This window comes from Anthonomus grandis, chromosome 13, assembly GCF_022605725.1.
Source record: "Anthonomus grandis grandis chromosome 13, icAntGran1.3, whole genome shotgun sequence".
Lineage (NCBI taxonomy): Eukaryota > Metazoa > Arthropoda > Insecta > Coleoptera > Curculionidae > Anthonomus > Anthonomus grandis.
In genome coordinates, this window is record NC_065558.1 from 999,371 (window position 1) to 1,121,354 (window position 121,984).

Genomic DNA, 121,984 nt, shown 5'->3' on the forward strand with positions numbered 1-121,984 from the left:
ATTCTATTTCGTTAAAGTCTCGTTTCAATTCTATCAATCCTACAATTTTTACGAAAAATGCTGCGGGTTTAATTTTACTTAAGTATCGTAAAATCAACTTTCCACTTGCAAAACAATGCCATCCATACACTATATACTATTTGCTTTATTTGACAGGGAAAAAGCACTTTTTGAAAGAATTTCAAACAATTTAAAAATCTTATAATAATCGATGTGTTATATTTAAAATAAGTTTTTTACTATAGCAAACAAGCGAGAAAAACTAAATATTTATATGTTTTAAATTTTTATATATAATCCGATCATTCCATGATCCTATTCCATTTCAATACGGCAATGTAGCACCCCATACCGTGTCATCAAATGTGTATAGATTTTCTTTACGATTTTTAATTATTTACTCACAATATGTGAAAACTCCCATAATAAAAAGAAACCTTTTTAATTGATAGTTTTCTTTAGATGTTATTATTAAATAAGACTGATGAAATTTCTTAACAAATAAAATTTGATTTTGCCGCCTTAATTTAGCATTTTTCTGGCATGCTGATTGGTCAAATTAACCAGGCATAAATGTCCATAATAATATTGTGTGTCATAATAATTTTATATATAATTATAGGACGTTTAGAATTTATTCTATTCGAATCATTATTTATGAACTATTACGTAGGTAAATTCATGCAAAAAAAATAACTTGAACTTTTTGACAAATAAATAGAAAAAAAATCAATATTTTTGGAAAAAATTGTGTTTCTCAAATTCTTGTACAAAATTGGAAAAACGCTGAAATAGGTGTCCAATTAAATTGTCCATGGATTATGTGTACACATTTTCAAAATCACATCTAGTCAATTTTTTGAGTTATGAATTTTTTGACAAATAAATAGAAAAAAAAATCAATATTTTTGGAAATTTTTTTTTTCTCAAATTCTTGTACGAATTTGGAAAAACGCTGAAATAGGTGTCCAATTAAATTATCCATGGATTATGTATACAAATTTTCAAAATCACATCTAGTCAATTTTTTGAGTTATGAATTTTTTCACAAATAAATAGGAAAAAAAATCAAAATTTTTGGAAAAAATTTTTTTTCTCAAATTCTTGTACGAATTTGGAAAAACTCTGAAATAGGTGTCCAATTAAATTGTCCATGGATTATGTGTGCAAATTTTCAAAATCACATCTAGTCAATTTTTTAAGTTATGAATTTTTTGACAAATAAATAGAAAAAAAAATCAATATTTTTGGAAAAAATTGTGTTTCTCAAATTCTTGTACAAAATTGGAAAAACGCTGAAATAGGTGTCCAATGAAATAATCCATGGATTATGTGTGCAAATTTTCAAAATCACATCTAGTCAATTTTTTGAGTTATGAATTTTTTGACAAATAAATAGAATAAAAAATCAATATTTTTGGAAAAAATTGTTTTTCTCAAATTCTTGTACGAATTTAGAAAAACGCTGAAATAGGTGTCCAATTAAATTGTCCATGGATTATGTGTTCACATTTTCAAAATCACATCTAGTCAATTTTTTGAGTTATGAATTTTTTGACAAATAAATAGAAAAAAAATCAATATTTTTGGAAAAAATTTTTTTTCTTAAATTCTTGTACGAATTTGGAAAAACGCTAAAATAGGTGTCCAATGAAATTGTCCATGGATTATGTATACACATTTTTAAAATCACATCTAGTCAATTTTTTGAGTTATGAATTTTTTAACAAATAAATAGAAAAAAAAATCAATATTTTTGAAAAAAAAAAAATTTTCTCAAATTCTTGTACGAATTTGGAAAAACGCTGAAATAGGTGTCCAATTAAATTGTCCATGGATTATGTATACAAATTTTCAAAATCACATCTAGTCAATTTTTTGAGTTATGAATTTTTTGACAAATAAATAGAAAAAAAAATCAATATTTTTGGAAAAAATTTTTTTTCTTAAATTCTTGTACGAATTTGGAAAAACGCTGAAATAGGTGTCCAATGAAATTGTCCATGGATTATGTATACACATTTTTAAAATCACATCTAGTCAATTTTTTGAGTTATGAATTTTTTGACAAATAAATAGAAAAAAAAATCAATATTTTTGGAAAAAAAAATTTTTCTCAAATTCTTGTACGAATTTGGAAAAACGCTGAAATAGGTGTCCAATTAAATTGTCCATGGATTATGTATACAAATTTTCAAAATCACATCTAGTCAATTTTTTGAGTTATGAATTTTTTGACAAATAAATAGAAAAAAAAATCAATATTTTTGGAAAAAATTTTTTTTCTTAAATTCTTGTACGAATTTGGAAAAACGCTGAAATAGGTGTCCAATGAAATTGTCCATGGATTATGTATACACATTTTTAAAATCACATCTAGTCAATTTTTTGAGTTATGAATTTTTTGACAAATAAATAGAAAAAAAAATCAATATTTTTGGAAAAAAAAATTTTTCTCAAATTCTTGTACGAATTTGGAAAAACGCTGAAATAGGTATCCAATTAAATTGTCCATGGATTATGTATACAAATTTTCAAAATCACATCTAGTCAATTTTTTGAGTTATGAATTTTTTGACAAATAAATTGAAAAAAAAATCAATCTTTTTGGAAAAAATTGTTTTTCTCAAATTCTTGTACGAATTTAGAAAAACGCTGAAATAGGTGTCCAATTAAATTGTCCATGGATTATGTGTTCACATTTTCAAAATCACATCTAGTCAATTTTTTGAGTTATAAATTTTTTCACAAATAAATAGGAAAAAAAATCAATATTTTTGTAAAAAATTTTTTTTCTTAAATTCTTGTACGAATTTGGAAAAACGCTGAAATAGGTGTCCCATGAAATTATCTATGGATTATGTGTACAAATTTTCAAAATCACATCCAGTCAATTTTTTGAGTTATGAATTTTTTGACAAATAAATAGAAAAAAAAAACAATATTTTTGGAAAAAATTGTGTTTCTCAAATTCTTGTACGAACTTGGAAAAACGCTGAAATAGGTGTCCAATGAAATTGTCCATGGACTATGTATACAAATTTTCAAAATCACATCTAGTCAATTTTTTGAGTTATGAATTTTTTGACAAATAAATAGAAAAAAAAATCAATATTTTTGAAAAAAAAATTTTTTCTCAAATTCTTGTACGAATTTGGAAAAACGCTGAAATAGGTGTCCAATGAAATTGTCCATGAATTATGTGAACAAATCTTGAAAATGACGTCTAGTCAATTTTTTGAGTTATGAGTCATCTATAATTATTCAATCTTGTAACGGTATCTCCTACTTTTAATATATCAGATTTCTCGATACATTGTATAAAATTTGTTATCAAATTGCAACGGTTTCAATCACAATTTTAAGGACATTTGCTTTAATAATTTATTACTATTACCGTCCCTATTTGTACTTTTTTTTTAAATTCCGCCATCATCAAAACACATTTTTTTCAGTGTAGCCATTTGAAGATTTTTTCTTCTTTCAACAAAAAAAAAACAGTCTAAAGCTCCAGCAATATTTTAACTCTTACAGACAGTTGAGCTCATCCAGGTATTTTATTTCTAAAAATTTTAAAAACACTTCAAATCTGGATACAAAAATCAACATCCACTAATTATTTCGTACTTCTACTCTCACTGTAAAACAAAAGAAATCCAAATTCTCGATGCCGTTCAGAGCAATGCCATCAAAAAGGGTGAGGTGAGAGGAGGGAGGACAGAGAGAGAGAGCATCGAGGATCGAGCAAAGGGTGGCAAACCCCCGAACGGGGGGCGGGGGAGGATGGTGAAGGGTGCAGGGTAGAGGGCAAGAGAAGGGTATAAAGGCCGCGGTAAAGTATTGATTATCATCGTCGCTCCCTTGCACTGTCTTCTCGGGAACACTTACTTAATTTAATTAATCGAGAGCACGTCTTTGATGAAGCCGATGTCTTCGGTTGGGCCTAAGGAGTTCTCTCCACTTCATAGTGGGGCCCTTTTCAATTTCCGAACTTGGGCTTACACTTCGGGTAATTTAGCGGACGGATCGGGTTGTTCCAGTACGATAAATAATATCGGTTTCGAGGTTTAATATGCATTTTGGTTAATGGAGACGGTTAGTCGATTGGGACCTTTTGAAGTATGCTTATAATTTAACAAAAAAAACTTAACTAGGTGCAAAATTTATAAAATTCCTTGATCCATGCATTTGAATGCATATTTTTTATTGTTTACAGGTAGTTAAAGTAACAGTACTGTTTGGAAGCTACCCAGATCATTGAACTGTTAATATTAATATTTCTTGAGTATTATTGGAGAAAAATATTTATTTAATTTTCAGGCATTAAAGGTTCTATTAAATTTTCCAGATTGTCTCAATCGGTTAGAAATAATTAATTATGCGCCTGTAGAATGGTACAATGCTTAAAATTTGTAGGCCTAAAAATCAGGCACTGCCAGTTCAGCCTACCCTGTCGACAAATTATATTGCAGAAATATTGCAGGTATATTTCATCTGCAATATTGCGTCTTGCTATTACGAGTTCATTATAGTCATATTGCAGCAATGTTTTAATGTCCGCTTTTTTCATTGCATCCGCAATATTACTGAAACATTATAGCAATATTTCATGGGGTATGTTACTGTAATATTGCATTAATGTATGTGCTGTATTGTAGTAATACTCACGTAATATTACTTGTATCTTTCATTTATATTGCTGCTATATTTTATATTAATTTTATATTGAATTTGCAATAATAATCCTATTGTAGATGTAATGAATTTTGCATGTAAAGAAAATAAAAATTTTGTAGTTGGCATAGAATTGGAAGTTTTACTTACTTTATACGAACTTGGCAGTTTTAAATCTTCTGATCTTGGTATCGACGTATGTAAAAAAAGTAAAGAAATAGATTTTTACGTGATACAACTTACCTATTCGTCACTTTTCCTATTCTTCACACAGTGAGGATGAATCAAGTTATATGAGGGCCAATTAAGTTTGTAACCTAATTTTCTAAATTAATTAATTTTCTCTTATAGCAGATTTCTCTCATAAATTCTTGCAACAGTTCGTGTAATGCAGGATATAATTAATATACTCAATGGAAGATATAATTTTCTATATTCCAGGCAATTGAAAGATCAAATCTGATTTACTGTTTGGAGAAGAAAAAAAAAGTGTGATTGCCTGGAACAATATATTTATTTATTAAAAGCAGTTTTAAGGTACGCAACTTTTTTCTAATTTAACCTAAGCTGTAACTTCAATAGATATTGAGATCTCCATGCTTAGGATCTTCATCTTGGACACCCTGTATATTCCAGACTGTTCAGAGACAAAATCAGTTCCATTGTCTGGAATTACATCAATTTGTTTACTTCAGGTTTTAGTGTCTAAAGAATAAAGAAAAAGATCTTCATTGCATCCCCTATTGCAAGCAATTAAGGGATCAAATGTTTTACTGTTTAGTCATAACAGTAAACTCATAGAGAATTTGATGCCTAACTGAGACAGTTAAAAATTCAATAAATTCGAAACAAAATAATCTCTTAAAGATCTTTCATAGGAGAATTACTCGGCATTTTTGTGGTAATCAACCATTACACGGGTCACATACCGGACATTCTTGCCACGGTATCCCATTATGTATATATGTATATATTATGTATATATTAGACTAATTTCACTGTAAATCGACATTGAACAGCAAAAACGTCCTTTTAATTCCTTAAATAATTAAAATCTTATTTCGACCCTTAAGCGAGCACCCACGTGCATTTAAAGGTGTTAAAAGATATATCGTTCCTCGCCCTAAAGACGTAATTAGGTCACATGAGGATCTTATTAGGGCCTTACGAAGCCCTTAATCGAGTCGCTCATTTATCATTTTCCCTCTGGAGGGCACTTCAAAGCGACTTCCTATAGGCCGAATTTTTGATTGATATTGTTACGTGACGCCCTGGTGTTCGAATAATATATAGCAACTTCCGCAAGTGTTTACCATATGGGTGGAAAAAGTGTTAATGGGTGTACAATACCACAAATACTTTTTAAAAGTCTTTAGGAAACGTCAACGTAGACATTTTGCCTGATATCTTAGTTGCTGTTGATTTTATGACAATTTGTCGCATTATCAAAGTTAAAGACAATAAAATTTTCTTTAAAAAAATATTATACAACTTTGATGTGATATTAAGAGATTTCAAGATATTTTGGATTGCATATGAATGAAGTGAGTTCTCATCCAAATCGTCAACATGGACATTTTGCCTGATACCTCAGTTGCTGTTGATTTTATTTTGAATCAAAAAGGGCGTATATACAGTGGTTAAGAAAAGTATAGAACATTTAATATTTCTTATGATTTATTGCTCGTATGGGAATCAGATGAATTGTTTCTCTATTATTTTACTCACTTTCAAATTTAAAGATATTAGACATTTTAACTTGGGATTAAAAATGGTTTTATTTTATAGTATTCAGATCCTTCACTCTGTCCACCAGTAAATGTAGCATTAAATGGATGCGAAAACTTTAAAGAGTATAATATTTTCTTTAGATTAGGATAGTAATCGTTATGAGAAATTTGTTTGAAAAAAAAATTTTGAGAAATTTCAATATTGAATAATAAGACCCAAAGGGTGTTTTTCTAGCTAACAAAACATGTTTTACTTAACGACTTTCTCTATAACTGGTTTAATAATTAGCATTATTGAAAAACAGAAGATCTAAAGCCACATGTGCCCCCCCAGTAAATCATGATGGGTGGAAACGGAAGCCCCGCTTGTCTGAACGTTCAGCTGTCGCAATATTTCTGGTATTCAAGCGTCCCTGTAAAATGTGTCTTTATTATAAGAAAAATTGATGTTTTATTTGATTCTTTATTGAACTTTTCGACATAATAGCGACGTAAAAATGACGTTAAGTTGACGTCATTCACCGTCAGTGTGTTTACTGGGTTTTTATTCGTTACTCAATTGCCTGGAAGAAATTTTAAGTTTCAAAATTGGAACTTTATTAATTAAAAAAGTACTTATTTTACAAAAATTATTGTAAGTACCTTTTTGCTTGAGAATTAAGAAAATTTAATTTTAGTCTAAATTTTGATACAATCGACGAAAAACAAATAAAAACACAAAGTCACGGTCTCACAACATGTAATCAAATGGGCTACACGTGTTTCGCTCTAGTTAGAGCATCATCAGGCCTAAAATAAAAATACTACTTAAACAAAACTAAAAACTTACATAAAACAATCATATACACAACCATCTTTTTCTTCTTCGATTGTGAATGAAATGTTAGGGTGTAAGGAATTTACGAAACTAAGAAAATTTGGTAGGTCTTCATCCCTGCCATTCCAGATTATAAAAATGTCATCCACATACCTCTTATATATCGTGAGGTAATCTCTAAACCTACCCTCAACTATTTCTCTTTCTAGATGACTCATGAAAATCTCGCTTAGCAGAGGGGGAAGGCAAGAACCCATAGCCAAACCTGAGACCTGCCTGAAAATGTTATTGTCAAACTGGAAAAAATTTGGGTTGATCACTATATCGAGTAAGTCCAAAAGACCCTCAATGACTATACGACTAAGAGATGTTTTTAATAGGAGAGTTCTCACTAACTTTAAACAATCTTTGAGAGGGATGCTGGGAAAAAGATTTTTTACATCTAAGGAAATAAGTTTAGAACCATGAGGGATAATAAGATTTTTCAAACTGTTGGTTAGATCAACAGAATTCTTAGTCGAATAAACACTTTTAAAGTTGGTCACCTCCCTGAGAACATTATTCAACCAAGAGGAAAGAAATGGGGAGTTAACAAAGGAAACCACTGGTCTTATGGGAAAATTGGTCTTATGGATTTTGGGGAGTCCATAAAGGATCGGAGTTCTAGGATTCATAGGATACAGTTTTTCTTTTTTAGTGTTAAAGAAATCGAGAGTTAATCTGTCCAATGTTTGCTTAACTTTCGTAAAATACAAATTGGTGGGGTCTCTATTAACTGTAATGAAATCCTCCGAGTCCAGAAAATCCAATATCTTTTGAATATAGTCAGTCTTGTTTAGCATGACTAAGCAATTACCCTTGTCTGCTTTTGACAATATCAAATCGTTACTCTTTATTTTATTTTTTAGCGAATTTAGGTGCTTTTTATTGATGTTATTGTTTAAGCTGTTCGAGCCACATCTAGAATTTAAAAAGTTTATTATTTTAGCGCGTAAGATGTTCTTATTTCTTGTATCAGTCGTCTGCAAAACACTCTCAGCCTCAACAGCTAAAGTCTCTCGTGTTTGAGAGTTTGTGTTTTTATTTGTTTTTCGTCAATTTTGTATGTTGGTCTCTTAGAGAAGAGTGGATGAGATTTTTGGATTTGATACAATCGGTTAATAATTACCTGAGTTATGGCCGCAGTTTATTAACTAGAAAAGTATTGGTTTTTCAAGAATTATTGAAAGTACACATTAAATAAATGATTACGATGAACTGGCTATTTATTTTGTAATCAATTGCCTGGCAGAAATATCTTCAATTATGTCTTATTATAGGCAAGTGAATATTTTTTTTTTAATTTAAATCCAGGTGACAACTACCTGTAAGTGGAACAAAATGAAAGACATTTTTCCAATCAGTTGATAAAAAACAACTTAGTTTCTTATTTTTATCTTCTTTAAATGTCTCTTTAAAGTTGTATTCAACTGCCTGGTAGTAAAACAGCATTTTTCCAGACATTGACTTTTTATTCGATATTCAATTGCCTGGAAGACATGTATTGATTTTCGTCTTTTTCCAGGCAGTGGAATTAATTTTTCAAATTTGTCTTTGATGCAAATAAGACATAAATTAGGGCATATTTACAGGCAGTTAAAGAAATTGATAAATAACTTAATGGAACTTTAAAAAATCATGGGAAAATTTGATTTTTATTTAACCTCCTGAAAGAGGTACAAGGTCTTTCCCCATATATTGACTCCCCCCCTACAGGGGTAATGCGACTTTTGGGGTTTTACTTTAAATTTTTGAATCTGATGTCAAATTTTCGTTTAGAAACGTCAAATTTTGACAGATGATCAGTTTTTTCTTATGGAACACCCTGTATATGACTTCATAGGTAAAAAGAGCCGAATTTTCTGATTTCAAATATATATAGTTTAACTATGTTTTATTAAACCGTTTCGGAAATATCGGGCTCCAAACTTTAAAAAAATAATATATTGAAGATCTCGGTATGCGCTGCATTGTTATTGTTTGGCGTTTTTTTTTTTAAGATAAATGAATTGAGAAGAAACAATAAAAACAGAAGATTTATTATTACTAAGGTGATATTTAGCATCTTTTTGTTGACAAGGATACATTATTTTAACAATTGTTAAACTTTAATTTAGATGTAATTATTCACCACCATTATCAATACAGTTTATATAATCCTGCTCAATTTTGTGTATTGTATTCCTTATAAATCGTCTATGATTTTGATTGATATCATCTATCGCGGTAATAATTTTTCTGCGGAGCTCCTCGACATTTTCAGTTCTCTGTTCGTAAACTTTATTTTGCAGGTAACCCCACAGAAATGAATCAAGAGGTGTCAGGTCTGGACTGTTTGGTGGCCAACGAATTGGCCCAGTTCGTCCAATCCACATGTTATATCTTTCATTTAAAAATCTCAAAACAGGAAACACATTATGCGGTGGGGCTGCATCTTGATGCCAAACTATTTGCTCGTATTGCCTTAAGGGTAGATCTTCAAGTTTAACTTTAATTTGATAAGTAAGCATCTCTAGGTATCTCTCTCCCGTCAAGTTGCCGTTATAAAAAATAGGTCCTATGACCTGGTCATTTAAAATTCCACACCATACATGTAGAGATTGCCGGCCTTGAAACTTAATTTCCCTTGTTATTCGGGGGTTTGTTCTTGACCAAAAGCGAACATTTTTTCGATTGTAAGGCTGGCCGCATATTGAACGTAGGGCAGCACGCAGCAGAGCACAGCACAAGCCTAGGGCAGCAGAGGATTTTGTAACACATGCATAGAGTAATTAAAAATATGTATGTATATAATATTCATTTCTCTATGAACACACGCAATTAAATTAAACGCCGCATATTGGGCGTAGCAGAGGCGAGGCCTGCGCGACATAGTAACAGAGTACTCTGTCTGGCCTCTGTCAGTTGTGGAGTGTGCACAGTTTTCTCTGCAGAGTGGCAATTGTTTTTGTAAAAAATAACTCTTAATTGAACTCGTGCGGGAAAATAAAGTTTTATGTGATACAAGTCACAAAGACTATAGGCGTACAAATATTGTTTAATTTGAACGTCACTTAAATCACTTAAGAGATTTAATTCTCCATGCGTTCTTCTTTTTTTTTAAATGAGTACTTTCACCTAAACACTTTTTTCGCCATTTTCCGGGGTCAGTATATGGGGAAAGACCCTGTACATAATTATTTTTTTTCAAACTGCTGGGATAATCTGGAAAATTACTTTTAATTCCTGAAGTTGGTACTGAAATTTTGCATCCCAAAATACACAAGAAAACTCTCAACTTTTTGAAAGAATTTCTTTTCAAATCTCTCAATATTTCCTAAATTGACACATTTTAGTATTTTTAAACTCAAATTGTACATTGATAATAGACTTACCTGATTAAACAAATTCATTCCCTCGTCTATTCACCTTAGGGCAAAAAAAATAAAACCTCAATTATCAATAAGTAATTCATAACTTTAATACTTACAATCAGACTTTCAGTCATTGTTTTAAATGATCGATAATATCTGACAGAAAGAAAAATATATATATAACATAAGGAACATTTATTCAAAATAAACGTTTCGAGACCAATCAATGTAGTAGTAATAAGTCGGGTTTGTTTCTTCGTTCAGCGAAAATGAGTTTTTTTATAAATTAACGTCACGTTAGAGTTAGAGTACTTTTTATATACAAAAAATCACTTGTTGCACTTAAAAATTAACTATACACAGTTCACGTTGCGAGGGATGACGCTAGCAACCGGGCTCAGAACCAGTAGAGGTCCTTTGAGGAGTCTTGGACCTGCGCTTCCAAACCTGAAACAAATTAGTAGTTATTTAGTTGTATTTTTGTTCAGTTTGCGGATAATGCAACAATGTTGTGGCAAATGCAATAAATCTAAAGGACACAGTTACCACAGATATTGTATATTTATATTAATTACAAAGTTTTAATTTTTGATATTGTTTGTTTATATTAAGAAGTGGTGTGAGTCTAACAAAGTCAATATTGGAAATTGCTTGAAAATTCACAACGAATTGCCTGCGGAAAATTATAGAATTTTAAATTAATTTTTAATTTTAATCGAGGTATTTAATGTTAAATTTATTCCAAGAATTTGGATTTTGTTGGGTCAAATGGTCTTATTATTTCTCATTATATTCCAAGCAATTGACATTGTCATTTTTTTCACATTTATTTATTTATTTATTTTATCTTTCAGTTATTTTAAATAATTATTATTTTATTACAGGCATTTTACGTAATTTTTTACATCTTTCAGCCACTTAATGTAATTTTTTATATTTTCCAAATATATATACAAGGTGTTCCACTTTAAAAGTCATTAATTTCAATACGTGATAGAGAATTTAAAAAGAAATAGACTTTTATTATAAATTTCTTCTCAGAAATGTTTAATAACAAAGATACAGGGTGTTAAAGTTAAGAATAATTATTTGTTTGTTTATCATAACTTTTAAGCTACCAACTGATATTTAATTACAATTCGCATGCAGGTTATTATAGTGAATTGTCAATTACTGATGAAGGCAATTTTTAAAAAAATTACCAGTGGCGTAACATACGGAGGGATCTTTTTTTGTCATTCTAGGATTTTCTCATTTTAATTCAGCCATTTGACGCAATTTTTTTATACCTTCCAGTCAATCAATGTAATTTCCCATTTGTTATCTATGTATTTATTTCCTATCAATAATAATCCACAATTTATTTCAGGCAATTTACGTAATTTTTTAATACCTTCCACTCACTTAATGTAAATCTTTATTTCTTCCAAATATTTAATTCATAATTTTCTCACTATATTACATGCATTTGACGTACGTTTTTGTCTCTCTCAATTTCTTCATTTAATTTTTAGGCATTTGATCCATTATTTTTCCATTCTTATTTCAGATATTTGACGTAATTTTTCAAGCTTCTCATGAATTTTAAATAATTTAATTATTTTATTTCACGCATTTGATTTTTTTTAATTTTTGGCGTCATTTTTTGGTCTTTTTCAAGTAGTTGATGCAAACATCTTAATTTGAATTTCAAACTTTTGTCTTCTTATTCCAGACTTTTGACGTCATCCTTGATCTCTTCTAGGCATTTGATTTATAATTGTTCATTTGTAATTGAGGCAACTGACGTAATTTTTAGAGCCTTCTAGATATTTGAAATAATTTCTGTCTTTTTATTAAAGGCATTTCACGTAATTTTGTATGTCTGCCTGCCATTTGAAATAATTTTTAATTTTATTCGAAGTCAGTTTTTATATATACAAGATATTTATTATTTTATTCCAGGCATTTGACGTAATTTTGTCTCTCTTCCAGGCACTTGAATTTATTTTTGTCTTCCAGGCAGTTGATCAATAATTTTCCAATTTAAATATAGGTAATTGACGTTCTTCCAGACTTAAACAAAGTAGTGCACCCTGAGGTCTTTTAAACCGACTTTTTAACATTTAAACTCGATTTTCTCATAAACTGCATAAAATATGTTAATGAAACAAATTGCTCTGGATTCAGAATTAAATTCTCTAGAAATATTGTTTTCGGTTCAAAAATGTCAAACCAAAAGTTGCCAAGTTATCCAAAGTTAAACCCCAAAGTGCCTCAAACCGACTTTTTGCCATTTAAACTTAATTTTCTCGAAAACTACTCAAAAGATCTTAATGAAACAAATTTCCCTAGATTTAGAATTAAATTATCTGGAAATATTGTTTAGGGTTCAAAAGTATCAACCCAAAAATTTACAGGTTATCCAGAGTTTAACCAAGTAATAGCCCCTGGGGTCTCGTAAATCGACTTTTTACAATCTAAACTCGATTTTCTCAAAAACAAATATTTTAATAAAATAAATTGCCCTGGATTTAAAATTAAGTTGTCTGGAAATGTTGTTTTGGATCTATAAGTCTCCACTCTAAAATTCCCAAGTTATCCAGAGTTAAACCACGTAACGGACGCTGAGGTCTTTTAGACCGATTTTTTGCCCTTTAAAGTCATTTTTCTCAAAAACTAGTCAAAATATCTTAATGAAACAAATTGCTATGGATTCAAAATAAAATTCTTTAAAAAGAATGTTTAGGATCCAAAAGTCTCGACCCCAAAGTTTCTAGGTTATGCAGAGTTCAACCAAGTGCTAGGCCTTGAGGTCTCGTAAATCTACTTTTTACAATTTAAACTCGATTTTCTCAAAAACCACTGAAAATATTTTAATGAAACAAATTGCCCTGCATTTAAAATTAAATTGTCTGGATATTATTGTTTTAGGTCTGTAAGTCTCCACTCAAAATTTTCCAAGTTATCCAGAGTTAAACCGCGTAATGGACCCTGTGGTCTCTCAGACCGATTTTTTGCCTTTTAAAGTCATTTTTCTCAAAAACTATACAAAATATCTTAATGAAACAAATTGCTATAGATTCAGAATTAAATTCTCTGGAAATGTTGTTCGGGGACCAAAAGTCTAGACCCAAAAGTTTTTAGGTTATCCAGAGTTAAACCACGTAATGGTCCCTGGGGTCTCTCAGACCGATTTTTTGCCTTTTAAAATAATTTTTCTCAAAAACTAGTCAAAATATCTTAATGAAACAAATTGCTATGGATTCAGAATAAAATTCTTTAAAGATAATGTTTTGGGTCCAAAAGTCTTGATCCAAAAGTTTCTAGGTTATGCAGAGTTCAACCAAGTGCTAGGCCTTGAGGTCTCGTAAATCGACTTTTTACAATTTAAACTCGATTTTCTCAAAAACCACTTAGAATATTTTAATGAAACAAACTGCCCTGGATTAAAAAGTAAATTGTCTGGAAATGTCGTTTTAGGTCTGTAAGTCTCCACTCAAAATTTTCCAAGTTATCCAGAGTTAAACCACGTAATAGACCCTGAGGTCTCTTTGACCGATTTTTTGCCCTTTAAAGTCGTTTTTCTCAAAAACTAGTCAAAATATCTTAATGAAACAAATTGCTATGGATTCAAAATTAAATTCTTTGGAAATGTTGTATGTGGTTTAAAAGTTTCCAGATCATACACGTCATTTTTCAACTCTTCCAGGCATTTGACTAATAATTTTCTTATTTAATTTTATTTAGGCATTTGACGTGATCGTTTATACCTTCCTCGTATTTGAGGTAATTTTTTGTTTCTTTCAGGCGTCTGATCCATAATTTTCTCATTGTATTCTGAAGAATTGACGTCATTTTTTATGTCTTTCAAGCATTTCAAGCCAATTTTTATGCCTACTTCCAAACATTTTAAATAATTAAAATTTTGTTCGAGTTAATTTTTTATGCTCTTCAGTTATTTGACGTAATTCTATATTATCTAAGAAGAAGAAAACGAAAAAAGAAGAAGGGCAAATAAAAATAGAGATGCTTTATTATAATTTTTTTTTAAATATTAAAACTAAAAAAATTAAATTTAAAAGTCAAAACTGCTTATTTTTCAGTCTTCCTCTACAGACCAGTAGCACTATAAGAAACAATCCATCACGTTATTGTCAAGTAGTTATTATAAAATTATTTGGCATAATCTTAGAAGGAGAGGAAATTATTTGTCTATGGTGTTGGATAGGCTCTGATTAAAAAAATAGGAAAAGGTTTATTGGCCAATATAAAGATATCTAAAAATTACATCAACATAAAAAGGGCAATCACATAAGCTGAACTAATTTGCCACTTGTTTGTAAAGTATATATAACAGTTATATGTAAATATAAAGTCGCATTTAGGTACTAAAGGTAAAAGTCACATTTAGTTAAAAAGTCACATTTGACGTAGTCGGTATTGTAGTCACATTTAAAGATTTTCTGAAATTTTTTTGACTAAGTCTAAAATTTTACTTAAAACCCTAATTAATTTTAACTTTTATTACTCGGATTGATGGAGAAAATACCTTTTAAGAGTTATTCACGAAAATATGGAATATTGTTTTTCTTTCTGTTTTTTTGCATTCAATGTATAAGATCATTTTAAAAAACGTATGTTATTATATTATCTTGTAGGATTTTAGGTTTAGTTTGACTAATAGTATTTTATGTGCTAGAGGACATTTTTTGAATAGTTCTTTACGTTACGTTAAAAAAGCGTTACGTTACGACTTCCAAAGGGTCCAAAGTTAATTTTGGTGTTGATTACTCTACAGGGGTTCCCCAAGGTTCTGTACTGGGGCCGTTATTGTTTCTTCTTTATGTTAATGACCTTGCTTTGACTATGTTTGCAGATGACACCATCATCATTCGGCACGGAAAACACATTAAAAATATTTCTGGATGCTGATTTGCTTATGAAAAGGTTTTTCTTCAAAGTCAAATGCCTGGAAGAATCTTTTAATTTTTCTTTATCTCCCGAAGCTTTTCCTCCTCCATTTCTGTTCTTTTTTTCAAATGTTTTTTTTTTTAAAGAAAGTCAAATGCCTGGACGAATTTTTGAACTTTTTGCTTTTTATTCTTCTCCTCCTAAATGCCAATAAACCACGAAGAATATTAAAAAAAAAAAAAAGAAATAAATGTAGTTCCACGCACCACCGCTTATATTAAAGAAACAAAAAAGACGAAACTCAGGCGTTAGTTAGCATCATCCTCATGAACCTTCTACATCATCAACATTTTGATCGATAACTCGTTTGACCGCGACTCGCTGACCAATGGCGAGAAACGTACCCAACCCACCGGAGCACTGGGGGGCCGGGTCCCCCCCTTTTGCACATCTTCATGCGGCCCACATGCATGAAGCTTCTACGGTGGAAATCAGAATCGTATGTCGGCCATCTTGCTTGGCAAAAATTGACAGAAATGACGTTGTTGACATTGACTGATAGAACATTATTTGAGTATGTTTTTCGTTTCAATGTATGCTGGAAGCCTGGAGCTAATCTTAAAAATACCGAATCACGTTTAGGTTAATTGTACAACTTTAAGTCAACATAATCTAGTGATTTTAAGAAGATAGTATTACATATTGCGGACCTGGTTTTATATACAAAGTGATTCAAAATTGAGTGCAAAGATTTCAAGGGCGTGTTTACCAGCCAAAAATAAGAAGTTTTTTTCATAAAAACGTATGTCCTAACTTGTTTCGTTTTCTAGATACACAATGTAAACATAAAGCTAGGTTTAATCAAAACAACTATAAAAATCAATATTGTTTACCAGATCATAACCTACAAAAATAATTCTAACCATTTTCTCTGAGAAATTAATAGTTTTTAAGATATCTTGGAGTTTGTAGGTTGACATTTTAGTTGCACCTCATCTTAGGCCGACAAGCAGGTTTTTCTTAAGTATCTTTGTAACGGTAGGTTTGATCAAAAAAACTATAGGCAACAAAATTATTGGCCATATCATAGACAATAAAAATGCTTTTAACAATTTTTTTTTCAAAAACTGATAATTTTTTGGAAAAAATTAAGTTTTTTAGGTAAACAACAACAAATGCAATTCAAATGCAACTCCTGCTGCTCTATTAAGCAATTTTACCTAAATATCTCAGTTTCTTGATAAAGAATTTTTTTTTTGTTACAAAAATCTGCTTTTGTATATATCTGTTACTTAGGCTAACTTAAATTTTGAAAAGATTAAATTAAATGAATTTCAATAATCGACGCGAATTTATTATTTGTTTTAATAGGGCCAGGCACAGATTTTGATTTTTTTCCTGAAAACAAAGGTAGATACGAGTAAGGGTACAAAGGTAGATACGAGTCTAGAGGCAAGAAAGTTACATTATTGACCGCTTAATCTAAAAAAAAATTAAATTGTTAAATAAGCGGTGGCGTACCATAATTTTACCTATAAATATCAAGTAAGTAGCCCCCTGAAACGCCACTAGAATTAATACATTTATTTTATTCCCACCAAATGAGGGCCTTTATGATGACAAATAGGCCTACCAAATTTTTTTTAAATCGGGTAAAAGGATTTTGAATAATTGATAAAAAACTGATTTTATTTTACACTGTATCTAAAAAACGAAGCCAGTTAGAACATATTTTTATATGAAAAAAAGTTCTTATTTTTGGCTGGTAAATACGCCCTTGAAATCTTTTTTTCACTCAATTTTGAATCACCCTGTATATCATCTTTGAAGAAAAATGTTCAAAGACTGTCTTATTTTCTGAAGTAAAATAAATCTATAGCACTGATTTTGAACCTTCTGCAAACGATGCAGATTGGTTTTAACTATAAACATGGGATATAGAGAATGTTGCACCAGTTCATAAATACTAAAGACTCGTATAATTTTTTCTTCTTTGTAGTTAAAAATACTTCTAATTAGCGTACAATGGTTTGACCACAAAATTACACCAATGATATGCATTTAAAATCTTAAGTCATCGAAAATTACACCAACATTATTTATGTTATCAATTATTATTAACTGGTTTTTCGCCATAAATACAAAATAATTAATATAAGTCTAAAGTCCAAAGAAGAAGTTTTCCAAATATCAGGAAAATAACCACCATCGGAACTAAATTTATTAATGAGAAAATATTCAACCGTTTCTGAGCAGCTGTTCAAAGGACAATAAACTGATGAAAAACAATAATTAATTCTGTCAATGTTTTAAAGGGTTACAGGCACAGACTGGTTTGAAGAACTTTTTTGAGACTAAGGGTAATTATTGCTTTACGTTGTTAATTACTAATCATCCCCACTACCAAATTACGTAGTTGGTTGTAGAATAGCCAATCGGATACACTCTTAGACTTTTTAAATTTTGATAACGCTTTATTGCTGACTTGTATAAAGAATAAAGTTTTCGATAATCGATGGAGAATAAGGTTTAGAAATCCTTAATGTAGTTAATCATGTGTGTCAAATAATGAACAAATGTTCCTAGACAAAAACTCAATTTTTTAATTAAACTAGAAATATTATCCTAATTTATCATCTCTCACAGATCAGCCAGAAAATCAATCGTTAAAAAACCTAAGATTGCAGTTAGATCTTGTTTTGTTTACTGTCAACCTTAATCCTGATGTCACAAAGTATTACTAGCTGATCGGAAATTAAGTCAGCATTTAGAGTATAAGAACGTATGATATTTTTAGGCCGGTTAAAATAAAGTACATCAAGTAAAGTTTGTTTTACGAGTAGGTTCGTTTAATACCTGGACAAAATTATATGCAGGAAAGCAACCTAATAAAACATTATATGAAAAATGATTTATATTGTAATCTCGCCGAGAATTATAAATTATATATATATCGTCAAAGTAATAAAAACCATGACAAAAATCTCCCCTTGGAGGCCTATAGATCGAAGAAAAAATTCCTTTCCTAAATGTCATTTAATGGTAAAGCAATCACTTCAGGACGAGAGAGAAATCGTCCAAATAATCTTTGAAGGTTAAAGTTAATAATAATAAAAACAAAAATAACAGTTAGGTAGTTTTTTTCACTTGTAAAATAAAAATTCAATAATTTAATACTTAAAAAAAGAAGAAGACAATGAAAGAAAAGGTGCGAAGATATAAGAAAATTAAAAAAAAAATCTTTCCTGGCATTTTATTTATTTTTTTTTTGTAGTAGAAGAATAAGAAATTGTTTAAAATGTTTTTCCTCAATTTTTCGTTCACCTTGTATACAGGGTGTTCGAAAATTAGACGGAGATATTTCAATGGGTGATTACTTGTAAAAAAATATGAGAAAAAGTTTCTATAAACATGGGTCCGGAAATGCACAGTTTTCAAGATACAGGGTGATATTTGATTTAATTTTTTATTAATATTAATTATTTTTCTAAGAGAACTGACACTACTTGTCAATGTCAAACCTCCATGCAGAAATGATTTTTTGTTTTCCAAGACAAAAATTAATAAACCAATTTTGTCCAGTGGCATGCAATAAAACGGTATTTATTTTTTTTTGTCGAAAACGAAGTGAGATACGAAGAAAATGCAAGAGGCAAAAAAGGTGTATTTTTAAATGCTTAATCAAACAACAAATATTAAAGTTGAACAAAAGGCAGTGGCCTACATTTTTTTGCCAATAATATTTGCCAAGATGATGCCACTGGACCTTATAATTTTAATCTAATTAGGGCTAAATTAGCCTCTTACTAAAACAAGTAATACTGCCAAATTTCAAAAAAATCGAGTAAATTTTTTTTTTTAATCTTGAAAACTATGCATTTCCGGACCCATGTTTATAGAATTTTTTTCTTATATTTTTTTACAAGAAATCACCCATTGAAATATTTCCGTCTAATTTTCGAACACCCTGTATATATAATTAAATGCAAATCTGCGTTTTATCTTACGGTACATAAAACCCATAAAGGGCCATGCCGAAACGTTTCTCCTAGGCGGAGGGGGAGGGGGGGCGTGTCAAAGAAATTCCTCCCTTTATTTTCGGGCCGGGAAGGGGGGTGAGGGTTGACAATTCCCTTGATAAGAGTTTTCCGAAAGCGGGCGTCCCTCATTTCTCCCCCCCAGGAAGTAGATAAGTTATAGCGTAAATTATACGGCCGGTAACCACGAAACTCCTTATTTAGTTTTTTTTTTAATATTAATAATTAAAGTAGTTATGAGCCAATAGCATGCAAGTATAATGTGGGAGGGATTTTTGTTTTAGGAAAATTGAACACGTCAGTCGTTTTTGACGTATGTCACTTTCTAGTGACAGCACTTACAGAGATGTGTCTATTAGCAATCATCTTTGTCTTTTTTTAATTAATTAAATTAATTAGAGCCTCTTGGGTCAAAATTAAGCAATATTGATGTTTTGTTTTTCTTTTGGATATAAGTCTGCTTCAAAAAAGTTAAGCAAACGAGCTAATTTAAACGTCGTTATTTAAGTATATAATTTTTTTACACCCTGTTCGCGTTACTATTAAAAACCTTAAATATCCAGTTTAAATTAATTCAATTCATGTCACATTTACAGAGAGTAATTATTAAAATAAATACATGGGGGTGCACGCACGCCCTTTTTTATTCCACGATAAATGATCACGCCACTGTTTTAGACGTGTAATTACACCCCTGCGCGATTTACTTATCGTCCTAAGACATCATACACGGGGAATATTTCATTAATATACCTTCGAGTGGCACCAATAGAGACACTAAACCTGAAAATATTTATTTATTTTGTTATTAATTGAATGATATTTGTAATTATAATTTACAGATATCATTCAAAACTTCAAACACATTATTTAATAATCTCGTAAACATTAAAGATAAAAGAGAACTTTTATCCCAATCGGGAGTCTACTCCCTTAACTGCGGCGACTGTAATGCCACACAGAAAAAAGTGGCCCCCTTCAACCAAGAGTTTTGTTGAACTTGATAGATATTCTTTTCTAACCAGTGTAATTTACTTGAACTAGAATCATTGAGCTTGCAAAAAGAAAATCGTTGATCTTGTCATTAGTCGACCATTCTCTTCATCTATTTAAACTTCGGTGAAAGATGGAGTTTCTTAAGAATAGCCTCCAAATATAAGAGAAGAGCATTAAAACTAAATACAAGATCTGCGTGCTTGCATAAAAAATCAGCTGAAAATTTTGAAGTCCTCGGGTCTTGAAGTAAGACCTTTGTTTCTCAACAAACTTAATTCTCAGCGAACCAATGAGATCCATCATTAGCGCGTGGGGTGCATCCACCTGATCCTCCGCCGGCCGGTGTCGCCATCAGCCATTAGTTTAGTTTAGTATTAGTGGATAGTATGTGAATATTGTGAATTTAAAATTGTTATTTTGAAATTGAATAATGTGTGCTGAATGTAAATTTGCTCAAATTAAAAATATAATATTAACTGAAAATAAGCAAATATTTTTTATACTAGAAAAACTAAATACTGTGGGGTTCTCTAATCATGTACAAGCTTGGGAGGTTAGTAAAATTATAGGGGACCACCTTTTTATCAAATACTTAGACTCCTTTCAAGATAAAAATATTTATAATACTCATAGTTTTGGGAACGGTGGCATTTTCATTTCCACGATTAAGTAAAAGGTATGGCTGGCTTTTTTTTTATTACACAGAAAATATTTTTTTTTTTTTTTAAGTAGGTACTGCAGCGTCCTAAAATGTATATTTAATAGGTAAATTGGAATAAATCCTCTATTAATTAAGAACTCTATAATTTTCAGAAAAGAACAAAAAATTATAATAAAAATTAATGTACCTGAATATGTTTGCTTAAAAATATGATGTACTTAAAATTATGACTGATCTCCCCTAGAATACAAAATAATATTTATTAACATAATAATATTATGTTATTTTTTTTAGTAGGTACTGTAGCGTCTTAAAACGACATCTAAAAGGTATTAGAATAAATACGCTATAATTTTCCAAAAGGAACAAAAAATTATAATAAAAATGAATGTACCTAAATGTATTTACTGAACAATCTGATGTACCTAAAATCATGACTGATCTTTCTTAGAATATATTATGTTATGTTAATTTTAAATAGGAAGTCCCACGGGAGATTCGATTGAGCGATAGTAGCAAAATAATGCGTAGGAAAATTTCTAAATATTTTGATATCCACAGTTTTTCTATAATTTCGGTTAAAATTCATTAATCAATCAATAATTCAATTCCCGATATATAGGAGATCCTGTTATACGAATTTAGAGTTTGTTTTGTAGATAAGAATTTATTACTTGTTTTGTATTTATTTAGAATTATATTCTAATTTACAAAATGTCAAGGTTCGTCACGGTCTCTTTCTTAGTTGCTTTCATACTATCATGATTTTTCGTTAAGGAATTGTTTTTTACTTAGGCTTTACTTAGATAACTAAAAAATATTGATTTAATTTTTAACTTTTCGCCTATAGGAAACACGTCTTTGCTTTTCGTATTTATTAAATTCTTTCAAAGTATTGTCTCTAAAAAATATGTCAGGTTCGTCACTACTATTAAGAAAGCGTAAAATTCTTATATGGACCAATTTACTATTTCCAGTTAACCACCTGCTTGCTAAATGAAACCATAGTGTCGCTACGCAGTGTAAAGAAAGTGTTTTTTTAGTTAAATACTGTGTTTAAAAAAGTGTTTTCTTGTGACTTTAAGGTGAGTATGTTTATTGCTTGTCAGTTACGTCACGCAAATAACTTTAAATTTCTTTATATTTTCTTAAAACTAATTATTGTATTTTGTTAACCAAAGCAAACTAAAAGTTAGGTTATGTTTACAATAAAATACCGGTCGCCGGTCATAGTCAAATAGTCTTATTTTTAATAAAATGTCAGGTTCGTCACGGTCTTACTATTCTTTCGTAACGCAGCTGACAAGTTCGAGACGAACCTGACGTTAAAAGTAGTAAAGTAGACATTATTTTCAGCAATGCCGTTAACACCGGCTGAACGTGCAAGGCGTTATAGAGAAAAACTGAAAGAAAACCCCGAAAAAAGACAAGAATATTTGGAAAAAAGCCGAAAGAGGGCAAAGAAGTCCAAAAAGTCTATAGAAGAACTTTCCGATAGGGAGCAGCGTTACCAAAGAAAAAAATGGAGATTGTACCAACAGAAAAGTCGGCAGATAAAAAAACATGAACGTGAACAGGACCAATTTCTTCAGCAAAATACTCCACCGGGAAGTCCGATACCCCTGCCCGATCATATTCCTATGGAAGATGTTGGAATAGTAAATGAACCTTCGTATGAACGTAGTATTCCGGAAGAAAGAGACTTCGCAAGGACAGAACTGCTGCATACAGGAAAATCAAGCGTTTGGAAAAGGACTTGGAAAAAACAAAGCAGTCTTTACGGAAGTATAAGAAACGTTGCCAGCGATACCAGAAAAAGAATGTTGTGGCAGGGAGTCAGAAAAGTGAAACAGCTAGTCCTTACAGTAAAGCCATCCAAGATACCAAAGGATATAATGTTCCTGAAACTGTAAAAAAAAACTCTAGTTTTTCATAATGCACTAGTTGCACAAATAAAAGACAATTACTCAAAAACAAACAACGAAAAAGAAAAGCAAATTATTTCTAGAGCCACTAGTGGAACCATTGTCAAAAAATATAAATTTTTAACAAGAACTAAAAAGGTACTCCAATGTCATTCTTCAACTACAATGTCAAAAGGGAAAGGAAGATGTCGACTTACTTTACATCCACTTCATAAAAAAATACGAGACTTTTTTAATAGAGATGACATAACTACGTTAACACCGGGAAAAAAACAAACAGTAACACGAGGCAAGATCAAATATCAGAAAAGATTGCTAAAGGAAACCCTTAAAAATCTTTATGAAAAGTTTTGCAAAGAGTTTCCTTGTAGTAAAATTAGTTTTGCGACATTTTGCAGGCATAGACCTTGTTGGGTTGTGAAACCAAAACTTTCCGATAGAGATTCTTGCTTGTGCAAAAAACATTCCAATATACAGCATAAACTGGATACTTTGGTAAAAGAAAAAATATGCACAGAACGCAACATCGAAAACGTATGTAAGCTGGTTACGTGTGATGTAAAATCAAAAGATTGCATGAAAAATATCTGCCCAAAATGCCAAGATCAGGCCGCTATAATACTCGCGGATATTAAAGATCCAAATAAATTAGTTAATTGGAACTTTTGGAAACTTGAAAAAGAGGAAAGGAGCAAATCAGGCAAAACATTTTTTGTTAATAAAACAAAGCTTATCCGTGAATCTGGAATGCTAAAGAACCTATGCACAAATTTTAATGCAGAACTAAAAACAATGTTCTGTTGGCATGTCTTTAAAAAAAATCATCAAGCCAGTCAAAGGCAAAAATGTATTTCTGAACTAACTTATGAAGAGGCTGCTGTACATATAGATTTTTCTGAAAATTACTCATGCAAAATGAGTTCAGAAATACAGGCAATGCATTTCGGTTCCTCACACAACCAGGCCAGTCTCCATACCGTTGTAGTTTACTATGACAATAAACCTCCTGAAAGTATATGTACCATTTCTTCCTGTACTCGGCATGACCCTCCTGCTATTTGGGCCCACTTACGTCCTGTTTTAGAAGAACTAAAACAAAATGGTGTGCAAACTGTTAACTTCTTTAGTGATGGCCCAACATCACAATACCGCAACAAGGACAATTTTTTTTATTTGAATACATATTTTAGAGATTATGGATTTTCAAATGCTTCATGGAACTTTTCAGAGGCTTCGCATGGTAAGGGTGCTCCGGATGGTGTTGGGGCTGCAGTCAAAAGAGTAGCTGATGGACTTGTCTGTAAAGGGAATGACATTCCAGATGCAGAAGCGTTATTTAGGATTCTTCAAGGAAAAGTAAATGTGAAACTTTATTGGATCGATTTAGAAGATGTCATTAACTTTGATTCCAAAAAAGAAATAAATAATCGTTACAAAATGACTAAAGGCATTATGAAAGTAGGTCAAATTATTTTGAAAGATTCTGAGTCCGATTTATATGGACGCGAATTATCGTGTTTTTGCAAGAAATTGCCTACAACATGTGATTGTCATTCATTGCAACGGATGTATTATCAAGACTGTGAAACTGTAGATTCAGACGATAACCCAGAAGATACCACTCCTCAACAACAGCTTCAACAACAACAATTTTTACCTGTGACCTTTGAAAATGTAAAAATTGATCAATGGCTGCTTGTTAAATATAACAATGTGATATATCCGGGCGTTGTTACTGATACAAATAACGATGAATCCTGTGAAGTTAAAGTTCTGCATTCTGTAGGAGTCAATAAATACATTTGGCCAATCAAGGAAGACAAGATCTGGTATAAATTTGAAGATATAGTGGGTTCTATTGAAGCACCTACTAATGCAACTAAACGAATTTTACAGTTTAAAACGCCGTTTTGGCTTGAAAATGGGGAAGGCATCAACTAATTTAACCTAAGTATTTTATTATTTGTTATGAGTTACTTAAAATTTAGAGTTTATTTTGTTATGTTTGGTTAAATTTAGAATTTACATTTTTGGTTAAACGTTTTTGTAATTGGAGCCATTTAATAAAAAAAAAACAATTATTATTTAAATGTGTTTGTTTTCTATCAATTTTTAGCATCATTGTCAGGTTTGTTACATCAGTGTCAGGTTCGTCACTATTTAGAAAAACACATAAAATATGGTATTGCTTTTTATAGAAAAATATAAACTAAAAAAAAATAAATTACCCATCGGCTTCTTGCAATAATTAATGTTTTAAAAAGAATTCTTAACCTGGGTCTAAGGCTAATTTTCTGACTTTTAAGAAATAGTGACGAACCTGACAAAGTTCAGTAAGCAGAATCACTCAAAAATGGGTAAAATAAAAAAAAATTTGCACTGCTTTTGCCAAATTGTGTTATAAAACATGATTAGAAAATGATTTGTTTGTTTTTTTGCATAATATTAAATAGTTTGTAATGAACGATTTTCACTATTGGTTTGACGACTTTAAATGAGAATGACCCATATATAGACTGTAAAATAGATTTTTTTTTGAAAATTAGCAAATTGGGTTATAGTTTGCAATCTAACGATTAAAAATGTTTTTTTTTTCGGTGCAGCGTTGCCGCTTACACTAAAAAGTACCATCGGCTTTGTTATTTCAAATAAAACACCCTATTTATTACTTTATTTTAAGATTCTAAACAAAATCGCAAAAAAAAATGAGGTATAGAAACTCTTCAATGAAAATATAACATACCTATTTTCGTTAAAGGGTTTTATAATTCTAAACAGTTTAAAAACGCCACTTTTCCGACTTTGAGTAGTTATATGGCTAATTCGATTCACCATAGAATGAAATGTTTACAACATTTCTATCAACTATTTCTATTAACTTTTTAACATCTATTTTATGATCTAATTAAAATCTATACATTTTTAGTCAAATTAAAAAAAAAATTACAGGTAACAGGTTTAAAGTTTTTGTAAAATAATAGGCCTAGAGAATATAACTTTGTTGTATTTTGCAAAATAATAGATCTTAAAAAGTTAAGGTAGAAATGTGAAAATTATTTTATTATTATGGTAAATAGTACTTACTCTACAACCTTCCATAGTCGAAAAACTGTCATTTTTCGATTGTCGTCAATCAATTGTTCAAATGAGGAACCTTAAATTTCTTAAAATTATGTATAGAATCTTATAATTAAAAAAAAATAAAAATAATAAATAAAATAGTAAACCATTATTTAAAATAACAAAGTTAATGGTACTTTTTAGTAAATCGGCAACGTTGCATTGCCTAAAATAATATTTTTAATTGTTAGATCACTACCTTTAATCCATGTTGCCAAATTTTCTAAAAAAAAATCTATTTTTTGTTCTTCGCAAACGTCTAATCTACCATCAACAGTAATAAACCCTGTATAATATTAATACTTAATGTTTTTTTATGTTATATGTCATTTGTGTAATAATAAGTGCAACATTATTTACTGTTTATTGAGGCTGTGGACATAAGAAGCAAAGTAAAATTATTAAGTTGTTTATTAAGTTTTTGTTTCGTTTGAAATATCATTAAATAAATTACCTGTTCAATAAAACAATTTACCTAATTTATTTAACATTTAATATCTAATATGCTGTGCTCTCTAGAGGTAATGGATAAATTTAATATTAATTAAATGAAACTTTTGCCCATTTTCATACAGAGAGGTCAAATAAGAGGTATTTCAAAACCACCTTATTTTTTTTCAACATTCTTTATGTTGCTATCTTTTTGGATTTTACACAACATTATCTTTAGGAATTTGCAATCTAAAAATGTAACACATACAGGGTGTTTTATTAACAAAAAATAATTTAATTCTGAAATAGCTATCTTCGGAGCACCCTGTATACAAAATTTTATGTGAGAACTTTAAACTAAAACAAAATCGATGGGTGTAAGAATTTTAAAATATAAGCTTTTTTCAATGGAATATACTCATGAGCTAAAATAATTACGCTCTTTAATCAAAAACCTTATTTAACTCAAGTAAGATCACAAGTGCGTCGCCCAATTCCAGAAAATTAACCAAACTGCTTAAGAACCTCCTGGCTTTAGGCCAAAAGAACTATTCTTACCCCAAGAAAAAAAGTTCTTGGGTGAAGAGACAATATAAATCAGTTTAAGAATCTTTTATCTTGACGTAAAAGTATCAATTCTTTAGATAAATGAAGAACAGGAATTTAGGCCTTGCTACTAGTACGTTGGTCTTAATTTAAGAATTTGCCAGTCAATTTTTTAAGAGAATATTTTCATATAAAGGTATTATTTCTCTTATCTAAGGTAATCTTGAGTTCCTTTGTGAAGAAAATACTGACATTTTTTTAAGAGAATATTCACTTGGACCTATCCAAAGCCGCGAAGTTCTTATAGAAATTCATATTCAATTCAAATAAAGTATCTATTTTATCAGTGCATAATGTAGGAAAATAAAAACGAGAGTGCAGGAACACTTAAGAGAATATAATAAACACAAAGATACCGAAATCACCGAGACGAAATCGGCTTTTGCAAGTCATTTATTGTTCTCAAAACACTTTCCTTCCCTCCCGGAAAATGTAAAAATCCTTCATGAGTGCCCCAAGGGACAGAAGCTTGACTTATTAGAGAAGATGGAGATCACAAGGGCAAAAAGGAGTCCTGTACGGTCTTGCGTGAATGATGTTTTTACCTTTGAACCGCATTTAATTTTTAACAATATTTATCACGACCTGGATAGCACGTAAGTTTATTTCTCGACCAAGTCATATTTCGAGTTCGACACTTAGTTTGTGGTGTTAATCTAATAGTTTTACCAGTAAGTCATATCTCAATATTCTAATTTGTGTCCATGCATTGTTGTTTTTATACTAGGGTTGCCTTCTTTCTTTTAGATCTGACGATGCCTTAGGGCGAAACACGTGTCATCGTTTTTAAAAATAAACATAATTTAAGATCATTGACTTTCTGTCCCTCCAATCTCTGAATTTTTATTATTATAATATGAGTTTAAAGTACTGCATGTCTCTTTTAATAATCATACATTACTCTTATTTTTTCTTGTAAAAAAGATGCTATAACCCGATGAGTTATTAATTAAATAAATAAATAAATAAACACTTACCCGACATGGTAGGATACGACGAATACGCCGATTCGATCGAGGGATGTTGCCAGTCCATCGCCTTACAAGGAGCGTGCGAGCTCATGTGTAACCTGGATCCGGGAAGCAACAGACCGCCGTACTGGGCCGCCATATTGTGGTGATGGTAGTCGTGGACCGCTCGATGGTGCTGACTGTACTGGTACCACGCATCTCCCGGATGGTAGTGGTCGGAGTAAAGGTCGGTGGCGGAGGTGCCGTGGTGCCCTCCGCCCCCCGCTCCCCCGTAGTGCTGACTGTTCCAGAACGAAGGAGGGAAGTTTCGCGTGGACATCGGTGAACTGTCTGGAAGAGAAAAAGTGATGGTGAGTATAAGTTTCCTTAAAGTAGGAGATATTAGGATATCCAAGAGTTCGGCCACCCATATATATTAATAATAATAATTATGGTTTATTTATTCCCAAATATACATGCTTACAAATAAATAAAATGATACATAATAAAACTATTCGGAATAAAAAGCTACATCAGCTTATTCAGACAGTAATTTTGCACTTTTTGAACCGTTTTTATGTCCAGGCTGTCCAAAAAAGGTCCATATACGTGATCAGCAAAGTTGAAAAATGATAAAACGAGTGTTTCACAAAGCATAGCCTTAGTTTTTTACGACAAATAATATCTATCTGAATAAATTAGTTTGAACATCGAATATGCTTTTTTAAACAAAAAGTAACATGTTCTTTAAATTTTAATTTATAATCCAATATTAAGCCTAGATTTTTAACTGAGTCCTTAAATTCTATTATATTGTCGCCTAATTTAAGTTTCATACTATTCTGTAAGTGGTTTTTATAAGTTTCATTGCAGAATAGAATGGCTGTCGATTTGTCAGGATTTATTTTCAGTAAATGGTCTTGTGAATATTTCAGTAATTCCCCTAAGTCATTATTTATTTGTTCTGTTGATATTGCAGCTAAACTAGGTATAAAAGGCGAATAAACTTGAGTATCGTCTGCATAGAGATGATATTTACAATCTTTTAAGGAATTTGCAAGGTTAAAGGAATATATGCTATATAGAAGTGGGCTACTACTACGCTGAGGTACTCCTTATTTGACACTTTAAAATTATGATTTTTTTTCCTCCTATGCAAACTAGTTGTTTTCTGTCTGACAAAAATGAATTAATTAAAGAAGACAAGCAATCAAGATATTATGATCCATCATATCAAATGCCTTGGAATAATCTAATAGTATCAAAACAGTTGCCTTTCCAGAATCTTGAGAAGTGACAATATCGTCCACTATATCACACAGTGCCGTCGAACAACTATATCGGGGTCTAAATCCCGACTGTTTGGAAGGAATAATATTAAATTTGTTAACATAGTTCATCATCTGAGTTTCCATAGATTTTTCCAACATTTTTGAAAAAGTTGGCAAAATTGATATTTATCTAAGTTGACTTACTTCAGTAAGATTATTAACTGCCTCTGGCTGCAAAACGTTAGCTATTTTCCAGTTTTTGGGAATGTATGAGTTTTCGATATCGCTATTTATGATGTGTGTTATAAAAGGACAGCAAATAGAGGGAAGTGTTATATTCAATTTATCTACACCAAAAGCTTTAGACTTTATATTAAGAATAATTTTTTCTGGAGATCTGGAATTGTTTTATTTTTAAGAACATTTAATTTTTTAAGCTCAGCCCATTTCTCCTTGAAACTACAATTCTTAAACTTGTGATTAAGATATGCTTTTTTTTCAGCTCTCATAGCACTTGTTGTAAGATTCTTAGATTTTTGTAGTAATTCCAATGGACAGGATCCTTAGTACGCTTAAAGCGATTAAGTGCTTGATTACGAAGATTTCTTATCAATCTGATGTTATCGGTTATCCAGGGATTATACGACTATTTTTTATTCTTAACGGTGCATGAGTATCAAAAATTCTTAATACTGTAATACGTTAAAAAATCTACTTGTAAATCAATGTTGTTAATCAGATAAATGGAATTCAAATATACACTTTCGATGTCAACCTGAAACTGAGCATAGTCAATACGGTTTAGGGATCTAAACAAATATGAAGTATTGGGTGTTTCGGCATTAATTAGATTCATATAAACATAAACAAGTAAGTGATCTGAAACATTAACATCTCGAGTGCCAACATCCTGTACAATGTTAGGATTGCAGCATGTGAGATTACGAAGATCGCTATAGAATTGTGGCTCTCGTCTCCAGTTGGTCCAAATAGGTCACAATAGTAAAATTTTTAATAATATTGTAACGAAATTCGGGAACCCACTTTTATTGTCAACGTCAAAAACACTAACCTAACTCGCCTTGACTGTCGTTTAGTTGTTTCCAAGGTAAAAACTGACTAAACAATTAAAACTGAATGAAATGTCACAAAGTCCGATGAAACAGTTTCGAAATATTTAGAATTATCTTCATTTTTTTGGCCGAAAGAGACCAATAATTTTAAGAGAATACTGACAGTCAAAGCACGAAAATATACAAATTCTAGAAAATTAAAACTACAGGGATTCACAATAATATAACCTAAATTGGGGCCAAAATGAGGCCCTCAAACAGGATGAACTACTTAAAAACTAGACACTATAGATAAAAATAATAAACCAACCGTAAGTAGTACCCTACGAATCAACTTTAACTAAAGAATACTAATAAATTAGTACAAAAACTAGGAGAATAATGAACGTATTTACATTTTTATAATAATATGATGCTTTTGCCATTGAATCGGGGAAATATTGAAAATTATAGGAACAATAAAACGACTTGTCACGTCTGGGGATATAAAAAAGTTACTCTATATAACTGGCACATGCAAAAAAAGGAATACGTAAGACCTCAAATGCCTGGAAGTCATACAAAATTACTCTATATGCCTGAAATGCATAGAAATAGGATCTTTAAGTACCTGGAATGTATACAAAATTGTTTAAGATTAAATAAACGCTCATTACAGACTTTTAAACAGACCCAATGACCAGGAGGTAGGTAATTAAGAGTAGTTATTCCAGATATCTAAAAATGATTTAAATGACTAGAATAGGAGACCCAAGAGCACTTTATAATTATTCCAGGAATTTCATTGAGTGTGAAATAGCATATTCAAAGAACATAGATATCTGAGAGACCTAAAAATGACTGAAGGAAATATCTGCAAAATTATCTAAATGACGCTCATAGGCCCAGAAATTTTTGACGATCGTTAGAAAATTGTGCCATGTTTTTTATCTCTAATTAATGCAAATACGTCAAAACAGTATCATTTCCAAATGAACTAGAATGTAACTGGGAAGTAAAATGCGGTAGAAAGTCAACAATGAACTTTTGACCCTTAAATCGATATAAATCACGCTCTGAGATCCAGAAATCATCGACGATCGCTATGAAATTATGTCTCTTGTCTGTACCTAATTAGTGCAAATGCGTCAAAGAAGCATCATTTCCAAGTGATCTAGAATGTTTCTGGAAGGTGAAATGCGTGAATGTGAAATGCATAAGTCACGCTCTCAGATCCAGAAATCATAAACGATGGCTATGGAATTGTGTCTTTCATCTATAATTAGTCCAAATACATCAGAAAAGTATCATTTCCAGGCGAACTGAAATGTAAGTCAAAAAATGGACCAAGTTTTGGTTATTTTCAGTTTCGTGTTTGTGACCCAATATCTTCAATGTTGCGGAGGGTTGTTGGGTGAGGTAAGAAATAAAACAGTAACCTGTTTACCTAAATATCGACGTTTCGACTTATATTAAGTCATCCTCAGGACACCGAAATGGATTCAAGTAATCGCAGAGATAAAACAAAGTTATTTCAAGTACATAAAAAACACTATTAAAATAAATGTTCTTTACGTGTACAAAAATTAAGACAACAAAAAACAAAAACCACAATACAATTACATTCAGGTACAATTCATTAATTTTTTTTTATAAAAAAAATATAAAATTTATTTTTTATATACATTACACCTCTTACCTAAGTCTAGGTTTCTTTAGTTATAATTAAAACACATTTATAATAGGCGCGTAGAATTATTTTTAACATGATTTTAATAGTGTTTTTTATGTACTTGAAATTACTTTGTTTTATCTCTGTGTTTACTTGAATCCATTTCAGTGTTCTGAGGATGACTTCCCAAGTAACATTTTCTCAAGCTTAGCCTTGGTTTGAGTGATGGTTTTTTTCCGTAAAAAATAATGCTTAATGAGCACACGAAATTCACTTTTTTCCATTTTCTTCTCAAAACGAGTGGTAGTCTGCTATCAATAGCTGTCAAACACAAACTAAATGACGCAGCTTGTTCAAATTTTGATAGGCGTCAACTGACAGTTCTCTGTTGACAGGAGCAGAGTTGCCATTTCCATTAAAGGGCAACATATTCAAAAAGTCACGGACTTATTGACCCGCCCTCGTATCGTTGTATTTATATGAAAAGCCGAACATCCCATAAATAAATAAATAAATAAATATGCCTTTTATTTTTAAAATTACATAAACATAGCTGAGAAAAAAAAAACATTATTAAAAAGCTGAAAAAAAAGACATTAAAAAAAAAAGTAGCATAAACCACTGGCGCAGTCTAGCTTTAAAGAGCTACTCTACTGAACCAGAAGCTATACTTTACCATCAGTAAATAAATTAGGTAGTTAAAAAAAAAAATATCTTAGGCAAATTAATTAGTAAATTACAATAAATTATTAATTAAATATTACAATTAGAAAAAAAAAGAAGAAACTTGCATAACAAACATTAAATTTGCCAGAAAAATTGCACAAATAACAAAAGCCACTAAAAAAAATCTCCATTGGTTTGCAAATTAAATAGATGTTCCTTGAATGTTATTTTAAAAGATTGAATTGATAAATTAATTAGGTTTGTTGGTACTTTATTAAAAATATTTGCTGCATTATAAGAATATGACCTCTGAAACATGGCACTATGATGAAGTGGAACCGTAATTCTTTTAGAAAACCTTATATTTAAACCATGAACAGTGTCCCGAAAAATTAGTCTTTCTTTAAGGGAGACAGAGGAAGATGTGTCATTAATTATTTTCAATAAAAACACTGCAAAATGTAATATCCTGCGCATATCCATTTTAAGCCATCTAATATCTCTATATAAATAAGATACATGGTCAAATTTTCGGAGTCCATAAACAAATCGAACGCAAGCATTTTGGACCCTTTGAATTCTTACCCGACTTTCCAAATCTAGACAAAACCCATAAACTACGTCAGCATAATTAAAATGAGACAGTACAAGGGATTCACATAATTGTTTTCTTAACTTTACATTTAACATATGGCGGTTATTATACAATGTTTTCAGGGACATAAAAGTTCTTTGAAAAATTTTTTTAAGGTGTTCCTTAAATCTTAATTGTTCATCCAAAATAACCCCCAAGTTTTTACCGTTGTTTACAAATTCCAATCTTGTATTATCGAAATTAATATTTATATTAGATTTTAAAAACTCTCTTTGATTTTTGTTACCAAATATCATAAGCTGGGACTTATTAGGATTTAATTTTAAATTGTGATTTTTTGAGTTTAAGCCTAATGTTAAAATAAATATTAATATTAACCTTATAAGTAATGGTAAAAGGTGTACATTTCTGGAAAAAAAGGCTGATTGATTCGACTGCCTGGAAAATGAAAAAACAAACAAAATACTATTTATCTTAAAAATAATCAACAAAAAAAGGGCCAACAAATTTGGACCAATTAAAATCGAAACCAGAATGATGATGATGTTGGATGCGCGAATTCCCGCGAAGCGGTAAGGCATCGATAAAAGGCATCTTATCGAAAGAACGTTATTCCTCCTCAATCGGGTCGAAACCAGTTTCGGAACCGACAAGGACAAACCGACGGCACCGAACGAGCGAGAGACGAAGAAAACCGCGTGGTTGGTTCTCCGGTACTACAGAATGCTGCTGCTGCCGCGTCCTCGATCACTCGTGATTTATATAAAACGCTATCTGATAATTTTTTTTTCCTCTCTTTTTTTTTATTTATTTCTGAATGTTAACCTCAGTTTTATATTGTCGATTATCCTTTGAGGTTCGCCGCGTTGGGGCTGCCGATTCCCACAGGGGCATTGGGTTCTGGTGATAAATGCCTTTGACGGATGGCACCTTGTTAAGCGGATGGGGTACTTATTTAAATAAATGAACTAGTAAATATGTGTGCGATTATATACACCTCTATATATGTATTATATGTACTGGTTCTCATTGTAAGTGGGGGCCTTGAGGTGCGACAATCGGATCGGGGGCATTTATCAATATTAAATTGCGGCTTAAGGTAATTTGTTTGCTTTTGTGCATACGGATGGTTTATGTGGGGTATTTATTTTATGCGGAGATTTATCGAGGAGAGGGCTAAAAGGACCATTTGTTTATGTCGAAGATTTTTCTTTTGACAGTGCCAATTCGTATTTACAAGAGCACAGGAATCATTGTTTTTTTTTCATTATCTTCTTGATATTTCTCCTGATAAGACACACAAATCTACAGCAATTGTCCATGAAAAACAGAACGATGTTCATAAAATAAAAAGCATGATAATAAGAAGAATATATGAACTAAATGCATTTTTCAATGATCAGACCACTTTGATCACTATTGAGTCAATAAATATTGGCTATTTTTGGCAGTGGTGTCTAAGAGCAATGAATGATAATATTATTCAAAATCCGATATTAAAAAAAAAAAACTTATAATACTCTATTTATAAACTAAAAATAAAAACATAATTTTAAAATAATTCATTGTAAATGTTGTTTAGGCACCAAACCACTTGTATCCAAAATAAATAAATATTTACCGTTGAAGAACAATGTTTGATCTTTAGAGTGAGGACCTACTTAAAAATCTAATGATGCTATGTTAATAGAATAAAAAGCATAATATAAGAGAGAATATATGTACACTATAAATGTTGTTATTAAGGAATAAAACATCTCTAATCAAAAAGTACAGAAAAGATCTCTAGGGGCAATATTTAATCTTAAGGGTGATCTAAAATTGTCATTTGTGTCAATTCAAGTAAAAAAATGAGTCTTTTGCCTTTCGACCTTTTTACCCCTAAAATTGTTTCTTTTCTAACGTATTCGCACCAATTACAGATTAAAGACACAGTTCTATAGCGATCGTCGGTGATTTCTGGGTATGAGAAAGTTATTTATGTCGATTTAGGGGTCAAAAGTCCATTTTTTTTTCTATCTACTGTATTTCACTTCCCAATTACATTCTAGATCACTTGCAAATGATACTTTTATGACATATTTGAACTAAATACAGACAACAGACACAATTCTATAGCGATCATCGATGATTTCTGGATCTGAGAGCGTCATTTATGCATATTTAAGAATTAAGGCTATTTTTTGACATTCTATCGCATATCATCTTCAAGTTACATTTTGAATCGCCTGAAAATGACTCTTTTCTAACGTATTTGGACCAATTACAGACGAGAGGCACAATTTCATACCAATCGTCGGTGATTTCTGGATATGAGGGAGTCATTTATTTTTTTTATAATTTAATGATCCAAATAAGATTATGTCATAAAATAAAAGTCCGAGCCCATTTAAATTTGCCGACGTTTCGCAAAATATATTTGCATCTTCAGGGCGAATTCAATATGTTGGACTTAAGTCAAAAAAAAAATAAACATTTATACAGGAAGTTTTTTTTAGGTTCGTGACAAATGGAATTATTTTACTGCGATAAAATATATTCTTCTATTGTCTAATGTCATGTACCTAAAAAAAGCTTTCTGTATAAATGTTCATTTTTTTTTTGACTTAAGTCTAATATATTGAATTCGCTCTGCGGATGCAAATATATTTTGCGAAACGTCGGCAAATTTAAATAGGCTTGGACTTTTATTTTATTGATCCCTGAACCCAACAATATTCCAAACGATAGTCATTTATGTCGATTTAGGGGGTCAAAAGTTCATTTTTCAACTTTCTACTGTATACCACTTCTCAATTACATTCTGGATCACTTGCAAATGACACTTTTAGGACACATTTCAACTAAATACAGACAACAGACACAATTCCATAACGATCATCGATGATTTCTGCATCTGAGAGCGTCATTTATGACTATCTAAGAATCAAGTCTGTTATTTGACATTCTATCGCAATTCACTTTGAAGTTACATTCTGAATCGCCTGGAAATGATACTTTTTTTACGTGTTTGCATCAATTACAGACAATAGACAAAATTCCATAGCGTTGGAGAGTAATATCCGAAACCGAGAGCGTTATTTATGTCGAATTAAGGGTTAAAAATCAACTTTTTGACTTTCTACAATATTTCATTTCCCAGTTACATTCTAGATCATCAGGAAATGATACTTTGTATTTGGACTAATTACAGACCAGAGACATAATTTTATAGTGATAGTTAATTTTTTTTGGTCCTAAGGGCGTCATTTAAGTCATTTTCCTGATATATGCACTAATGTTGTTATAATCATTTTTCAGCTTCCTTATACATCAGACGAAAAACAATGAAAAACACAAAGTCACGGTCTCACAACGTTTACTTAAAGCTACACGTGTTTCGCTCTATTCAGAGCATCATCAGGCCTAAAACAATAATAATTAGTATTGAAAGAAAAAAAGAGGACATTAAAAAGACTAAAACCTTAAAAAGCCACTAACGTTGGCAAAACAGTAAATAAACATACATTTAAGGTTAGGATGACTATACAGTTATTTAGAACCAAAAAATAAAAAATAAATAAATAAAAAATTGTAAAATAATATCACACCTATTGGGATTTTTTGATGTCCTCCTTTTTTCTTTCAATACTAATTATTATTGTTTTAGGCCTGATGATGCTCTGAATAGAGCGAAACACGTGTAGCTTTAAGTAAATGTTGTGAGACCGTGACTTTGTGTTTTTCATTGTTTTTCGTCTCTTGTATACGTCGGTCTCTTTGTGAAAAATGGATGAGATTTTCTTATTCCTTATACATGCAGATCATATTTATCATATCAGATTCAACTTAAATGCCTGGAATTCTTATTCCAGGCATTTAAATAAATTGTATGGGCTCCAAATTACCCTTAGGTACGTACTTCTTGGTGATTGGGCGATCTTATGGGCCTTTATTTAAACTTAAGTAATTTTTTATACGTTCCAGACATTTAAAGTTACTTTTCCTATGCACCACAGGCATCTAGAGTCATTTTGCGTGATCTCCAGACATTTGAGGGCATTTTTGTACTTGTCCAGGAATACCCAGTCCCTTTTTGCAGGTGTCAGGTATCCAGAAATACTTTTATATATTCCAGGCGTGCCAAGGCGTTTAACTGTTCGATTTGCAATTTACAGGTAAAAAGTCGATTTTTTGACTTTCTACCGCATTTCATTTTGCCGTTAAACTATGACGTATTTGGACCAATTATAGACAAACGAATGGCAATTAAGGCAGTTGCAATCATTTTTCTAAATACCGCAAGTAATTTATAAATTATTTTAAAATCACTACTTGTACTCAATCCAAGCCTCTTAAATAATGTGTGATTTTTTCTCCACACAGATACAATAATATTTCCTTAATTTTCACACAATATATTTAATTTTCTTACCCATTGAATTAATTTTTCAGTATTAATTAATTAATTTCTGTCCTATAGACTAATTTTTAATTATCTTACAAGAAGTCAAAATTAAATATAAAATAATTAAATAACTACTTCAACTGCCTGTAAAAAACCATCGAATTTTTTAGGCACCTTTTGTAAACAACAAAAGCAAGTTGTACTATTGAAAAAAGACTGCTTCAGCAAATAAAATACCATAAAAGAATCTTCAAGAGATCCAGATACGTTCTTCAAAAGTTTTCAAATTAGTGATCTCATGCAAAAGCACAGTAAAGAATTTATTAATTAAACTCCCTTTGCGTTATAAAGATCTACTGCAACGATTCGCGGTATTTCCACGGGGTATTTAGCAACATTTAACGAGCCGTCATTAAATCTAATAAATAAACAAGATTATGGTGCATTTATCGCTCATAATGTGTGCAATATCAAACTAATAACTGTTGTCGGTATAAATTAAATTGTTGCAACCGTTACTTTTTTGTTCCTGATTTATTAAAGCGGCTTTGATTTATTTATAAGTTAATATCAGACAGTATCCAGACAGTATAGAAAAAAGGAAAGTCCTTTCCAAATATTTATCCTAAATAAAATTCGCAATTTTAATATACTGATAATGGCAATTAATAAAATTTAAAATATGCAATATACATATAATTAAAAAAAGCGTTTAATAACTCTTAACCGCAATTAAAAGCGGTTCCAATAAACTATAAAACTAAATCATTATTAGACTAATAATAAAACGAACATTTAATTACATAATGCGCCATTAAGAAGAGATAAGGGTTTGCACGTTAACTTAATTATGTTTCTATGCTTTTAAGTATCTAGATTATGTTTAGTATTTTAATATGAAATATTTATGGCTGTTCAGAAGTATTTTAAATAATATTACGTAGAGGTTAAAAATCTGATCTACTAAGGGTTTACACCCCAAATATGAAATTATTGGTGAGTTTTGTTGAGTATTTGTAGACTTGTATTGGATTGGATTGAGATGATCAAGAAGTTTTTTTTAGTAGGGCTTGTAAGTAGATATAGAAGAATTTGATGGATTAGGCAAAAAAATGCTTATACACCCCGGCATTCAGGAAAAATATGCGTTTTTAAGATACAAATTTCAGGATTCTGGAGGAGAAAATTTGAGTCTGTGCCTCTGAAAGTGCTCTAAATAGTAGAGCACTCGCCAGTAAAAGGAAGTAAATTTTAGTTGTTTTTTAAAATTAAAAAAACTATCAGGAAAAATTGCTTAGGTACTTTACAGTACACAAAACTTTTTAAATTGTTTTAGGAAATTATTGTTTCGTTCTATTTATTAGTCCAATTGACTCGGTTATTAGTGCAAATTAATTTTTGGACTTCATGTAACATTAGTATGAACATTCATTGAAATCCCTTTAATAACAAAATTAACATTTAAGTTTTTGTTACTGATATCCCACTATAGCAAAACTAAAGGTACTGTTTTAGGTTTCCTAGCATAGAATTTGATTTTTATTGCTCCAATTGGCTCCAATTCCAGGGGTTCTTGTAACATTACTATGATTTTTTATTGAAATTCCTGTAATAACAGAATTTCTATTCAAGTTTTTGTTAGTGATCTCTCACTATAGCAAAACAAGAGGTATTGTTTTAGGTTTCCTTGCCTATAACTTGAGTTTTATTGCTCCAATTGGCTCGGTTTTTAGTGCAAATTAATTCCAGGGGTCCTTGTGGTATTAGTATAAACTTTTATTAAAATCCCTTTAATACCAAAGTTTTAATTCAAGTTTTTGTTAGTGATTTCCCACCATAGCAAAACTAGAGATATCGTTTTCTGTTCCCTGGCCTATAACTTCAGTTCTATTGCTCCTATTAACTCGGTTATTAGTGCAAATTAATTTTTGGACTTCGTGTAACATTAGTATTAACTTTCATTAAAATCCCTTTAATACTAAAATTTATATTCAAATTTTTGTTACTGATATCTTACTATAACAAAACTAGAGGTACTATTTTAGGTTCCCTGGCCTATACCTTCAATTTTACTGCTCCAATTGACTTAGTTTATAAGGACGAAAAACAAAGAAAAACACAAAGTCACGGTCTCACAACATGTAATAAAACGGGCTACACGTGTTTCGCTCTAGTTAGAGCATCATCAGGCCTAAAATAAAAATATTACTTAACCAAACTAAAAACTTACATAAAACAATAAAAAACCTTTAGAAGCCATCTACACACTTCTCAGTACATAAATAAACAATAATTTTAAGGTTATAATTGAAGACACAAGTGGATAAAGGTGTCAGGTATCAAACTTGTTATTCCGAGATAAATGAGTTTAAAGTTTTTAAATTGGAATTTTTTTATGTTTTTTATATTTTTAAATTTAACAAATGGGATATCTTAGTTATTATTGCACTTTTTAATAGAAGGATTAATATTTTAAAAAATATATATATTTTTGGAAAATTACACTTTGAATAAACATAACACCTTTATCCATTATAAATTTAATTAAAAGAATTAAGGCAACATATGGAAAAAAACGCTACCTGCACAAAATAATTTATTTATTAAACTTATGACACAAAATAAACAGCTTTACCTAACCTAATGAAGTATTACTTAGTTTTTCTCTTTTTCTTGACATTTTCTTGACTATCTTCCAAAATGTTTTCGTAAAACCATTTATATTTGAAGACACAAGTGGATAAAGGTGTCATGTTACCTTAGCACGTTTATCCAATAAAAAAACTCCTAATAGTGTGGTACATGACGCCTTACTGTTCTAGGTTCCCTGGCCTATAACTTCAGTTCTATTACTCCAATTGGCTCGGTTTTTAGTGCATATTAATTCCAGGGGTCCTTGCAACATTAGTGTGAAATTTCATTAAAATCCCTTTAATACCAAAATTTTTATTCAAGTTTTTGTTGGTGATGTACGACTATAGCAAAACTAGAGATACTGTTTTAGGTTCCCTGGCCTATAATTTCGATTTTATTGCTTCATTTGACTCGGTTATTAGTGAAAATTAATTCTTTGACTTCGTGTAACATTAGTATGAACATTCATTGAAATCCTTCTAATATCAAAATTTCTATTCAAGTTTTTGCTAGTGATTACCTAGTATAGCAAAACTAGAGGTGTTGTTTTGGGTTCCCTGGCCTATAATTTTAGTTCTATGGCTCCAATTAACACGGTTATGAGTGCAAATTAATTTTTCGACTTCGTGTAACAATAGTGTGAACTTTCATTACTAAAATTTATATTCAAGTTTTTGCTAATGATTTCCCACTATGACAAAACTAGAGGTGTTGCTTTAGGTTCCCTGTAATATTCCATTTGTGGCGGGAAAATTGGAATCGGCACGATGATTATTTATGAGAAATTTATATTTCGCGTTTTACGTGTCATTTGTAAACTGATACTGTCAAGTCTTTATTAGGAACGCCTTAGAATTAGATGCACGGATTGAGTACTTGTGTTTCCACTCGTTCAAAATTACAACCATCTAAAAATAATATTTATAAACTTCTCTTGATGAAACTAGGACCCCTTTTTTACCACTACATTTTTCCATATAATTTCTTTCTTAATTATTATTTCAAATTGACTTATTGTTTTTTAGCTGGACGCCACAAAAAAGCCCGCTCGCCCTTCTTGCCCAAACCTGTTCCCAAATCGGAGCCGACAGTCCCAACAGTATGTAATTTCAGTTTTATTGCTCCATTTGACTCAGTTTTTAATGTAATTTAATTTCAGGGGTCCTTGTAATATTAGTATGAACTTTCAATGAAATTCCTCTTATAACAAAATTTCTATTTAAGTTTTTGGCTAGTGATTACCCACTATACTAAAACTAGAGGTATTGTTCTAGGGATTCCTGGTCTATAACTTTATTTCTATTACTCTAATAGTCTCGGTTATTACTTCAAATCCATTCTAGGACTTCTTGTTACATTAGTGTGAACTTTCATAAAAATCCCTTTAATACCGAAATTTCTATTTAAGTTTTTGTTAGTGATATCCGACTACAGCAAAACTAGAGGTATTGTTTTGAGTTCCCTGGTCTATAACTTCAGTTTTATTGATCCAATTGACTCGGTTATTAGTTCAAATTCATTCCAGGACTTCGTGTAATATTAGTATGAACTTTCATTAATATCCCTTAATTAACAAAATTTCTATTCAAGTTTTAGTTAGTGAATGCCCATTATAGCAAAACCACAGGTCCTGTTTTAAGTTCACTGGCCTATAATTTTAGTTTTATTGCTCCAATTGATTCGATTAATAGTGCAAATTAATTCTAGGACTTCTTGTAATATTAGTATAAACTTTCATTGAAATTCTTCTAATAACAAAATTTATATTTAAGTTTTTGTTAGTGATATTCCACTATACCAAAACTAGAGGTTTTGTTTTAGATTCTCTGGCCTATAACTTCAGTTCTATTGCTGCAAATGACTCAGTTTATAGTAAAAATTAATTCCAGGGGTCCTTGTAACATCAGTATGAACTTTTATTGAAATCCCTTTAATACCAAAATTTCTATTTAAGTTTTTGTTGGTGATTTTTTACTATAGCAAAATTAGAGGTATTGTTTTGAGTTCCCTGGCCTATAACTTCAATTCTATTGCTCCAATTGACTTGGTTATTGGTGCAAATTAATTCTAGGGCTTTGTGTAACATTAATATGAATTTTTATTAAAATCCCTTTAATACTAAAATTTATATTCAAATTTTGGTTAGTGATTTCCCACTACATCAAAACTAAAGGTACTGTTTTAGGTTCCCTGGCCTATAATTTCAGTTTGATTACTCCAATTGACTCGATTATTAGTGCAAATTAATTCTAGGACTTCTGATAACAACAGTGTAAACTTTCATTTAAATCTCTCTAATAATAAATTTTCTATTCAACTTTTTGTTAGTGTTATCCTACTATAGCATAACTAGAGGTATTGTTTTAGGTTCCTTGGCCTATAGCTTCAATTTTATTGATCCAATTTTGTCGGTTATTAATACAGATTAATTTTTGGACTTCGTGTAACATTAGTATGAACTTTCATTAAAATTGCATTAATAACACAATTTTTATTGAAGTTTTTGTTGGTGGCGTACGACTATAGCATATCTAGAGGTACTGTTTTAGGTTCCCTGGCCTATAATTTTAGTTCTATTGTCCCAATTGACTCGGTTGTTGGTGCAAATTAATTCTAGGACTTCGTGTAATATTAACATACATTTTCATTAAAATCTCTTTTACAAAAAAATTTATATTTACGTTTTTGTTAGCGATATCTCACTTTAACAAAATTAGAGGTATTGTTCTGGGTTTCCTGGTCTATAACTTTAGTTCTATTACTCTAATAGTCTCGACTAATAATGCAAATTAATTCTAGGACTTGTTGTAACATTAATATTAACTTTCATTAAAATCCCTTTTATAACAAAATTTCTATTCAAGTTTTTGTTAGTGATATCCCACTATAGCAAAACTAGAGATATTGTTTTAGGTTCTCTGGTGTATAACTTCAGTTCTATTACTACAAATGACTCAGTTTATAGTGAAAATTAATTCCAGGGGTCCTTGTAACATCAGTATAAACTTTTCTTGAAATTCCTTTAATACCAAAATATCTATTTAAGTTTTTGTTGGTGATTTCTTACTATAGCAAAACTAGAGGTATTGTTTTAGGTTCTCTGGCCTATAACTTTAGTTCTATTACACCAAATGACTTGGTTATCAATGCAAATTATTTCTAGGACTTCTAACATTAATGTAAGCTTTCATTGAAATCCCTTAAATACCGAAACTTCTATTCAAGTTTTTGTTGGTAATGTACGACTGTAGCAAAACTAGAGGTATTGTTTTAGGTTCCCTGGCCTATAACTTCACTTCTATTGCTCCAATTGACTTGGTTATTAGTGCAAATTAATTCCAGGGGTTCTTGTAATATTAGTATAAACTTTCATTGAAATCCCTTTAATAACAAAATTTATATTCAAGTTTTTGTTAGAGATATCCCACTTTAGCAAAACTAGATTATATTCTTTTGGATTTTCTGGCCTATAACTCCCGTTGTCTTGCTCTAGTTGAATCGGCTATGGCTCGATTTGAATTTTAGTTTTTTTTTTGTTTAACAGAGTTTAATTTTAATTTAATGTTACTTTAAAAAAATAATAAATTTAGAAAAAATGGTCAAATGCTTTATAGAACATAAAAACTTAACGTTTTGTGATTTTTTTTTAATTTATGAGGTTCCTTTTGAATTTTGAACTTTTTTTCAAAATTTTTCAAAATTTCAACATTTCTGGAAAAATGTTAAATTGTCTTGAATTCAGTTTTTTTTGCTGGAAAAATTTTCATTATAGTAACATTAAGATTTTCGACAATTGACTCGGAGCTATTGATCACTTAATATAAACCTAAAAGTTGTTTCTATAAAAATTTAAAATTTTTTAAAATCAGCAAATAAATATTATTTTAAGGAAAATTTTCGGAATTAGAAGTTTTTTGAAAAATATACCTTAATAATTTGAGTCCTGAAATGGGAGAGGAAAACGTTCGAATTAATTTTTATTATAAATAAATAAGTAAAAAATTATGAAATCCTAAATTAGCATTGCGTTATCGGCAGTATTCAAATCGATAGCTTATCTGACTCCCTATAGTTTTTATAGTTCCCAAACAAATCGAGCAAAAGAGAGTTCTAGGTACAACTAAGAAGTAAAAACTAAAAGTAGAACTTTGAGCCATTGTTTTCCAAATATTTTGAAAGTGTTTAACTACAGCAAAAAAATCCTTACATACCACTGACATATAAAACGACACTTCTCACATTTCAAAAAGCATCCACGGAATTTCCAGTGAGCAGCAGCAGCAAGAATAAGAAGCTCCAGTAAAGAAAGTCAAGTGACCGGTAGTTCCTTCAACCCGCCGATAAACCGGAGATTAATCACGTTATGGCATTAAAAAAAAACAAAAAAAAGAGCGAACCAAGCGAATGTCCTTCGGAAACATGACAATACAAATGGGCTCTATATGGCGCCGAAAATTTCGCATGCACAAACACTCCGGTGATAAACGGCCCCCCCGTTTGCGACGGGATACCGGGCGAAAACACGGGGGACATATTATTATAACATCATCCCGAATAAATCTTCCGCTTATTTATGTCAGTTCGCGGGCACCTAATTACCCACATAAATACATCGCGGGGAAAAAACATTATGTTTATGGACCCCCCCATCGGATGTCTCCGCGAGGACTTTTAGCTCTTTTTTTTCTTCAGTCAGGTTAAAACATTTGTAATAATAGCGATATTAAAGGTGTTTTCTTTTACCTAACTCGGTAAACCTAACTTAACTTACCAGTATGTTTGTAAGCAATGTTAATAAAGTACATTAAAGAAAGTATTTACTTAGTTATTTAATTATTTCTAATATTTACTATTCATCTGCGATAACTGTAATCGCGAGGAAAGGGCAAGAAGGCCATAAATACTGTAGAAAAACCCATTAGTGGCTCACACTCAATTAAAAAAACATTGGAAATTTTACCTTTTTACTTTCTATTTACCTGGTTTTTTTATTTTAATAACCAAGAATAAAAGCAATTGATTTTGCATAGCCATCTTAAGGGACTCGAAATTTTTTCTTAACACGATTTGAAGTAAATTTTTTAAATGTTTATTTTTCAATTTCAAACTGAGAGATAAAAAATTGGTTGAATGGAGAAAGTTGTAGGACATTTAGTTACAATTTAGTGCCGTTTTCAGAAAGATTTAATTTTTTTCCCATTTTGAAGTGTTTGGATAAAATCAAAAAGTTTTTAAAAAAGGGCTGTATTTTTTTTATTTCACCGTATTTTAAAAATCTGTAAAAACATTATTAGGAAAACTTTTTAAGGACAACGCTTACCTGAACTCAGTTTTTGTTTTCGACGTTTCGGTTCTGAGTTTTCATCCTCAACTTCTTTTTCGGCATGTACTACAATGTAGCGACCACTCGAACTAATGTTTTCTGCTATTCCGAATATTCCAATAAAATTTTGCGTCGGTTTTGACATCTTCTCCAATAAAATCCATTACTTTTTAATAATTTTCGCAGTGAGTCTTTTTCATATGGAAATTCAATTTCCTCCTTAATTTTCGCCAGCATCTTTCGTAAAGTTGGTATTACTTTACATTCTGTATAAAATTTCTTAATAATTCTTCTTATTACTCCAAAATCAGCATCGTCAATTTTTTCCAGTACTGATAATCTCTTACGTGTTTTTTCTGGAGTCGATAAAGGTTCTGTGGGGTCAAACTCACGTCAATGTTGATCCTCTTTTCTAATTTTAATTATAATAGATCGCCCTACTCCACAATACAAAGCTGCTTATTCTTTTTTAATGATTGCTTAAAAGCATTATTGGCACTTTCCTCATTACCAATTCTTATTACATTTGCAATAACGTCACGCGTCTGACCTTTCAAAACTTTATTTTTTAAATGTTCCATATTATTTAGTAAGAATCCTCGATACCACTCAAAAATTAATATAAAGACCAAGGAACTAAATTAACGCGATATCACAAGATTATTAATAAATGAAAATTTAAACAGACACTTGCACACTTTTAGAAAAAGATGGGCGGTTCTAAAATAGTAGGTGTGTATATTGACGGGAAATTTTAATCTTCTCTGTTTCTTTGCTTTATTTGTTGCACAGCAACTTTTAATTTCCTAATTTCTTATCCTGCTACGAGATGTATTGGCAGAACCAGGAAAATGCGTGTCTTCTTTCGCCTTTATTGCTGTTTCAATTGAGGTTTCTTAGAAAGCCAACGAACTCTCTATCTTGAATGTCGTTTGAAATTATTGGTCGACCAGAACCTGGATTTCTTACAATAGCTCCATATTCTGCAATTTTTGTCTTAAATAAAGAAACGGTATTTTTACTAATGCCCAATTCTTCTGCCATACTTCTTACAGGAACTCCATCCATCAGACGAGTGTATATTGTCGCTTTTTATTGAGGAGATAATGTGGGCATTTTGAAAGAACGATTTTTTTGACGCGACTGTCACAGAATGAAATTAACGTTGACAACATCGAAATATATTATTCATTCAATAGACCAAGAGATTTAGGAGATTTTGTTGTCCCACTTTTTTTTTAGGCACGATAGTACATTAAAGAAAGTAAAAAAATATTTCTAGTATTTACTTATACACGTTTAGCATTAGTCCGTGATTATATTAACTGAACTAGAAAAACACAATTTTAGAATGATACCGAGGATATTAAGGAACTGAGACAGGGATATGTCTCAGTTCTTGTTCAATGAGAATTCGATTTTTCCACCTTTTTCCTTTTTTTTTCTTAAATCACACTAACTATACCAGAGGCTTCCTCTCATCACCTACATCATGAAAATATGGGGTTATAATGGGGTTCGAGCCATGGAGAACTTTGAAAATTCGGAAAGTCATTTTTCGACCTCGTTTTTGAGGCCAAAAATGGGCTCCAAAAATCCGATATCTCAGCTAATATAAGAACTACGAGCTCTCGGATGGTCTCGTTGAATTCAGAATGACGAAACTAAGACAAAACCGTTGGAGTTTTTATGATAGTATCCATAGAAGCCGAGATATCGACCTCCAAAGTTGGGGATTTTTCATTTTTCGGGTATCCCCCTCCGTATCTAATTTTTTCACCGAAAATTGTTTTTTTTTTAAATTAAACTAACTATACCATCGTCTTGCTCTTATCACTAACATCGCGAAAACACCGGGTTATAATGAGATTCGAGCAGAACTAACTGACTGAGAGCACTTTGAAAATTCGGAAAAAGTCATTTTTCGACCTCGTTTTTGAGGCTAAAAATAGGCTCCAAAAATGCGATATATTAGCTAATAAAAGAGCTACGACCTCGCGGATAGTCTTGTTATATTCAGAGAGACAAAACTAAGAAAAAACCGTTAGAATTTTCATGATAGTATCCATAGAAGCCGAGATATCGACCTTCAAAGTTTGGGTTGGGTTGGCTTGGGTTAGGTTGGTTTTTTTCATCAAAAATTGATTTTTTTCGAAATCGAACTAACTATACCATCGTCTTGCTCTTATCTAGTTATACCTGTAAAATATGTAGTAGTAAGTAATGGTAAGATAATGAACATGTATAAAATAGGTAAATTTAATATTTTTTACTAATAAAATGATCGTGTATAAAATGTCTTTGATTTTTTTTTAATCAAATTTGCTCTAAAAATGAATGGGGTTTATGAAAATAGTTTTTATTTTACGGAAAAGCAGTGGCGTACATAATATTTTTCTAAGATATTTAGTCTACGTTGTTGTACGGACGCCACTGGTTAAACTTTTAAAAAATCACTTACATCAAAAAATGACTGTCGATACTCAGAGGGTGTGTGCTATATTACATAAACATATCTGGGAAGTTAATAGAGTTATGATGAAGAGACGATTTTTTTTGGAACAAAGTTCTTAGGGTTTATTTGAATTATGTCCTAAATTAACTAAATGTGGTGGTACTAGTGTGTGGTGCTTGCAGGACTGTTTTATATTTTCCAGACAGTGTTGAAGTACATTTTTTTCTCTAGAAACGACATTTTCCTGATTATAAATAAGGGCTCAACTGCCTGGAAAAATTCATTTATTTTACCAAAAACTAATAGTACTAATAAATACATTCAATGTATTAAAAGTTTCCCAATCAGAATGCAATTTTTTGACTATATTGAGCATGACGTGCCCCTATACATTTTGCTACGAACCCCTATTTATTTTTAGTTGATTTACGCACGCCTATATATTCCGTTCTATTAAAACCCTTGCAAATATTATTTCTTCCACCTTACAAGGTGAATTATTAAGTTGATTGCTTGCAAAACACTCCGCTTCATTCATTTACTCTTCTGCCGCTTTTTTTAGACACAGAATATAGATATTTCGAATTGTTCATCTTTTTTAGAGCAGTTTTGACTCTTATTTTGTGGAGTTCTTTCAATTCTGTCATTTATATACAAGACCTCAAGTGTCTGGAAAAATTAATTTATTTCGCGACATAAAAAAAATTAAAGGTATGTCTAGGCAATTGAAATTAATTCTTCTGCCAGGCAATTTAGGTGCTTCCAGTCCTTTCATATTTTCCAGGCAGTTGACGTATATTTTTTTCTCTAAAAACGACATTTTTCTGATTATGATCAGAAAAATTAATAAGATCTCAACTGCCCGGACAAGTTCATTAATTGTATCAAAAACAGGTACTTAGACAAAATTAAAAATTGTCTGTTCCTATGTTCCTATGTTTTTCCGGGCAGTTTAGTCTTTTATCTCTTTTTGGAGTTTTTTCCAATTCTATCAATTAAAAATAAGGCTTGAATTGCCTGGAAAAATGTATTTATTTAGTCACATATTAAATTGAAAAATAATGCTCTTTCAGGTAATTCAGGTGCTTGCAGGACTGTGTGACATTTTCCAGACAGTTAAAGTACAATTTTTTCTCAAAAAACATTTTCGTAATTATAAATAAGGTCTCAACTGCCTAGAAAAGTTCATCTATTCTACCAAAAACTTGTGTGTTAAATCCAGACCTTGAAAAATGTCAATGGCCATCAATATGAACTATATTATTCGAAATATGTGATTTTAGACACCTCAGTTTTGAACTTGTCAAAATATGCTACTACAAACAAAGCCTAACTGTTAAAAAGCAATATTTTAAATTTCAAATTTTTTATGTACGATATTATTTTATGCCGCACTTTTTTGGATAAAGAGGGATTTGTTAGCCTCGATAAAACATTTGAATTTTTTACCATATTTTTTCCTTAAAAGAACCGAATTTATATGTAAAGGAGCATCAAAGTATTCCTGGACGATACGATTCAAATAGAATCACCAATTGAAAATACACGAGGGTAGGTATTCAGTTTTTCAGTTTAATTTATTTCCTTAACTACTTCTTACCCCATATGGCAACAATGCTCAATCAGAAATATTAGAATAATCATAAAAATGGCTGTACATACAAAGTAAAATTAGGAACATTACCTGTTATTAAACATTTAATTAATTCGAGACTATGTTACCATCAAACTTTAAGTTTGTCTTAGTCTTTCGTCCTGTGAAGAAGTATTTTAATAGGTTATTGAAATATCTTTTTGTATCTTCATCTTAATAAAGTCAACAAAAAAAATGTTATAATATTTTATTTCACTTTTTATCTTGTTAAGTAGTTCTTATCTTGAAAACATCTTGTCGGACTTGCATTGTCTTATTTATTTAATGTAACACGACGTTTCGGTTGGTAAGTATCTCCAACCGTTATCAAGTGTAAACGTATGTAATCCAGTTACACTTGATAACGGTTGGAGATACTTACCAACCGAAAAGTCGTGTTACATTAAATAAATAAGACAATGCAAGTCCGACAAGATGTTTTCACTGTACCATTGTCTACCACCTTCAAAAACTAGTTCTTATCTTCTTAATTTTTTGTTCTTGTTCTTGTTAGTGTTAAATAGTTTTTTCGTATCTAGTTGTTTTCGTTTGTATTTAGTGAATTTTGTTTCAATTTTTAAATTCCGAATTTGGAAATATGTTAAAAATGTTTACGAGTTTAAACCTCCTACGACTCTTGAACAACTAGAGGACAGAGTTCGGAATGTCTTAAATAATATAAATAGAAACACCCTGCCCAATGTAACTTTATTTGAACTTTTCTTTAACTTTGTTTAACATACTTAGCTTTATTTGAACGGTTCTTCTTAAAATTACCTAAGGATTAACATCCTTATTTTATAGCAAAAAAATGTCAAAATATAAAAAACACCCAGTATAGAAATTATCTAAAGAGTAGTCGGTTGAGAAAAGGAAAATCTAATCTAAACGAGTTCCTAAAGAAGAGGTTTTATTACAATTATGTGAAAAATAAAATAATTCAATTTTTCTTGTCCATTGAATATATTGTTGCAAATTGCCATTATGTATTAAACAAGCATTAAATCAGATCTTGAACAAAACATTATAAATAACAAAACGCCATCATAACCTAGATCGGGATCCAACATTTTTATATTATTATACAAAGTACACGCGCCACATCCATTATCCGACCACCATCTACGGTCCCATAGAAATCTTAATGCGCCATCGCCAAATACGCCACACGACTTACGACACAATCTTACCACGAAATAATAAAATACATCCATATGGTATGACGACCATTTTACATAAGAAGAAAATTACCCGATCAATTAGCGCCAATAGCCGAAGAGGGAAATCAGTGAATGAACATTACTCGCGTCAATCAAATCACATCAAATCAAAATGGTTTATTTGTCAAAATTTACAGTTTTATAGGTCAATAAAAATTACATTGATAAATAGGACTATTTTCTCTATTATAAAACCGTGTTTCCTAGTAAGCATAAGAAAAGAAGGGATGAAAAAGCCCTTTACAACTTACAGAAACAATTTTACATATACACAATAATACATGTAGCTTTCTTCTATTGTTCATATTTAATATTTTATTATTATTGAGATAAGGCGATATATGGTTTCTGTAGGGGATACTATAAGAGAATCTCATACAGGAATTTTGGACTTTTTGTATAATTTTTTTATTTTGTGAAGATAAAGAATTTCCGTAGACTACGTCACCATAATCAAACAATGATAAAATAAGACAAAGAAATTGCCGATAAATTTCGCTTAAACTTAAAAAGTTTTTTTAAACGTAAATAAGCTGTTTTCGTTTTATTTTTTATGTGTAATTCAAAAGAGAGAGAGCTGTCAAATATAACGCTTAAATCGAAAACATCAGGAATTGAAGTATTATCAATAGATATAGGATTTAAGGATAAGTTGTGTTCGAGCCTTTGCCTTATATTAAAGTTGGAGCACACGATAAGAATTTTAGATTTTGTGGCATCAAGATTATGACTTTCTGCATATTTATGTAGACTAATTAAATCACTATTAACATTTTGATAGAATAGATTTATATTATTGATGTGAATTGGAATATAAACTTGGGAATCATCGGCATATTGTTGCAAAGTGACGTGTTTTATTACTTTGTACACGTAAATAGAGCCTTGAGGAACTCCCTGATTAAAAGGTGTAAATCCTGAGTAATGCTTTTCAGACCACACCATAACACAAATGTCTCTATTACGCAAATAAGCCTTGAAAAAATTTATACTGCTCTCTGAAATACCAATATATTTTAATTTCGCCAATAACATATATCATAGTTAATGGTGTCAGAAGCCCTACTAAAGTCCAATAAGGCCATACATGTTGGCTGACCATTCTCCTCATTTACCCTAATATCATTTAAAATACTCACCAAACATTGGTAAAGTTTTTCCTGAAACCGGATTGACAATCAGGGAAGAGAATTTCTAGAATTTTAGATCATGCTGGTAGAATACTAATTGGTCTGAGATCTTTATGCTCATTTGAATTTGAATTTTTTGGAATGGGTTTAATAATAGGATAATGGGTAACTTACCCTTTGTATGGGTGGTTTTATCCAGAGCTCTGTTGAAATGTTCGTCCACCACGGAGGCGGCGTCGCCCTGGTAATGCGTGAAAACGACGCAATTCGCCGACACGTACTGCGCCCTGGAACTGCTCCCGTCTTGGGAGTCGTCGTCGTCTTCCACGCCAGGTTGACGTTCTAGAACAGTAATGAAAAAATGTGGAAAGTCCTGTAAGTATCACTTGGATAGGAAAAAGTGTATAAGCTAAAATGTTCTATTGGTAATTCTCTATCAAAAGGTACTCCTGAAGCTTTCCTCTAAATATGACGGTTTTTGAGATAATCGGGTTTGAAGATCAGGATGCCAAAAAAAAAACCAAGGTTGACGACTAGTCACCCTTTGCCTTGTAACTTGCAAACAATTACTTGGACGAAAAAAAGTGTATTAGCTGAAATATTGTATTGGAAATTCCCTATCAAAAAGTACTCTTGAACATTTCCTCTAAAATTGAGGGTTTTTTGAGAATCAGGAACCAAGAAAAATCAAGCTTACTAAGAATTCCTTAATTCTTTCCATTTATTTTTAAGAAAATGTATACTATTTAATATTTGTATGGTGATACATAATCCTTGACCATGCGCAAGGCGGTTTTATTACAAATTTATAATATAATATCCTATCAACTTTTTACCCTTTACTATTAGCCAATGATTTACTTTTAAAATTGTACTAAAAACACTTTGTAAAAAAATTGTACAAAAACCATTACTTAAACGGAAAAAAGTATAGAAGCTAAATTGTTCTCTTTATTATTCCCTATCAAAAAGTGCTCCTAAGTTTTTCCTCTAAATATAACGGTTTTTGAGAAAATCATCTTAGAATGCCAAGCATATCGCAAATAGTCTCTTCACACTAAAGCTAAATGGGGATTTAACACTCCATCTACAAGTATCAGTCTCTAATCCCCCATTTTTAAGTTAGGCGTGCCCTAAAGACTTGGCAGTAACTGTTCCACTGTGAGGTCATAATGTAAAATTAATTTGACAGTTTTTAGAGACTTTTAGACGTTTCTTAATTCTTAATCAAAAGAGCACCCTCTTTATTAATTTATTGTGTACTCTAGTGCCTGAATTATTAACCCTAAATGCATAAAACTCTTATTAATACCCCGCATTCCCACTGATGGTGAACAACGAACGAAGATTTCATCCGAAGATAGACCAGACCGCATCTAACTGATGATCTGCGGTCATTTAAAAAGTTTTATCCCCAGGTCGGACAGCCATAAATATCTGATACGAGTGAGATCGTATCTGTGCCTAAGGGTCCGTTGCCTTGTCTATGACAAATCTAGACGTATAAATTAACGGGGATGACCGTAAAAATTAACTGGGTGGCTTCTGTTTTAACCCTTAGGGCCGTCTTCACATCATAAAAAATTTGTGTCTTATCTATCTTTAACATCTAAAGTTTAGTTCAATCCCCCAACAATTTACCGCATACATAACCTATAAATGTGTTCACTGCCCCCTCTTGATGTCACTTCTTCCTGGTTTTAAGATCACATAACCTAAGAATGAATCAACGTTATGTTACGTTTCTCTGAGTGACAAGCATTGATAAATTAACTCTCAAGAGTATTACCTATTCTAAGTCTAAATTCACATTGATACGTAATTACGGATCCGTTGGGACCACGTGATTGCTATCAACCAATAACAGACACGATTTTGGGTCTCTTATAGGCTGATAGCAATAGTTGTGTTTTATTTTTATACCTGTAATTTAAATAAGCTTTATTACTGAACAAATATTCTTTTTAGCAGATAACATATATGCATGTCAATATTGCCCCAGGACATTGTTTGAAATAAGAAAAGTGTAAAACTGTTTAATAGAGGAGAAGGTTTTTTTTTAATTCCTTTGGTTCCAAAAGTTAAACTGTCTAGAGGATTTTTTCCACAGGTTCTCTTTATAATTTTTGTAACTTAAAAAATAGAAAAAGAAATGTCAAGTTTTGATGACAACCTATTTTAATCCAGTAAAGTATCCGTAGGCTCTTTAATAGTTTTCTCAAGTTGGACTGGTTTTATAATTCGAATTTCCCGCGCTAATTAAAATTCAAATTAGGCGCCAGATTTGATCACGCTTTCTTTCAAATCTGATTGATTAAACGAGTCGCCAATAGAGTTATGGCCTATAAATGTCAAAATTAGTTGGAATTATTACAGCTTCAGTAGAGGGCCAGAATTTCTTCCCCGTATTAATAAGGCAACCCGCACATCTTTATATTCGTGTTTTATAATTAAATGGTGCTCATACTTACCATCCGTACTACTTCTACCGTGCAAACTGCACTCCTCCTCCTTACCGGGTCGTAGGGGACTAGTAGGAGATCCGCCCCCGGCACTGCTAACGGATCCGCCACTGGAATGAGCGGATCCCTGCAGGTAAATGGGGTGGTGGTGGTGGGCAGCGAGGGGATGCGCGTCCCCCAGGACACCTCCGGCGCCGACCGACGCCGCCGTCGCGACGGCGCTGGAGGCGGCGGCGGCGGCGCTCGACGCCGCCTGGGACGACAGCGTATGAGCGTCTTGGAGTCGTTGAACGTTAAACTGAAATAACGGGAAAGTATTGTTTTTATTGTTATGTATTTATATTATAAATACTATGATGTTTTGTGTAATTATTACGTTTAGGTCATGAGGCAACAGTCCTTGTGTCAGCTGTCATACAGATGACAGGTCGTTCATAACCTCACACGCTTCAATAAGACGAGCATGGAAAAACATAACAAAATACAGCAGACATTTTTAGTACCGTTATTGTAATTAAAATTATAATATGCAGTTGCAAACAAAATAGATTGATAGTTTACACAGATATAACAGTTATCAGTTAAGTGTATAAGCAGCACTTCGTCTGTAGAACATCCATAACCTAAAAATGGAAACACTTCTATGCCTCCTCTCCATGTCAAAATGTGAACTGAGGTTACCTATTAACGTCTGTCAGTTTCAATGTCATAATTGCCAATTCGTTGTCAATGTCAAAATCGATTTGCTGTTCAGTTTTTGGCACGGAGGATAGAGTTGATGAGTGGAAATTGAGGGTTTAAGTTTCAAGAGATTATTGGCAATAAATTGTTCATGTGTCAAATTCTATGGGGTAAATAACACCAACCTTATAAATATGCCAAAAATTACCACTGTCTGGTGGCCGCCATTTTTATAGTGATTGTGTCCTTTTGATGTTGGTCACTCTGAACATTTTCAGTGTTGCCAACAAAAAATTAATTAAATAACAGTAATGAAGTTGACAACCCTGACGTTTGACGTGTGACCTGTCACGAATTAAATTATTTTTTTTTATTTACATTGTTTTTAAAACCATTCCAACCCCAAAAAGCTGAACATTTCAAGCTGAAAATAGGCTTTTAATTGTTTTATTACCCTACAATTGGCACACCTGAAATTTGTCCAAGAGTGACCAACATTGAAAGACCCAATCACGAAAAATGGCGCCCATCCAGTAATTGTCATTTAATTTTCATTGAATTGGCAGTCCAGATATATTAATTATTAAGTTCGTGGGTAATTAATGACTGTCCTCCATGCTTAGAACCCACATAACCTAAAAACACTGGTGTGCCCCCTCTCGACGTCATAAACTGACATAACCTGTAGCAGCTGTCATTGTCAAGGAAGATTTGAAATGCCATTTCCGTTACAACAAGAAGAATGAACTTGAGGAGAGGAAACATTTTGGTTATCGACTATAGTAAACTCCTTAACCATTTAAAATGCATTCACCGACTGGTAAAAAATATTCATCTGGAATCCCCTTTTAGCGTTTATGGGCACTTATCCGACCGATATACGGAGGTCTCGTAAATAACGTTGGCGAGTGTAACATCGTACAAAATTTTTCACAAATTAAAAAGGAGCTTTCGAGCGGTCGGTACCGCCATAAATATGGCGCTTTGTCGGAAAACCGTATGATAAAAGAGACACGACCGACCAGCAGGCAGATTAATATTAATTTATTTTATCTCGCGTACGGTCATGTAATACCCGTTTAATTCTTCTTCTATTCGGCCCAAGTCAAATAGACCCTATTAAGATGTCAACGAATTTGATGAATCGGGGGCCGAGTCTCGTGTACTACAAAAGAGTTCTATGGCGGCTACATTAAGTACAAGACTTATTAACATATTAACGAGGTACTATGGTGATAACCATGTGAGCGCGTGTTTGAATCCCACTTCTGATAAGGGTTGTTGTTGGGGAGTTAGAAGCTTAATTTTTTAACTATTTTTTGGCATTTTACAGTCAAGAATCCTTGACGATCGTTATGAAATGATGCTTCTCATCTATAGTTAGGAGAACCACGTTTCAAGTTAATTCAGACCATAATTATTGAGAAGTGAACAAGGCCCATGAAAACCTAATGTTTCCATGACTATTAGAAAAAAAAAAGTTTCTGTTGCATCGCCCTGACAAAATAGAGATGCAGATAATCAATATACAAATATGAAAAGGTCTATTCTAATTCAACCCTTACCGAAAGCAAACAATTCCAATTAAAAGTACTCTCGCCGCAATCGCCCTCTCCGTCGATCGGTACCACACTATCATGATAATCAACTTCTTCTTGCTTCACTTCCATTGCGAGGGCCACTTTTAATTCATCGCCCATTTTCTCAAAAAAAAAATCAATCAATGAAACGCTAATATCTACGATCTTAACGGTGCCGAAGGTCACACCGAACTGACCGATACGCTGCACTGATAATGGTACCGGTGCCAAAACCCACTGCACCACACTAAAAATACACCGCAGGCCTTTAAATAAACAAATTTGGCGTCTTAACTGAAAAATTGATTTAGTAGAAGAACGCCCGGAATGTAAACAAAATGAGCGGCTATACGGGCTAAATCGCTGGAATGTGGATGGGAATTCTTTTCGTTTAGTTGTAAAAAGGATTTTTACGCGAATTTACTACGTTATCGTGGTAATTTTAGAATTATTAGCGACGAAGGAAGCTTTTGTATATATGGGTTTTTGTCATTTAAATGACAGCTAACCTGAAAACAATTTTTCAATATGGCCGCCTTGCGTCGGAATTGCCTTTAGAGATTCGTTAGAAAATGTATGAAATCGACTTTTATTGTCCGTCAAGGGTTGCCCTATAGTATTTTAGGGCATTACGCACTACACTTAAGTGCCTTAATGACGGATTTATCATCTTTTTGCGCCTTAAAAGATCGTTTAAAAATGTCCGATTTTGACGTTTACTCAAACGTTATTTTCAAAGCGTGTTGACATTTGTCATACAAGGTTGCCATATTGAACGTTCAGCCAGGATTTGAATTTAATTTTCTTTTTAATTGTTAATTGTTTTTAATTGTGTTGACCAAATACCCGTTCGTTCTTACCAGTCGTAAATAGAATAATCGAGCAAGGAGAGAGAACCTCACTAAAATAAGAGATATAAACAAGATTATGAGATGCTTCTTGTCTCTAGTGGGTTTAACTAGTTAAGAAAAGTGAAATTTTAAAGTGATTCAAGGTGTGCATAGATCATGAAATGCGGTAGAAACCGAGAAAACGCACTTTTTGCTCACTTTTTGACCTTTAAACATCTCTGAGGCCCAAGAATCCTTGACGATCGCTATGAAATAATGCTTTGCGTCTCTAGTGGGTTTAACTAGTTAGGAAAAGTAAAATTTTAAGGTGATTCAAGGCGTGGCTAGGCCATGAAATGCGGTAGAAACCGAGAAAATGTACTTTTTGACCTTTAAACATCTCTGAGACCCAAGAATCCTTGACGATCACTATGAAATAATGCTTTACGTCTCTAGTGGGTTTAATTATTTAAGAAAAGTAAAATTTTAAGATGATTCAAGGCGTGCATAGGCCATGAAATGCGGTAGAAACCGAGAAAATGTACTTTTTACCCACTTTTTGACCTTTAAACATCTCTGAGACCCAAGAATCCTTGACGATCACTATGAAGTAATGCTTTGCGTCTCTAGTGGGTTTAATTAGTAAGGAAAAGTAAAATTTCAAGATGATTCAAGGCGTGCCTAAGCCATGAAATGCGGTAGAAAGCGAGAAAATGTACTCTTTACCCACTTTTTGACCTTTAAACATCTCTGGGGCCCAAGAATCCTTAACCATCACTATGAAATAATGCTTTACGTCTCTAGTGGGTTTAAGTAGTTAAGAAAAGTGAAATTTTAAAGTGATTAAAGGTGTGCCTAGTTCATGAAATGCGGTAGAAACGAAAAGATGCACTTTTTACCCACTTTTTGGCCTTTAAACATCTCTAAGACCCATGAACCCTTAACAATCGCTATGAAATACTGCTTTGCGTCTCTAGTGGGTTTAACTAGTTAAGAAAAGTGAAATTTCAAGATGATTCAAGGCATACGTAGACCATGAAATGCAATAGAAACCGAGAAAAGGCACTTTTTACCCACTTTTTGACCTTTAAACATCTCTGAGGCCCATGAATCCTTGACGATCGCTATGAAATAATGCTTTACGTCTCTAGTGGGTTTAACTAGTTAAGAAAAGTGAAATTTTAAAGTGATTCAAGGTGTGCCTAGGCCATGAAATGCGGTAGAAACCGAGAAAATGCACTTTTTGCTCACTTTTTGACCTTTAAGCATCTCTGAGGCCCATGAATCCTTGACGATCGCTATAAAATAATGTTTTACGTCTCTAGTGGGTTTAACTAGTTAAGAAAAGTGAAATTTCAAGGTGATTCAAGACGTGCCTAAACCATGAAATGCGGTAGAAACCGAAAAAAACGCATGTTTTACCCACTTTTTGATTTTTAAACATCTCTGAGACCCATGAATCCTTGACGATCGCTATGAAATCATGATTTACGTTTCTAGTATATTTCATTAGTTAAGAAAAGTGAAATTTCAAGATGATTCAAGGCGGGCCTAGGCCATGAAATGCGGTAGAAACCGAGAAAATGTACTTTTTGACCTTTAAACATCTCTGAGACCCAAGAATCCTTGACGATCGCTATGAAATAATGCTTTGCGTCTCTAGTGGGTTTAACTAGTTAAGAAAAGTGAAATTTTAAAGAGATTCAAGCCGTGCCTAGGTCATGAAATGCGGTAGAAACCGAGAAAATGTACTTTTTGCCCACTTTATGATCTTTAAACATCTCTGAGACCCATGAATCCTTGACGATCGCTATAAAATAATGCTTTACGTCTCTAGTGGGTTTAACTAGTTAACAAAAGTGAAATTTCAAGGTGATTCAAGGCGTGCATAGATCATGAAATGCGGTAGAAACCGAGAAAACGCACTTTTTGACCTTTAAACATCTCTGAGACCCAAGAATCCTTGACGATCACTATGAAATAATGCTTTACGTCTCTAGTGGGTTTAATTATTTAAGAAAAGTAAAATTTCAAGATGATTCAAGGCGTGCCTAGGCCATGAAATGCGGTAGAAACCGAGAAAATGTCATTTTTGACCTTTAAACATCTCTGAGACCCAAGAATCCTTGACGATCGCTATGAAATAATGCTTCACGTCTCTAGTGGGTTTAATTAGTTAAGAAAAGTAGAATTTCAAGATGATTCAAGGAGTGCCTAGGCCATGAAATGTGGTAGAAACCGAGAAAATGCACTTTTTGCTCACTTTTTGACCTTTAAACATCTCTGAGGCCCATGAATCCTTGACGATCACTATGAAATAATAAGTTACGTTTCTAGTGGGTTTAACTAGTTAAGAAAAGTAAAATTTTAATATGATTCAAGGCGTGCCTAGGCCATGAAATGCGGTAGAAACCGAGAAAATACACTTTTTGCTCACTGTTTGACCTTTAAACATCTCTGAGGCCCAAGAATCCTTGACCATCGCTATGAAATACTACTTTACGTCTCTAATGGGTTAAACTAATTAAGAAAAGTGAAATTTCAAGATGATTCAAGGCGTGCCTGGACTGCCACTTTTGACTTTTAAACCCATTTGAGATCTATGAATTCTATGCATGATGCTGCTCTACCATATTTTTTATTAAATGTCAGAAGTTATTTGATCGGTCGGTACCCAAATAGGTGAATAGGTAGAGGTAATAATGCTCCCGTAAATTGGCCACCGCGTTCTCCAGATTTGACTCCTCTGGATTTTTTTTTTTATGTTTGTGGTATAATGAAGAGGAACTTTGGCAACGCATTCAAGATGCAACAAATAATCTTCGTTTTAATGCAGCAGTTATACAGAGAGTTAATTAAAATTAACTCTTAATTTTAATTTTAATTAACTCTTAGGCGTGTGAATCTTTGTATTCGTGTAAATGAGGGACATTTTGAACAACTTTTATAAAATCCGTATTGTTTAATAAATTAATTTCATGCTTAAATAAAACGTAAGTAAATTTTTTTATTCAAAATATTTCGATATATATTTGCAATATTCGACATCTAAAAGCCGATATATTGGGAAAACCGCTAACTTTAGCAGGTTTTAGCCTCTGCTTTTTCTGTTTAAAATTGGCGAGCACATTCTGGTAAAGACATTTTGGGGACACCCTGTATAAGGGTTAAGTTTCAAATATTTTTTTTTGAGTCAGGATGATATGGGGATTCTAAAAATTGCTTCTAACTCTATCTGCAAACTTTTACCATCCATCGTACCATATTTACGATTATCATTTACCGTCTTGATAACAAAATAATTTTTGAGGTTATATTATATTTTGAAGTAAGGTCTATTCCGTAGAAAAAGTGAAATAAAAATAAAGTACATAATACATTTATTAATTTTTCTATGCTATGTGGTCTTAAACATGACATAACTTATAGTTTAAATGGCGCGGACCTATTGGTAAATCGGGTTCTCACGGGCCGTTTTATACAACCCGAAACTATTTCAAGTGGTTTACGTCAAAAAGGACGAATCCAGAAAGGGTACCGTACCTGCCTTCTTATACGATACGATGATTGGTTTAAAACGAATGTGGGAAAGCGCGATCGGTGGACGGTCGAAAAATTCCTGCGATGACCGTCCCGGCAGCGAATAAATGGTTTATGCCTTGGACAATCGATTGTTTTTCTTTCGCAGCTGTTTCGGGTTCCTCTCGTCGGTTCTTGATGAATAGACTGGGAACAAAAACGAGGCACTTGTCGAAATTAGAAGTCCGGGAAGCGGGTCCGCGGCCATCGGCGCCGGCGGAATGTCTTTGACAAGACCGACGGTACCGTGCCAATTCGTACCTAAGTACCGCCACGCCATTCACATTCCGGCGAAAAGTCAAAAACAGATGGACGGACAGAGGAGGTACCGGTCATTAGTGCCGGTTCGGTTAGGGTAGTACATACAGGGTGAAAATAAATAGATGCAAAAAAATTCAGGGGCTGGTTCTTGGGTAAATTTTAAGAAAAAAAACGTAGGTCCTAAAAGTCTTAACTTTTTGAGATACCGGGTGGTAAAGATTGAAGAATAATATATATTGTTTTACAATATCTGTGAAACCTCTGTAGATATTTTAGTAATATTTAGTATGCATCGAAAGGCATTTTAAAGTGAATATTTTTGATGAAAAATATAGTACATCACTGTTTACTTAATCCTTTAACCTTTTTTGTTTTTTACTTAACCTTTTAAATAATGTATTAACCTATTAATCTGTATTAACCTGTTAAATGTCTGCTGATGATTGTTGGTTGATTGTCAATAATTGCCTCCTTTAAAGTAGAAACTTTTTTGTGCAATTTTGATCCATTTCATCAAAATTGCAAATTATTCATATGCAGAAATGACCGATATGCATTTTGTTTATGGTTTTGCTAATAAAAATTCATTGCAAGCATCTAGAATGTATGCTGAAATGTATCCACATTATTTACACGCCTTCATTGAAGACTACGAGAAACTGGAATTTTTCAACCAAGAAAGCGTGATTGTGGATATTAGGACACCGGAATTGGAAGAAGCGGTACTTAGTTTAATTGATGAACAACCTGATACCAGTACTAGAAAAATTGGTTTGCAGTTACATGTCAATCATGTGACAGTATGGACTATTTTAAAGGATCAGTTATTATATCCATATCACGTACAACGAGTCCAGGCCCTATTACCACGAGATTTTCATAGGCGTCTTAAATTTTCTCATTGGAAGTCATTGAGCAAAACCCTCAGTTTTTAAGGCAGATTCTGTTTATCAACGAAGCTAATTTTTCATTAATTACCATAATAACCATATTTGGGCAGATGAAAATTCCCATGCCATAGTTGAAGCTCATCACCAACAACAATTTTCTTTAAATGTATGAGACCACCTTATTGGCCCACATTTTCTACCACAGAGATTGAATGGGGAAACATACACTCGTTTTTTCCAAGACATACTGCCAGGACTTCTTGAGGCGGTATACCCTTAGATATTAGCAGAGTAATGTGGTTTATGCAGGAAGAGGCTCCTGCCCATTTTTGTTTATTAGCACGTCGTTATTAAGACGAAACATACCCAAATTGTGGGATAGTTCTCAGTTTTGGCCACCTCGGTCACCAGATATGAATCCACTAGATTTTACCACATGGGGTCATTTAAAAACTTTGATGTACAGGATTCCGGTACTGGATATTGATGACTTGAGAACTCGAATCAGTTATTCATGTGCTGTAATTCAAAATTCTCCCGAAATTTTTTATTGGATTCGTCGTCAAATGCAGCGACGTATAGATTTTTGCATAAGGGCAGGGTCATTTCCAAAAATTTTTTAATTTCCTTTTTTTTCATTTGGTTTAAAACAAAAATTAGAATCATATCTAAACATTAATAATAAACATGTAATATACATTTAGGTAGATAGATTTTATTTTTTTAATCGAATACGCAACCTCGGACAAAAGAAAGTCAAGAGATCGAATTTATTTAAAAATAAATGAGAATTACAGAAACAAAAAAGAAATTAAAAAAAGTGGAGTACCATATTTTTCATGAAAAATATTTAGTTAAGACCTTACACAAACGTCACTGTTTTTTTCTTCAATCTTTACCATCCGATATCTCAGAAATTAGGCCTTTAAGGACATACGTTCCAATAAAGTTTTTTTCTTATAATTTACCCAAGAATCAGCCCCTGAATCTATTTATTTACACCCTGTACAATGCAACTGTATTTTCCATAAGGGAATGCTGTGAGTTTTGCTGATGACACCGCAATTTTGTATTCCGGAGAAATTTGGTCGCATGTTTAAAGTTAAGTTAAGGAATAAGCTCAAGTGCAAGTACTCTATCTGTATTTCAATTATTGCGGACATCTGAAAACGTCATCTCAAGAACAGAAAACATAAAACATTAGTCATTTAATTCTGACAGACACTACTGGAATAAGAATTCCAATGTCTTGACTTTTAATGCATCGATTTTAGTCATTTCTTCAAAAAAGACTAAAAAAGTCCTCAGAGTAGTTCATTAATTAATAATTTTCCGATTTTAACTACTAAAACTCAGGATATTCACTTGTCAATAAGAGACAAAGTCATTTAACTTTTACAAGCACTCCTGGAATAAAAATTCCATATCTTAACATTTAGTGCATCGATTTTAGTCATTTGTTTAAAAAAATACTAAAAAAAGGCCTCAGAGTGGTCTATTAATCAATAGTTTGACTACTAGAACCCAAGATATTTACTTGTCAATAAGAGACAAAGTCATTTAATTCTTACAGGCACTCCTGGAATAAGAATTGCAATATCTTGACATTTAGTGCCTCCATTTTAGTATTTTCTTGAAAAAAATTCTCCAGAGTATTCCATTAATTAAAAATGTCCAAATATTGAATTCTAGAGTTCAGGATATTGACTGTCAATAAAGGATAAAGTCATTTAGTTTTTACAAACACTCCTGATAATAATAGATCAGTAATTGCGTAGGGATAAGCAAATAGCAGACATTTTCACCAAAGAGAGATGTTTCATTCGACGCTTTAAACTCCTACAAAGTTTTTTAACAATTAAGCAACTGAAAAATAATATACTATGCCTTGGTTCAATCTGTAACTGTCATTTGTGTAAATTAGATGTTATTCAGAAATGGATCATAAAAAAACTGGATTGCTTCCAACTGAATTACTTTACAAAAAGACTAAAATTTTGACATAAGAGAGTTATAGTCTATTTCAAATAGGTAGAGAGTAATAACACCTTATTAACTATTAAGTTTATTAATTATTAAATATTATTTTTATTACTCTAATAATTTATACCACTTCCATGGTTTGCATTGCAAAATTAATTCTTTTTTGGGGAGTAAAGGCAGTACCACCCGAGTTTGAGGCGGTTTATCTATTGCTATCCATCGGATAAACACTGAAAATGGTTCAAGAAAGGCGTGCAGGCAAGGTACTATAAGCCGAGTATTATAACCTTATTGCAAGTTTTAAAAAAATATAAATACGAATACATAATATTATGGTTTTAATTCAAAAATTGTTTTTTTTTGTCATCTGATTTAAATATTAGGCTCAAGAGCGATTGTACGAAGGTTCCGTTATAAAAAATCAATAAAATATTTGGCACCTAAGCCCTTTAATACCGTGAAATTTTTGCGAAATCATTTAGTTTTAATATCATATTATACATCAGAGAAAAAGAAGCTTTGTCTAAGAATGCGATAAGCTAATTTACGAGTAATTTTGCTAGCATTGGGTATCTTGGGAGTGATTGTAATGGTTTGCGAGTATTATGTTGGTACTGCATACAACAAGAAAAATTGAAGTGTGAATAAAATTTTTCATCCGTAACAAAAAAAGTGACTTTAAAACAACCCAAATTAAACCCGTATGGAACTATACAGGATGCCTCCAATTAAGCCGGCACTATTATGGTATCTTTGTTAATATTTAAAATACAGGGTCGAGTAAATTAGCAAACTAGTAGGATTTTTCCTGCTGATCAACATGGTCAAAAGAAAATAAGTTTATTTACCTTAATAGCCTAAACCGAAAAATAACAAAGTTATAGCGATATTAATAATTTTGCCAAATTTAGGCAAGTTGGGTTTGAAATATAAAAATAACATCAAGTAAACCGACTTAATTGACAATAAATGAGCAAAAACGTCCCCATCTTATTCAAAACATTTCTGAGCACAATTTAGGCACGCGTTCTGTAGCTTTTAAGTTTGATCTTCTAATTATTTGCCTAATATCAAAGGTTTTTTTTAATACACTTTATTCGTTATATAACCCCAAAAATAAAAATCGAGAGGGGTTAGGTCTAGTGACCTAAGGTGGCCGAAGGATCGAGCCACATGTCGCAATCCAATTATCATTAAACAATCTATTAAGTAATATTCTCATATCATTTAGTTTAGATGGAGAGGTGCTCCATCCTGTTGAAAATAGATTTGTTACTGTCTCTCCAAGTTAACATTATTTTATTATATATAGCCAATTAATCATGTATTTTATATTGTTGAAAATTATTATTATATTACTAATTATAATTCATAGTCTCATTTTATTGTAATCACTTAAAAGTTACTTTTCATAAAAACTCCTTGGATTGTACATATGTAAAGTTAATTATTAAGGTAAATAAAAGCCATTAGATCAAACTCTTGCACAAAAGGCATATTATTCTGTTCTACCTACATGGGGAAAAACAGTCCAAAATAAAAATTCTTATCTTACTTTATTAATTATGCTATTTAAAAAAATATATTTCTCTTAGCGGAATGCATAGGAACAAAGTAAAGATTTAAAAAAAAACGAAAAAGAAAGCAATGGTATAGAAGAAACTATAATTTAAATATTTCATAAAATAAAAAGAAATTCTTGAAGCCAATATGTTATTAAGGTGTTCGTAACCTAACGTAACGATTTGATGCCACAGAACTATTTAGTTAATGAAATTTTATTTTGTGTAGGTTCATAAACCAACGAATATTTATAAATACATCAAATTCATTTACCAAAGGCCAAATACATTATTTATTAAATATATTATTCTTAACGTATACGTATAGAAAAACGATTTTTTTGAAAAATGTATACTTATGTTTGAGGGTCATGAATTAGTTCGAAAAGTAATTTTAATATATAAGTAAGTAGGAGTTTCACGTTAATTAAACAAATTAAGCCATTTAAGATTTTTCAGCTTATGTGATACATGACTAGGTTTATTATTATCATCATAAATAAAGCGAATACAAGTATCTTAATTGTTTATTGAACACTCAGACTCACAATTATCCACATTGTGGCCGTATCAGAGAATTACATAACTCGCGTTTGATGTTTTGATCGGGGTAATATCTATGAGGGTAAATCGTTTTTAAAGCACAATATGACTTCTTAAGAGTATTTGATAAATGACTCGAAAATATCAATTGTTGAATTTCTAAAATCTTTGTGCTTTCAACGACTTGAAATATTTGTTTGGGATTCTAATAAATTCATCAAGATCGGAATCAGTACAATTTTTGATATTTCACAGAATACCAAAAAGTGATTTAAAAAATTCGTAAAGACAAATTTTACGTTCAAAAATCGGTCATTGGTAAATATTCAGTAAATCCAGGCACAAGACGATTTAGTTACCTACTCTAGTTGCCTTCGAGACCAATTGTTTCGAATTCAATTATTCCTACATTAAAATTAATTGATGTGTTAAATAATTGTCGCATTTTAAGAACCCATACAAAATACGTTATAATATAAGGAATACAAGTTATAGAAATAATATTCTTATTTTTTTTTAAATGGGCATTGGACCTATACATAGACAGACCAATAATAAAATTTTCTTTTTCTATACAACGCTTAACCCAAATGAACACTATAAACTCATGACTTTCTATCTAATCTATTCTTATCCCAGATCTATACAATAAATATCCAAGGGTTTTCTCTTTTGTTAAATATAAACGTCCAGTGGAGATTCGTTTAATTCTTTAAAAAAAACCATTGGATCTCCATTGAATTATACAAAAGTCGCAAAACAGCACCATTAAACGATACTACCAATGTCCAATAGCTTTTTATTATTGTTTGATCAATGACTTTTATTTTATTGAAGCCTTGAGATTAAGAATTTCGTAGACGTCTAATGTATTCATTGGCATGAAGATTTCGGTTGACACTTTTCGACGAGAGATGGATGTCTAATGAATCTAGAAAAATAGAAGTCAAGTGGCTTTTCATTGGTTCATTTTATAATTTTTCTTGTTTTTTAAACTGTGGACTTTCCTAAGCCTATGGCATGTTATGCATCAATATATCTTTCGACCGAATTCATCAAGATGCAAAACTAGCGATTTGACGTTAATTTGAGAAATTCGCAGTCATGTTGTATACACATAATATTATATGCACATAAAATATAAATGAAAATCATAAGATTATTTTCAAAAATGCGAATTGAAATTAAATACGTTTACGAATCTACTATTAAATGTAACAATTGCTTTTAAGAACATCTGCAAGAACGTTCATGTTTCTTCCGTTTATGTTCTGGCTTTCCTCCCTTGTGTTGTCCGGCGAAATATGGTTCTGTGTCCCTTTAAGTTTATTTGAATCTCTCAAATTATTCCTTTCTAAGTAATAATTGAGAAACTCAATTCTTATCGTTCTTGTCTTTGCTTCAGTTTAATGGAAATTACAATCAACTATTTCCTCCTGTTTCTCCTCCAGTCCGTTTGAATTAACATTGTAGCTTTTAGTTTTACTTGGGTTCTTTTTCAACTACTGTACTTTCCTCTTCAACGCAACAAGTTCTTCTGTAATTTCAATGGTTACATCTTCTTTTAAACCTTTTAATGATAGATGACATTTTTTATTGATATGGCATGTGAACGTCAAAATAAGGTAATTTTAAACGGGTTTTTTACGATTTTCGAAAAGGAAAACCAATAAATTGACCACGTAAAGGTGTTTTATGTAATTTTTTTATGGAAACTTAAAAACTGTGAGATTTTGAAGCCAATTTTGCCATTCTGCATCCATATAGCATTCTTTGTCTTACTAATGTAGGTAAGTAGCTTTATTTTCGAAAAACTACACTTGACCATGCCACGCTAATACTAGGCTAGAGGATACGTATGGAGACTGTGATGTCACCTGGCTGTTATGACAACTGCATAAAATTCGTGATAAAAAAAAACATTTTCATTATCGTAATAAATATCGGAATTACTATAAGAACGGACACAACCTGCACGAGCTCTAATCGTTACCTTAATGTCGCAGAACAATATACAAAGTCATGCGAGCGAAGATTTACAGCGTTAAATTGCACTTTCTTCAATCGCATTATCGGAAATTATTGCCGTTATCATCTAGTCGTACCTGTCCTTTCTTATTTCTTCTTACCATTCTGCGCTGTCTACTTTGCTGCCATAAAATGGCCGCATTATTGACTCTATCACTATTTACTGTCTGCGTAAACGAGATTTATTGTTGCGGGTTCTTGATGTAGTTCAAAAGGTCTAAAATTGACAGTTAGTTTTGAACCCGCTTGTAATTGTCACTGATAGAGGTCGTCCATTTTTACTATATAGCAAAAAGGTGCCGACAAAAGGAGGGAACTCCGCGACAAGTTGAAAGTAAAAGCCAAATTGTGTTTGACAAAATCCGAAAGGCCGAAGGCCACAAGTTAGGAGGAAATATTTTTAATCGGGCCGTAATTTTTTACCGACGATACGGACCGTCGGGGCTCCTTTGAGCCTCCGGGTGCGCTAATGCATTCCGCCGATTCGCCTTCGAGGATTTCGGATTTCTGTTTTCTTCTTCTGATCTTCTTTTTTGGTCTTCGCCGGGCCCCTGTTTGATTTCGACCATTTGGATTTATGCGGACGATTTCTGGGAGGAAGATCACGATCGTGGGAAGAGATTTTGAAGAATTAGGGGATGAAGACGTATCTTTATTAACATAATATAGCTTTTCTGTATAAATAAATCGCCTCATTTCTTCATATATAAGTTATATCTTGACTTACTATTGTCAGCCCGATTTGTGTGAGATCCTACTTTATGTGACTCTGGACCATGTAGGAGGTGTATTCGACTTTCTATCAACGGCTGTAACACAGGAGGCACATTAGTGACACAACAAAGATAGTATATGACTACATCAAGGCACTAAAACAGGCAACCAAGGCAGGATTATAGGACAATTCAAAAGAATGTTAGTAATATCATTAACAATCACCATAAATAATGGTGATATTTTTCTTTTCGGTACAAGGTTCTTCATTCTTGCATCATAAACATCATACAATTATATTTAGCGAAACTGTGTTTCAATGCTCTTGGAAAATTAAGTTTTCCTAAGAAAAATTCTATTCTATTCTAATTTTAATAAAAAAGGTATTTTGAGGCATTTAAAACACTTAGATGTGACACTGTAAATCCAATTATTCTAATTTGAATTTGATGTTTTCAACTGCCTGGAAGAGGAATGAAATTAATATGTTTTTCAGGCAGTTGATGAAGAAATCAGAAAATTTCAAAGAAGGCCTTATTTAGGTGCCAGCAAGGTAATAAAAAAGAACTTATTTATTCCAGACAATTAAGAAATTTAGTCGACTGTAATATTTAAAAGGCCTGCCTGAAAAATACCTTATTATCACAAAAGAGAATCTCGAATTATCTCAACGAGTACAGAAATGGACTTTTTTAGGTATCTTGAAGAGGATAAATATCAAATTTATTCCAGGCATGGCACATGAACAAGTAATAAATGCCTAGAAATTTGAAGATGAGGAAATAGCAAACGTTCTGTCGGAATAGAAAAGTATTTTTCCTTAGTACTAAAAAAATCTCATAGCGTAACAAATATTCCTCTTTTGTCGGCAACTCGTTGGACCTCAAAATATAAGTCAATACGTATTTTTTCAGAAAATGTTGTTGCCATTAAATCTACTTTGGAAAGTATGTCGACAGATGCTGGATTCAATTTACAGACAAGAACAAAAGCAAATATTTTGCTTACTTCGGTTACCAATTGCACTTTTCTCGTTTGCCTTAAAATTATTTCTAAATATTCATCTCAACTCGAGTCGGTAACTAATAAATTTCAAGGTGTGTCTATAAATCTTTTATCTGCAAAACAGCATATTGATCAGCTGGTAAATTTTTTTTTAAATGACAGGAAAAATTCTGAAGACACATTTTCTCAAATTTTTAGTGAAATTGAAGAAATGGCGCAAATACTAGATTTTGATGTAAAAATGCCTAGAGTGGCAAAACGACAAACGCATCGACCAAATATTCCTTCTACTTCAGCAAAGCAGTATTTCAGACTAAGTATATTTAATCCATATTTAGATTCATTAATTACGTCCCTTAACTCGCGATTCTCTAAAGATTCTAGTATTGGTTTTTCTTTAAGTTTACTCCATCCAAAAAACATCAAAAATAATATTATTTTATCGTCGGATCAAATCATAAATGTTACTCGGCAGTTTGAATTGAAAAACTTTGTAGCTGAGTACAACACATAGTGGATCATAGCACATCCTGGAAAACCAAGGCGGTTTATGAAAACTTGGATTTTGTTGAATTGCTTGTGAGCGCTAAAAATATTTTTGACACTTCCGCCAACTACTTGTACTATCGAACCACAGTCTAACAAAATGTTGAAATCTATATACTTTGATCGAACGTTCATTCAGTATACTTAGGCATGTAAAAACATGGTTGCGGTCAACAATAACCGAAAATAGATTATCAGGTCTTTGCATGATAAGCGTACACCGGAAGATGGTAGAAAATAAAAAAAGATGAAATTATTTCTTCAGTTATTGATGTTTTTGGTGCTGAAAAAAAGAATTAAAAATTTTTTTTTTCTAAAAACCGAAGGAGTATTAAAAAATATTACTGTTATTCGCTAGATTAATTTTTTTTAATTATTTATATACGGTATAGATGTTTAATTATTATCACCGTTAGAATATATTTGTTTTTATGTTTCTAGAATAATGTTTTTATTTTGTTGCAAATGTTTAACTGATAAAATGTTGTCTAATAAGTAATAATTTTTTTTTATATACTTTTTATTCTAATACTTTTGCCCCAGACGTTTTGTTACGATTTTAACGACTTTTGAAACAAATATGAGCGTGGTACCTCAAAAAATTTTCAGCCAATTTAGGAAAGGTGCCCCCATCTATATAAACACGTAACGACGCCCATGCTCATTATTTTAAGAAAAGATCATAATTATGTAAAGAAAGGAGACTGAAAGATATAAATATATCTTCTAGGCATTTGAAGATGAAGAAACACCAAACTTTTAAAAAAATAAAAGATTCTTTAAAAGCCTGTAAAACCTGTTGTTTCTTTTAAATTTTATGAAAAAACTCGTAAACGGCTTAAAAAAGCATTTTTTCCAGGCATTTAAAAAATCCCCATACTTTAAGTATACCTGGAAAATAGACTGTATTATTATTTTAACGCAAAATCTTAAATTCTTAAAAGAAGTACACTTATCTTGATTTTTTCAAGTGCCTGGAAGAGGTTAAATAAGAATATTTATTCCAGGCAGTTGAATAAGAAAATAATTACTTAGGAAATACAGAAGAAAGGAAATCTTATAGGTTTTATCTTCTCAGTATAGTGGGAAGAATGTTACAATCACCTAGAATAAGAAAAAAATTTTTAAAAATCTTTTTATTTATAACCAGAATATTTTTTTTCAATTTTGGATTGAGAGAAATCAGGCATACTAAGTTAAGTTGCCTGGAAAAATATTTTTTTGCATCAAAATGTAAGGAAACTATCTGGAAAAGTGAGTCCTTTGGTTCCCAAAGATTGAGATAAGGTAAAATAGGCAACACAATAAACTGACTGCACAAAACACAGGATTTTTAGTATTTAAATTGTCTGGGAAAATAGCAAACATTTATTTGATCTCTATATAAATAATATTTTTAATTTGCAATCGAGTCATCAATTGGGAGAAATTACGTTACGACATTTCGCCGATGACACTGCCATAATATACAAAAGTGTGCAATAAATGTGCCTGTTACACCAATTCATTGTCTATTTTTAATGTATTAAATATTTCAACGGTCTAAGTTGGTAGAAATTTAGAAAGACAAACACGCGATTAAGATGCACAAAATGAGAGAGTTCTAGGCAAATCAGTAAAAAGCAAATACAACTTATAGTAAGCTCAACTTACTTTTAAAAAACGTATACAAAGGCGATAAGAGATTAGATGGAAAGAATTGCAAACACTGCCTCCAAATATTGAATGCATCAAAAAGTGGTAATAAATCATCTCATTCTGCAAGCAACTATATAGATTGTGTGTTTTTAGCACCAAAATTTTTGAAAATTTCAATAAAGCACTAGAGTGACAAAGTGAGTTTCTTGCACTCAGTCCAGCCTAAAATTCTTGCACGTATCCCCTAAAATTTAAACCGCGTCGTCGCGATAAATCATCGACCGTTGTTACTTACAAGATCGAACATACATTACGACCTTTTGACAGTTTAATTGTATAACGAGAAAAAGTTGGCAATTAAAAATCAGTGGTGATGAGATCCGGCCTATAATGCAAGTAGAGGACAACCTTTTTTTCTCTTCTAAATCGGGTTCCGTGGAAGAAAGACGGACAATGTAAAACTTTCAATAGTAGATATTAGTAAATCAGCAGGTCGGTACGATTAACTCGATAATTACTTGGAAGAACATGACGTGATAATTGGCTCGGCAAGGTTTAGCAGTCGCGGTCGCCATTGTGGAGCGAGAGGCTTGTTTTCAATCAGGAAATGCGAGTAAAGGTGAAAAACTGTAACGTGGTGACATGGCTGACGTATGACGGATGACATTCCTAAACGCATCTGCTGCCAAGATTTATGCCCTAACAAGAAACTTCTTTCATTTCTTTGGTTTTGTTTACCAATGATATTTGGAACAGTCTGACCCTGATCTATTCTATGCAATGGTCGAAGCTCATTGGTACGAAGACATTGCGACTCCTATTAAAAGTTAAAAACAAACAGAAATAAAATGACACTAATGACAGATAATAAATAATTTAAAGTGACAGTTTTAATTTAATAATTAAATAGATATTAATTTAAAAACATTTAAATTAACCGGTAATTACTGACGCCACTGGTCCATCGATTTGAAGATGATGATGCAAAATGTCACATGTAAAAAATGACACTGTTTCTTTGTAACAATCTAAAATTATCACGTAATTTACAGGTTATATTCTATACATTCGTGCCCAACTTAGGAAACTACTTTTGTAACCTAAAAATTCATATAAAGGATCGAGTGGAGTATCCATAGGCTGTAACATTTAGTAATTTTTCTCAAGTTACGCGACCTAAGAATTCGAATTTCCCGCGCCTAATTGAATTCAAATTTGGCGCCGAATTTGGTTACGTTTTCTTTCGTATCTGATTGGTTACACGGGTTGCCAATAGAATCACGGTTTATAAATGTCAACATTAGTTCGACTTATTGGACCTTCATTAAGGCAACCAGCATTTGTGTTTTGTGCTTTTTAGGTTAGGTTATGTTATTTTGAAAATTATAGAAGAAAAGTGCCGTTTTAATAAAAAATACTGGTTTTTGTGCCGTAAAAGATTGTAATTCATCTTCCAGGAAGTTTAAAGGTGCATAAAACTGTGGTGGAACTCGTTTGGAAAAAGTGAGTATTTTTGCCAGGATTTCATACACACAAGTCATATTAATAGTAATTTTATTAATGATTTTACAATTACAATTACATTCTCTATATACAATTATAATTTTTGGGTATTTATTTGATAACATTAACATATTACACATAATTGCCCCATTAATATGAATGATTACTACAAATTATAACCTCACTTTTAATTCTCAGGTCATAAACCTATAAGATGAGTAAAAATTCTCAAATAAACTAGTACATCTTAAGTTCCTTTAAAAATCAGACATGCTAAAGAAATTTATCTAATTTTCTTCACAATTATATTAATTACAACCACAGATATAGGAACACAAACTTGTAGGACATAAATGCCCCATCAATGACAATGAATACAAATTATAACCTCACTTTTAATTGTTCAGTCATAAATCTAAAAAAATTATTGATAATACGTTATAAATATTGGGATGCTTTAAAAACCACACATACGCAACACCGTTTCCCCATAATTACAGTTAAAGAAACTTAAATATGCCAACTCTTAATATAATTAGTAAGGTTATGTTATGACCCATGTGTTTTTAGGTTAGGTTATGATTTCAGAAGTATTAATCTAGGGTTATGTTATTTTGAAAATTGTAGAGGAAAAGTGCCAATATTAATTAAAAAATACGAGTTCTTGTGCAGTGAACGTTTGTTTTTTTTAATTTATCTTCCAGGAAGTTTAAAAAGTGCATAAAACTATGATGGCATATTTTCAGAAGAAGTGAGTATCTTTGTCAGGACTTCTTACCCAAGCCGGCTTAATAGGACCTGATATGTACTAGAATTTATTTAATTTTCCCAAGAGTTATATTAATTAAAACCACAGTCCTGATGTACAATCATAATTTGTAGGTATTAATATAGGAACACAAACGTACAAGACAAAATTACCCCATCAATAGCCTCAACCCAAATTATAACCTCACTTTTAATCCTTAGGTCCTAAAACTATCTTAAAACACATAAAATACTTTATAAAACTAGTACTAATTGAGTTCCTTTAAAAACCAGCATCCACAGCATTGTTTCCCCATAATTACAATCAAATGAAGTTAAATTTACTAACTCTCAAGACCATTAGTGAGGTTATGTTTACCACTGTAATAATTCAGTAATTATTGTATAAGGGGTCATATAGAAGTGAAATCTATGGGTCCGCCGGTCGTAGAAAAGGGCCCCATTACAACAACCAGAAAAAAACATGTGTCACAACATGGTTTTTGGTACAATAATTTAAGCAGATAAAAATCGGGAATGGTCGTCTTGGCCGATGATTTTTTCTCACGTTAGATGGTTCTGGGGACTAGATTTAATTATGTGCAGGACGGGACAAAGGGGGCCGCGATCAGGTATTTGTTTATCGGAATGCGCGGCGGCGAGGTTGAATCACACACAGTGGCGGAGACAGTGATAATGGCGAGGGACCTCTTTAGTAGTTCTCTAGTCTTTTATTGGTTTTTATATACAGGATGACAATTTCAAGAGTAGCCGTGGCTTATAATTTTTAAACCGTAAAAGATATAAAAAAATGCTTAAAACCGTTTCTATAGTAACAAGGGGGAACCAAAATGATGATTTTTTTAGGGATATACTATCATCCCCCTAACCCCCAGAGCCACCACCTTAAAAATTTTAAATTGGAAGGGTAGTCGAGTGATACCTTGTTTGAAAGGTCTATTAATTCCCTATATTTTGCCGTCTTACTCATTAAAATCAATGCTAAATAAATAAGAATAATAAGATAAATAATATTAAATAAATAAATAATAAGATAATAAAATTATCTTCTCATTGACATCTCTATTTGCTGTCATTTGAACTCCTCGTTTTTCGCTAGAGGGGGTTATTTAGTATAGAGTGTTTTTATACATAATTGAATAAATCTCAATAGAAAAACAAATTTTACAATGATCTTGAGGATATTAAAGAACTGAGAGAATATGTCTGAAAAACCGATCAAATAGTCGAGATTTGAGCTCTTCTAAAACCTATACCCTGGACGCATTTTAAAAATAAGAACTCATTTTATATAATATATATTATAAAATGAGCCGAGATATCGACCTTCAAAGTATGGAATTTTTCATTTTTCGGTATATTTACGGGTATACCCCCCCGCATCGAACTTTTTCACCAAAAATTGATTTTTTTCGAAATTAAACTAAATATACCAGCGTCTTATTTGGGTCACCTAGATTACGAAAACACCGGGTTATAGCAGGATCCGAGCAGAACTAAGGGAATGAGAGCACTTTGAAAATCTTGAAAAAGTCGTTTTCCACGTCCGTTTTTGAGGCCAAAAATGGGCATCAAAAATGCCATATCTCGGCTATCGTGAAAGCTACGACCTTGCGGATGGTCTCGTTGGATTCAGAATGACGAAACTAAGAGAAACCCGTTGGAATTTTCCCGATAGCTCCCATAGAAGCCGAGATATCGACCTTCAAAGTTCGGGTTTTTTCATTTTTCGGGTATACCCCCCCGTATCGAATTTTTTCACCAAAAATTGATTTTTTTCGAAATCAAACTAAGTATACCAGCGTCTTAATTGGGTCACCTAGATTACGAAAACACCGGGTTATAACAGGATCCGAGCAGAAATAAGGGAATGAGAGCACTTTGAAAATCCTGAAAAAGTCGTTTTCGACGTCCGTTTTTGAGGCCAAAAATGGGCATCAAAAATGCCATATCTCAGCTTCTAGAAGAGCTACGACCTTGCGGATGGTCTCGTTGAATTCAGAATGAAGAAACTAAGAGAAACCCGTTGGAATTTTCCCGATAGCTCCCATAGAAGCTGAGATATCGACCTTCAAAGTTTGGAATTTTTCATTTTTAGGGTATACCCCCCCGTATCGAATTTTTTCACCAAAAATTGATTTTTTTCGAAATCAAACTAAGTATACCAGCGTCTTACTTGGGTCACCTAGATTACGAAAACACCGGGTTATAACAGGATCCGAGCAGAACTAAGGGAATGAGAGTACTTTGAAAATCCTGAAAAAGTCGTTTTCCACGTCCGTTTTTGAGGCCAAAAATGGGCATCAAAAATGCCATATCTCGGCTATCGTAAAAGCTACGACCTTGCGGATGGTCTCGTTGGATTCAGAATGACGAAACTAAGAGAAACCCGTTGGAATTTTCCCGATAGCTCCCATAGAAGCTGAGATATCGACCTTCAAAGTTTGGAATTTTTCATTTTTAGGGTATACCCCCCCGTATCGAATTTTTTCACCAAAAATTGATTTTTTTCGAAATCAAACTAAGTATACCAGCTTCTTATTTGGGTCACCTAGATTACGAAAAGACCGGGTTATAACAGGATCCGAGCAGAACTAAGGGAATGAGAGCACTTTGAAAATCCTGAAAAAGTCGTTTTCCACGTCCGTTTTTGAGGCCAAAATTGGGCATCAAAAATGCCATATCTCGGCTATCGTACAAGCTACGACCTTGCGGATGGTCTCGTTGGATTCAGAATGGCGAAACTAAGAGAAACCTGTTGGAATTTTCCCGATAGCTCCCATAGAAGCTGAGATATCGACCTTCAAAGTTTGGGTTTTTTCATTTTTCGGGTATACCCCCCCGTATCGAATTTTTTCACCAAAAATTGATTTTTTTCAAAATCAAACTAAGTATACCAGCGTCTTATTTGGGTCACCTAGATTACGAAAACACCGGGTTATAACAGGATCCGAGCAGAACTAAGGGAATGAGAGCACTTTGAAAATCCTGAAAAAGTTGTTTTCCACGTCCGTTTTTGAGGCCAAAAATAGGCATCAAAAATGCCATATCTCGGCTATTGTAAAAGCTACGACCTTGCGGATGGTCTCGTTGGATTCAGAATGACGAAACTAAGAGAAACCTGTTGGAATTTTCCCGATAGCTCCCATAGACGCAGAGATATCGACCTTCAAAGTTTGGAATTTTTCATTTTTAGGGTATACCCCCCCGTATCGAATTTTTTCAGCAAAAATTGATTTTTTTCAAAATCAAACTAAGTATACCAGCGTCTTATTTGGGTCACCTAGATTACGAAAACACCGGGTTATAACAGGATCCGAGCAGAACTAAGGGAATGAGAGCACTTTGAAAATCCTGAAAAAGTCGTTTTCCACGTCCGTTTTTGAGGCCAAAAATGGGCATCAAAAATGCCATATCTCGGCTTTCGTAAAAGCTACGACCTTGCGGATGGTCTCGTTGGATTCAGAATGACGAAACTAAGAGAAAACCGTTGGAATTTTCCCGATAGCTCCCATAGAAGCTGAGATATCGACCTTCAAAGTTTGGAATTTTTCATTTTTAGGGTATACCCCCCCGTATCGAATTTTTTCAGCAAAAATTGATTTTTTTCGAAATCAAACTAAGTATACCAGCGTCTTATTTGGGTCACCTAGATTACGAAAACACCGGGTTATAACAGGATCCGAGCAGAACTAAGGGAATGAGAGCACTTTGAAAATCCTGAAAAAGTCGTTTTCGACGTCCGTTTTTGAGGCCAAAAATGGGCATCAAAAATGCCATATCTCGGCTTTCGTACAAGCTACGACCTTGCGGATGGTCTCGTTGGATTCAGAATGACGAAACTAAGAGAAACCCGTTGGAATTTTCCCGATAGGTCCCATAGACGCAGAGATATCGACCTTTAAAATTTGGAGTTTTTCATTTTTAGGGTATACCCCCCCGTATCGAATTTTTTCACCAAAAATTGATTTTTTTCAAAATCAAACTAAGTATACCAGCGTCTTATTTGGGTCACCTAGATTACGAAAACACCGGGTTATAACAGGATCCGAGCAGAACTAAGGGAATGAGAGCACTTTGAAAATCGTGAAAAAGTCGTTTTCCACGTCCGTTTTTGAGGCCAAAAATGGGCATCAAAAATGCCATATCTCGGCTATCGTAAAAGCTACGACCTTGCGGATGGTCTCGTTGGATTCAGAATGACGAAACTAAGAGAAAACCGTTGGAATTTTCCCGATAGCTAGTATTTGTATGTGATTGGAATAACTAAACTAGAAAAACACAATTTTAGAATGATAGCGACTATATTAAAGAACTGAGAGAAAAATATGTCCAAAAAACCGAGCACAAAGTCGAGATTTAGCAAATGTTTAGGCCCTTAAATTCTTCAATACTTTCAATTGAATTTTGAAGACGTTTCTTTCGGTACTTTCTGAAGGGATATCCTGGGATATTGAAAATGACTTCACACAATTGAAAGGGATTTCCAATATTTTAAAAAAGAGAAAACGATTTTAATTAGAGGGAAAAAAAAACAGCTTCCACTTACCTGAACGCCTGGAAAAAGAATAATTTGAGACTTTAAGTTTCCAAACTTACTCTTCTAGTTTATAAGGATAGACTAAACAAGTGTCATTCGTTAGGATAAATCAAGGTTAAAATTATAAGGTGTTCTGACTACTTAAAATCATATATCATTTAATGTATGACTTTTCTTGCAAATCCATTTTTCAGGAAATCTTCTCTATTTACGTCCATTGTGGATTAAACATGTAGGGAATTTCGCTGTTATATTCCTCAAACAACCTGTACTTTAGTACCAACTCTCAATAATACCATCAATTAATTTTCTTTACAGCAGTACCCATGAGAGAGAGAGAGAGAACATTAAAAAGACCCAAGACAAAGAAGCGAAAACAAGAGCGAGCAAGTTATACCAGGAACCAGCGCGCGGCCATATCGTCAATACGGGTCCGTTTGATACAGTTCCGCGAACCGATGGTACAAAAGAAGTATGTGTGCTGTATCCAATATTAAGTATTAAATAAATTAAGCAGGTGTAACAGTTAACCTTGCGACCATTCGTAGAGGAATGCAGCAGTCCCTCAATGTCCTGCTGAAACGAGTTATTTGATTGTATAGAGAGAGAGGGCAAGAGGGGTGCACCCAGACGATCATCATAATGGCGGGTTGTGTGAGGGTAATATTAATTAATCTGGGGCATTCTTATTAGTCGAGGAACGTTTGAACTGAACTGGAACAGATTAAATTGTTCTCTCATTTATGGTCGTTTTAGGTTACTAATTTTTTTTTTGTGCGCATCACAAAAATGCCAATTGTGGGAAACTAGTCCGGGCAGTTAAAGGCTTTTCCAGGCATCTATAACTAAATTATCGTTTTTTGCAGGCTTTCAGGTATGTGGAAATCAAATTTTTTGCAAGTTAAAATCATTTTCTCTTTTTCTTTATATTTATAAAAAAAAGAAAGTAAATTTACAGTGTGTTAATGTCAAGCCCACTCATATTTCCCTTTTCCAATAAATTCTAAAATTTTAGGGGCGTTTACAGAAATCTCCTGGATCTTCAAAATGCTGAAAGTAGTCTAGGAAACACCGCATCAATTTCAAGTGCAAAATTACTTTGGCTTGTGCCTGTTGCGTCTATTCGTCTACGCATAAGAAGAACCATTCGGAGACCCACTTATTTAAAAACTACTTTACCTACCCACCACAAGGCGGTAAAGTTCAAAAAAATTAAAACTAGAATAGTGTCATAATTGTTTTAGGGTTTTTGCCATGTAACAGCACACGGATCTCGGACGACAATAAATATAAAACCGTAAGAGTTCTTAGATGAACTGAGGAACATTAACCACCACGTTAATGTAAGAATCCCATCGCAATTTCAAGATACACCTTGATACAATTTACATCGTTATTGGAACATTCGGATTATTTTCTGAATATTCAGGAGGCGCGTCTTTGGGTAGTCACAGAAACCTCCTTTCTTAAAGTTAATTTTTATGAAATTTTCAATATCGTAGATCTAAAATATTGCTATGAAAATGTGCGGTGGGAATCACCCTATAACACTTATTAATCACTCACAAATTTTCTGTAAGAAATTTTTTAGTTATCAAGGGACTTACATACATCTCCTTCATGTTTACTTTTATTTATTTACTACAAATTCTGGTTACATACAGTACCAAAAAAGGATCCCCTATGCATATACAGAGGTTTTCTTTAATGTCTCCCAATGTCTTTATTTTTTGAACGGATCAATTCAAAATATTGAAATTTGAGGTAATGCGATTGATGAATGAATTCTATGTTTTTAAGCAAAATCGCTAGATTAAAATTTCAAGATGGCTGCTGGGCGCCATCTTCGAAAAAAAAATTAAATGGAAAGGGTGGCACATCATTTTGAAGCTCCTGACGAGTACTTTATAACCCTAGAATATAAATTCAATATCTTTACATACTACAAAGTGGTGGTACATTTAATAAATACGTGAATACATTAACATTTAACCTGATATATCGAATAAATACATTGAGAAGATGCTGGAAATGGTTGTCTTGAACTTTTTGACACAAGAACAGTCGGTTCGAAATTTCACACCGAACATTTTCGAATATACTAACATCGATATTTCTACAAATGTTCATTATTATTTGTCGTAAATCCAATACTGAAACAAGTTCAGTTTCGTACACCTTTTGCTTCAAATAGCCGTCGAGGACCCGTGGAATGGCCAGCTCGCTCGCCCGATATGACACCTTGAGACTTTTTTTTATGCGGGGCTTCATTCATCAACTGCATTACTTCAAGTTTCAGTATTGATCCATTCAAAAAATAAAGAGATGGCACATAAAGAAAAGCACTGTATAATGAAGTTATGATAGGTTTACTAAATATTCTGTACACTACATGCATAATATTATGTAGAGATATTAAAAATGAAATGAATACTAAAAAATATTGATTAGAACTTAATACAGAAAGCGTATTAAAAATATCCGATTTCAGAAAATTGTGATGATAGTTAAATATATTTTGAAATCTACTAGAAATTGGAGAATTCTGTACCATGTTGGCTCGATAAAAATCAGCTGCAAACAAGTCTCTGGTCCTTGTAATAGATCGGTGACATTTCTTCTGATTTTAAGAGTTCAAATTGTAAATCTAGATCTTATTGTGGAATAATTATGGTTATTTATTGGTATATTTGTTTTATATTCCACCACAACATTGACGTTGTACATTTGATTTGATGAACAGAAAGTTAACCGAGAACAAAGGCATTATACAAAGAGATAATTAGTCCTAGGATTGTCTCATTCTGTTTGATTCGCTTATCACTTGTGTACTCTAAAAGTTCATTTTTCATCCAGGATTACCCTGATTTCTACCACTTTTTCCAAATTACTTTTATTTATAAAGTAGGTCGATATTATTTTAATAATATTCTTGCTAAAAGAAATACAAAAACCCTTCGATGAATTTAGAAAGAGTTGATTTTTCAGGCAGTAATATTGGATTTTAATGCAGTCACTCGATTTATGAGTATATTTTCAAATTATTTGCAAAAAGCAGAATTTTATTATAGCATTCATAAAAATTATAAAGAATAATGGACACAGATGACTGCCTCGTGGCACACCTGATGTTATGTCAAACCATTCAGATTTATGAGCATTAATAATTGTTACTCTACCTTTTGCTACATGTATTATAGCAACAAGATAATCTGATCATAGCAGCATCTACATCGATTTCTTCAAGTGTTTGAATTAATATTCAAAGGGTTAAGTTCATTCATCAAGGAATTTTACCATTAAAACACTTTATCGTCCTGGAATGCCTTGCCATAAAATAAAATTATATTAAATATATGGTATCAAAAACTGGACAACTTTTAATATATTTTTTTTAAGATCAATATAAGGGCAGATTGGGGTTCGGTTAAAGTTCTTTGAGATAAATCTATTTTTATTTAACCCCCATTTTCATTATCCATCGATTTTTTAACGTTAATTTGAATCAGCTTTATATGAGGGATATATTATTGTTTCTTGTATCTCTAAGGGTCTTTGATTTAGACCCTATTTTCAGCAAAAGTGAGGTGAAAATTCCCTGAAATGGAGCAATTTTGATTGGGTTCAGTTTTAGGCTCATTTCTTTCCATTTCATATCTATAATGGTAATATAAACTCTCTTTTAGGCATCTATATGTAGGTTTCACTCTAAACTAGTGAATTTTTTTAAAAATCATTTTTATATATGACCCTTTCTTGTAGGCCAGGACCTAGAGCAATTAATGTAGTCGAACAAAAAATGGGTTTAAACTTTTCAAAATTTACCTATATTTTAGAGCATAAATTACATACTGCTTGTAATTTATTTATATCATTATAAGGGAGCCTTAGTGGATGGTTTTGACAACAAAAGGTTCCAAATAAGTCGAAAATTCTTTAAGATAGAGCCGTTTTGGTTGGGTTTAGTTTTACGCTCATTTTCATCCATTTCAATCAGTTTTTGAATCATTAAAGAGTTTTACCATTAACATACCTTATCGTCCAGGAATACCTTGCCATTAAATTAAATTATATAAAAGATTTATTTGGTATCAAAAGATGTGTAAGTATTCTACAACTCTTAATAATTATTACCCAAATTCAAAATAAGCTTTATTATCAAAAGATAATTACATCTTGTGGACAAAGCATAATAATAAATACAAACTTATAATATATCAGATCAAAAAATGCTTTATTGTTTCTAACAAAATTGTTTTAAGCAAAGCTAAAAAAATATAGATAAATTAGAACTGTCCTGTCCTAATAACCATAATTAAAAATACAAATAATGGTGCTGAAACAGTCATAATTAAAAAAATATATAAATATACAAAACAATATAAAAAACTCTTGGGAGTTCACAAGGTCTTTACAGCACTCTTATAAAAATAAAACTATGAAACTAGTTGCGTCGTATTTATGATCTTGAAATAAAAGATCCAAATAAAATTTTACAAGTTCAAAGAATGATTGTCCATAACGAGCTTACCACCACCAAAAGTCAAATACTTTAATAACGTGAAAAGTTCTGAGGATGCTCTAAATTAAAGCGAAACCCATGTATTAATTATTATTAATATTTGTTATTGATTTATACAGGGATCATATTTCACTTGATATTGAATAAGTCTGAATAGCCGCTAGTGGCAAGGAATCATTATTTACTCAATTAGTATTTTAATTGTAATTGCCCTGACACACCTTGGTAATTAAACCAATTATTAACAAAAAAAAATATATATAAATCATAACACGACGTAGACAATGAAATCTTTATCAAAGACTCATTAAAATTCCAAAACGCTTATGTGGTACCGCTAATGTAACCTACGGTAGGAAAAAAATCTGTTGTAAATAATAAACGTGGCAATAAATAATTTTTAAATATTCATGTGCACGCTGATATTTGTTTATATATGGATGATAAATGGCATTTTTTAAATATTTTATTATTAAGGGTTCTCTAATATAGGGTTGCCTATAATGATTATATCCTTTGCATTTATGGAACTCCTGAATTAATTATTTTTTTAATAGATAGATAACTTCTTTAATTTTAAACAGATTTAAACATATTCAGAAAATGACTAATAATAAATTGATCACATGAGTCTTACTTAGTGTTTAACTCTTTAATGCTGTATAGGGTTCTAACTCATACAAAAATTTGAACAAGTTGTTTTTCAAATTGGTAATTTCCCTTTCACCTAAGTTGGACATGAGTAAAGGCATTTTTTTCGGTCTATGCATAGACCTATTGTACAAGACATTCAGTACTATGATGGTGATGTCTTACCAGAAATTTGAACACTTTTAGAGGATAGTTTTGCATTTTCTTTCATTAATTTAATGTAAGTGGCTTTTCCTGTTGTATCCAATTGGTTTGTTGTATAATTTCAGTTTCAATGCCCTCTGCTGTATACCTTCTAATACGAGGTTTTTTTTCTGATATATTGGCATCAATTTTAGGTCCTGATTTTATTTCAATAGCCTGTTTATTTCTTCCTTTGTATTAGATTTTATAATTCCTATTGCTATTTATATTTTAAACATCGATTTGTAGATTATTCGAGGCTAAATTATGTGCAATATCTTTGCCATAGGACATCTCTTTTTGCTTTATTTCTCTTATTGCAATTTCAGAATAAGCAGTTTTAGTTCAGTTCAGAGATCTATTAGAATCTTTGATGTGCCGCGAATAGTCCATGTGCCGGTGTTGCTTGAATTGTCACATGACATGCAATAATTTTATTTGCTGTTATAGTAGTGTTGAAACCTTCTGCTGCAATGGGGTACATTTTCCCTCTGAGGAGATAATACTGCCCATATGTTTATTCATTATGAATTTAAACAGTAGCAAATTTAAATACCTATTTTTTCATGCTATACATAGATCATAACTTCTCAGACACTTCTTGACAAACCAAAAGTGCCTAGTAAGTTTGCCGTGTCTATGTCTACTTTGCTTCTAGTGTTAGTTATGCGCAATAATTAAAAAAATAAATGAAACATTAAAGGATTCAGCAATTGGTGATCAAGCGCGTCATTGTGCCTATAAAGTATTGAATATCTTAAAGACTATACATACAAAATAAATATTAAAGTGTTTATAGACTCAGACAGAACTCTTATCTCAAAAGTTTCGGTGTTGGAAATGAAATAATTGAGGTTTATTGAGTAATGATGACATGCCTGGATAAAAAATAAAGTCAAGTTATTTAATAAGGGTTATAGTGTATGTTTTAGGTGGTAAAATGTTTAAGAAAATTGAGTTTTTAGTGTTGGAAAATGGATTTTTAAATGCCTGTTGATATCTTCTCCTCCATCTGAAAAAAAAGAAATTCCCCAATTTAACATTAAACCCAATAACCTCATAATATGCCTCATTAAATGGATGACTTCATCTAAAAGGCATTTAGACGTGCTATTTAGGGTTATAGTGAACGACGAAAATATGGAACAAATTCAATAAAAAACAAATAAGGACGTGTTCGAAAAAACGCTGGCACACGTCGATTAATATTTTTGATTGCGCATTTTTTTCAACAAAAATTTTGTATACAGGGTGTCTCATGTAGCCGTGGTCCTGAAGGTGAACATCCTGTATACTCTTCTATTCTTACTTTTTAATTCCTTTTTTTCCATGTTCAAAAATATAGAACAAATGCACTTAAAAATGTTTAAGTATCTAATCAAAAACAAGCACTTAAGGTACTTAAGGTATAATATAACTTGTGTCAGTGCGTATTTAAAGTAAATATTATGGTTCTTTTAAACGAAACTCAACGAATTAAAATTTTTATTTTTATTGGATACGGAGATAAATAAAAAAAATCTAGAAGAAGTTTGTAATTTCTTTAATTTAAAATAGCCGAAAAGGCCCATTACAAAAAGAAAGTTAGAGAAATAGGGACAGTGACAAAATACAAGATTGAGTATTTTATCAGAAATGGAAGATAATCCCCATATTTCATCTTTTGAAGTAGCCTAAAATAATGTTGTTAGCCAAGGAACAATTTTACGTGTATTAAAGAAAGAAAAGTATCATCCATACAAACTTGGATTACTGTATAAGCTAAACCATGATGATCCTGATCGCACATTAGAATTTTCTGAAAATGTCATGGAAATGTGTGAGTTAAATCCATTGTTCCATCGGCAGATATTATTTAGTGCTGAAGCCACGTTCTGTTTAAATGGTACGATAAATAAGCAAAATTTTAGGTATTGGAATAATCCCCATTGGATAATCCAATAATAAAATTATTGGACCTTTTTTGTTCGATCAAAGTCTTACCGGAGACCTATATATTTAAAATTTCTTCAAAATGACTTCTCAAATTCAAACTCTCGCACTTTCTTTTCCCTAATCCAAATCAGCTTAATATGCCAAATAGATCTGTTTGGTTTCAACAGGATGGTACCCCACCCCATTTTGATCGTAAGTTACGCGAATATTTGAATGCGGTATTTTCCCGACAATAGATAGGTAGGAGGGAATGGCCTGCCAGATCCCCAGATCTCACACCCCTGGAAGTATCTCATAATTTCATAATACTTGATGGTTTTGTTCTACTGCATAGTTTTTCTTAAAAGTACCTTTAGTAGTCTATGATAAAGTAAAAATATTGAAAATTACCTTGTAAGGTTTAAATGCGAAAATTTTAAAAAGTACTTATTTAAATTGCGTCAAACCAAGTACCCTTGTAAAGAGAATTAAAAGACCTTTCCAATGAGGTATCACTCGACCCCCCTTCCCATTTAAGATTTTAGGGGTAGTGCCACCCCCGCTTAGGGGGTTGTAGGTGGGAAAGTGATTTTGTAATTATTAAGTGTCCCCCTCGAAAATAAAATCGACGGGTCCGAGCGTTTTTTTAAAAAGTTAATGGACTGCCCGTAATTGGCTCTGTTTCGTTTTCGATGCGCCACCCGGTATAATATAAAAAGTAGCGGAGACAGAATTGATCCTTGAGGCACACCAGATCGAATTTTTATAGTTTCAGAGCAATTGTACGAAACTTTTTGGGATCGATCACTCAGAAAAGAAGAAATAATGTTTACGGACTCATCCCTAAACCCGTAATAGTGAAGTTTGGCGCAAAGAAGTGAATGGTCCAAAGCCTTTGAATAATCTAATAAGACCAAAAGGCTGCCCAGTCCCTTATCGTTTGACTCGATAATGCTATTTGTAACCGATGCTAGGGCAGTAGATGTATTAGAGTTCTTGAGGAAGCCACGTTGGTTATCCAGAATAATATGATGATCGGTCACAAACGCATACTTACATCTGATCGTATAAGATTTTTTCAAATACCTTTGAAAGTACTGGCAAAATGCTTACAATTCGAAGATCTGATAAAGATGCAGAATTCCTAATTTTCGCTAATGGTTTGCCAATTGCCGTTTTCCAAGAATTGGGAAAATATTGTTGTTCAATACAGCAATTGACTATAATATGTAGAATACATCTGTCTAAGAAGGGGCTACATAACTTTAACATGGAAACAGGTATATTATCCATACCTTGCGCATTTGTTTTTATTGAGTGTATAGCTTTATGGATAGGTAGCTTCTGTAGTGGAAAGAGTAAAATTAAAAGATAAGTTTTCGTTCCATGTATATTATTTTTGTAAAAGTTGATTTTTTCAGTACCTTTGGTATAGAAACATTCTGTAGATGTGATCCAAAATAATTATTTATAGAATCAGGGTTGGATAAATGAGAAGGCAAGTTGTAGCTCTTGAATGCGCAATCAAAAATATTAATGGACGTGTGCGAACGTTTTTTCGAACACTATATTATTTTATTTTTATTAAATTTGTTCCGTATTTTTGCTGTTCAGTGTATATATCTTTGCATTGACAAATTATTCGTCTAGTAGACGATTTTTATCAGGTCCTATGGTGGTCTACTTTTGTAACATTTGTGTCATCGCATCCATTGGATTTTTTAAAGAAATTAACGGATACCTGCGTTGGACCTTTATATTTCCAAAAAGAGGAAACCTTTGGGTGTCCCTACAACATATTTCTACTGTCTGGGTCTCATTAAAAATACCAATCCCAGTTTCCAATACAATTACAGTAATAAGTAACCAAAATTAAACACGAGGCAAAAAATGCTGGCTTTTCGAGGAAAACAAAACAGTGATCCGATTTCTTGAAATATATAGACTTTCCTTTAATTATTTTCCTATTTATACAGTGACCGCCTAACGTTCCGCATAAATTCGATAAAAATTAGAGACATGAATTTTTGAGAAAACGCTCGAACCCGTCGATTTCTATTTTAAGTTGCGCATTATTTCACATAAATTTTTGTATACAGGGTGGAACAAAAAAATAATGACGTCATCGGTCATTTTTTTAAATGGAATGCTATATTTTTTATTGCATTTATGAAATAAAGGCGAAATTCCAAGCAAGATTCGTGTAACACACCTTATTTCAAAACTCAACTGTTTCAAAAATATTTGCGTTTAACCAACAAGAAAGCTAGTAAGTACGTCTATTTACAAATTAAGATAGAATGGAGGATAAAATGTTATAAACTGTAAAAACTCTTATTAATATATCAAGTGTTTGAAATGATCCCCATTTACTTCTTGGCAGAAAGCAAGACGGTTTCTACGTTGTTTGGCTTCTCAATATAAACTTTACTTTTCAGGTACCCCCATAGAAAATAGTCGCAGGGATTTAGGTCTGGTGACCTGGCCGGCCACTCTATTGGCCCTCTTCGTCCTATCTATCTCCTGGGAACACTGTCTGGTCTTGTTCGTCTGGGTATAGGGCAGCCAAAGCAGGGATAAGATCTTCTTGAAGAAAATTCAAATAGCGTTGTCCTGTTAAGTTTTCTTCCGCCCTATTATTTTATTTTCCACGATACCAGCCCAATAAACATTAATAGATTTACGGTACTGTGTATGAGCCTCAGTTGCCCAGTGTGGATTTGACACTGACCAGGACCGACAATTTTGCCGATTTACAACACCGTTTAAACAAAAAGTTGCTTCATCCGAAAACAAAACTTGGTAACACAAACTGACGGTTATTATTGCAAATGTTCATCATTTGCTCGCAAAATTGGTTTCTTCGATCAGGATCGTCCTCATTTAATTCGTGTATTAGTCTAATTTTATAAGGATGGTATTCATTTGCTTTCAAGGTGCGTCTTACTGCGTCTATATTATTATCAACTGTAATTTGTGAAGTTGCATTGTTTGAATTTTCTTCGACGGAGAGCATAACGTTTAATGTTGTTTCTTCAGACATTTTTGGAGGACCTGATCTTGGCAAATCCCTAACATGACCTGAAGTTATGAATTTGTGCTCTATTGTACTAACTGTTGACTGAGAAATAGGATGGTTCGGGTATTTGGCATTAAACAGTTCACTTACTTGTTGAGTTAAATTAGCCATATTTTATTCTGATAAAAACTATTAATTTTCGAACTGACAGTGACATTCGAAAATGAAGATTCTTTACAAGTGCAACCATGGAAATAGAAACAATTGGCAGTGTTTATAACTTTATTTTTATCTTCGATTAAATTTGTTTTAATTTGTAAATAGACGTATAGGTACTTATTAATTTGTTTTCTTGTTATTTAAATGTAAATATTTCGGCAACAGTTGAGTTTTGAGATAAGGTGTGTTATACGAAACTTGCTTGGAATTTCGCCTATATTTCATAAATGCAATAAAAAATATAGCATTCCATTTAAAAAAATGATTCCACCCTGTATACAAAAATGTATGTGAAATAATGCGCAACTTAAAATAAAAATCGACGGGTCCGAGCGTTTCTTCAAAAAATCATGTCTCTAATTTTTGTCGAATTTATGTGGAACTTTAGGCGGTCACCTTAATATTAGACCTACCCTATCATATTGATGTGCGGCTCCGAAAGGTGAACTAAAGGGTCCGGTCCTGGGCACCGGATGGGCAGAAACGGGGGGAGCAGCCCCCGCCCTCTGGTACAAATACGGATAATACGCCTGGTACATAACTTCAGAACAACTCATTATATACATAAACACATAATAATATCAAAAATTTGTTATATAGTCCTAATAATGGCACACACTATACTACGAAAAACAGTCAAACATGTTTCCCGACGCACTCGTGCATTCGCATACGGAAAAATCAGTGTTTTTTTTTTATCCTCCCGACCCGAATAATCACGACATTATCCGACTTATTAGTTAATATAATTGATTTGGGTTATATTCTATACATGAAAAAAAAATGATGATGACAATAATAAACTAATCGTCGCTATTATAATGCGTCACAATAATAACGAGAAAATCAGTGCCGCTCATTGAGCGTGCGACCCGGTATGCGACTAACTCCTGGCAAAAGACAAAAATTCCACATACCCCCTGTTAGTCGCTCCTAAAGGGGGTGCGGGGGGGCGCGAAGGGAATTGAGGACCACGCCCATACGATCCTCGGGTAAAGTCGACCCGCCCATCGTACTGCTACGGAATTCCGAACGGGGCGACACCAATCGGACGGTAGCGCGGTCCGAGGTCCGGCCAATGGTGGGGCCCCACCCGACTTTCGGGTTTTATATTATATCAAAAATAACGATTGTTGTCGAAAAGGGGTTATGGTGGTTGTAGTAGGGTCTTCATTACTCCATTCGGCGGCTCAATTTCGGCCCTTTTGCCGCGCCGCTTTATTTTCGCTTTTTTTTTTTTTTTTAACGAAATATACGTTTTAATTTTAACGGTAAAGTTACTTGTTAATTGAATTATACTTCTGTAGCATTGGCCGAGTTTTCGAAAAATTATTCGCTTTTTTGTTTTCTCTATTTTCTGTTAGAGAAGTTAGAGGTCGAAAATCAACATCAGGCTAAAAAGCAGACCCTCTTAATACTATAAATTAGAGATGTTGAAAAAGTAACTATGCTCGTTACAGGAGTACTCGTTACTCAATGATACCCGAAATAACGAATACCGAATTCAAAAACATATGATTACTTTGATTACTACCTAATCCCTATACTCTATACTATTTATACAGCATCAAGCGCAGACCACCGTACGTATGTATGCAGGTTTTTTCATCAGAACATAATTTCAATTTGGCCTACTAGAAAACTTTGATCTACTAGAAAAAGCAGATTCCGAAACGAAACAACAGAAAAATTTAATTTGGGCAAATTTTGATAAAATTGCAACTGCGCGAAAAGAAATTGATGCAAAAACAGCAGCTAGGGGGTCAGTTCACTGGTTCTCGGCCTTTTAACGGAAATTTTGACTTTGTAACCAAATTAAACATAGAAAGAGGCTTTGAATTTTAATTTTACCCCATGCAAAATGTTAGTCAAAGTGTTTTTAACAATTAAGAAATTTGTGTTCTCGGCATTTTTGTATCGGTTCTCGGCCACCCCAAAACCTATTTTATTTAAATAATATTCTAGATTTTTCTACGTAGGGTTACACATTTTTTAAAAAGTTTTTGTTAATAAATACTTACCCATCTTTAAATTAAAGAAAATCAGTGTAAAATTTTACTTTTAAACAAGTTTTATTAAAAATAAACAGTTTAATTTAAATAAAAGACTTTAAAGATAAATAATTCCTTTTTAACTAAAAACAAACAAAACAAGTTATTATTAAATATTAAAGGTAAAATGAACAATTATATTAAAACTAATCAGTCTCAACAAAACAGGATACTCTAGTATAATTATTCACATTAAAATGCAAAGTAATATAGTACGTTATAGATAAACTTATAATAAATATATGGAAAAACTTAAAACCTAAATACTTCATTGCACATGCATTATTAAGCGTCATCACATTCATCACACTTGTATTCTTTGCCTGCAGCAACACTATAGGGAACATTATAGAATTCCGTACATTTTTTGTGAAACCATTTTGCGCAATAGTCACAACCAATGTTTTTATGATCTTCTTCTTCCGTGTCACTATTAAGAGTTTCTTTACACATATCACATGGTATCTTTTCTTTGGTTCCGGTTTTCTCTTATTTTGTTTCTTATTATTTTTCTCAATTTTTGTTTCTTCCTTCCCTTCCTTTATTCTTCTTTCCTTTTTTCAATTTCAGCCTTTTTAAATTCTTTTTCCTGATCTTTTTTTTTTTTAATATTCCATCCATTTGTCACTGCTAATTGCACTTGGTGCTCTTTCATTTTTCGATCGGTTTGTATTTTTGCTACGTTTAACTGGTTCAGGATATACTAGATGTTCGGAAAATGCACCATGCATTCTATCAATGTTTTCACTACCTTGAACCGCAGTTTTTTCGTTTTTCTGGTTCTTCCCATCTTCTTTTGAAATTTTTCCTTCTGATTTATTTTGTTGGAAACTATTGTTTTCACCTTTATTTTCGTTGATATTTCTTTCCGACAGTATTCTTTTGTCTTTTTCCTCGTGGCACCGTTTTTCTTTAATCTTTGAACTACCTTTTTTGTTTATGTCAAGATTATTAGTATTATTTTCATTACCACATACGACGTTTGGGACATTTCCTACTTCAGTTTCAAAAATATCATCATTAAATGTTGTGCCACGTGTAGGAGCCGCTAAAATTTCAGAAATATCAATCAATGGAAGATCATCATCTTGATCATCTTTACCATTATTTAGAAAGGAGCTGGTCATAATATTTTGAATTTTTACGCTGTCAATATTCAAATTATTATCAACAAAAGATGAAAAATTTACCTGATTTTCGGAAAATTCAGTCTCCATGTGAATTATCTCCACGTTTTCAGAAAAGTGTGTATCTTTATCAGGAATACTGAGATCTGAGTTGAGATCAAATATTAATTTGTCATTATCAAGGTCGTTGTCTTGAATAATAATATCTGATTGATTTTTGTCATCAATGTTAAGAACACCTTTACTTACATCTATTAATAGTTCTAAACTGGCTTCTGATTTATTACTCTTATTTTGGTTATCTTTCTTCGAGGTTGAAGAACATTGTGGTTCAAGTAAGTTAATTTCGCTTAAGTCCACATTTATACCGTAGGATGTTAAATTGTCTTTTATTTTATTAATAACTTTTTTGCAAGAAGTTATGTCACGCTTCGTTATATTTTCGATTGATTTTCTTTTACTTTTATTTATCGCTACTGCTTTATCAGCCACACATTTACTGTAATCTACGGCATCGGGATTTAATGGAAATAGTCCCGATTTTCTGAAACCATTTTTTACTGAAGTTTCGAATCTCTCTGGTTCAGAGAGTATCTCGTTAAACAGGCTACAAAAATTAATTTTGGTTACAGAGCAGTTCAGATTTTCTGGTTTTCTTTGCCAATTATGAACAGTTGTATCAATAAGTATGAACCAAGCATATACGTAGTGTTGGGAGATAGAGCATATAGAATAATTTGGTTTGCGTCACACCATGTACTTATTGCCATATTAAGGTGGGATTTATGCCCATCCACAAATAGAATTACAGGCTTTGGAATTTCTTCTTTAATTAACCAATTGTTAAAATCGTTACATATCAATTCAAAAAAGATATCCGATGTCATCCACCCTTTTTCAGACTTTCCCAAAACCCATCCACTGGGCATATTGTCAATGACAGACCTAGGTGGTCTTACATATGGGAATAGAACAAGTGGGGGGGCAAAATATCCATTAGCGTTGAAAGTTATTAATACAGTAATGTTTTCTTTTTCGTTTCCTTGTTTAACAGTCAGCAAATTACGAAAACCTTTAGGACCCAAAACTTTCCCACTGGATGGACACAGTGTGAATCCCGACTCATCACCATTGAAAATCCTCGTTGGATCATTCATTATGTAAGACAAATTATTACTCTCTAAGTACTCCTTGAGGTCATGAAAGCATTTTCTTACGGATTGTTCTGTAACTGCAGCTCTGGCTTTATTTATTCCCTCAGCTTCTCTGAGGGATATCTCGGGATTTCTTTTTAAGAAATTTGAGTACCACGTTTGTTTTGGTACACCTTTCTTAAATAAACACTTACCAGAATCAGCGTTAATTTTTGACACTGTATCAAAAAGCATCTGCTTCGTAATAGGGAAACCGCATTTTGCCAGATTAACAATCCAATTTTTAATTTTTTCTTCACCATCAACAGTTAATAGAGGAGGTGGTCCGGGTTTTCGCAGGACGTCTGGTACTCTCCCTTTTATCCTCTCTTGGATGGTCGCCCTGGGAACACCAAATGTTCGACTTGCCTCCCTTATTGGCATTTTGTTTTCTCTAATTTCAAAAAGTGCATTTTTCAAATTCTCTTCACTGTACTTAAACAGTTTCCTTCGAACCTTCGATGGATTGGGTCGAATAACCTTGGTATTAGTGGTTCTTTTTTTCTTAGATCTAGCCACTGAAAAAAAAGTTAGAATCAAAACTTTTAGAATTGCGTTTAGGCCGAGAACCGAAATGACTTAACTCTACAATGATTTTAATTCTCGGCCCCCGCAATATTCACAATTGCCGAAAAATGCCAGATCTCGGCCCTTATCTTTCAGGATAATTTTATTATTAAAATAAACACCATCTTCAATTTAATTTGCAGGCCGCAATCTAATATCAGAAAAGAAGAACAAACCAGAACTGACAAAGAGTCTGGAGCACAGGAGAAAGGTGGCTGATCTCTGTTTATTCTACCGTTATTTTCACGGTAAGTGCTCCTGATTCCGCCCAGGGCTGTTCCGGCAAGAAGGACGCTCATCAACATCGAGTCCACCTGCCTACCCCAAGGACGTCGCTGTATCGGGACTCATTCATCTGGAGAACATCTTCTTTGTGGAACGGGCTTCCACCTCACATATTTTACAGCGATTCAAGATAAATGCCCACAAATATCTTCGCGCAAGCACCACTCCAAGAGTGACATAGGACTTTCCTCTTGTGCTTGTGTTTACCATAAAAAAAAACTTAAAACTTATATCAGGTGTAAAATGCTCTTGAACACTTCGAAAACTATTCTCCTCAGATTCAAAATCTATAAGTGGAATTATGTCCGGCGAACAAGAGGGCCACTGTTCGCCGGTCAACAGGGAACTGTTGACTATCTAATAGGAAAATGTGCGTGAAAGCACCATTCGGCTGTAATCAATCTTTGCAAGAAACCTTGCAGTTTCTAACCTTTGCAAGCAGTAAGTTGTCCAAGGATTCTTCCAAATTGCGTAAGGACATGGAAAAAAGGGGCCCTTAAATCTGTTCCAAAAATCCCAACCCACATATTAAAACAGTTCTATCAATTCAGTTTATCGAGGGATCTTTGACCTTATATCCTTTGACTTGATGGATATTTCTCCAGTTAAAAATTAACCTAACTCTCGTCCGACCAGATGGGGAAACATTCCATGTCCCTGACGCTTGATCTGACTGATGTGAGGCCTTGACAAATTTTAACAGATGGAATTTCGGTGTTCTCAAAATGAAACGTTTCATTAGTGGACCACACTGTATATAACCTAAAAATTATAAAACCTTATTGTGTCCCTAGCGCCATCTGAATGTTTGTAAACTATATAACTTGCACACTGAATTACAGTTATCTTTTTTACTCTAGTACAGGCTTATGTGTATTCGGATAGATGAATGTCCAATAATTTAAGTATTCTTTTAAATTTTAATGAATAAAATAGTAAAAAAGTGGTTTTGTTTTAAATAATTCTTAGACCCACTCATTATTCTAAAGTAGTTTTATTAAATAAAATAATCTTAGTTAAGCAAGTTGGTTAGACCATAACTGTGTCCTAAAAAAAAATATAAGAAGAGAGAGAATGAGACCCTAACCTAAATAGATAAAATTGTTTATATAGGCCATTTTTTTTTTGTTAATGTTGTTTAGACGCCAAAAGTGAAGCCAAATAGGTGTACCTAAGACCACTAAATGCTCCCGACCGAAAATTAATAATTTAATGGTTTTTAGAATCATCGGTGATTAATGTAACGATGGGTACCCCACAGGCTTTGCAACAAAAATGTTCGGTACCGGAATGTTATTCGTACGGGTCGGATCCGGAAGTTTTCCTGTACCAGTTCCCCAAGGATAAAACGCTGCAAAATTTATGGAAGGCGGCCACGAAAATACAAAACAAAAAAATTTACAGGGGGAAAACAGTCGTTTGTAATAAACATTTCGCAGAGTCTGACTTTGTTTCTTGTTTGGGTCTAGGTAAGTTTACATTTATAATTCATGTTTTCCCTAGGTTCCACCATTTGATTTATTCATTCAAACATTATGTATTAAAGCTTTATAAGGTTTATGGTAAGACAGAGTCAGGGATTTACCCATTCTCACTGAGTAGCAAGCATACCTAATAAGTGAATGGTGGGTGTTACCCGATGATAATGTTTCCATTGAATGTCTACTGGTTAATGTACAGAAAGAGGCCTTTTATTTATGTTGTGTTTACTTACACTATCGGACAAAAGTAGAGAAACTTTTTAAATTTGCGTTTTATTTGAATACTTCAAAACTAATGCAGTTCTACACATAATGAAAATCAACAATAATTGTTAAGACTTAATTTGTATAAAGTAAAATAAATTGTAGAAGAAAATCCTAAGATTTAATTTAATTAAACAAAATATTTATGAGACAAAAGTAGAGAAACTAAATTTTATTCCAAAAGTACAAGTTATTTCTTATTTCTATCTTAGAAAAATTAATAGTAAGTAGAGTATCCCTTATTGGCAATCACCTCGCGGCATCGATTTGGCATGGATTCCAACAGTTTCATAATGGTTTCCTCTCCAATAGAATTCCAGGAATCTTGTAAAACTTTTATAAGATCATTTTTATTACTGATCTGATGTTGCCTTACACGCCGGTCTAGTTCCTCCCAGAGATTTTCAATCGGGTTAAGATCGGGACTTTGCGCAGGAAAGTCCATAACCCTAATATTTTCCGATAAAAACCAATCTTTGACAACCTTTGATTTATGTTTGGGGTCGTTATCTTGTAGGAATATCCAAGTCAAAGGTAAATTATCCTCAGCAAAGGGTATCATTACATTTTGTAGGATGTCTAAATACACAAATCGATCCATGATACCCTCAATGATGTGTAATGGTCCTGTACTGAACCCAGACAAGCAACCCCATACCATGCAGGAGCCACCACCATGCTTTACCGTAGGCTGTGTATATCTTGGATCGAATCTTTTGCCTTGTGGTCGATGTACCCATGAGATTCCATCGGACCCAAACAAATTGAACTTACTTTCATCAGTAAAAAGAACTTTTTTCCAGTCGTTGGTTGTCCAATGCAAATATTTTTGTGCAAAGTTGAGTCGGGCCTTCTGATTCTTCTTGCTAATAAACGGCTTTTTAGCGGCTCTTCTACTAAATAATCCTCCTTCCCTCAGTCGTCTTTGTATGGTCTTAGAACTAACATTAACACCAGGTAATTCACTTAAAATTTTATTTGCTGATTTGTGAGGATCAGACTGGGCAATTCTTTTTATCATCATTTCCATGTGTTTGGTTGTTTTTCTTGGGCGGCCACTTTTTTTAATGCTTTTTGTTGAATTTCGTGTTTTAAAATTAGAAATTGTCTTGCTAACAACGGACTTATGCAAATTAAGCGTTTTACTAATGTCCACTTGTCGTATACCACTCTTGTGTGCATCAACTATTTTTCTACGAAGGTCTTCAGACAAATATCTTCCGCGAGGCATGTTGATTAAAAAAACTATGCAAAACTATCAACAGAACTCACGTAAAGCGAACTAAATACTAAATTTGGACGATTGATATTTAGGTTTCTCTACTTATGTCCATCCGAAAATATTTGAATTCTTTTATTGTAAATAAACAACTGATAAGAGGCATGTAAAATGCGGTAAAAAAACGCAGTTGTTGAGAACTACAATATTTGTAGTAAATATTTAATTTAAATACATGGTTTCCGTAAATCAAAGAATTTTTAGAAGTTTCTCTACTTTTGTCCGATAGTGTACCTGCTAATCGAAATATTGAAGAATTGTAAACATTCGGTATTCACTATATCTTTCATGAAATAAGAGGTTGTGAAAAGAGATTAGTTTGTTCAACAATTTTTTGGGTTTACATAACCTAACCTATCTCTGATTTCATACAAAGAAAGTTAGATCTTTTATTAACTAATATCCATATGTAAACTAGAAAAAAAGTCCATCTTACTGTACTAGATTTTGTAGATACTAACTTTAATAAACACCCTCTTTAAATTAAATTAGGATGTTTTACTACTGAGTGAGGTAGTGTGACTGAGACAACAGATCTAGGAAGTTGTTCTTGTTGTTCAGAACTTTTAAATCAAGACTGTTGAACAAACTCAACTCCCTAGAAATGGTCCCTGTAAACCATTTAATCTTGCCGGAATATTATTTATATCTTAACAATTGTGTCGCTGAAGGACAACAGGGGTAGTAAGCTGTAAAAAACAAAATTTTAGACTTGTTTTCTTATTAAAAACAGTGTTTTTCTTACCATAGCAAAAAAGGGTTTTTCCCAGAGAATGCTGGAAGAAGCAGTTTTTATTGTGTCACTGAAGGACAACAGGAGCAGTAAGCTGTAAAAACACAAAATTTTAAACTTATTTATTAATAAAAATATGGTTTCCTTTCAATGGCAAAAAAGGGACTTTTTTCCCAGAGATGCCTGGAATAATTAAATACAAATCACAAATGTTGTCCATCAATACAACATTTGTGATTTCTATCTAATTATTCCAGGCGGGGGACTTCTTCATGCTCTATCAATATGTCAAAGATGCTGACTAGTCAGATGTGAAACTTGCCTATATTACAAACTGTTGTTACAAACATGTGTTCTTTTATGATAAGTTCACTGGCACTGGAATTCTATTCATTCTAATTCTAAAAACCTTCTTTATAAACAGATCATAACAACTTTTTAAACTTTGTCTAAGTCCAGAAAACATGATATTCCCACTGAGTTGTCTTAATACCACACATTTGTGGTACGTCTCAATTTACCATGCATGCTAGATGGGAGAATGATGATCTTGGTTTGGTGGTTGGTGATTGTCTGGAGAATGACAGAGAGTCTGTGCTTTCTCTGGCCAACTGCTTTAGCTTCTATAACTTTTTCCAGGTAAATGGGGTTTTAAATACCAATGGGGTTGCCTTGGATCTTGTATTTAGTAGCTCAGATTTAATTAGTGTTGAACGTGCAATAGACAAGATTTTTGAGAATAGCTTACACAATACAGCAATTAGTTTTGACCTTTATTGTGCAGAAAATTCTCTGATGATTTTGGTAAGGGAGATTACATAGCAATTAACGATTGTCTTGCTGGGATAGACTGGAATCAATTGTTTTTGGGAGAGACATCTATTGATGTCATACTATGTGATCTACTCCACAATGGAAAGGTTTATTCCTCTAAAGAGGTACAAAAGTTCTTCTTTTCCATCTTGGTTTTCTTCAGAGCTTCCCAGTTTGATCATAAGAAAGAAACAAATTCATAAAAAGTTTAAAATTAGTGGTCAACAGCAGGATCATGATGAATTTGTATTGTTGAGACAACAATGTGAGTACTTAAGAGAGTTGTGCTATCAATACATTAATAAGGTGGAAATGAATCTCACTGGCAATCCAAGGTCATATATTCAAAATAAAAGAACTGGTTTTAGTCTTCCCTCCAGAATGACATACAATAACAGGATTAGTATGAATATCTCGGATACTGCGGATATGTTTGCAGAATACTTTTCATCCGTTTATTCAGATGAGCAAGTCAATGACATACCATCTTTTGATTTTGATAAATCAACTTGTCTGAGCACTTTAACTCTGTCAATGCAGGATGTTTATGAGGTTATTACTTCCTCTAAGAATAAGCCCTGTGCTGGACCAGATGGGATTCCGGCATTCTTCCTAAAGAAATGTGTTTGTGTCCTTACGAAACCAATACTGTTCATTTCTAACAAATCTCTAGGTACTGGTTCTTATCCCACTCTTTGGAAGAGAAGTTTTCTAAAACCCATTTTTAAATCTGGTAGTAGAAATGAATTATCGGGCTGTGTGTAACCAATCTGAGTTGCCAAAGCTCCTTGACTGCCTGGTCAGTCATAGGATTGCCTGGAGTTTTAAATCTTTATTTAATCCTGAGCAATTTGGATTTTTAAAAGGCAGATCTACTGATGCTAATTTGGTGCTGTATGTCAACTACCTCTACCACTGCTTGGAGAAGGGACTTCAGGTTGACTCAATATATACAGATTTTTCCAAAGCTTTTGATCGGGTTAACCATGGGGTACTCTTGCAGAAGCTTAGGCCTTTAGGTATTGTGGGGCCTCTTCTTCAGTGGATCTCGGGATTTATCAGAGGTAGAACCCAGATTGTTAATCTTGGAGGTACATGTTCTTCTGAAATTTTGGTGCCATCTGGGGTGCCACAGGGCTCTCACTCGGGCCCTGTTTTGTTTTGCCTCTTTTTGATTGATTTAGTTTGGAAACTTGAAAATTGTCGTGTGCTAATGTTTGCTGATGATGTGAAGCTATTTAGGCTTATCACATCCCTTTCTGACGCTGTGCTCCTGCAAAAAGACCTCAATTTGTTCTTTGATTGGTGCCACTTGAATAGAATGTCCCTTAATATCAATAAGTGCCATAAGATTACTTTTTCTAAGCAAAGAAACCCTATTGCTTTTCTTTATAAAATAAATAATGTAGCAATTGGTGTCACAACAGAGGTTTCTGACTTAGGAATATTTATTGACTCCAGGTTGTCTTTTAAAAGTCACATCAATCAGGTGACTGGTAGGGCAATGAAAATGCTGGGTTTTATCCAACGGTCTACAACTGATTTGTCTTTGTTTACTTTATTGCTCTCTTGTTAGGCCCATCTTGGAGTATGGCTCAATTGTGTGGTCCCCGTCATATAACTGCTACATTGAGCAGATTGAAAAAACTCAAAATAAATTTTTAAGAGTGGCGGCTTTTAGATGTGGTTACAGGAGACAGGAGTATTACTATCAGTGGGTCAGGGACAACCTGAACTTACCCACATTAGAGTCACGAAGAACATTACTCGACTTATGTTTTATGCATAAGGTTTTAAATGCTACTATAGATTGTCCCGAGTTATTGTTTCTTTTAAAACTTAGGGTGCCTTCCAGATTGAATAGACAATCAGAAATATTTTCAGTCCCATTCCACCATACCAATTATGGCATTAATGAGCCAATTACATGAATGGCTTGAAGTGCTAATGGTCTGTCAGGACAGATAAGCTTTTTTGACTCTAGGATTACATCTTTTAAGGGGCAGTTAAAGAATATTATTTCATAGGGGCATTAATTAACTCATCTACACCTTTTATTGATTTATAGATAGTTTTGTATCTGAATATATATGTTTGTATGGGTATACTATGTAACACTTTTGCTTTGGGTATACAATGAGCTCCACCGGATATAACTGATGCTTTTGCTCCACATATCAACGACTTTTAACTATCAAACTCCTCTAAATTAAATAAATGACTGGTCATTTTGATTCTATTTAAGACTATTTAAGTCTCACAACATCCAGATTATATAATTTTAATTTTTGGAACCCATGAGAGGCCCAATCAAATGCTTTAGTGAGAATATAAAAAGGAGCATATGAATCAACACCCAATTACTAAAAAACTGTTTCCATTGTAGCTATGTTGGGATCATTTAGAAAGCAATTGAATATTCAATGGTATCAAAGCCAAATTGTGGAAAATGTTTCATTCATGTAACAACTTTACATTCATAGTTATTCCTAGCATAATGGAAAGACCACACTACAATTTAACACAAAGTGAATATAATAATTGTTGAAGAATTACCCCACCAAGGATCTAATAAAGTAATTGTCACCAACTGAATGCCTGTGAACAGGTGAAGAATTAGGCAACTGAGAAATCCATTGACAAGCATGAAAATTAAGACACAATATCAGAGTAAATTATCTCATATCAAATTTTACTCTAAGCACCTTTGTTTAATTATGTAATAAGTAATCTACAAGGTCAATAGTAAACACTTTGATGTGTTTATTTCTATCGAATGCATTTTACACTAGGGGTAAATTTTATTCAGATCCATGGCTGTTGACGAATTTCTTATGTAATTAAAAAAAAAAAAAATAGAAGGCATGTATAGCATTGGAAACTTCCATTTACCCCTAGTTCTTTTAGTTTAACCCAAATGGATGGTTGACCCTATTAGAAGCTTTTGAAGAGTGCAAATATCATTCACACATGCTGTTTTTTTCTATATTATACATTTAAAATCCCAAACTAGTCTTCTACTCCCTAGACTAAGACTTGAGAATATCAACATTCATGTATTAAGTTATTAAATTCCTCATAGAAAGTGGTTCTAGTTCATATATTTTCTAGTGACTCGTGCAAAAGAGACACACCTAAGACTGAAAAGAAATGTTGTTCCTTCACGTAATCTACCTGAGGAATTAGCACCTAAAATGATTGATGAACCATCGAAAATGGCTCAATCAACTGATGAGTCTTCCAGAATACCGGTGTAAGTAAATCAGATATACTTAAATATTTAAAAAAAAATAATCAGGAATTTTATTAGAGCGGATGATAAGGACTCTTCTGTTGTACCCATGTGTGTGGATCAGGTACCTATTGAAGCGCAAGATGAACACATGTAAGTACTTTTAAGAATATTCATTGAAATGCTGCTATACAAATATATCTTTCAGAAGTAACAATGAAATTTCAGCTGGTGATTCACTTTTAGACCAAAAAATGCCCTTGTAAGTAATTTTATATTTATTTAAAGTGGTTCTTGCTAATAAACAATTGTTCAATATGTTTAGAAGTGATAATCAAGAGATACCACCAGATCCTTGTCCACTTATAGAAGAAACTCCACCGATTGAACCAGAAAAGTCCCGGTAAGTAAATTGTTAAATTTATTATTATTTATTATTATTTGGAGGGATCAGTACACCCTGACTCATTTATTTACACTAATTTTATAAAAAGAAAAATTATGTACAAAAAAAAATATATATATTATTACACTGTATCTATCTTAAATTAACGCCTAGGTGTTCATAACACACCTGTGTGCGCTGTTGTTTCAAAAAAAAGTTGGTTCTATTTTCCGAATTATAATAAACTTGCTTAACTAACCTTAAAACTATTGTGATAAATCCTGCTCTCGATTTTATATTTTTTGTCCTAGTTTTAAATGAAATATTTTTGTCCTTTTAGTCCTAAACACCTACGTCTCTCAACAATTGCATAACACTTGTTATTACATATTATATACAAGTATAAAAACTAACTATCCTACATTAGAAAACAGTGGCAAAATCTTGGTAATGGTTATGAACATACTTATTGCATTCCTTGCTAAATTTTGATTTATTTTTTAATTTTTTTAATGTGCAAGGCAGAAGATTATAGGTTTTTGGTGCTAAGTATACAAAGAATTTTAAATTTATATTTTTTAAACTGCTAGGAATGTATAAATCACCTCTAGCCCTCGATCTTGTATTATGGATATGATTTATATGGTTTCTTACGTGAGTTTTAAAATGAATATATGTACATATTGTTGTAATGTATAATGTCCTTATATTAGTTGCTTGTTCTGTAAAAAGTTGATTTGTAGGGAAAAGCCTTGATTTGTTAAAAATAGTCTTCAAGATATATTTATGGACAATAGTTAATTTATATAAAGCATTGTTATATAATCCTCCCCATACTAAAATACCATATCTTAAAATTGACTCAGTGAGTGATTTATAAATTATAATAAGTTCCTTAATATTTAGAAGAAGAAGAACGTTTCTAAAGCATATAAAATTTATAAATCAATTTTTTCAGTTTATTTGCCAGATAATCTGCATGTACATGCCATTTAAGATTCTGATCCACATATATCCCGAGATACTTAGTATGAGCTGTTTCCTTGATCTGATTATATCTATCAATAGAAAACTGAGAAAAATTGGGTTAGTGAAAAGGCAATGTAGTTGGTTTTGGTGACATTTAGACTTAGCTTAAAAGTTTCCAGCCAATTTTTTACTTGATTAAGGCCTTCTATGGCATACTGCTTTGTTTGATCCCAGTCTGTACCATTAAAAAGTAATGCTGTGTCGTCTGCGTATGAAATAATTTCTCCATTATTAAGTTTTGTTTTAAGGAGAGAGTTTAAGTAAATTATAAACAGAACCGGGCCTAACACTGTGCCTTGCGGGACTCCTATCTGTATTACCTCTTCTTTGCTTAAAGTATTATTTATTTTAACAACTTGTCGTTTATTTTTAAGTAATTCTTCATTAGAGTTATTGCAGTTCCTCTTACCTTTTATGCTTAAAGTCTTATAACCTTTTTTTGTAATTTTAGTCCTGATACTGAACCACCTATTAACACAGATCCTAGTCAATCTATAGAGTAAGTAAATCTATTATAACTAAAAAGTTATTCGTTAAAACTAAGCATGATTTTTAGAGCTGATGTTGTACAGGAAGAAAATGAACCTATTCTTTTGTAAGTATGCCATTTCCATTAAAATACCTTAAAAGTAACAACCAAACATTTCAGGAATGATAAAAGTGAACTTCCCGAGCAGGATTCCACCTCGTTCGAACCTCAAACCATAATGTAAGTAAAATTATTGCTATAATTTTTGTTTGTGATGCTTAAAACGTTTTAGAGCTCATGAACCTTCGCCAATTAAAGTACCTGAACCTGCTGTATCTTTGTAAGTAATTTTATTTAAATATGAAGATGATTTTATTCATAATTAAATGTTTTAGAACATGTGAATCAATGAACGAACTAAAGCAAAAGTCACCCGGGTAAGTAGTTTTATTTCTGCACTGATCTTGTTATTAATAAAATGTTTTAGAGTTGAGGAGCTTTGTGAGCCTTTGCTTCAAGATTCACTAGAAATTGATCCTCCTGAACCTTCAGATCAAAATGGACCATCGTAAGTGGTTTCTTAATTAAATGAACGTTATAATTAGTAAAGTGTTTTAGTATTCAGCCTTCGGTTGATGACCCACCACAAATTGAAGTATCTGATCAAAACGGACCTTCGTAAGTAAATTTTTTAATATAACGCACGCGCTTTCGCCAAAACGTCAAAAATATTATAATTAATTAAATATTTCAGTATAAATGGCCCTTCCGAACCTTCGGTTAATGACCCAGAGCTAGAAGTTGATGCTCTAAATCAAAGTGGACCTCCGTAAGTAATTTTTTAGTTAAATAATAGTGCAACTTACAGTATTTTTTAATTTTCAAAATTAACGCAAGCGCTTTCGACAATATGTCAAGAAGATTAAGATTTAAAAAAATATTTCAGCGTTTCTGTGCCTTCGGTTGGTACTTCACCACAAGTTCAACCTTCTAGAGTTGAAAATCATAACGAAACGTTGTAAGTAATTTTTTTGTAAACGGATAATAAGATGTTTTAATTACTAAACTATGCACGCGCTTTCGCCAATATATCAAGAATTATACAATTAATAAAATATTTTAGAATGAACGGTCTTGCTGAGCCTAAGGTTCTGGATACACCACAAATTGATCCTAATGAATTTTCTGATCAAAACGAATCATCGTAAGTAATTTCCTGTAAACGAATAATAAGAGGTTTTAATCACTAAACTATGCACGCGCTTTCGCCAATACATCAAGAATTATACAACTAATCAAATATTTTAGAATGAACGGTCTTCATGAGCCTATGGATACAACACAAACTGACCCTAGTGAATCTTCTGATCAAAACGAATTATCGTAAGTATTCTTGGTGCATCACTTCACACTCTTTCGTCAGTATATCATTTTTTTAAAATAATTGAACTATTTTAGTACGGCCAGTGTTTCTGAACCTTCGGTACATAACTTACCAAAAATTGATCCCGAAGACCAAAACGAACCATCGTAAGTAATTTTTCAATTGAATTTATTGCAACATTTAGTAGATCTTTGCATTTTCAAACCGACAGCATTTTTTTTGGAGTCCTGTAAGTTGCGTTAGAGGTTCAATATGGGGACCAATAAAACTCCCTCGTTTCGAAACGCCATGTATAACGCCAACGTTTTGGCCCATATTAGGCCAAGTTGATTATATTATCTGTCTTCCTGAGAATGTCCGAATATGGGTCGAAACTTTGACATTATATTGGGATTTTAAAGGGGTTTTATTTGACTTCATACCAAAGTTTAAGGTAACTTAGAATTTATATAAATTATTTCAGCAGGACTTCTGAACCTTTGGTTGATGACCCACCACAAATTGAACCTCCTGGGCCTGTAGGTTATGATGAGTCGCCGTAAGTAATTTTTTAATTCGTTTATTTCGTAAATATAGTTTAAAACAATTTTACTGCTTTTGCAAAAGTATTCAGTATAATACCGAAGAGATTTTACTATACAGGTTCGCGAACCGAGAAGGAATTAACCTTTATTATGTACTTATTTTTATTAATATTTTATTATATTAATATACCTTTATTACAACATTCTTGTCCTGGTTCTCATAGATTTGGAATGTAATGTTATGAACGCGGTTTTGACTCTAGTGGTCCTTAAGTATGCAAATTTTAAATTAAACGACCAGAATCAGAAGTACAACTTTCGCAAAGTTAATTTTATGTTCACTTTTAAAGATTTTAAAAAAGTAAAAATCCTGCTGTTCCGAAAACCTCAAATTTGGTGGCTCTTAGACCTTTGCTGACAAAATTGCTTCTAACTCGAAAAGTTCTTAAATTACAAAAGACGTTCCTACATGAAATTATTTGGAAAGAAATTTCCTTTCTTCCAGTAAAACGCTTTTAAGAATATTCCTATTAATTCATTAAAATCTAGCAAAGAATATTAAAATTTGATAGTAAATTTAGCAAAAAAAATGTGGCCATCAAAAAGTGCTCTAACTGTCCCAATTCTTGGTCTATAATTATGATTTTACCCTTAAATTAATCCTCAAGAACCCCATTACACCAACGTGTAAAAATTATGAAAATAGTCCAAAGGGTTCCCAAGTTATGACTAAAAATGTTTGTTAAAGAATTAATATCTTGCTGTTATGCGTTTCAAAAAACCTTAATGTTGGTAGCTCTTGGACCTTTGGTGACAAAATTGACTTTAACTCAGAAAGTCTTTAAGTTACAAGAAACGTTCATATATGAAATTATTTGGAAAGAAATTTTCTTTCTTCCTTTTAAGAATATCCTTATTAATTCATTAAAATCTAGCAAAGAATATTAAAATTTGTTTATCCTGCTGTTCCGAAAACCTCAAATTTGGTGGCTCTTAGACCTTTGCTGACAAAATTGCTTCTAACTCGAAAAGTTCTTAAATTACAAAAGACGTTCCTACATGAAAGTATTTGGAAAGAAATTTCCTTTCTTCCAGTAAAACGCTTTTAAGAATATCCTTATTAATTCATTAAAATCTAGCAAGGAATATTAAAATTTCATAGGAAATTTAGCAAAAAAAAATGTGCTAACAAAAGGTGCCCTAACTGTCCCAATTCTTGGTCTATAATTATGATTTTACCCTTAAATTAATCCTCAAGAACCCTATTACACCAAAGTGTAAAAATGATGAAGATGGTTCAAAGGGTTCCCAAGTTATGACCAAAAATGTTTGTTAATTAAAAATTAAAAATCTTGCTGCTATGCGTTTCGAAAAACCTTAGTATTGGTAGCTCTTGGACCGTTGGTGACAAAATCGACTTTAACTTGTAAAGTTTTTAAGTTACAAGAAACGTTCGTATATGAAATTATTTGGAAAGAAATTTCCTTTCTTCCAGTAAAACGCTTTTAAGAATATTCCTATTAATTCATTAAAATCTAGCAAAGAATATTAAAATTTGATAGGAAATTTAGCAAAAAAAATGTGGCCATCAAAAAGTGCTCTAACTGTCCCAATTCTTGGTCTATAATTATGATTTTACCCTTAAATTAATCCTCAAGAACCCCATTAAACCGAAGTGCAAAAATGACGAAAATAGTTCAAAGGGTTCCCAAGTTATGACCAAAAATGTTTGTTAATTAAGAATTAAAATCTTGCTGTTATGCGTTTCAATAAACCTTAATGTTGGTAGCTCTTGGACCTTTGCTGACAAAATCGACTTTAACTCAGAAAGTTTCTAAGTTACAAGAAACGTTCGTATATGAAATTATTCGGAAAAAAATTTCCTTTTTTGTACTAAAACTCTTTGAAGGATATTTCTATTAGTTTATGAAAATTCAGGAATATTGAAAATTTGATAAGCAGAAAAAAAACGACTCGACCAAAAATGCTCTGACTATCTCAGAATACTCGATACAGACAAAATGCAGTGTTAAAGCTTTGGGTTAAAAAAAAGTTGAACAAAGATGCTTTGATTATATAAGTGCTAATGTTTATCAGAAAATGGCTCAGGTCGTTAGAACTGTACACTGTGTCCCATTTTGGATGAGATTGCAGGATATCTCCGTCATTCTTTGCGGTTTTCGTGACCCTGAATCACTTTTGTAAACCTGAATTTTAAGCCACAAACAGAAATATTCCAATTACTTTTGTTCCTGTAATACAGGGCGAAAACGAAAATGTTTACTTTTGGAGATGTATGACTATTTGTCAGGCCCTGTATAATATGGAAAAAAATGAAAACTGCTTATATAAGATATTTTTACATAAAAATCAGTGGCGTGGGTTTTAAGATTGGGCACAAAGATATATAGTTTATTTAGTTATTTATATAATCGGTAATTTTAACTGTTTTGTAAAAAATGCGAGTTTTTAATATTAAATTTGATGATAATATTGATGATACGTCATAGGTGTTTTATAAAATTAAATCATGGGGTGGATTAGTTTTTATTAACAATAAGTCGATACTTATTTTTAAAAAAAAGCATGTCCGTATTAAGATTTTTTTTAATTATGGAAATTCTCAATTTTTGCTATTAAATTGGTTGAAAATAAAAAAGTTTGATATGTCATAGGTTTTATAAAAATGGATCAACAAAAAAAGGTAATAGAAATCCAGGTCCGTATTTGTAAAAAAACAGTCGATGATTGTATTATTGATTGTATCTCAAAAACAGAACGTTGTATTTTAATTCTGAAAACGCCATCTTGCAGAGGAGAAAAAGTGCCCTTAACGAAGTGTTTTTTTTTGTTATTATACCATTTTAAATAACGTCATAAAAAAGATTTTTCCAGATTTAGGTTTTTTCCGGATATCTTCGGAACTATTCGAAATTTTTTAAACATTTAAACGACATTTTGTTAAGTGTCAAATTTAGCAACTTTGTCATAATTTAACCGACCTTGTATCTCTTACGGTTTCCGCGAGATCCCAATGATGAGGGCCGAATTTGGGCCACCCTGTACAGTCAAATTTTATTTTTAAAAAGGCATTTTTATATTAAAAATTATGTTAGGAAAATTATTTGTATGTTATGATGATATTCAAACAATTATTTCAGAATGGGCGGGTGTCCGGACCCTTTTGTCGACGATCCATCACAAACGAATTCTTCTAGTCCTGTAGGCCAAAAGAGAACTGCGTAAGTACACTTAGTTTATGCAGATGACACCACCATCTTATGTGCAAGCACATTAACAAAAACAATTTTTGAAGATTTATTAATGGTTAAATAGTAGTGGGACGCTAAATCTGTTGTCTTTAAATATAGATAAGACTAAATTGTTAAGTTTGTATGTTCAGACCAGTTAATGATTCACAGCAAAGAATTGAAAGTGAATAATTTCAACAGATTTTTTAGAATTGTTATTGATGGTAAACTGAAGTTTTGCGACCAAGGCAAAAACTGGCTAGAGGATGTTATGCTGTTAGAGTTATTTGAAGTGGGACTGGAATTTGCAAAATCGGTCTACGGAATAGCATTTTGGGGTTGCTGCAGTTTGTTTTGCAAGAAAGAGCCATTAGATATATGTGTCATAAGTCTCGACAGGACACATTTAAAATATAAATCATATCTTGTAAACGATGGCTCCTCAAAACCTTACAATACCAGACATAATTACAATATTCCAATTCCCATACCGCACATGTATGTTAATTTTTTTAATTAATAAACAATTCAAGCCAAATGCCCAAAGTGTCCTCCGTGCATTTTCACACATTATCTGCACCTGGATCGTTTCTCCGAAAGTCCGCAGCCACACCACAACTCTAGCAACTAGGTATTCTTTGTTGGGTACAAGTGTTGCGTAGATAAGCTGTTCCATGGCACCCCAGACAAAAAAGTCTAGAGGTGTCAGATGAGGTGAACTTGCTGGCCAAGGGACTGGATTACCTCTACCCAATCCACCTGTTATAGTTCTGAACTTAGAAATACCTTACTGGAGTTCTTTCTGATCTCTAATTCTAATTCTGTCTGACAACATTATTTGCATCTCGATCTTCTGCAAAAAATTGACTTCCGATCTGATCTCCAAAACGAAATGACTCCCATTCCGTAAAAATACGGTAGTAGGTATGCATCGACTGTGTTTTGTTAGAAATAAACAAAATCATACATAGTGGCATATCTACTTGTTTTTTTTGACCAATTTTTAGCAAACTCTCAAAAAGTGGTCTCACCCACCTATCATTTAAAACCTAAAAAAATCATTGAAATCGCTTAAACCGTTTTTAATACAGAGGGAAAAAACGATTTTTTTGAAAAATTTCAACACCCTGCATTTTGTAAACGAGGCACTTCCGACCAACTACTTTTTTATGGTTCTTATATATACTGTAGCCTAAACATTTTTAACCATCTTCCAAATTGCATCAAAACCTCTAAAAGTCCTCAAACAAGTATTTTTACAGCTTAATAGAGTTTTTTGAAGATATTTGGGAATAGACCCATAGGACATAATTTCGTTTTCAATAAAGATTAAAATGTTTAATTTTTTGTCATGTTATATTTTATATTATTTTTGTGATGTTACTCTTGGAAAATGTTAACTTATTTCGTCTTGAATTAATTAAATTTTGTGTTATTATTGTTTATGCTAGTATATTGACCAGTATTATGTTTTTTTAATTATGTGTCAATTTATGTTCATGTTTTATATTATAAGTTGCTTTATCAACAAATGCCATGTATTTATGATAATAAAGCATCTTTTGATTTAATTGATCTTATGTTTGCAGATCAAGCAGACTATCGGAGTGTCTGCTCGAAGACGAAACCCCGTGTGCCCCAACTTCACCGAAAAAGAAACTAGTGGTCGACCAAAGGACCCAAACCGGCCCGTTCCAAGGACCGATCCCGATAAACTTCCTGGACAATTTGGTCGCTTACGACTATCAGCTCGCCTGTTTCACCGGCATTAGTAGACAAACTTTGGAAATCTTCAGCAAGGCGTTGTGCGATTACACGAAATTCGAACCGTCACCGGACATCACCAGGCGCATAATCGCCACAATGATGAAACTTAAGACGAACCTCTCGTTTCAGTGCCTAAGCGTGTTGTTCCACCAAGACTTGCCCACGTGTAAAATAACGTTTGCCGAAACGATCAGTGTGCTGGCGGCATCTTTGAGGGACTGCGTAGAGTGGCCCCACAAAAAGGAGATTTTCGGTACCGCCCCGAATTGTTTCAAACGGAAAATTTCCGTGAGCGTGATGCTCGAATGCATCGAATTGTTCGTCGAAAGGCCCCGAATCGCCAGTAAAGTGAAAACTTACTCTAACCGACATAACCGCGACGGTTCCATTAAGATCATCGTGGGATTCACCACGGAGGGCGAAGTGTGCTACGTAAGTCCCGTCTACTGCGGCATGACCAAGGAAGAGATGATTTTTATAAAGGAGAACTTGCTGGCGAGGTTCGACCCTTGCGACGCCTTAATGGTTGACAAGGGTTTTTTCCTGGAAGAGCACTGTCATAGGAAAAAGATTTCGTTGCTCAGGGCCCCCGTTCTCCAGGCGAAAATGAACGGGATCGAGAGGGAGCTGGTGGGCGAGTACGAGAGCACCAGGGGCCACGTGGTAAAAACTCTGGAGCAGATGCGGCTGTTCAACGTGTTTTCTTGCAGGCTCAATAAGGAATTGGTCGGGTGTATGAGTCATGCCGCGCTCGTTATCGGGGTGGCCGTTAATATGGAAATGAAACAGAAAAGGATGTTTTAGTGTTTTTCTCGGTTGATTTATAATTAGGTTAAGTTTTGTTACTTGTATAAATAAAGTGGATATTACGACAATTTTGGGGTTTTTAAATTTTCCCAATTTGTTGTAGTGGTTTGACACGTTATTGTTCGTTCTTGAAAAGTGTTTAATAAAGTTAAAACTTAGTTACTTCAGTTATTGTCTCTATATGAAATGGTTATTTTTTTTAATAAATATAATACATATAACATTGAAAAAACCTTGTTTAAGATTTAATTTTTTCGCCGAATGCACCGGGTCATTAATTCCAACCACAGAACATCCTCCTTTAGAAATGAAAAGTATCGTATCAATGTTCTTTTTAGACATAAAATTAATTATGTGCAACGGTACAAAAGAATAGTAATTAGAAAATATGGCTGCATCCATATGTACATTTATGTTACATATACAGATTCTGAAATATGCTACCCAGTTACACCCTTAATGAACTTGGTACAACCTATAGCCTCTCTAAATGCTTTGATACTTATAGTATTTTGATCTGATGATTGAATTAACGATGAATTCTGGGGCAAAATCATTCACACAGATGAAGTGTTCTGTTTGAATTATTTCACCAATGGTTGAAGGATCGGTCGCAAGGATTTTTAATATTACTTATCCATTGCTGTCTATATTTGGCATCTCTTGGAAAAAGGAAGGGGCTAAAATATAGGTCTATGTTTTGCCTTTACGTCACCCATAATCATAGACATTTCGTGAAATGCTCTTAGTAAGAGGTAAATAAGTTGTAGATAACACACGAGAAAGTACACCACTGGAGTACCTGAGATTATTGAATTTATAAATAGGTAACTAATTCCTATTTTGTGAAGAGCATTAATCTCGCTTAACACTAGCACTGGACACTAAATATTAATGGGGGTAACAAGTTTATAGTGTTTATTACTTTTGTTTCTCAATTAAACGTCTGACAAACCGCGAAAATATTGCAATCGAATGACGTATAGGTACAGAAAATCCCCTTTTAGGAAAGAAAGATTATACTGTCACTATGATTACAAAGAAATCCTTAGAACATTAAAAGACTTTCAATTCATTAATTTAAAAAAAAAAATCAAAACTAGATGCAAGTTGCGTCACACAATTAAGAAATTAAAAATAAGCAAAAATAAAAAGTCTTAACCTAGCTAACACTAAAGATCATATAATAAAATGCACCTATCCTAAATTACAATATGTTCAACAAAACTTAAAACGTGACTCGGGAAAACTTTAAACAAACAAACTGGGCAAGACTGAGGGCATGCATTTTAGCTTGAACAAAAAAGTATAAAGTGAGTCACAGTAAGTGGAGACCCAGAATAATTCTAATGACAAATCTTAAAATACAGACCATTCTTAAGTAAGACTGACTTAATTTCCTTTTTGAATTAATTAAAATTGTTCAGATGTTAAATTGATGTTAGGTGAGAGTGCGTTTTAATTGCCCTATATACATTGGTGAGTTTTCGAACATGGCACTTACATGTTGAGGAATACTAAGGAATGAAGCATGTCTAGTCGGAACCCCCCCTGTTGCAAAAGGCATTATTCTGAAGTAGTGTTCTTGCTTATTAGATAATAGAAGTAGCTAAAACAATAAATTGTACATAAGAAATAATGTAGAAGTATGAGCTCTCCGCTATGCATATTATTCGCTTTTGCAGTAAAAAAGTCTGCCAATCTCAGAGGATGAGCCCCACACAATAATCCCGTAGGAATAAGGCGACTCATCACACGTGTATAGATATAAAGAAGAATTGAACCGAGATGGACTTCCTTTTTCAGTTTAGACAATACAAAACACGATGAAGCTAGGTTGGTGATTCGGATTAGGTGCGCATATTTTAAGAGCGTTTTGTTGGAGTAATAATAAGACTTTTTTTCATATAAAAATGTGTCCTAAAATGCGCCCCCTCAGAGCTACAGTCCACCCAAATTGATATTATGAGTTAAATCAATGAATTATACCTAGACATTTTTTTAAATATTGTTTTGCTTTTAGAGGAGGGCATTGATAAGTTTCCCATTATTAGATACTGCACTGATCAATAAGCTTTTCCCAAAGGGAGGACCTCGATTATTATTTGAAAAGAAATATTCCCTTAAAAGCAAGAACCAGAATCCACGGCACTAGTAACATCCCTCTGTATATTTTAATTAAAGCACCGTGAATATTTCAAATAACGGTATTTATTAACCATAAATATATTAGCAATTGATATTAGTATTAAATGGTATCTTGATTAGAGGCAAATAAATCTGATATAGTACCAAATAGACGCATTTATTTACAGATTAACTTTAAATAATAATGTTTATTTTCAAATGGAATATAACAAAAGAATTACAAGTAAATTTAATAAACATTAATTCAACAAAACATTTTTATAACAGGATTACCAAACAAAAAAGGCCTACTGTATTTTGTACTCCTTTGAAAAACTGTTGTTACCGCACTGCACCAAAGCAAGACACAGATCAAGATTAAAAGACCATATAAGTGGACACGTTAATTTCTAATATTTACCAAACCATCAACTAGCTGTCTATTTTGAAGGATAATAAATTTTTTTATCCTACTTTTAACCAATCCCAATGAGTTGCTACCTAGAATAACACCTCTCACGATTTATTTGTTCTCAATTGGTATTTTTATGGAAGCAAGTTTCTTCAGGAATTTATTACATCTACCATGAACTTCAAATAACTTCTCACACTTCCCAAGCATCTCCCCAGCATAGAAACTGATATATTTGAGCTTTCGGAGCCTGTCCGGTGCATTTTTGAATAAAAACCCCTCTCCTAGAAACCAGTTACTTTATTTGCAAAAAAAAAAAACTGTAACCTTTTTTTACACCGAAGACATTAATAACAAGAATAAATTTAAAACAGGCGCCAGAATTATAAAAAAAGAAACATTTTTTACTGTATATCATTACAATATAAATTAAATATAATATATATTATGGTAAATTAGTCTAAAATTTCTCCTCATCCAATCCGTGTTTTAAGAACATCATGACCGGAACAGATTCGCCATTGATATCACGGTATTCCATTAGGCCGACAAGACCCTCGATTTCCATGGACTCGCCGGTGAAGAATTGGAGTTCTTTAAACCTCGACAGGATGTCTTTCATTACTTTGTTTATGTTGTTTTTGAACACATCTACTTGGTCTGGAGCGTCTTGTTCTAGTTTAGGAATCAGTCTGGAAAACAATACATTATTTAAGTCTAAACAGAAAAGAAAAGCAAATTGGATGTACACAGCGAGTGTAAATGTCCTAAATTTAACTCAATCTATTACACATGAGGCATAAGGTGTAACAAATTAATAACAATTTAGTTTTGCTCTGGCATGATTTTGCTCTGAACCTTGCAATAGTAAATGGGCAAAGTCCAGTATTAGTACATGCTATATGGCACTGAAAGTAAGGTTAAAGTTTTATATATTAGGAAATCTCTATTAAGTTTATACAATCATACAGTCAATTAGGTTAAACAAACAAATATTTGATTTTCCACAGACATTTGAAATAACTTTTTATCTTTCCAGTCTTCTGAGGTCAATTTTTTTATTTTCCAGGAGTTTAGAGTGATTTTTTTTATCTCTTCAATTCTCTTTGGTAAGAGCATTTTTTAAAACACTTTTTATAAAAATCACTGCAGAAGGGACGGCAAAATTAGCTCTTGCACCCGGGCGGCAAATACCCTAGGCTCGGCCCTGCAATGTACTCTGCATGAAAAGCATTTAATAGACTACCAAATAATTTAAGAAATAATCAAAATTTTAAAACTTTTGTAATAAAACTAAAAAAATACTTTTCCATTTAATCGGATTAATTGTGTGGCTACTTTTTCTAAAATTTATTTATACTAATCTACTTACAATTTATTTGTATGTACCTAACAATGATTTTTGTGTACACTCTTTTTAATTGTTATTCTGGTTTCTCGAGGCCAATGCTATAAGCACTGATTAGATTTAGTATAAAAAATTGTATGTAATATTTTTGAGTAAGAAAGAAAAAAGAAAGAAAGAAAATGTGCTATATTACGTAAGACAACAAAATCTTGTGTACAAGCATCCTAAAAACTAAAAAATTCCGAATTCACTTTAAATTTCAAATTTCAAACAAACATAACATCTAAAACACTTTACCATAAAATTTACACACATTACCAAAATTAATGATAACAGAACAGATTGAGAAAAAAAAAGCATCTTTTTGATAAATTTCATTAAAAAATAAGTAAAGCTGTCAATAAAACAGAATTTAGAAGAAGTAAATTAAATAATTTAACAGGAAACAAAACTAAACACTAAAATGATGTCAGAGCACAGGTTAAAAGGTATCATTAAAAAAATCGTCAAGGCTATAATATGCCCTGGATAATAAAAGTGATTTTAATTCCTTTTTGAATCTCTTAACTTCTAAAATTTGTCTGATACATAGAGGAACATGGTTGTAAATTTTTTTGCTGAGGTATATAAGTGAGTTCTTCGTGAGGGAGGATGTAGGGATTGGTAAGGGAAAATCGTTAACCTGGCGAGTCATATGACCAGTGTTAGAGGGAGGTTTAGGACATTTATGAATAAGAGTAGCTGTTTCTAAGATAAAAAGAGAAAAAAGAGTTAGGATTTTTTGAGATATAAAGAGAGGTTTACAAGAATCTCTTAACCCAGCGGAACACAGGTATCTAACTGCCTTTTTTTGAATCACAAAAATTATGTTTAATAATTCCTTGTTGCTTAAACCCCAAAAAGGCAATAAAGGTATACTGAACGTGCAACTACCCCTTCCAGCTCATGCCCCGCCATTCTTACTGCAAAGCATCCAGAGGATAATTTTGATGCAAGATTTAGGATATGATCTTCGAAGTGAAGGCGACCATCAATGGTAATACCAAGGAACTTACAGCTTTCTTTGTTTTGCAAGGGGGAGTTTTCACTAAACATAAGGCCCTGAACGTCACACTTAAATCCCATAATAAAGGTTTTGCCCACATTAAATACAAGCCTGTTTGCAGCACACCACTCCGATAAAATCTTAAGATCCTTAAAAACCTGGGCTCTAACATTATCAGAATCTCTATGATTCCATAAAATAGTGGCATCATCAGCAAACTGAACCACTTTGCCCTGCAGTTTTAATGAACCCAAATCATTTACATAGAGCAAAAATAATAGTGGTCCTAACACTGAACCCTGAGGTACTCCAGTCTTAAGGGATCTGGAATCGGATAAACATCCAGATACTGTAACTCTTTGGGTACGATTAGACAGATAGGATTCCAGCCATTGCAATGCCACACCTCTAAGGCCATAATTATTGAGCTTAGACAGCAGTATTCCATGATCTACACAATCAAATACCTTGGATAAATCGCAAAACACTGCCGCCGCGGACTCTCCAGAATTTAAGGACACATAGACACTCTCCAAAAAGTCGAAAACAGCGTCATGAGTCCCTTTTCCCGTTTGAAATCCAAACTGATTTGCAGATAAAATGCAATTATGTTGCAAAAAAGATAAAATTCTGATTTTTGCAAGTTTTTCAACTATCTTGGAGAGGGTAGATAATATATAAATTGGACGGAAATTACAAGGCTTACTCACATCTCCACCCTTATAAAGAGGGATAACCACTGCCTCCTTCAAACATGCTGGAAAGATGCCATTATGAAAGGAATTGTTTATGGCAGAAGCTAAGGCATTCAATGCTGAGTCAGGCAAAAAGAGTAGTAATTTTGATGATATTCCATCAGCTCCAGCTGATTTATGGTTTTTTAAGCTTTTAATTGCTTCTCTAACATCAGTAAGGCTAACAGGATAAAAGAAAAAAGAATTTTGAACTGACACTTGTTGAATATAATGCAAAGGATCAATATTAGTATTCACATCCTTGAGCAATAAATGAGGAATATTAGAGTAATAATCATTTAAACTATTTGGTCTTACTTCTGGTTCTGAAACTTTCTTGTGAGAATGCCTGAAGTCATTTATAATTGACCAACATTCTCTTTGCCTATTTGAGGACATATTCAAGAGGTCACTATAATATTTAACCTTAGCTGCTTTTATCGTCTTTCTATATAGACTACGATATTTCTGATGATAAAGAATAATGTTTGGATTAGTTGTAACATAATAAAATTACTTTTATTACCTACCTTTATAAGCATTTAGTTTGAATTTACATATTTATGTTATTTTTTATTATGAGAATTTAATGTTTTGTTTTACGTTGTATTATACTGTTTTGTTTGAAATGTGTGTTTTTATTGCTATAATAAGTACCTAGTCTGATATTGAAAATCAGAAAATATAAATACCACCATAAATGACAAAAAGGACCGTCATTTTACATCCCTATGAGACCAGTGCTATAAGCACTGTTTAGAGATTTAGTGTAAAAACTTCTATATATTTTTGAGTAATATAAGTGTTTAAAAAAAAAAACTTTAGTTGTTTACAAGGATTAATTTTAAGGGTTAAATTCGCGCAGGATTATCTCTAGGATCAAAATGAAGTTGCATAAGGCTTACCAAAAGTAAAATCCTCCTAAGGTACCATCCAATGAAATGTCAAATTTAAATAGGTTTTAGGTGTTTACGCCAAAAAAAAAAAATTAATCCACCTTGTTTGGTAAGCATCAAATTTTAGTGCTCTGCTATTTACAGCGAAAAAATTTGGTATACGCGTAGTAAACGTAGCTTTTCTTATCATAATTAACCTTCCTGGGGTTAAACGATGACCCTGCAAGACACTACACTAATAATTTGACTTACTTTTTCATGTAATCCTTCAAGTATAAAGTGTAAGATTTCTTATCGGGAAAAGCAAAAGATTCTTGGAGCCTGTGGTTCAAAACTATATCGACGCCACTTTCGACGGCCTCGTCGGTCCCTTCGTCGGCCTCCTCAGCGGAGGGGTTGGCCCCTGCCAGCTGGATATCACCAGCTTTACGTGATACGTGTTTCCCATACACCTCGTAAATGACGTCGTCCACCAACTTAATTTTGTAGGTGTCCGAGAACATTTCGTCTCCTGAAAAAGAAGGCCCATTTAATTTCTTATTACTAATACACAGATTGTTGTTATATCTATTGCTAAACATGTAAATATGTCAAAGGGTGACAGATCGTTATGTGGAAAGATTCTGGGGATCCGCGATTTTTCGATAAGGATTTTGGGAGGTTTGCGGACGTTTCAGGAAAAAAATATTCACGCCACATTGAAGGGGGATAACTGAATATTCGCACTTACCGGTCAGTTTATCTTTGTAGATCCTCATTTTGCAGATATTAAAGGATTCGTTTTAGGTGTTGGGAACTGGCCGACCGACCGCAGCTAAGAACTGCAAAAAAGAAGGACGTCAACATGATGTCATCTGTCTATGACATTGACAGTGACAATTGGATCTTTTCTGAATCACTTTGATAAGGTCATGAATTCTTGAAGGATAAATATCATATTTTTATGTCGCATGAAATATAATTACAATAATGGTTCTATGTATATGTATTATCACTTTAGCAATATTATAAATTGAATATTTTCCAGTCATGAGTTTTCCGACGTTGCGCGCGATTTCCCGGCGCATCCACCATTTTTGTAGTGCATCCAATGAAAAAGTTTTCTGTCACTTTTACCCGCGAAAATTTAACGATTTTATTTAATTTTAAATTAGTGGTGAGTCTTTTGATTAAATTCATGAGCTTTAGTTGGTTGACCATTTCGCCCTTGTCTCGAAAGTATTTCTTTAACATTAAGTTCTCCACTCGCTATAGTACATCTGGATGTCAGAATTGGTATGTTCTGACACACATCCTGTATACAATAGAGCGCTCGTCATGTGAAGTTGTACTAAGAATGGCGCAATGTTAAGCGCCATTCTTCGCTATCCTTTTTTTCTTATCCAACACCTCTCTTTTAATCCAGACATGCAATTTCGGTAGCTGAAAAAGGATGTTTAGAGCCGAAGGTTCTTATGACCCCAATACCTTTCAAATAAATCAGTTTTTGCAGTTTAGTCAGTTTTTGGGCATTAGTGGCCTTATAATGCCACGGGCCATTTTGTTGCTTGCGTTTTTTGAATGGCGTATTTCCTGGACGATGGATTTGCCGGAGAGGTACCGTAGAATGGCCTGCTAGATCTCCCGATCTTACCCCTTTGGATTTTTTTATGAGGTTAATGAGGTTGAAAATATTACACGTAAAACCCTATGAACCGAGATAAAAAAATGCACTGTATAAGTTTAGGTCTTGTAGTTAGATGTAGTCGTGATTTTTTAAGATGTTTTTTTATTATTAATACCATCTGTTTTCAGTATGTTGTCCATGTTATATCCACATTGATGCCATTGAAAGGGTACAAAATAAGTTTTTTTAAGAATTTTTTTTTATGCTTAAAGTTCCTCAAATTAATGCTCATACCGATTATAAGTCGATGTACTGGCGTTAACAATGTTATCGATAAACACACTCGACTTAAGGCAGATTTATGTTTTATCTTTAAATTAGTGAATGTCAAAAAGTCAAAATATACTTTATTTTCTAAGTTTACAAACTTGTGCTAAAAGCTTCCTAATCCTAGAATTTATAATACAAGTATTTATTTGGTTATACAGGATACAGGACAAAAACAGAATACAGAATCGATTTTGATTGTACATAGAAGCATATTTTATATAAACAAAGAAAAAACCAAAAAAGAAGAAAAGAAAAGGCGAGAACCAACATAAAACAAAAACAATAAAAAAATAATAATAAAATAAATCTGATCAACAGATATATATTTAATTTTAAATAATAAAATGAGTCGTTAAAATACTCTTCAATGCTGTAGTAAGCTTTTGGTAAGATTAATTTCTTTAGTTCTCTCCTAAGCTTTTTAAGGTCTGTAACAGTCCTAATCGAAAAAGGAACATGATTAAATATTTTACGACTAATAAATATAAGAGAGTTTCTCGTAAGTGAGGAGGTGGGGATTGAAAGAGATAAGTTGCCCACTTGACGAGTATTATGACTGGTGCAGGATGATGACGGACTTATGTATGAGTGTTGCAGTTTCCAATATAAAGAGTGAGAAAACTGTAAAAATTCTTTCAACTACAAAAAGAGGTTTACAAGAGACTCTCAGACCAACACCACACAGATACCTTAATGCTTTTTTCTGAATAGTAAAAATTATGCTAAGGAGTCCCTTGGAGCACAAACCCCAAAACGGCAACCCATAACGGATATGAGAGTCTATTAAGGCGAAATAAACTGAACGAGCAAACAACCCCCCCAGCTCATGCCTAGCAACCCTGACTGCAAAACAACCCGAAGAAAGTTTAGCAGCGAGGCCCAAAACGTGGTTGTCAAACCTTAAACTCTCATCAATGAAGAGGCCGAGAAATCGACAATAATCTCTACCATGT

The 121,984-nt window shown here is 32.5% G+C and overlaps 3 protein-coding genes across 10 annotated transcripts; 1 reads left to right on the forward strand and 2 right to left on the reverse strand.

The window, feature by feature from the left end:
- Positions 1–10,695: 10,695 nt before the first annotated feature.
- On the reverse strand, positions 10,696–90,782 carry LOC126744311 (protein vestigial). 2 transcript variants are annotated; one of them, XM_050451701.1, is made up of 5 exons: positions 90,306–90,782; positions 54,743–55,031; positions 52,446–52,613; positions 28,261–28,584; positions 10,696–11,060 (listed from the first exon to the last, which is right to left on the reverse strand). In XM_050451701.1, exons 1-5 carry the CDS (start codon positions 90,456–90,458, stop codon positions 11,011–11,013), a joined length of 984 nt encoding a protein of 327 aa, XP_050307658.1. In that variant the 5' UTR covers positions 90,459–90,782; the 3' UTR covers positions 10,696–11,010. The 2 variants fall into 2 exon arrangements, with proteins under 2 accessions (XP_050307658.1, XP_050307659.1); XM_050451702.1 differs by lacking the exon at positions 90,306–90,782 and adding an exon at positions 56,980–57,376.
- Positions 73,945–112,601, forward strand: LOC126744301 (cell surface glycoprotein 1-like). Of its 7 annotated transcripts, XM_050451689.1 has the most exons (25): positions 73,945–74,076; positions 79,703–79,845; positions 79,902–80,044; positions 80,141–80,258; positions 80,400–80,727; positions 96,339–96,584; positions 102,797–102,938; positions 102,984–103,070; positions 103,126–103,179; positions 103,243–103,320; positions 104,783–104,830; positions 104,888–104,926; positions 104,981–105,040; positions 105,093–105,140; positions 105,196–105,237; positions 105,288–105,368; positions 105,419–105,478; positions 105,555–105,629; positions 105,747–105,818; positions 105,924–106,004; positions 106,109–106,183; positions 106,259–106,330; positions 106,648–106,722; positions 109,870–109,950; positions 111,549–112,601. In XM_050451689.1, exons 6-25 carry the CDS (start codon positions 96,362–96,364, stop codon positions 112,528–112,530), a joined length of 2,475 nt encoding a protein of 824 aa, XP_050307646.1. In that variant the 5' UTR covers positions 73,945–74,076; positions 79,703–79,845; positions 79,902–80,044; positions 80,141–80,258; positions 80,400–80,727; positions 96,339–96,361; the 3' UTR covers positions 112,531–112,601. The 7 variants fall into 7 exon arrangements, with proteins under 7 accessions (XP_050307646.1, XP_050307640.1, XP_050307641.1 ...); XM_050451683.1 differs by lacking the exons at positions 73,945–74,076; positions 79,703–79,845; positions 79,902–80,044; positions 80,141–80,258; positions 80,400–80,727 and adding an exon at positions 95,469–95,556; XM_050451684.1 differs by lacking the exons at positions 73,945–74,076; positions 79,703–79,845; positions 79,902–80,044; positions 80,141–80,258; positions 80,400–80,727 and adding an exon at positions 95,469–95,556 and having other exon boundaries at positions 106,651–106,722.
- Positions 112,602–115,357: 2,756 nt separating this feature from the next.
- Positions 115,358–119,967, reverse strand: LOC126744320 (translationally-controlled tumor protein homolog). The gene is made up of 3 exons (XM_050451712.1): positions 119,826–119,967; positions 119,348–119,606; positions 115,358–115,764 (listed from the first exon to the last, which is right to left on the reverse strand). Exons 1-3 carry the CDS (start codon positions 119,851–119,853, stop codon positions 115,533–115,535), a joined length of 519 nt encoding a protein of 172 aa, XP_050307669.1. The 5' UTR covers positions 119,854–119,967; the 3' UTR covers positions 115,358–115,532.
- Between the last annotated feature and the right edge of the window lie 2,017 nt (positions 119,968–121,984).

Excerpts from the sequence above, each read along its gene's own strand:
- LOC126744311 (XM_050451701.1), bottom strand. The coding sequence starts at position 90,458 with ATGTATATAATGAGTTGTTCTGAAGTTATGTACCAGGCGTATTATCCG. Across the intron at positions 28,585-52,445 it reads TAAAACCACCCATACAAAGG|ACAGTTCACCGATGTCCACG; the intron begins GTAAGTTACCCA and ends TTTCTCTTCCAG. Across the intron at positions 11,061-28,260 it reads GTCGTATCCTACCATGTCGG|GTTTGGAAGCGCAGGTCCAA; the intron begins GTAAGTGTTTAT and ends AATTTGTTTCAG.
- LOC126744301 (XM_050451683.1), top strand. The coding sequence starts at position 95,484 with ATGTGCGTGAAAGCACCATTCGGCTGTAATCAATCTTTGCAAGAAACC. Across the intron at positions 95,557-96,338 it reads GTTTCTAACCTTTGCAAGCA|AATCATCGGTGATTAATGTA; the intron begins GTAAGTTGTCCA and ends AATGGTTTTTAG. Across the intron at positions 105,819-105,923 it reads GAAAATCATAACGAAACGTT|AATGAACGGTCTTGCTGAGC; the intron begins GTAAGTAATTTT and ends AAAATATTTTAG.
- LOC126744320 (XM_050451712.1), bottom strand. The coding sequence starts at position 119,853 with ATGAGGATCTACAAAGATAAACTGACCG. Across the intron at positions 119,607-119,825 it reads CTACAAAGATAAACTGACCG|GAGACGAAATGTTCTCGGAC; the intron begins GTAAGTGCGAAT and ends CTTCTTTTTCAG. Across the intron at positions 115,765-119,347 it reads TTGAAGGATTACATGAAAAA|ACTGATTCCTAAACTAGAAC; the intron begins GTAAGTCAAATT and ends ATTGTTTTCCAG.